General features: G+C 43.3%; 1 protein-coding gene across 5 annotated transcripts; it reads left to right on the forward strand.

Annotated features, from left to right (window-relative positions):
- The first annotated feature begins 6,724 nt into the window (after positions 1-6,724).
- Positions 6,725-106,055, forward strand: CRADD (CASP2 and RIPK1 domain containing adaptor with death domain). Of its 5 annotated transcripts, XM_044980966.1 has the most exons (5): positions 6,725-6,851; positions 7,538-7,648; positions 12,733-13,030; positions 76,837-76,999; positions 105,671-105,768. In XM_044980966.1, the coding sequence occupies exons 3-5, from the start codon at positions 12,733-12,735 to the stop codon at positions 105,672-105,674; spliced, it is 465 nt and encodes a 154-aa protein (XP_044836901.1). In that variant the 5' UTR covers positions 6,725-6,851; positions 7,538-7,648; the 3' UTR covers positions 105,675-105,768. The 5 variants fall into 5 exon arrangements, with proteins under 5 accessions (XP_044836901.1, XP_044836884.1, XP_044836869.1 ...); XM_044980949.1 differs by lacking the exon at positions 76,837-76,999 and having other exon boundaries at positions 12,719-13,030; positions 105,671-106,055; XM_044980934.1 differs by lacking the exon at positions 76,837-76,999 and having other exon boundaries at positions 105,671-106,054.
- Positions 106,056-144,179: the final 38,124 nt, after the last annotated feature.

Here is a 144,179-nt window from a genome sequence, read left to right on the forward strand (position 1 = left end):
AAAGACAGGGAAATTGCTTTCTCTAGGTCCAACCATTTAGGTATTCTATAACTGAAGAGCAACCCCATCAGTCTGTCTCATAGGCAGACTAATGGGCCCGAGCAAAGCTCCATTGACTTCACTCCTAGCAGTATCAAAAAAATAGAAAATATGGACCTGTATGGAATTTTTTACCTGACTGGTGTTGAAGGGCTTCTACCTTAGGGGAAGGTATCACTATGTATCTCTGTGCAGGGGTATAAAGATCCCACCCTCAGCTACTCCATAGACGGTGTGTATGAAGATTCTGCTACTGCCTGCTCTCTATCCCTTCCAAGGGGTGAGATGAAAATTCCATTGCTGGTGAAGAAGTATATAGTAGTGGCTGCCTCAGTGGGCTACGTCTCAAGACAAGACTGCTGCTGTGAAGAGGGAGCAGGTTCATGGCTTAGTGCTTCCAACCCATTGCCCAAGAGCACCATGAGAATCTTGTGCCCCCACCAATCACAAAACACTTGGGTGATTTGATATGCACACAAAGGCAAGAAATAAAAACATACTAGGGCTAATATATATGAAATTTGAAAATGGTCAGTAAGCTAAAAATAACTAAGTAGAAATAATAAGTTGGAAAGGGCTATGGAAACAAATGGGGGGGGGGGTTCAGAACTAGGAAAGGGTTCAAAATAATTTATAACAAAGCAAGCAATGAATAAAAAATTAAGAATGAATAGTGGCCAGCCAGAGAGGCAGTGTTCTTTTTATAGACATAAAAAAATAACATTATATAGAATATATAAACATATTAAAACCAAAAACCAACAATGACATAAACCCAATGGAACTAACCAAAGATGTCAGTCATCACTCTGACCTCTTTGCTTGTATGCTATATCTTTTTCTCATACCCTCATTTCCTTTAGGCCCCAGTACTGCCAGGAGTCCCTTGCAGGTCCACCTGCAAGCCTGCAGAGAGTTTGTTTGATTGTAATAGGACTCCATATGATCACTGGAGTCTCCCTGCAAAGATCTAGTTGCAAGTGTGACACTGCATCCCATATTCATCATAGTAACGTTGTTATGATTATCACATAATTATGATGAATTTTGTACAAGATAAGTCATGAGGTGTAATTGAAAATGTTATGATTTGATTAATATGATTATCCTATTTGTATGCATGTATAACTTTGTACCCGAATTTATGAATATTGACTACATATCTGTATTTCAAATGTAGCTGGTTGGGAAGGGCCTAATCAGGGAAATGGGCCATTAGGAGAAACAATAGACCTTAGGAGAAGCTTATCCCCTATCTGGTGAGCCTTCCTGAGAATGCTACAGACAGCCTGTAAGTAATGGCTGCTATGACTCTACAAGGACATGTGTCAAGACCATATGATGCTGGACTCCCATCTTGGGATGTCAGTATTTTTCCACAAACTAGTCTGGGAACCAAGCTTTGAAACAAAAGGGTTCTCACCATAGGCTAAAGCTATATAAAGCAGGGAGTGACATCATCTGGAATTCTTCACTCCCTACACAAGAAGACTCCTGGAAACACCTGAGGAACTGGGGGAAGTGCTGGACCCAGGCTAACGGGATTTCTAGCCTGGGGATTCCAAACTGCAAAGCAAGTGTAGCTTGTGCCTTAAGAATCTACAAGTCTGCCTGTACCATCAGTTAGGGTGAGAATCTGCTATTCATATCCAATCTATGTAGTATATTAAGTTTAGGCTGTGCTTTTGTTTATTTGCTAGGTAATCTGCTTTGATCTGTTTGCTATCATTTATAATCACTTTAAATCTATCTTTTGTAGTTAAACAACTTATTTTATGTTTTAATCCAAACCAGTGAGCTTTGACTGGAGTGCTTGGGGAAAATCTCTGCTTGGTCACCACAAGTGTTCATTGCTCTCTTCACATTGAGGGAGAGGCAAACTGAGTATTAAACCCATATACTGGCCAGATTTGACCAGGGCAGGATGGTACTGCTCTGGGGTCCCTAGGTTGGGAGGCTGGTGGTGAGAGAGCCTGCATGTAACTGCAGCTGCGTATGTCCCTATCTGTGTGAATGCTGGTGAAAGTGCAGGCTGTAGGGCTTTGCAGCTTGTCACAACAGCACAGTGTGAGAGGGAGCCCATGCTGGTAGGTCAGAGGGCTCAGTGGTACCCCAGTTCCAGGTGGCACCCTGGGGGGAACCCGTCACAGTGGCGTAGTTGGCAGGATTAAATGCACAGCTTGTTGTTCTGAGAGAGCACTCCATACACTGGTGGTGATTTTAAGTGAGTTCTAAGTGTGGTGGCTTGAGATCAGTCAAAGAGGTTACCAGTTTGTTATTTTCTGTTTGCTTATTTTGGGAAAGGGAAGTAGGGACAGAAAAGCAGCAAAATGAGTGAAAGTGAAACTAGTAAAGAAGCTGGAGCTGTGCAAATTGCAGGCAGAAGAGAGGGAGAAAGAACACATGAGACGTATGGCATTAAAACAGCTGGAAATTGAGACACAGAATGCCAGACAAGAAGCTGCACACCGAAGGCCAAGGAACTGCAAGCCAAAGAAATAGAGAAGGAAAGAGAGAGAAAGCACCAGCTGGACTTGATAGAGAGGCAGAACCAGAACCCCCACACACTAGAGTCCTACTGCTCCAAAAATCCACAAATGGGAATGGTTGTGTCCTACATACATCAGGATGGGATATTGCTGAATATTTTATCACCTTTGGGAGGCTGTATGTATTTCATGAGATTCTTTGGTTGCAAAGTTGTCTGGGAGAGCTCTGGATATATTCAGCAAGATGCCAATTAGAGATGCTTCAGATTATGGTAAATTAAAGGAAATGGTTTTAAAACCATTTCAGATTACACCTGTAACATATAGAGTATAATTTTGAAGCCTTAAGAGGGGTGCTGGGATGAGTAATGTGGCATATGTAAACCGGATGAAAGATTTGATGGAAAAGTGGGTAAAGGGAAAAGGAGTTACAAGGTTTGAAGGAATGTGTGATCTTGTTGCTCAGAAACATTTCCTGAATATATGTAGTGATGATGTGAAACGGTGTTTATGGGATAAAAAGGTGAAAACTGTTGATGAACTGGCTACTTTAGTTGATCAATTTGAGCAAACTCAAGCATCTATTGCAAACAAGTCACAGACAAAGGGATTTAAACCTGGTGGGAAGCAGGGTTCCTGTTTTACCCCTGGGAAGAAGATGGGGGGGAGGGGCACTCACCTCCACAAATCCATTTCTCTAGTCCTCGTCCCAAATCTCCTGTAAAAACAGAGGAACCCAGAAGCCACTGAACGTCTGAGAAATAAATGTCCTGTGCTGGGAGGGAACAGGCAGCAAGCAATTCATGTGAATGCCGCTACCCAGAGCACAGAGGCACCTCAGGCAATTGCCACTTATCATACAGGGTTTGTAAAAGTAGCCTCTCCACAGCCAGGCATGAAGCACATGAAGGCTGTCAGGATTAATGGCAAGGAATGCCTTGGGTGGGAAGATACAGGGGCAGAAATTTCTGTGGTTAGAAGGAATGGTGTACAGGAAAGTGACTTACTGCGAGGACAGATGGCAGAACTTTTAATAGTAGGAGGTTACAAAATTCTTGTGCCTTTGGCTAAAGTGCACATAGAAATTGAAGATTAGGAAATGGAAGCTGTATTGGCTGTGGCTGTGGTAAATGATAACCTGATTGCCTTGTTCCTGGGGAATGATTTCTTCCGTGTAGCTTGGGCTGTCAAGACGAAATGTTATGCTTACCCAGAGGGAAAGGGTAAAATCTCAGGAACTACTGGAGGAATGGGAGACTCTCTCTTTAATTCCTCTGCAGCAGTGGAAAACTTTATGCTTCCAGGGGTGGGTGTGGTTGAGACCAGCTCCTTCTGCCCTGTAGCTAAAGGCAGCATCTTCTCCGGGGGGGAGGGGGGAGGAGTGTGTTGCCTGTCAGTGAGAAAACTGTTCAGGTTGCTGTCTGCCAACAGGTTAGCAAGGGACAGACCTCACTCTAGGGTGCATAGAGAAATGTGTCTTAGCCCTGGTCTACACGGGCTGGGGAAGGGGGATGTCGACCTAAGAGATGCTGACTTCAGCTACGTGAATAGCATAGCTGAAGTCGGCGTATCCTAGGTCGACTTACCTGGCCGTGAGGACGGTGTTGAGTCGACCGCTGCTGCTCCCCCGTCAACTCCGCTTCCGCCTCTTGCGAGCTGGAGTTCCGGAGTCGACGGGAAGTGCATTCGGGGATCGATTTATCCGCGTGTAGATTAGATGCGATAAATTGATCCCTGATAAATCGATCCCTACTTGCCGATCCGGTGGGTAGTGAAGACCTGCCCCTAGGGAAGACCAATGAAGGGTGATGGAATCATAGAGACCACTGAGGTGGGTGAGGGATCCGTTGATTCTGTAAACCCAGCTCAGAGAGGGAGGAGGGTATACTGCTTGCGAGGAAAGAACTGTTCCGGCTGTTAGCTGTGAGCCCTTCACAGCTGAACAGGGGATAGATCCCACTCTAGAGAACACAGAAGTGTGTGTCTTAGATGGGGGCCCAGAGAAGAAAGCTGAGAGAGAATTGGTGGGAGTACAGGAATGTCTCCTCACTGATTACAGTGGCTCAGGTTTTGAAAGGGAGCCATGTAACTGATCTCCCAGAGGGGAGCAGTCACACAACTAACCACTTGGGGATAGAGAAAGGGGTGACTGAGGGTGTCTCAATGCTGGTCCCACTTTTGTAAAATGCTGTTCCTGACATACTCGTGGAAACTAACTCTGTCTCTGTCTCTGTAAGACAGGATTGGAATCCTGCTGAATCCTACTGAAGATTTAGCAGATTCTGGTTCTTAGATTGTTGTCTCCCTAAGTGCTTATACAACACCTACCACACTTTGGATGCGAATGTAATATACATAATAATATATGAATATCACACTAGCATATGGGCAATGGTGCTGTGAGGACAGACTACTGTGACTGACAGCAGCTGTGAATCATTGGAATCCAGAAGGGAAAGTCCTGGACACTGTAGGCCTTGAGACGTTTTGGAGGCATAGGAGCCAACAGAGACTGAATGGGTTGGGTTGAGGGAGACCGACAGGCAGAGAAAGCCAGCCTCTCTTTAGCCAATCAGAGTCCTAAAGGAATATAAAGAATGGCAGAGAACAGGCATTACCCCATCCTCTCATTCAGACTTGGAGATGCAATCAGGCCACATTTATGCATCACTTCCCTCTTCTTCCCTTTCAGATGTAACCCTGTCAGAAAGTTTTAGTACTAGAATGCAAACACCATTCCCATTCTCCTGTGTGCATAATCATTTCAGTGCCACAGCCACTCTTCCCATTACTTGGGAAACAATGATCATTCATTAAAACCTTTTTTTTTTTAAATAAGGAAATTCCCAGCATTTTTGGTGCTTGTTTTTTGTTTGTTTTTGTTTTATTTTAAGACAAGGTTGCTAAATTCATTTCCACTCACAAAAACAGTTGTGAAAGAACATTGCAGTTAGAAAAAAACCCAAAAACCCAAACACCCCAAAGTGAGTTTGTCCATAAATATGAATTCTCATTATAGTCAATTTGTAAATTTAGTAATACCAAACTAACTCTGGAATAGGGAGCCTTAGTTCTGTTTCTCAGTTTAAAAGGGGCACTTTGAGTTAAAAGTCATGTGTTGTGAGGAAACATTTTGTCTTGCCTATGGACTCCATCCTACAATGCAGAAAGGGGCTCTGCTGTACGTGTGCAATTGTAGGCTCACTGATGGCCCAGATCCTGCAAAGACAAGTGCTTAACTACATGCCCTGAATAGCCTCATTGTAGTCAATGGGACTACTCACAGTGAGGAAAGTTAAGCATGTGTGTGTCCTGCAGAATTAGAGCCTGTATTACTAATAATGACACCTTAGATTTTTAAAACTGACAAAGAATTAAAAAAACCCACCAATTTACTTTTCACTTATGTTGTTTACTTTCTTGAATTTCCCTCAATTTGGACAATCAAGCCCGTTTCACCTTTGTTTACAGTCTGTTTAATTTGTACATTTTCAGTATTGCATTATTTGAGTTGTAATCACTGCAGAAAGATGTTTGTTTAAAAAAACAATTTCCATTGTAAATAAACAATATAGCAACATTTGTAATAAAGGTATGTTTTCTTAATTTGTGCAAAATCTAAACATTGAGCCAAACTGTTCCCTTCCAATGGATTTTTGATATTATTATTATACTTCTATATATATTAGTTTGCTATAGATTAAAATTAAATGACTGTACTTTAATGATTATGCACAATGGGGCAGAGTCAAGATTACATGTTCAGCCTGAACTATCACAGTTCTGACTTTTGAGCATTTTAAATAGTAATTTGTTTCATGGATGGATATTGGCTGTTAAATTGGCTGTTAAGGACAAGTTGGCTGTTAAGGACAAAGCCCAATGTCACCCCCGACCTGCAGAAGTGCTCTGTGTAGCTAGAAAAGCTTGTCTCTCTTTCTAACAGGGGTGCGTCCAATCAAAGATTTTGCCTTTGTCTGACTTTAGGCTGCCAGGGCTACAACACCGCTCCAGACAAAGAACATTGTCTCAGGGGTATTGATTACACAGTTCTCATGTTACACTTACATGGCATTTCCCAGGTAAGTGCTCTCTGCTAGTCTAACACTGGGGAGTGCCTGTGTCCACAACACTGATGGCTGCTGCGCTTTCTATGCCAAAACATTTGACCTCAACAAACATGGCTGCTGCATTTCCCCCGGAGGACTCGTCCCCTTAGGAAGGATGGGGGCAGGGCATTTCCTGTTCAGCCCTTTTGCCTTCAACAAAGATGGTGCCTCCAGCCCCCGGCCGGGAGCGTGTGTAATCCCCGGGTTTCCGGCTGTAAGTACACTTCAGTGCCTTCCCCGCGCGCAGGCTGGGAGCCCTGCTGCCTCTCCTCTGCACGCGCCTTTCCTCCAGTCTCTTGTTTAGCCCTGTCCTTACATGATCCCTGCACCTTTCCTCCTGCCCCAAGCGGCACCGGCTTTGGAAGATCAATCCAGGCACGTACATGCACACGCACAGCAAGACAGGTCCAGCCATGGGAGTCTGTCCTCGCCCCCGCCTCCCAGCAGCAGCAGCTGCTTCCGCAGCACTGACAGATCCTGCTACCGGCTCCGTTTATAATGGTATGGTGGCTTTGAGGCGGAGACGCCCCGCAATGCTGCTGTGATTTATGGGAGGCTACAGCGCTCCTGCCTTGCACACCCCCGGGGATTAGATCCACTCCTACCCCGCTGCCGTAGCTAAAGGTTTTGCCCGGTCTGTTTTAGACACACTGGGGTGAAAAAACTGCCAGACTCAAAGTCTGATGTATAGTAAGTGTAATTTGTTGGCGGATTCCTGTGTTACTAGAGTTTAAATTACCAGCCACCCCAGAACCCCTGAGACAGTTCCACCTCCTGCAGGAAAGCTATAAAGTTCTCAATGAATTTCAGGTGGTATTCTGGTGTTATGTGTATCTACACACTGTGTGAGACAGTAGCAGCATATATCGATTCAATGAAATGACAAATGTCTCCCTACAGCTTTATGACATGGTCACTTTATGCAAGAGGAATAATGAGGAGAGGGAGGAACCCTAAATCTTAACCTGCTGGATTAGATGAGCTACAGAAAATACTAGACCTGCAGTGCCAGTAAGTATGAATGGCAATAGCCAATCTGTTTGTTCTGTATTGTCATGGATGCACCTGTTTTCTAAATTATGTATTGATAACTTCTGAAGTGTGAATCTATATAATTTATGGAGCACTTTCCAACTGAAAAAGTTGGGAAAAACCGTCCAGACCTGACAGGATAATAATCAGGCCGTTTGGAGTTAATGGCTCACATCATTCCTGCCTAACCAGGCACTAACTTCCCTATTGAAACGTGCCAGGAGTCATAGGGATCCAATCCAAATTATTATTGATTCACAGAGAAATCAATTAATATAATAGCTATTAAATCTGGAGAAAAGCTAGAGTGTTTCTTTCAAAGGTTAAATAAATAGGTATGAGGAAGCTATTCAGAGCCAGATTTTCAACTTTCACTTCTGGTGTGCTTCCACATCAATGTATGCATGCAAACAGTGATTTCCCCTGTGTCTATAGCAATACCTATGTCAGTGGTTCCCCAACCTTTTTCTGGCCAATAGCCCATTAATGTTTTCAGAAGAGTGTGGCGGGCGCCAACAATTTTTCAAGGCTTATTTTGTATTTGTACATTAAATAATACAAAAACATCATATTTAATATTACATAATATATGAATCCATAAGATAAAAAAGGTAATTTTACATGTAAAAGGTGTTAATTAAATTATTCTGCAATTATTCTTTCACCTTACCAGGTGAATTTGCTCTTTTTTATCTACCTGTAAGAAAAATTAAGGAGTTTTTACAAAATAAATATCATAAACAGTTTTCATCTTATTTATTTTTAAAAAGTAAAACATTATTGAACTGCTGGTCCAAATATATTTGTTGTTCTTACTTTAACATAGCCAGTTATGGTTAATTAAAAAATATTCTTTGTTTATTGAAATCCAGATACAAGTAACAATACAAACAAATATGAAAAAAAGTTAAACACAAGTTAATCATACGCGCTCATCAGCACTTAATGGAAAATAGATATAATTAATTCACGTGGTTTTTCTAATAAAGTCAGTGTGACTTTTGGCACTGCATTTCTTCAGCCAATTTTTCGTAGTTGGGAGAGTAGGATGATATTTCCGTTCGTAAGCAACTGTCAAGATGGGCATCTGTAAGCCGAGATCTGTATTTTGATTTTATGATGTTCATTGTTGAAAACAGAACTTTGCATAGATAAGTGGAACTGAAATAAGATTTTATTTTGTATGCTATGTTTTTTAAGGCAGGAAACTTTTTTTGGTCAACCAGATTCCAAAAGTTTTCATCTGTTGCGCAGGATTTTAGAATAATATCATTTTGAAGGTCCAAAATTTCCAGTTCCACGTCTTCTGTTCTTACTTGAATGAGACTCGCAATTAATGTAGCCATTTCTGTTACCTCTATTTGGCAAGTAAAAGGATTCACAAGAAAGGCAACTACAGGCTCAGTGATGGTGAACTGTTGAAATCTCTTTTCAGATTGTTCCAGAAGTGTTTGAATGTGGATAACAAATGATGATGGGTTAAAATCACTGTCACGTACCATTTTCTTCATACTTGGGAAATGTACGAGAGACTTCGTCTTCATATGTGACATCCACAAGATCAGTTTTGCTTTGAATGATTTTACAGAACCTATCATTTGAGCCACATGTTTGTCTTTTCCCTGGAGCTCAAGATTTAAAATGTTCAATTTGCCAGTGATGTCGGCAAGAAAAGCCAAGGCCATTAGCCAGCTGGAGTCTTCTAGTTGCTCGAAGTTCTGATTTGTGGACTTCAGAAATTCTTTGATCTCTTCTATTAGGCTTAAAAAAGGTGCAAGAACTTTACCTTTGCTCAGCCATCGTACTTTTGTGTGCAAGATAAGATCAGATTGTTTATCATCAACATCTTCCAACAGGGCCTTAAAAAGTCGGTGTTGCAAAGGTTTCGCTCGAATAGTTAATTATTTTAATAACATTCACAACGTATTGAAAAGAGAGAACTTTGACGCACACAGCTTCTTGGTGGATAATGCAATGATAAGACATAAAGTTCGGAAAGGATTCATTCTTCTTACAGAGTGCAATGAATCCATTGGTGCTGCCCATCATTGCTGGTGCCCCATCAGTGGTGATCGCAGACCGCTTGTGTAGTGGCAGACTAATTGATGTTGTGTATGATTTGCATAAATTATAGATGTCCTTACCCTTTGTTCACCCTTTCATAGGCAATACTTTTAGTAACTCTTCTTTTACGGTGAAGTCACTAAATACCATCCTCACCATAACTGCCAACTGCACTGTATCCGATATATCTGTCGACTCATCGAATTGCAGTGAAAACCAGTCACATATTTCCAAGTCATCCTTAAGCTGAGTTTGCATGTCGCTTGCAATTGCATGTATCCTCCTCGTAACTGTGTTGTCTGATAACTGCAAGTCTTGTATTGCCGACAAAATCTCACCCTTGTTAGGAAATCCTTGAAACAGGCAATCACACCCGTCAAAAATGCTTCCTTCGACAATTCACCATCTTGAAAGGGTTTTTTCTTCTTTGCGACCAGATGAGCAATTTTAAAGGAAGCAATAGTAGCACTTTTAGACTTTACCACTTGTCTAGTGAAAACAGATTGCTGGGCAGATAGGTTTGATTTGAGTTTCTTAATTTTCTTCTTTCTCAACTCAGATTTAAGTGGATGGCTAATGTCAAAAGATCCATGATTAGTTTGAAAATCGCGTTCGACATTATGTTTTTTCGGCACTGCAACAGTACCCCCGCACAATAAGCAAACACGTTTCCCTTTATTTTCAATAAAACAATAGGATTCTTCCCACTCTGTGTTGAAATAATACGTACGTTGTCTTTTATTTGAACCACTCATTTTGAGGCAAAATGTTAAAAAAATAATAAATTGCAAAGCACAAGAAAACAACAGTATCAGTGCAGTGGAAGAATACTTACATACAGGGCCGGCTCCAGGCACCAGTGGAGCAAACATATGCCTGGGGCAGCACATGCTACGGGGCAGCATTCCGTCCATTCTTGGGACAGGGGATGGCAGAGTCGGAGGTTTTTTTCGGTGGCAGTTCTGGGCAGCGCGGAGAGAAGCTGGAGAGAAGGCACGAGGACAGAGAACACCAGCACCTGCAGCCTTGGAGTCCTCTGTCCCCAGCAGGGGTGGGGCCCTGGCTTCTCTCCCCTGCTGGGCACTAGGCGGGCCCTGCACCTGCTGGGGACAGAGAACACCGGTGCCTGCAGTCCCGGAGTTCTCTGTCCCCAGCTGGCACCGCACTGGCACCACTACTGACCTATGTGCAAGTCAGGGACTGTGCAAGTACCTCTGAGTTACTGAATGTTTCTTAAAGTCTGGTCCTAAAATTGAAAAATCACAAATATTTAGAAATACTTGGGAAAATTTTGCCTTTACTGTAACTTTGGCCTTCTTGCTTAGTGGACAGCGGTTTTCTGTGATAGCGATGATGTGGTGTTTCGTCTCTCTCTTCCCCTCCACTATCACTATCTATCTATCTATCTATCTTTTAAAAAGCCTCCTCTAGCTCGATCTTGGATCCCTTCCAGACAGTGGTTATAGTAGATTGGAACAGGAGGGGGAGCTCTCACTACAACAGTCAGGAGGGGGAAATTAGTGAGAGAGGGGTTGGAGGGGAAGCTCTTCTCTGCTTTTAGCTGTGCACTATCTTTAAACTCTCCTCCCAGGCTGATCTCACGTCAGGAATGGATCATGGTAAGTCTCTAAGTCTTCTGCTTGGTTCCCTGTCCACTGCCCCCTCTCCAAATATCTAGACTTTGGGAGCTCTCTACCCAGCCTGAAAGCCCTGAAAGACACTGGTATTTAAGCATCATTTAAAAACACAAAGGAGTTGTTGGTCCTTTGTAAATATCTAAGGCTGTGGCTACACTTAGCACTTCAAAGCGCGCGGCAGCGCTTTGAAGCGCTAAGTGTAGTCAAAGCGCCAGCGCTGGGAGAGAGCTCTCCCAGCGCTGTCCGTACTCCACCTCCCTGTGGGGAATAACGGACAGCGCTGGGAGCCGCGCTCCCAGCGCTGGGGCTTTGACTACACTGGCGCTTTGTAGCGCCGCAATTTGCAGCGCTGGAGAGGGTGTGTTTTCACACCCTGCTGCAGCGCTGCAAATTTGTAAGTGTAGCCAAGCCCTAAGATAAGTACACACCTCACTCCACTTCCCCACTTCCCTCCCCACCCCCCAGCAGCTCTTGGCAAGGATCAGGACTGCTCATCAGTGCAATCTTGGCTCCTCTAATCTCTTCCAAACAGCCTGAGTGGCCTTGGCTTTCTGGAAGGGAGCCATGTGGGAGGGGAGTTGTGGAATGTTATATGCTGGGAAGATGGGTGTGTGGCAAGAAGAGTTCAACTGAGGTTGAGAGGAGAGGAATCGAGAGCAGCACTAGCTTTTTCTTCTCTCAGGAAATGGTAGACTCCGTGCAAAAACTGTTTTCATATAGGAACTACCGTTAATCATTGACATCTTTTGTGTTTATGGGGCACCAGGAATGTTTCTAATGGGTGTCTTGTATTGTGTGTAAATCAAAGTAATTAAAGACACTAATTCTATTGTTTTTAATACAAGCTGAGCTGTTTCAGAGACAGAAAAGATCTTGAGTTCTTTCCTTTTAAGTCCTTTCACAGTAAGTCTGTCCTGCCCTAATTCTCAGTTTTTCACTTCCCGCAAAAAAAAAAAAGCGATTGACTCAGAAACATGCTATTTTAATCTCAATGTCCCAAGCCTACCAGTTACTCCAGCTGCACCCTTGTTCCAAGGATTGTGGCCTTGGTGCTTCAGTTCTGCTCCTATCTAAGTCTATGGCAAACACATTGACTTCAGTGGGAGAAGGATCAGGTCCCAAATTCATGGCCCCAGGTGCAATTTGAGAGGTAAGAAATCAACTCCCAGCTGAGGCAATATAGGAAATCCCAGCAGAAAAAAGGGTGTCTGAGCAGTGATGTATGATTCCCACTTTGGCTGATCATAGTGTGGTTTTCTTTTTAAACACGTTGAACAGTAAAATAGCTTTCTTTGATGCTAAAAACTGAAGCAATTTAATATCTCACGTGTCCTGCTTCTTCTCTCATATGCCTCGTGACAGATGGATGCCAGAGACAAGCAGGTTCTGCGTTCCCTGCGGCTGGTGCTCTGCTCAGAAGTGCTGGTGGAGGGGCTCATCATTCAGTATCTCTACCAGGAAGGCATTCTAACAGAAAACCACCTTCAAGAAATAAAGTCCCAAGCCACCAATCACAGAAAAACCATGCTGCTTCTAGATATCCTTCCTACCAGAGGACCCAAGGCCTTTCAGACTTTCTTAGATTCCTTACAGGAGTTTCCATGGGTGAGAGACAACTTGGAGAGAAAACGTAAGGAAATGATGGCAGAGGATCCTGTAGGTAAGACCAGAACTATCACTGTGGTTTTGAAGTTGGCTTTGATGTTAGCAGCCAAGGAGCTGCACTTTCCTGACTGTTGAGATCACCAATAATTCCATCGTTTGGGATGAGAGAGGCTGTGTCAGGTAGAGGTGAGGCATGGTGTCCATGGTTGGCCACAGACCATATTTCTTGAGAGTCAGCTGAGTGGGGGGAAGTAATGCAGATCTTGTGAGATGAGCAAAGGCTAGGCTAGGTTCCTAGGTGCTGGTAGGCAGCCCAACAGAGGGGGGAAAAAGATGAGCGTTGATTCAGGAGGAGCAGAATCTGGAGGGCCCAGGCAGGGAAGAATCATAGGGTTAGAAGAGGCTAAGCCCCTGCCAAGATGCAAGATTTGTTGTGTCCGAACCATCCAAGAGAGATGCCTATCCAGCCTCCTATGAAAACCTCCAGTGAAGAAGTTTCCACAGCCTCCCAAGGAAGGAGACACTAGACCTCCTGGCCACAAAAGGACTGTGCTGTAAGCTTAGGAATGGTATTAACTAGCTGAAGAACAGGTCTATAAACCAGATATATGTTATGTGTATGTTTTTTGTTTATAGGGGTTTTATTCTGTTTTTTTGTTCTAATGGAAGGATATTTGTTAACTTTTGTTGCTTACTGCTTGATAAACTACCTGTGGCATCACAAGTAGACTCCACCAGCCTCTATGGAAGCATGAAAATATGATAGTGACACAAGAACAGTTAAGAATGCAGCAGGTCTCAGTGAGACCAAATGTAAGTTAGTGTTTAGTTTTAGGAATGATGCAAACTTGATTTTGGGTTTGAGTCTCATTTACACTATGGCTGCTTTTCCCCCACTTTGATAGTGTAAGGGGGTGTAAATGTAAGTTTTACGTCAACTTTAAGTACTCTTTATGCTCCCAGAGCAGTGTAAAGTAGGCCTTGGTGTAAATGGGACTCAGGCCCTCCATCTTAAATATCTAGGAAGAGTCTCCCAAATCGCCTATCCATTGCTCAATTACAGCAAACAGGAGAAGGAGCTGAGGGATGTTGTTAAAATTGTACAAATTTGTGTTGTAACCCTTAGTGTTCTGACACTTATCAGTATATTTCCAAAACTTTCTACTTCCAATCTGAAGTTGTCTAGGCCTCAGCTTTGATAAAAATGATTTTTTTTAATGTTTGTATGAAATTATTCAAATATTTTTAAGTACAAGGAGAGTGAATAAAATGCACTTCCCTCATCATAAAAAGACTCTGGCAAAAATTTTTTTTAACAGCTGTAGTGCCAAAATGGTTTGAAGTTAGCGGGGAATTAGTCCTCACTTCAGAGCCTTTGAGCGTTTGGCTGGAAACTGGCCTTGATTTGACCATGTTATGATTCACTGAAAGAAAAATATTCTGTGCAGGTAAGTTTTTGCGCAAGATTTTGTCTCTACACTTGTGAAGGTGGATAGCTAAGGAAGGCTATACAACAGGTGTGCACCCAGCTGATTTAGCCGCACAGTGGCGGATCTTTATTCAAGGCACTCAGTGAAGCTCCTCATTCGCTGCACATCTTACAAGTGGAGTAATCAACGAGGCAAAGCAAAAAATGTTTTCCTCGTTTGCTGTGCACCTTTAGCATAGGCCTGATCCAAAGGCAATAGAAGTTGGGTACGTTTTTCTACCTTGACACATTCCCTTTGCATTGTGTAAGGCAGTGTTTCACAAAAGTGTAGCACTCATTGCCCTGGGAGGAGGTGAAGGGCTAACCTGGTGGGTGGGGAGAGCAGGGCCATCCCTAGGGGTGTGTGGGGCCTGGGACATAGGTGCCAAGTTTCTGTCTGCTCGGGGGTGCCCCCCCCCGCTTTGCTCAGATCCTGCCTCCACTCCACCCCTTCCCCTCCCCAAGGCCTCACCCCCTCTCCACCTCTTCCCACCCAGTTCCACCCCCTCCCCTAAGTGCACTGTGCCCTCTGTCCTCTCCCCAGCACTGAGTTCAGATGCTGCAAAACAGCTGATTGACAGTAGGTGCTGGGAGGGAGGGTGAGGCGCTGATCGGTGGGGCCAGCTGGTGGGCAGGAAGTGCAGGGGAGAGGTTGGTAGGGGGCTATATGGTGGTGTTTGAGAACCATTATGTGATTAAAGATTTTTGAATGATTCTTTGACTTACACTGGTGAAAGTGCATTGGTTCAATGGTATTATCCCTGATTTACACCCGAGTAAGTGAGATCAGAATCAGGTTCTGTATCATAATGTATACATGCCAGGAAGTAGATTTTCGCATGAGTGTGCAACTTTAAATTTGGTATTTCTTGTTTTTATTTTTTGAGTGCTAAATTGTGAACATTTAACGTTCTCTTATCATATTCCATTAAAAAAAACGAAGTCACTTTTTTGTTGGATCTGGTCTAGACAGCATTTTATGCTTTCTCTTTGGCTGCAGAAATTTCTCAATAACTTTCACCATTTATTGAGAATAAAAAGCATATATTATGGGTGGGCATGAGTAGTATGAGCTATAATCGCAGTGTATATCGGCAGTATTAAACAGTGTTGAAAAATACCTCATTGCTCTGACCCATCATAGTAATATTTTTTCTTGTTGTAGATTAGTAGTACATTTGCTACTTATTAGTTTATCATCTGAATAATCTTTACAGTTACATGCATTGGACCCTCAGGTATGTTGAGCAGCATCATACAGTTTGATATTAGGATAGTTGCAGATTCTTATTCTTTCTCTAATTGTTTTTTCTCATAGTAAATAGTTTGTGACTAATGTACTTTATCTATGCACATTATGTTATTTAGTTTCAAGTGGTTGCCTCTGCTTGATAATCCTATTGCCAAACCTTGTGTGTAATCTAGAAAAGGGCTCCAGACTAGATTAGTGTGCCTTTTATTTTTATTAGAGCAACACAGAATATGAAAACAAGATAGCAAGCAAATAGCCATGCCTAATATCTGAGTTTGTACTGCAGAAGTCAGAGAACAGAGCACCCACCATGCCTTAAGTAGCAGAAAACCTTAAAATAGGATGCTAACTATGATGACATTGCCAGTGCTGCTTGTATGCAAACATGAATGGCCTTGTTCTGTGTTTTTAAACAAACATAAATTTCTGTTCCATTTAAAAGTCTAGAAAGAGGAAAACACCCTACATTTGCCAAATGGAAAAGAAAGAATTGTTAAGGAGGAAAGTATTTTCCTAGCTCATTCAAGGAGTATTAAGAACAATGAAGAATAGAATTATCCTGTTTAAATTATATGGCATTATATATGTTTAAATACCTGTAGTGTTTAGAAGAATAAACTTTAAGCTCATCTAGAATGGAATTGTAAGGAGTTTAAACACAGTTCCTGCTAAAATGATTTCTGACATGGTTTGGCAGGCCAATGTGGAACTCTAGAAGTATAGTTTTTTAATGTGGGTTTAAAATAGTATGGAATTATCCACAATGGTTGGACAAAGCATGTTAAAACTTGGAATGCTGGGACCCCACTTAAACTGACTGTGGACGTGGTTAAAAATCCAGCCTGAATGGTGTCAAAGACTCATTTACTGTTTGGGTGATCAGGATGGGTAGCACTGCCACTGACTTGTGTCCATGGGCCCCAGTCCAACAAAGCATGTAAGCACATGAATAGTTCTTGCTGACTTAACGTTAAGCATGTGCTTAAGTGCTTTGTTGGATCAGCACTATATTTCTCTGCCTTGGTTTCCCTGTCTGCAAAACTGGGTTAATAATATCTTACATTGTTGTGAGGTTTAGCTTGTTGGTATTTTTAAAGCACTTTGAGATGATCAGCTGAAAATTGCTTTAGATAGGCCCCGTATACTATAGCTAATAAATGTTTCCTTAAATCTGTTATGAGAATTTTAAAGAAATTATATATTTTTATTTACCAGCTTCCTAGTTCTACTCTTTCTGGCCTGAAACATGCAATCTCTTACTGTTAGGTAGTAAAGACAAAGGTATTAACAGAACTATTGACTATTTTCCTACATGATTCATAGTCATGGAGGAGATTCGTTTTGTGGCTAGGGCACTGGACTGGCACTTGGGAGATGGGGTTCCTACTCAAAGACTGTCAGACATTCTGCATAGTCCTGATAAATCACTTAATTCCTCTGTTAAACCTTCTGTAAAAAAGAGATAACAGCACTTCCCTCCTCTCAGGGAGGTGCACAGATCCTATGGAGAGTGTGGGGAGGCAAAGATAGATAGATTTGATGAGATGTAAAAAGTATTCGGGGGAGGAGGGAGAATGCCACCAGTCAGGGCCAGATTAACTTTGTGGGCCCGTCACCAAACATACTTGTGGGCCCCCATGGGGCAAGGTGCAGGGGGGCGGGATGGTCAGTCTCCAGAATGAAGGGCGGGCTGGGGGCAATGAGTCACAGCGCAGTGGGAGCAGCCCTGCTCTGCGCAGCCCAGCAGGAGGGCACTGTTTACAAACCTGCAGCTGCCAGACGCACACTGGCCTGCCCAGCCCTATGCTGCCAGCATGCCCCTTCCCCTTGAGGGTGGGCCCGCACTGCACCCCTCCCCCGCCCAGTGCCCCAACCTTATGCCCAGCACACCCTCACCCAGAGACCTCCACCACAGATCTCTATGCCCAGCCCCCACCCCTCCCAGAGACCTCCCCCGCTGGCCTCCCACCACAACTGCACAGCACCCTGCACACCACACCGCTCGTCCAGCACCCCGCACCCATAGACCTCCCCACTGCCCACCACCTTCCTTACAGTCCCACCATCACAGCTGCACAGCACCCCATATTCCTGAAGGGATTCTGCGCACAAAATTTTAAAATTCTGCAAATATTATTTGTCAATAAGTAAATGTGGAGGCTCCAACATGGCAGTGGGGAGCACAGGCCACTGGTTGCATGGAGATGGGAGATTATCCTGCAGCCTCCCCCCTACCCCACCCTACCCTGGGACAGGGACTTGGCAGTGAGGCTGCACCCAACCCTGACACAGTGCAAGGGCCAGGCCTGCCCCAGAAACACCCTGGGGCCCTGCCCCCCTGTGCCAGGCACACCAGGTGTGGGTGAGCAGGCTCCGCCCAGCAGCAGGATCCAAGAGCAGAGGAACTTAGTGTGGGGGGGGATCCAGGTGGGGTTAAGAGAGTTTTCTGTGGAGCAATCTGAGTGCAGGTGGCTCAGTGGCAGATTTGGATGCATAGGGGCTCATTCCAGGGTTCCAGGTGCAGGGGCAATGGGACTCTGCAGGGGATCCAGGTGAAGGTGTTTGGGGCTCAGCAGGGGGGGCCTAGGTGCAGGAGAGGTGGGGTTCATTTGGGTACAGCAATTCAAATTGTTGGGCATTGCTTCGTTATACTAAGATCTTGATTGTTCTGATGAAATGGCATGTGTAATGGCTTCATAATTATTAGAAGAGAAATTTCAAAAAGTGAAAATAATTCAGTATAGAAAACAAGGAAGTACTTTAAACTGACTGATTCAGTTCAGTTGGGGCCATGATTAAGGAGAACGTTTAGACGCGCGTTTAACTTTAAGCATGTAAATAGCTTCATTGCAGTCAATAGGACTTCTTGTGCTTCAAGTTAAAACACAGGTTTAAGTGCTCTTCTGTGTCAAGGCCATAGTAGGTACGATCCTGAGCCAACTCCTTTCAAAGTCAATAGAAAGGCCCTTATTGACTTTTGTGAGAGCATTATCCTCTGTGAATCATAGTTTGTTAATGACAATATGTTCGAGAGAAATTATCTAGAATGAAAAGAACCTGCAGGATATATGTTTAACATTATTTACACTCTGATAATTTGAAATTTATTTTATGAACCAAATCATTATTAATATGAGAAATGCTTACCCATGGAAGTAGTCCCACTGAAGTCAGGATTTACCTGGATTTTGTTGGATCAAGCCACATAGCCCCAAACTGTGCAGATCTAGTTATATAACCAGAGCCTGTTGGCATATAATAATTTGTTCCTTGACGGCAGGTTGAATTTCATAGCTGAGCAAGATTTGTTGTTGATCATATTTAAGACTGCTAAATTCAGTGTAGTGGTCTCCCCACATCCAAAGAAGCAAAAAAAGTGAACATTGTTAAATGTCTTGCTAAGCAGAACTCTGAATTATTCAACATTTTGTTTCACTAAATCAACCTCATTTTATCTCTGACTCAGTTAGGAAATGCATTCTGGTGGTTTCATGGTCATAAGAGTGCTGCTTCAATTGCTGAGAAGTTGTTTTATTATTTTTCCACTTTCCAAGTAAAAAGATAGAACAACTATTATAAGATTTGTAGTGAGGTTTTCCAAAAGCTCAATGAGTGTACTCTAGTGGACTGAGTAGCTGTCGAATAGAAGCCAGGAGTTTGAGTTTTAAACAAGACTCTGCCACTGACTCATTGTGTAGCATTGGGCAAATCACTCTGAGCCAAATTATGTAGCGATGTACAACTCCTATAACTCAGTGGAATAGCTGCACAGAGTGTAGCTGTAGGTCAGCACAGAATTTGGCCCTATAAGTCTGTTTGGTCATTTGTAAATATACAAAAATATTTGCAACACCTCTGAGTTTTAATAGCACAAGGGAGTCAGTTAACTGACGATTCTGCTTGGAAATATTTTACCTACTGTTGTTACTGAAACACTAATAGGCCCCAGTCCTACAACTACATAAGAAAGGGGGTATCCCTACTGCATAATTGAGTCTATGTGTATGCGTGTAGGTACGGGATTGGGGGTATACAATTGCTAGACCTGAAAGACATGATATGACAATATATTCTTCTCTCCCCATCCCACCCCATTTGTTTACTTTGGGCATTTGACAGCCCTTTGTGAATAGTCAGTTTCCTCTGTGGTATTTTTTGTTTGTTTGTTTTTGGTTTTTGCCTTTTTGTTTTTTTGTGGATATATCATGTGGCAACAAAGAAACTTTTTTTTCAAATGGAAAGGCATGATTGTAAAGCCAAAGAATCAGCAGAGAGATTCAGAGTCATGTAGTTCAGATGAGGTACCTGTAACTTGTTAAGTTGCTGGTGTCATTTCTTTTTTGTAAAGTAGCTAGGGTGAAACAATTCAGGCTCATACCTCATTTAAGCACTCAAGGGGTGAATTCAGGGGTGCTGGAACAATTTTTATAGTGGGGGTGCCAAGAGCTATTGAACCAAACTGTAAACCATATATATGATGGAGACCACTTCAAGCCAGGGGTGTGGCAGCACCCCTAGTTCCAGCACCTTTGGGTGAATATCACCTTTTGAACATAAAACCCACTATTGTGCTCAGTATTAAGGACAATCTAGTAGGGCTATTTTGTAAGAAAAGGTTCTTTTTCTACTGTGGACAATGTTATGACTTTGTCAAAAGTGTAAATCTTCTATATAATGTTTATGATTCCTCTGAAAGGCTACAGCTGTTGGCAACAAAATGTAATTCTTTCTAGGAACAGCAATCCATTACCTGACATGTGTTTCTACAGAATGGAAAATGCATGTTATGGAGGCGATTTGTTTGTTTGATAGAATGTTTTTGTATTCTGGTCTCTGTTCAGGAATGTCTTCTCTTTATTAATTTTTTCTCTATATTTTAGATGTTTGTGTAAAAGTATTTATTTCTAAAATCTCTTTTAACCCACCTCTCTTCAGTATGGTTTTTGTTTGTTTCTGCCTGGAAGAACCTGGCATATCAAAACAGATAAAAGTCTGAGTTGAAGTTGGAATTATGGAACAGCAACTGCTAACCTGCTTTATTATCTTATGTTAGTGAATTTTGGGGATGGAGTCAGATAAGATCGACCTGAGAGGGGATTGTGTTTCTTCCCACTAATAAACAAGAGCTATTTTCTAATGCATGGTCTGTTTGCTGAAGTGTATGATCCCAAATTGTGTTTGGATTTTGTAAATTTGGATTTATATATAATTTTTTTTTAATTGCAGTTTTGTCTTGTGTGGACTGTAAAACACATACAAGGACACAGAGTTTTGGATAAAGCATATACATTTCAGAAAACAAATTTGTTGCTGATAAAGCTCTAAAGTTCGTTCTCCACATCAGAGCTGTGCTTGGGTCACACAGTTTGGAAGAATTCCAGTTCAGGACTAGTCACATTTGGGCTTTGTCAGGTTTACCTTCTCTCCTTGCTGCTGCTGGTAAGTATTTCTCACCCTGTTCCTGCCTTGCCTTGCCCCACCCATAGTGTAATCAGGAAATAAAGTTGGTCTTCTATCAATGCCTATGTTGAGATCCTGAAGGGTAACAGCAGGTGGTTTCCTTCTCGCATTGACATGCATTAAAGTGGTGGGGACAGTAAGGTGTGTATTCTCTCTCTTCCCCCCCCCACCTCTCATCTTAATTGCATGCTCAGGTGGCAGCAGGGTTCATTCCTTCTGTCTTCTCCCTATAGGTGCTGGAACTAGGGGTGTGTGGGGTGCTGCCACACCCTCTGGCTTGAAGTGGATTCCATTATATACAGGGTTTACAGTTTGTTTCAATAGCTCTCGGCAATTCCACTATAAAAATTGTTCCAGTACCCCTGCTTCTCCCACATGTTTGGAGGAAGGAGGTGGGCTTTGGCCTCACTGGGTTGATCTTTGTCAGATCAAGGAGCATTCTGCTTAGTGCTTCAGAGTATGCCTGAGGGTTGTAGGAAATGCCCTCTCTCTCTATTGAGAGGATTAAGTGTACTCTTGTAGGAGCGCTTCCCAACCTCTTCTCCACATCCCCAACGCTCCTGAAAGCCAGATATGACATTCAGGGCTTTGGCTTTGGTTCCAACTGCAATGAGATCTGTGAAATCTGACATTACGATCTGTGCACGCACTCAAGAAACCTTTATTGTGACATGGACAAGTGACTTTCTTAGTGCTACAGGGTGTTCCATGTGAATCATGTATCAATTTAATGTGCAAGAGTACAAACTCGCAACCTTTTTGTAGCTAAAGGAATGTTTGTTTTGTAGCTTTTGTTTTATGTAGTTTTACTAAGCAGCTGTGTTTACATTTGCTTCTCACTTTGAAAAGCCTAGAGCACTGACAACACCGATAAGAGCTTAAAGAATGCACTGTGCTGTCTTAAACTATTTCCTTTAGCTAAGTGACCGGAAAGATGTAACCATACTTGGTCAACCCCTGAGAAACAGATAAAAATATTAGCTGGGGGGAGGGAAGGAATGATGGATTATTTGTAGTAAAGTAAATGTAGTGATGAAGAAGGGTCCAGTTTGACTCCCTTGGAGACTGAAGGCCTTTTATTTATCCACAGGATAGGTACAGCCTGGGCAACAACAATGCAAGCTTCCCCGCACTGTCCTGTCGTCATCCCTCGACTCTGTCTTGGAGGGTTTCCTCTCCAGATGAGAGGGAGGGTACTTACAGTCTGCCATTGTAGTCAATGGGAGTTGGGTGAGGACCTAATGCTTTAATCCAGAGTTTAACTGATGTTGAAAATAGGAAACGTTTTGGGTTAATGGATGTGGTAGCCTTGCCTGTAAGCATAAGCTGTCTTGGAACCAGTTTTCTGCCTCCCAAAACATGCTATGCATATCTATATGGTGACAGTGATTTTACTCTTCCCACCCACCCCGACCCCCCCCAAAAGCTTGCTTCTGCTAAAAATTTAAGAACCAAAATTCTCCACTTAAACTATTGTACAGTGCTTTTCCCCCCATCAGATATGTCCATTTCTAAATAGCTTGCAGATTGCATTACACGTAATTTTCCATCAGACTGCGTTTTCATAATACTGTCTTGGGTCCTTTTTCCTTCTTAGCTTTCACCAAAGTTGTTAGGCATAAGGTGATAAACTCATGCCAGAATCTTGTTTTATTTCAAACAAACATAGGCCTTTATGATCCTGGGGGTCCATTGTTAACTTGCTGCCAGTTTCTCGTTGTTGCTCTTGTCTTTAATAGGATATGGAAAATGCGCTATTGAAAATGATTTGGATAGATGGCAATAATTACATTTTTTTTAAATTAGAGATTAAACTTTCTTTAACTGCCTGCTCTTAGAGACTGATTAAGGTAGCAATTGAGCCTGAAAAGGCTGGAAAAAGTTACTTGGTTTTATGTACGCATGCTGCCACACCCCTGATATTAATATCTACCCACACACAGGTCAAAGTGACCCAGAGAAGTTCATGCCCATGATTTTCTGGAATTTCTTTCATTGAATTTTTCATCCCAAGTATTGAAAATTTACTTTGTCATGGCCAGCTTTTGTTTCCAGCTCCTTCTGAATTGCTGTGGGGTGCCATCTGATAATAATTTTCATCTTTGTTTGTATTCCCACTGCCAAGAGAAGACCAGTTGTCTCTTTAAATAATGAAGAAATTCAGTTTGAAAAATATGAAATGTTGTGAATGCTGTTCAGTTTGTTTTAAAAGCAAATGTATGTGTATGAAAATTCAGGGTTGCTCTAAGACTCCCAACTACTTCAACAAAAACAAGGAGTCTGGTGGCACCTTAAAGACTAACAGATTTATTTGGGCATAAGCTTTCATGGGTAAAAAACCTCACTGTTTCAGATGCATGGAGTGAAAGTTACAGATGCAGGCATTATATAATGACACATGAAGAGAAGGGAGTTACCTCACAAGTGGAGAACCAGGGTTGATAGGGCCAATTTGATCAGGGTGGATGTAGTCCACTCCCAATAATAGATGAGGAGGTGTCAATTCCAGGAGAGGCAAAACTGCTTTTGTAATGAACCAGCCACTCCCAGTCCCCATTCAGGCCCAAATTAATGGTGTTAAATTTGAAAATGAATTTGCTGTTTCTCTTTGAAGTCTGTTTCTGACTTTTTTTGTTCAAGAATAGTTACTTTTAAATCTGTTATAGACTGTTCAGGGAGATTGAAATGTTCACCTACTGGCTTTTGTATGTTACCATTCTTGATGTCCGATTTGTGTCCATTTATTCTTTTAAGAATAAAGCTTATGGCCAAATAAATCTGTTAGTCTTTAAGGTGCCACCAGACTCCTTGTTGTTTTTGTGGATACAGACTAACACGGCTACCCCCTGATACTTAACTACTTCAACAGGTATTGAATCCAAGCCCTTATGGCAACTGAAAATTGTACCACGTGTCCTGGGGTGAAATCCTGGCTCCATTGAAGTAAGTGGCCAAACTCCTATTGATTTGAGGGGGAGAGATAGCTCAGTGGTTTGAGCATTGGCTTACTAAACCCAGGGTTGTGAGTTCAATCCTTGAGGGGGCCATTTAGGGAACTGGGGCAAAAATCTGTCTGGGGATTGGTCCTGCTTTGAGCAGGGGGTTGGACTAGATGACCTCCTGAGGTCCCTTCCAACCCTGGCATTCTATGATTCTATGACTTCAGTAGGACCAGGATTTCACCCCTGGAGACTGCAGTGGTCTGTTCATCCACAGAACAGATACAGCACAGGCTTCCTTGCACCAACATGTCAGTGTGCCACCTTGACCTTGCATGTGGAAAGACCACCTCTAAGGGCAAAAGGGTGTTAATAATTTAGTTTATAGACCCATTCAACATTTGCCCTCTCTCCTGAGGTTGTCAACAACGATCTGACAGTCTCGCCTCTGAGAACTGGACTGAGGTCACAACTCATTTGACACAGGTCACCGAGCTCCCATGAGGCAGTAGTAACTTTTGGTCATTATAAACCTAGACCCTGATCCTGCAGTGCAGTCTGCTCTCAAGTTCAACCCCCCCAGTACTCTTTTTCTGTTTTTTTAATGTATTTTTAATTCAGTTGGTGGTATATCTGTGATTAAAAAAATTAGAACAGATACCCAAGTGTATTTCACCTCAGTCGCACCGGGATTTGATTGCAGTTTATCCTGTTAGTAGTCTGAACAGTTTATATGCAAGGCTTTTTAAAGCAATCATTACATAGTCACTGACAAATAGCTAAACAGAAAACCTATCTTGTTGCTTCTATGAGACATTTTTCTGGTGGATAGTTTTTTTCTTTTATTTTGAATTTTCTTCTTGATTCTTCTTTGTCTGTAAATAGATTTCTATCCACTCGTATGCTGACGCATTGCCAAGCAGTTATACATGTACTTTGCAAAGCACTCTTAACTGGTAATATCGAGAGCAGGAGATGAGCAGTTTTCAGTGTTCCTTCATATTTGCCTTCTAGGGGAGCAGCTGGTTTGATTTGTTTTTAATTTTTTAAGGGAATCAGTGTTAAAGCCATGGGCCTGAAGGGAATAAATTGCCATTAATGCACCTTTTATTCAGAATGCTCTTTAATCTCTGCATTTAACCATCTCAAGTGGGATTTTCAAACTGCTCAGAGTTGGCCTAAATCTGCTGCCATTAAGGTCAATGGTAAAACTCCCATTGACTTCAGCAGAGGTGTAGTTAGGCCGACATCGAGCAGTTTTGGAAATCTCACCCTTCATTTGAAATTTAGTGTGTGTAGAGATATTTAATGAAGAGCCCAGTTCCTCTCTCTTCTTCTGTACCCACAGCTATGTGCAATAAAACATTTGATATGAGGAGGTGAAGGGATTTAGGCAGGGGTGAAAGTAACTTACAGGACTTACTAGTACTGCCGGGGGTGTGTGTGTGTGGCCTCATCTGGAGGAGGCGTGACCTCAACCAGAAGAGGCGGGGCCTCTCAAGATTTAAAGGCCCTGGTGCACCGGCTGTGGCTGGGAGCCCAAGGTCCTTTAAATCAACTCGGGGCTCTCAGCTGCAGAGGTGGCTGGAAGCCCCCGGGGCTCAGGGGCAAATTAAAGGGCCCGGGGCTCCAGCTGCCATGGAGCTCCGGGCCCTTTAAATCTGGCCCCAGCCCGGCCGCTGGAGCCGTGGGCGGGATTCAAAGGCCTCTGGACTGCCCGCAACCACGGGAGCTCTGAGCCCTTTAAACCCTGGCCTCAGCCCGGTCGCCGGAGCTGCGGGTGGGATTTAAAGGGCTCTGGGCTGCCCGCAGCCGGGGGAGCCCAGCGCCCTTTAAATCCCCGCCGCGGAAGCCAGTGCAGTCCAGCACGGCGTACCGGCTCTTGCCGGTACGCCGTGCTGTACTGGCTTACTTTCACCTCTGGATTTAGGCTATGGCAGGTATGGAGTTAATTAATCAAGCAGCCAGCCAGCCCTGCACTTCTCTAACCAGCTCTAGTTGCCGGTAAGCCTCAGTAATAGCAAGCAGCTGATTCTCTAAGTAGCAGTATATGAATCCCCAGGGAAAGTAACTCCAAGAAAAAGAGGGCTGAAGCTGAGAGGAAACCAGTATTTTTCCTCCTTGCTGTCTGAAGAAAGCTTCTACATATACATTTATTTGCTATCGTTGATGAGAATCTGTTATTTTTACTTGGCTGTTTAAAGCGGCAGGACATGTTATTTACATTTACTCTACTGTTTTTTAAATGAAACAAATCACACAGCTATCTGTATTCCATTTCTGTCACCGCCTGCTTGGGATTATTTTCCCTTTTTTATCCTCTAGCAGTGATTGCTACAGTTAAGGCTGTAAACCTCTTTTGATTATAATCCCCTTATTTCACATGCTCATAATGATCTGAAAGGTTCACCTTTGGTGCATTTTTGTTTTAAAAGCAAGCTGAGTTGAAAGACAATATTTTGTTATTGTGGGAGCTGGTAGACACTTTTTTTTTTTAATAGGGGAAACTAAATAAGACCCTGATCTTGCATTTAGATCCACTAGCACTGACCCTGTCACTGTGCAGTTACATTTATAGCCAGCTATACAGTTAGGCTTGGAAGGATTAGATTTTTATCACTAAATGTCAGTAAATGTCTATTTCACTGTACACTTCTCAACCGATGAAAAAATAATTCTATATTAATCCAAAATTTACACATAGACAAAAGAAGAACAAATGCTGCTTGAGAAGTTTGATTTAAGGATATTTACTTTGTATGTTTGACATGTGATGTTGACAATTTGTGTTTTAGTGGTTCTAAACCTTTAACTTGAATCTCAGTCTGCTGTCATTAAATCATTGTTTGACCTCCCCTCCCCATATAACTTCCTACAGCTGTGAATATTTAAATTGATAAAAATGGAAAAATGCTTACATATTGATATTTTCCATCAAAATCATAAAAAAAATAATCAAATTCTGCCAAATCTACTTTTAACCTTTAGCCCAGTATTTGGGATACTCACCTGGGATGTGGGATGCCCCCAGTTCAATTCCTCCCTCCTGATGAGAGGGGATCTGCTACCTCTCAGGTGAGTGCTCTAACACCTAGTCTATAGAGTCATTGTAACTTTTTCTCTGGCCCAATTAATATGTAATTATTCAATTAAAATGGAACAACTTCAACAGAAGAGACAGACAGAGCCCTACATCAGACTGTTCCGTAGCTCAGGGGTTCAAGCACTCACCAGAGAGGTGGCAGATCCCTGTTTAAATTCCTTCTCCCCAGACAGAGAGGGGACGTGAACTGAGGGGTCTCCCACATCCCCTGTTAGTACACTCACCACTATAGACTACATTTTATAAGGGGAGAGGTGCTCCTCTTCTCCCCACACTGTTTTATGTGGAGTTAGGGGGCCTCTGAGCATACCTGCCAGACTGGGCCCCACACATAATGTAGTAGTCTAATCCTTTCCTGGGTTGGAACCACTCAGGGGCTTAGGCAGGAGATAGGTGCCTGGACTCCTAGAGAGAGACCACAGTGTGCACAGTCGGAGGCAGAAACCTAGGCACTGAGGGAACTTTATACTTCAAAAATTTAAGTAGGGTTGCCACCTTTTAAATTACTAGTAACCAGATCCCGGAGGCCCAACCTCCTGCTCTGCCACTTCCCCCAGGGCCTGCCCCCTGCTCAGCCTTTTTCCCCACCCCCCAAGGCCTGGCCTCTATTGCTCCTCTTTTTCACCTCCCCCTCCACTTCCCCCCCCGTCAATCGCTGGATCCTCTCAAGGAGCCTGTCTGCAGGTAGGAGGTGGTCCCAGCTGAACAGGCGCTGGCATGAGTTAATGACTTGATACCTCCCCCTGCTCCGCAGTAACCGGACTCCTGGTTTGGGTGCCATTTAGGGCTGCCGGGTCCCTGAAAACCGGCTACCTGGCAACCCTAAATGGCCCCTGGACACAGAAGCCAAAACCTGGACTGTCCGGGTAAAAACGAGATGGGTGGCAACCCTAGCGCTGAGTGACTTTAGGCAGCTATGGGCAGGTGGCAGCTGAGGAGGAGTTCCATGGATCACAGTGGAGCTAAAAATGGGGCTTGTTTAGGTGCTAAGTACCATTGGGTACATCTACACTGCAACTAGACACCCTTAACTGGCCCATGCAGCTGACTTGGGCTCACGAGGCCCAGGCTGCGGGGCTCTTGCATTGCTGTGGAGACTTCTGGGCTCTGGCTGGAGCCCAGGCTGGGAGGGTCCCAGAGCTTGGTTTCCAGCCTCAGCCCAGAAATCTCCACAGCAATGAAATAGCCCCGCAAGCCCTAGTCGGCTGGCACTGGCTAGTTGACTGTTTTTCTTTGCTGTGTAGACATTAGGTTTGTGTCTCAATTTCTTCCGTAGTATTATCCTTATTTTACAAACATACCTAACAGGGAGATTGTTGAGGATTTCATTTAATCGGTTAATGTTTGTATAGCATGTAGATGATAAAAGCATTTGGAATGTTTGCAAAATTGAGCTGGTTGCCGAACAGAAACAAATTATTGCAATTTTTTGCCAATTTTTTTTCTGTTTTGTTTTTTGAAGGAGACTTTCTGAACAGCTGTAAGATTAAGTAATATTTTAAATAGCACAAAATAAATCATATTAGAGTCAGTATCCTATAATACGGACATCGTAATGATATCTAGGCAGTACTAAGGACAGAATGACTGCATATACCTTGTCCGTGTTTTACAAATCAGTATTACTGCTACTAATAAGGCAATCTCTGGGTGTATATTTTTATATGTAGCTACAGAGAACAAGAGATTTGAACTTCTTAAACAAGAAATAATTCAGACTTGCTGTTTTCTCTTGAACCACAATTTAACATCTAAAAATATCTTAATTAGGAATTAGAAGGCATTTGGAAGCGACTGTTCAATCAGTTTTGTTGAATATGCTAAGAGAGACATCTGTGAGAGCAGAATTCTAAAGAGCTAATTTTTTTTTATTTTGAGGATTGGTGCTCACTAACTGTTTTTAATTGGATCTCTTGTGTTGGGAGGGATCTGGTTGGGTGTATAAAAACTATTCAAAAAAGTGTTTTCTGTTTAGTTAAAAAAAACAATGGGCAGTGACTTCCTGGAAAGAGTGGATTTCCATTTTTATAAAATTAGTATTCTTTATGGACTTCATCGTTGAAGGCTCTGAGCATGCTGGCCCCAATCCAGCGAAGCATTTCAGTACATGCTTAATTTTAAGCACGAGTAGTCCCCTTGCAGTAAAAATAATACAGGCCCCACACTTCAACCAAAGGAGACAGCAGTGTCTTGGGAAGGTTGTGGGAGTGAAAATGTGCTATGAAGGAGCTGAAATTACAAGAGAGAATTTAATCAACAGTGAAGTGAATTATAGCTCCAAAGATTCATTACAGTGCTTAACTACGCTATTGCTGCCAGATTACTAGGTATAACAAGTAAAATGCACCTCCTGTGCATGCCTCCCTCCCCGTCCCAGGTCCCCCATGTAGTGGAGTGGAATTTTTTTTAACCTTTTCTATTTTAAAAGTTCTGAAAAACATTGTTTTTAGGTCTACTCATGATTTCCCCCCTCTTTTTGGCTTCATTATTATTTGTACTACGGTAGCGCCTAGGAGCCCTTTGTGCTAGGTGCTAGGCATGGAACAAAAAGACAGCTAGTGAACCAAATAATCTGTTATTCAATACGGCTCTATTGCATCTCCTGAATTTCACTTTATCTACCTTAAGTATTATGTATTGGCACCCATCGTCTCAGTGTCTAAGCAATTAAATTTCAGGTTTGTTTTTAAACCCTATTATGGTTAAAGCAAAACAAAGTGAAACTGGCAAGCTTTGTATTGCATATGGGTTTGCAAGGGCTTTGTAATAGTTCCTTCAACCTACAAAAACCTATTTATTGGTCAGGTTTTATAATGAAGGCTTGAAATGTAGTCTAAAAAGTTCATTCCTGTTCAGAGATTTCAGAACTCCAAGAGAAACTTATTCCTAAAAGTTTCATAGAAGCTAGAAGCATGTCAGATCTTTGAAGCTAAAAGCATGTCAGAGCTACGAAAGGTTTGCACAGCTCTATTGAAAAGGTGCTGTTACTGTATGCTAGTCATAGTTCTCAAGTTCCCCTGCTCTTCCCCCCACTACATTCTCTGTCCTTGGTTTTTTAATTTTTTTTATTTTATTTTTTTTGTAGACCACCAGAAAAGTACCAATAAATCATTGTTGGAATCTATCCTTTAGCTCTTTTTTGCCAAAGACTTCTCAGTAATACTAGCATTCTTCTGGGAACTACCCTAAACTGTGTCTTCTGTGTCTGTTGTCCTTTTTAATGGGATCGTTTCTTAGTTTGATTCAAATAATGGATTGTAATTTGTTACAGAGAATAAAGAAATATGCACGTAGGACTCTTTCAATATTGACAAGAAGATCATTTGGCTTCCTTATATTTTTATTTAAATACCTTTACTGCAGAGTTGTATACAAACTATAATGTGGGAAAGGTCAATAAATCACCTTTAGACTTTACTTACTATCTGAACAACATAATTATTACTTGGTATAATTACTTGGTGTGGGTGCTAAATTCCAAACCAAGATTGTAAACTGCCCTAAAAGAGATGCAGGCAACAGGAATTTGAACTTCAGGCTGTTAGTGTCACAGGTACCCAAGAAAAGAAACGTCCCCTTATTGATACGCAGAAATTAACAGTAGCACCCAAGGGCTTGGCAAAGGGAACCTTACCTTTATCAAAACAATTGATTATAAAGCAACAAAAACTAGCCTCCATCTTAAAGGTGAGCAATGCAACTTGAGTCTCGATAACAAAAGCTCCCAAACCATTGCTATTAAACTAAACCAAAAATCCTTCAAAGGCTTGGTCCAATAGAGAAGTCCTGTCTTTTGCCCTCAGTCTTTTTATGATGGTTTGGGTTTTAAAAGGAAGTACAGCTAACCTCTTGGAGATGGTTGTTGCAAGATATCACTGAGACCAGGTGCTCAAGATGATTCCAAAAAGGATTAGCCTTAGGGCAGGGACTCATTCCAGAGGTGTGAGACCTTCCTTGGAAATACCCTCACTGGCCATGCAGAGTTAAATATCAGGAACTGAGAGCAACAGTGATGCAAGTGTTTGTTTGTAACTTCTGCTGTCGGAGATACATGATCTCCGGTAACTCTGTTCCAGATTCTTAGGGTTTCAGAGATTGTGACCAGCACCTTGGCTTGCACTTGTAAATAAATAGGTAGCAACTATAGAGCATAAATACTTATTTTACTGAGCTTTTGGTCTCAATACCTATGTAAGCACAGTTTGTTTTTTTTCTTTCCTTTCACAGAAGTGTAAGATTTCATCTTACCAGTTACACACTTCCTAATGTTTTAGCCTTTTATTACAATTTCCCTGCAACTGAGCTTAGGCTCTCTATTAGTAACACCTGAGGTGTAATTGTCCTGGTCTGCCTGGATGTGCCTATTTTTAAAAACAGGCACCACATAAATGACTTTTCAGGGAACAGTTGCTGTTTTAAAGGTTACTGTATGCTCTCTCTCTTTTAGTCAGCATCTCTGCTGTTTGAAACAATCTTTTCTTCAGAACTCTCCTAACAGTTACCACTTACACCTGGTGATTTGCAGCACTTAAGTTCTCTCTAATTTAATCCTTGGACAGTTTAACCTTTGTCCACTGATTTTTCAAAAAAAATTGTGTTTGGAAAAAGAATTTCCCCTTCAAATTCTACAATAAAGAATGATATAAAAAAGTTAATTTAATTTATTTGATGCTTCTACATCCTCTATATATGTCATCCTCTCTCTTGGATAGCCTAGACTGTCTTCAGTTAGGCACAGAACCTTCTTGTTTCTAATACTTTGAAAAAAGTTATCAAAGACAATTATATCTTCTAAATGATTATGTACATTCTAGTAATGCCTAGATGTTCCAGCCAAGACTGGGGCTCCATTTGGCTAGGCCCTGTACAAGCACATAGTGAGAGAGTGTCCCAGACCCACAGAAATTACAATCTAAATAAGACAGACAACAGGTGTGAGGGGAAACAGAGTCATAGAAAGGTGAAGCGACTTGCCCAAAGTCACACAGCTAGACAGTAGTAGTGCCAACCCCAGGCATACAAAAATAAAGAGATTTTTAAAAACAGTCAATTTGGGGTTCTTTTTGTTTGCTGCCTTGTGTTTGAGCCTTCAGGAATTAGATTTTCACATTTTTCCTCAATCACAAGGACTAGAAGCTTTTTAAAAAAAATGCAAGCTGAGAGTCTCATGTAATAACTCGACTCCAGGAGTTGGGACTTTAAAAAGAACACTGAAGAGTGTGCGACTCATAATAAAAATCAGAGTTGGCAACGCTATCGGGAATAGAACACAGATCGCCTGACTTCTGGTCCAATCCCCTGTCCTGCAGGCTACACTGCTGCCTGTGTCTTAATTCTTTATAACTGCCTCTCTGATTCACACCTGATGTGGCATTGTTAATGTTGTGTGGGTTGGGCAGGATTTCTGTTTTGTGAAGATTCTTTTGTAGCTCTAACAACTAATGTACATCTCTACTTATTAGGTACACGGACCATCTCCTAATGTGTTATTCTCAAATAGCTCCTAAACTGATTGTGTTTTTTGTACATTTCACTTTGCATTACTCTCAGCCATTTACCTTAAGTCTAAACATATGCCCTTTCCAAAGTTTGTCTGGGCATTGCCTCAGGGAAGTTGCTTCCTACTACACTATCAAACCTAGCTGTGGGTGAGGGCAGTCAGTGCACCCTTTACTAGTGCAGTCATTCTACTGTATTAACTCCTGCCTCTTAAGACACAGTTGGGAGATCATTCATTGTAGGCCCCAAAACAGGCTGATGTTTATGGATTATAGCAGGGGTCGGCAATCTCTGGCACACGGCTCGCCAGGGTAAGCCTCCTGACGGGCTGGGCCAGTTTGTTTACCTGCCGCGTCCACAGGTTCGGCCGATCGCGGCTCCCACTGGCCACGGTTTGCCGCTCCAGGCCAATGGGGGTGGTGGGAAGCCGCAGCCAGCAAATCCCTCAGCCCGCGCCGCTTCCTGCAGCCCCCATTGGCCTGGAGCAGCGAACCCCGCCCAGTGGGAGACACGATCAGCTGAAGCTGCAGATGCAGCAGGTAAACAAACTGGCCTGGCCCACCAGGGTGCTTACCCTGGTGAGCTGCATGTCAGAGGTTACCGACCCCTGGATTATAATATCAATAAATTACTTCTCCAAACCATGCCCTGATGTGCCATCCATCCAGGTAACACTGTGGTTGTTAAACTCTGTTGATATTATGATGCCAGCAGATTTTGCAACATTTTGAAGCTTGTGACATGCAGTCTTATTATCAGTATTCTAGTCTGGGAATCTGCAATATAATTTTACAATTACTGTTTCTGGTATCTGAGATTTTAGATCCAAATAGACTCTACATTGAAATGAACTGTCTGCAGAACATACAGGTCATCTTTATATAGGAACATAGGAAATGCTTTACTGGATCAGACTTATGGATGGCCAGTGCAGTATCTTGTCTGTAATATTGGCCAGTTCCAAATGCTTCAGCGGCAGCTGAAAGAAACCCCATAGTGGACAGTTAGGGGTGAAATTTCCCATAGGGGAGGTTTCTTAACTGACACCAGTTAATGGTTTGCTAATGTCAAGAAACATGAGTAAGCTTATCTTATTTTTTTTTAAAAAGTCCTATCAGATGTAACAGTAGGTGATCTCTTGGCATGAGTGATATCTTGTGGCAATGAGTTCCACAGGTTAATTCAGCATTGTGTGAAAAGCTATTTTCTTTCACCTGTTTTAAAATGTTATCTTTTCAGTTTTATTGACTATTCTTGAATTATCAGGACAGGCCAATGTACTGTGCCAGGCCCCTGAAGCAAACCTCTCTGCCTATTCCTCCCAATCTCCCCCAAGTAACCTTAACCTATATTTTCTGTATATCTTATAGCTGAGGTTCTCTGATGATTTATGATGGAACCACATGTCTGAGCCCCTACCTATGTCAAGTCCTGCTCCCCCCCTCTCTCTATCCCTTTTACCATGCCACATAATCCAGCTGTCCCATTTGGGGTTTTAAGACTATAGAATTATCATAAAGACATGTATAATTTTTATTCCAAATAGTATAGTATAGCTGTTACTATTAGCCACATGCAATTGGAACCCTGTTGTTGCTTGGACTGATACATTGATGCCCCTTGGAAATTACACACCTTTTCTCTTTTTATGTCCTTCACCACTCACGTTTAGGAATAGAATTTCTGTTTCAACTTGTGTGCATTCCACGGCACCTGCTAGCTTTGCCACAGCTCCTAGCTGAAATAATCTCTCCCTCTAAATCTATTAACGTTGTCTGTACTCTGGTTTATTTGAGTTGCAGTCTAGTGGATTGTGCGGGGAGCAGGAAGACAGGTTCACCTGAATTTTAATCCCGGCTCTCTCACTGATGTATTGCATGGCTTTGGCAAGTCAACCCTGTGTCTGCTTCCCCTTTTGTAAAATGCAGGCAATGATGCTTATTCATTATCCCTCCAGGAGCTACTCAGATATACTATGAATAAAAGGAGAGAAAGGGTCCGCAGGAACTGCAGTTACCTAATTGTACTGATTATTATGGAGCTTCAGGGGTTAGCACGCTTCTAAATCACTAATTTTTTTATTGTCCCCATCCCATGCCAGATGAGTTTGAAGTGAGTTTATAATTCTGAGAAACTGGAGTGCTTTTTCATATCAGTACATTTTTTGTGGGGATCAGGTATCTCACTAAGGGAGTCAAGCAGTGGGAACCTTAAGCATTTGAAAGCTACGCATAGCAGAAGGTACTAAAAGAGGGCCAGTTGCACGAATCCATTCTGGGAGGAAGAAAGAATGAGAGAATTGCAAAATGAGGATCTATCTAATCTGAGTATTTATATATCCCCCGTCACCTGTAGTAGATCATGGTATCTCAAACAACTCTTTAGTATTTTACTCTGAACTAGGTTTAACTCTTAGTGGAAATTATGGCATAAGAAAATCAATTAGAAGTCCCGGCAAAGCTGGCAGACTTTGTTCAGGGAAAGGACAAGGTTAAATTGGAGATTGAATTACCCTTCCTCAGGAGAGGGCTGTGCCTCTGAAACAAACAGAAGAGTACTGAGGTGATTGGTGGCACAATATTGGCATTGCAGTTTCCCCATGTTCTCTGGATAAATGGAGGATTTCTGTTTCCATCACTGCCATCTCCTAAACCTCATGAACAGCATCAGTGATCCCCAGAATTGTATAGGCAGGAAAAGATCATCAAGAGATTATTGTGAATTGCTGTGAAGTATGAATGCTGCTATTCATGCCTAAATACAGGTGCTTAAGTATCACTTACCATATGAACATGGGTTTGTCACTTACATAGTATGCCTATGATTTCTACATCGAACACTAGCTCCTCTCCCCCTTTTGCATTTTATTTAATGAAGAAGTGAAATGAAAGGGTCTGGGCACCTGATCCAGCTTCACTGAAGTCAGTGGGAGTCTTGCCATTTACTTCAGTGGGTGTTGGATCAGACCTTGGGTATCTATATTCATGGACAGAAAGTTTGACGTTGTGCTTCCATTTTGAAGTGGATAAAAGCAACAATTTAAATCAAAGAGCAATTAGATTGAAAGAACTTTCAGTGAATAGACCCCTAAAGCTGATCTGCATTTAGTGGTGTATTCTTCTGTTGGATCAAATCCTGGACCATTTCATGAGAAATAAAAAGGTGCAGCCAATGTATAGAAAAAGATGGAACGACAGAAAGGAAAGGGAAGGGAATTCTGAAGCACAGGCAAAACCATCCTAGGACTAGTCCCTGTGTGGAAAGTGAGCAGAGTTTGCAACAAAACACTGGCCTCTTTCCTGCAGTGTTAGTGCGAGGTTATAAAGAGCTTATTAGTCATGGAATGTGCTAAGCTAAAATAAGAGCCCCAGCAGTAGGGTAAATAACGTGATGTGGTACAGGCTTGGCACAGGCAATACCAGTATCCCTCAGGATACCCATTAAACTTAATGGTAATTAGGTACTTAGGGCATGTCTACTGCAGCTGAGAGTGAGCCACCGAGCCTGGCTAGACAGACTCACACTAGCAGGTCTCGAGCTAATGTGCTTCAAATAGCAGTGTGGATGTTTGTGGCTCAGGTGGCAGCTCTCAAGCCCACCCAACCCCTTGGTTGTGAGCTCGGGTGGCTAGCTCAAGTCTCTGCCCAAGCCAGGATGTCCACAATTTTAAGCAGGCTAGCTTGAGCCCCACTAGCATGAGTCTGTCTAGCTGGGCTGCAAGGCTCACTCCCAGCTGCAGTGTCAACATACCTTTTAAGGTAGGGCTACTTATGACAAGTGCTCTGTAAGTACTAAGCATACTGGGTAACATTTTCAGAAACCCTGAAGGGACTTAGGAGTCTTTAATTTTTACCCATAATGCATATATAGTGAGAGGAGCCTGTCCCAGCATTGTGTCCTTTGGTTGATGGAAACTTTGAGTTGGAGCATACAAAGGGTTAAAGTTTGCAAGCATTGCTCTGAGACACAGGCCCTCCCTTATTGACATTATGCACTTTGTAATATAAAACAGAGCTATCAAGATAAAATATCAACAACAGTCTATAAACCTTTCTAGGAAAAGATAATTAAAACCATTAAAGGCCATTTCCCATAACTCTCTCTGTACAGTGTATTATTGACTTCTGTCCTAGAGCTGGAGTGATATTATTACTGACTTCAAGTATGAGTTCTGTTTATTTTAAAATGGGGGGAAAAAAAAAGACGTGAAAGCAGTGGCAGTATTTATTTTAACAGAGGTCTTGTCACCAAAGCCGAGGATTATGTAGCACTGGTTAAAAATGCGTTGAGTCTTAGATTCCAAGCCCAGAGGGACCACTGTGATCCTGTTGTCTGACCGCCTGTAGAACACAGGTCATAGAATTTCCCCAAAATAACTCCTAGAGCAGATCTTTTAGATGAACATCTAATCTAGATTTAAAAATTGTCAGTGATGGAGACTCCACCATGATCCTTGATAAATTGTCCCAGCAGTTAATTACCCTCTCTGTTTTAAAAATGTACACCTTATAGCCGGTCTGAATTTGTCTAGCTGCATCTTCCAGCCATTGGCTCATGTTACACCTTTCTCTGCTAGACTGAAGAGCCCATTATTAAATATTTGTCCCCCCACATAGATATTTATAGACTAATCAAGTCACCCCAGAACCTTCTCTTTGAGAAGCTAAATAGATTGACCTCCTTGAGTCTATCACTGTCATGTCAAGATTTTTGTCGTGGTTATTTTTAGCAAAAGTCATGGACATTTTGTGGCCAGTTAACAAAAATTAATGGGAGCCCTGACCGGTGTTCCCTCTCATTTTCCCCCACCCATGTGCAGAATGAATTTTGTTATGTGCACCAATATGGAGGTGTTATGTCACACATCACCTCCATATTGGTGCGCATTACAAAATTCATGTGGTGGGGGTGGGGCCAAGGGGCTCAGAGGGTAGAAGGGGGCTCAGGGCTGGGGCAGAGGGCTGGGGTGCAGGGGTGTGAGGGCACTGGCTGGGGCTGCAGGCTCTGGGGTGGGGCTGGGGATGAGGGGTTTGGGGTGAAGGAGGTTGCTCAGGGGCTACGGCGGGGAGAGTGGACTCTTCAGCAGCACCTGGGCTGAGGGGCGGCGGGTGGGGAGAGGCGCCTCTCTGCGCTGCAGCAGCTCTGGGACTGGAGGATAGGTGCCCCAGCCCCAGCTGGTCCGAACTGGACGAGGGTTGCCCGGGCCACACCTGGGTCTGGGCAGCCTTAGTCATGGCTGGGTCTGGGCCACTCCAGCTTTGCCTGGGGCCAGCCTGTGCCACGCCACAGCAGAGTTGGGGCCAGGGGAGGGGCGCCCTGCGCCCTGGTCGTGGCAGGTTGGGGGCCGGGCTAGGTGGGGACTCGGGGAGGAGAGCTCCTCCCCCAGCCACAGCAGGTCCCTGGGCGGATTCCTTGAGCACCTGCACAGCCCTAAATGGGAAGGGCTGGGTGTGGGGTTGGGCGATGCATGTTCCAGATGCCAGGGAGTGGAAGAGGTGGGACCAGCCCCTTCTAGCCGCTGGGATGCTGCTCTGTAGCATGGCGGGCTGTTGGCTCCCTGAGAGAGCCTGGCTGGGCAGGTGGTTCCTGCTCCCAGCCCAGGCTTGGGTGCCAGGAACCAGTGGCGAGCGAGCCAGAGCCCCCCTGCCTCCAGCATGTTTCCAGCTTGCTTAGTTGCAGTCTCCAGCAGCCGAGTCTGGACAGGGAGCAGAAGCTGCCTCCCCAGCCAGGCTCTCTCAGGCAGCTGCCAGGCTGCAGAGCAGCAACTGTTGCCGGCATTAGAAGTGACTCCTTCCCAATCCCCGCTTGGGCTTCCTTCTGCCAGGAACGTGTTGTGGGGGGTGGGGTCAAGCGCAGAGGGAGGACAAAGCACCCCTCCTGCTGACAATGTCTACATCAGTGGTCCCCAGCCTTTCTGTTGCAATAGCATATTCATGTTCCCAGAAGTGTGTGGCAGGCATCATCCTGAAGTGTTGCCACTGAAATTCCGCCGAGAAGCAGCGGCATTTCCGCAGTGACGCTTCTTGGCGTTGCCGCTTCTTGACGGCATTTCGGCAGCTGGTTGTCCGGCGGAAGCGCTCCCTTGTCAGTAGGCGGGCGCACATAAATGTCCCGGCGGGCGCCATGGCGCCCACGGGCACCGCGTTGGGGATCACTGGTCTACATCATCTGTTTTTCCTCCAAATACAGAACAGACATATTTATTGAACATTTCTACCTTTTCTACATTATTACTGATAATTCTACCATTTACCTCTAGTAATGGACCAATACCATTATCTGGTTTCTTTTTGTTCCTAAAATACTTAAAAAACTCCATCTTATTGTCCTTAACTCTGCTGGCCATAGATTTCTCCCTGTGTGCCTTTGCTTCCTTTTCCAATTTTCTACAATTCCTAGTTTCTGATTTAGATTCATTACTATCAACTTTTTATTTTTTATTAATTTTTATAGTTGTCTTCACTTCACCTCTAAACCAGGTCTGTTTTTTAACCAACATGGCCTTCTTTCTTGTTTGTGGGATTGTAGCTTTTGGGCATCTAGTCAAGTGTTCTTAAACAATTCCTAATTATCATTCACATTTTTCTGATTTAAATTTTTCCTACCAGTTCATGTGGCTCAATAATTATGAAAATGGCCATTTTAAAGCATTAAGTATTTATATTACTGGTCTGGACTTTATTCTGTTTGGACATTATAAACGTGGTCAAGTTATGATCACTAGTAAACTACCATTAATTTTTAATTCTGTGATCAGTTCCTCTCTGTGTCAAGGCTAGGTCTAATATAGAATTCTCCTGCGTTGGTTACAGCACTTCTTGAGTTAGGAAATTGTCCTCTATAATAGTTAGTAATGTTGTTATTGAGTGACGAATGCTTTACATTGCAGATATTTGTTCAATGGTGTAATAATTGTATGACCTAGTGTTAATATATTTTTATATGGTGCTAAAACGATGTGAAAGAGAATACACAAATACTTGTGAATTTTTAGAGCTCTTGTGCAAACTGCATCAGTTCATGTCACTTGTATTTTTTCTGTATATGTCTGACATTAAAAATAAATAAAGGCTGCACAGTTTGACTCCATTCTGGTGTTTATTCACCTTAAATGAAAGATGATTCTTTTAGTTGTTTGCCAAGATGAATCCACAGAGGATTTTATAATACTATTGTCCCCATATTTTTAAACAAAAATACTTATAATTTTACAAAAATCTGAATAAAGGTTTTCACTCAGTTGCTGATGTGTATAATCAATTTCTTTCAATATTCCTTCAATCTGTGGTATGGTGATTTTTTTAAGAGATAATATAAATTTGCCCAGTATTATGCTATTGGGAAATGTATCTCTATTAAAACTTCTGTTTTGTTTTTGATATCTGGGTGGCATTGGGAAATTAAAACTTAACAGACAATTGTTACAAAAAGACAGTAAGAAAGGCAAACTTATCCTGCCCCTCACCACTCCTTTTCACAATAAAGCAGTCCCATTCTTCCACATAAACCCTTCAAAGCTGGAAAAGGGTACTTTTTAATCAATGTCTTATATGTGTTCATAAAGCTGCTGAAGTCAATTATTTGTCAAGGCCTGCGTTGTTGACTTTGTAGGCTCTGCTCTTATCTATAGTATATGGGAAGCCAAAGTACCCATTAATATTTCCAGTATCTCTAGGATTAATATAGAGCCCTATGATTTTGTGTTGTTATCCCACCTTGTGGCGCTGTTAGGGTTTTATACAATGCTCTTCTGAGTTCAGCGGCATAAACAGATTTAATGTACAGCAGTGGCTGACTGCGGAGACACCCCGAAAGTTCCCAGTAACAAGGGGTGCTAAATATTTTGCTAGCAAGAATCTTTTGTTTTTCGTCTTTAACAGTTCTTGATGCCATCTGAGAATGCTGGGAGCTTTCATTTCAGCTACTTAAAATATTTAAATTTAAATGTAAAAATTGCTGCAGATGTTGTGACCCAGGAGCCTTAATCCTGTGGCCATCACCTAGACTTAATTCCCATTGTATTAAAGGGAATTTTGCCTGCAACTGCAATATTAGGTTCAGAGTCCTAAATGTGTTCAGTCTTATGCAGTACAGTATGCTTCTTATTAGATAGTATTAGGCAACAGATATGTGACTGTACTTACTCTGAGCTTTTCTGTATATGCTTAGCTAGATAAATTCAGACTGGAAATAACGTGAATTTTTAACAGTAAAAGTAATTAACCACTGGAACAATTTATCAAGGGTCATGGTGGCTTTTTCATCACTGACAATTTTTAAATCAAAGATTGGATTTTTTTTTTAAAAGATCTGCTCTAGAAATTGGGGGAAGTGCTGTGGACTGTGTTATGCAGGCGGTTGGACTAGAAGATCACAATTGTCCCTTCTGGCCTTAGAATCTATGAGATTATCTTTGAAAGTGAAGTTTACAAGGTTAAATTTGATCACTTATTCACAATTCCTGATTCAAAGGCTGAAGTAGGTTAATTTCCTTGGGGTGTTCAGAACTCATCTGCTTTCCTTTTAAATCATTAAACTATCAGTAGTTTTCAATGTACTTTTAAAAAATATGCTCAAAGCAAAAAAATCAGACTGAAATGCATTTGAAAATAGAACATTCCTTAAATCAAAAATGTACTTACTATGCATTTTCCAAAAAGGATTGTTTTGCAAAGTGAGGAATGGTTAATGATTGTGGCATGGTAATTTTCATGCAAACGCAGACCTTCGATGTCTCACAAGAGCCTTAGTAACAGTGCAACAAAATGAAGGTGAAAAACAAATTGAATTAGAAAAAGTAAACATATTTTAGAACTGGAAAAAAAAAACTTCAGCAGCAACCCCTCCTGTAATGTAATCCAATCTGTTTTAATGCTGAGATTTTTCCAAGAAGGCAGGAAACAGTAAAGGGTAAGGCTTTCAAACCTCTGCTGTTTCGTTTACAGATTCCTTGTGCTAATTTAATGTTTCTAGGGAACCAGGACTCTTTTTTTTTTTTTCCTTCTCCTTTCTCAGAATCTCTTCTCTAGGAAATATTGAGTGGTACAGCATTGGGAAGCAGTCACTGTTTACAACAGATAAGCCAAAGGGCCTGGCTTCAAATACCACACTTTTTTTGAGAAAACAAAACACATCAATGTGTGTTCTTTTTAACCTTCTCTTATGCAGTTCCAATTTCTTTGCTACATGTTATGTAAAAGTTACCTTTGAAAGAGCTTATATAAACAGCCTTTTTTTTTTTTTTACCTTTTTCAGTGTGTGTTTGCATCTAATAAGTTTGTCTCCCCGTGACATATTACACAAAGTCCAAAAGGTAAACATTAGACAGTTATGTCTTTTGAAGCACTGTCTAGGGCTTGGTCTGTACTTACTGATTTTTCCAGCATAGTTTTAGGAATATGATTTTCTCCAAACTCTGAAGCCCTTATGTAGATGCAGTTAGGCCAGCAAAAGAGTGTGTCTGCTGGTATAGCCCATTTTATTTGAGGAAACTGGTACAAGCTATACCGACAGAAGAACACTTTTGCCCATATAAACTGCATTTCCATTAGGAGGCTATGTCTGTACTAGAAGGGGTATCGCAGTATAGCTATACTAGCAAACATATCTAATATAGGTTTCAGTCTTCTAGTATTTTTTTTTTTAATTTTTGTTGGCTCAAAAAGAAGGCTGTATGGAATGGGAAATTAATACAAATTATCGCTTTTGCAGGGTGGGGAGGTTGTTGGGAAAAGGAAAGACAAAATGAGGGTGGGTGCAATCATTTTCACTAGGGTTCGGCATTTGACGGGTCTAAAAATAATTAGACATTTGATCATATATTGTCCAAATAATGTTAAAAATGGTCAAATATTGTAAAGCACTAGTTTATTAGAACAGTACCAAAAAAAAAAAAGACTCTGTGGTCTCCAGTAGGCCTTACCCTTGGTAGATAATTATGCCTAATTCCAAAAAAGTTACTTCTGAGCTATTTTAACTCAGAAAAATGGAAACCAGTGAAATGAAGTTTAAAAAATGCACACATAATTACTACCATTTTTAGCAACTTTAGGTTAGCATTTAAATGTGAACATTATTCAAGATCAGAAAAGAAAAGAGAAATGAAATTAAACAAATAAAACACGCATAGCAACTATAAAAGGAAGTCATTTTAAAATGCATTTATGCTATGTAGGCAGCAGGCCAAATCTTCAAACCACTTAATAGCTGTGCATCTATTCTCTTTGTGTTGCCGGAGGAGGTTTAATGGCTCTGAACCTTCCTCTCCCTGCCACACTCCCTTCTGAGTTAATTTCTGCATGTTGGTCCACTCAGTTTAGATTGTGAGCTCTTCATGGCAGGGACCGTGTCTTTTAACATGTTTAATGTGCTTTGTAAACCACCATCTACATTGATGGCCTGGTGTACAAATAAAGATGTTCATATTTACAATATTCGAGGAAGATTCCAGCCAGTCAAGATGCTCAGCTTCCAGTTTATCTTTCTCAACAGGTAGCATTGTATAAGAGTGAGCGATCAAGAGATGTAAGTAGGCTTGCTAACAAATGGCACTATGTTGTAATCCAAAAGGTAAACTGCCACCTACCTCAGGGCATTCTTGCCAGAATATTTGACACTATTTTACCATGGTCAACTAACAGGGGTTCAACTGACCTGTTAGTTGACATTATTTGGCTGGTCAACTGACTGTTTTGCTAAACCTAATCTGCAGCATATCTTTGATTTAACTACCATCTGGCTGCTCTTGGGAAGATTTTAGAAAGACTCTTATCAATATGATGCAGATCATCCCTCTCTAGATCCACATGTAAAGGGTTACCGCTGAGCACAGATCTCCTCAGTACTGTGTGGAGTTGCGGGAGGGGTCAACCACCTTTATAGCAGTGGTTCCTCACACCACACCACACCCCCCCAACCCTTGTGAAGTCCGGTCTTTGTCTGTGGTTCATACAGAATGAAGGAGCAGAGATTGGGACAGAGGGAAGAGAGCCATTGGGAGAGGGCTAGGGCGTGCACTCTTTGACCCAACCCCATGGAGTTTAGGGGAGAGAGAGAATGCAACCAGGGGTTATAGTATATTTAACAAAGAGAACAGCCTTTGATGATCAACAGCCTTTTGGGGCTGCCACAGGAACTGCCAATTTATAAATGATCACTGCTCTGCCTGTCTCCACTCCTCGTGATTGCATTACCTATGGGCCATGGCAGCAGGCATTGGGTCTTTGTAGGCCCCAGTACCTGGTCCTGTTTCTGGAAAATCATTTCTTGTTCCCTAAAAGTCAGGCTTTGTTTGGGGATCATCAGATGGAAGGAGAGTGTATCTTGGGGAATAATGTATTACATGCAAACAGGACTGTTACCAGTTCAATCTGAGTAAGGAGATGCTAAAGGAGACAGAGTGCAGTGTTCACTGTACTTCAGCAAGATCATTAATAACATAGAAACACATCTCTACCTTATTATTTAGCATTTAGGGATGATTCATTCCATTTGCACTGAAAATATGGTGTGATTTACCAATTTAGGTCGTGCAAGGGACACTTGATAATGCTGTCTGTCTAGAAGCACCGTCCATACTAGTTATGGAAACAAACTCTGGAAAATAAATTTGCTTTGTGTCTCAAATTTGCAAAATAAGCATGTGCTTCCCCCTCCCTCCCCTGCCCTCAGATTTTTCTTTATCTTGTTTCTCATTGTGTGTAGGCTGTTCAGTGCTGGGCCTGTAATAACCAGAGACGCAGGCTGCTAGTCAGTGTTGCCAGAGCTCCCTAGTGTGTTAAACATCTGCAACAGCATATATTGTGTTTACATTTTTTAAAATGGAAGATAAGATTAAAAAATATAGGTTTTCTATAACAGCAGGAAGATGTGATTGGATTCTGTGGATTGAATCTATATTTTCATTACAATAGGGTTATTTATGCTTTTGTGCTACCATATGAAGAATTCCTTCTGCTCCCAAATCATGGAACTGATACTGCAGCAAAACCTTCTTGTTGTAGCTCAGGTGACTTGAAGGAGCAATGGTGGTTTATACCAGCTGAGCATCTGTCCCTGTATCTCCATTTTAATGACATCTATCATTGTTTTAAACACATGGGCCTCCATCCTGCAAGGAGATGCACATAGGCAACCCTGCCTCCCCTTCCCATGCTAGTGCAGTTACTGAGGCTCTGCTCAGGTGCAAGATGTGATGGGTTGTGTCACAGAGACCTCCTTGGGACTGCCACCTGATGTGCTGAGACTACTTCTGAGCCCATTTTCCTTGCCAGCTTGGGACTTCAGAACCCTGTCTTGATGAGCCAGACATGCTAGCCTGCTGCAAACACAGACCCAGGTCTGAACCAAAGCTGCAGACTTAACTGAAAACAGCTTAAGAAGTGCTCCTATATCCAGCACCCAGATACTCGGTTCCTAATGGGGTCCAAACCCCAAATAAATCCATTTTACTCTGTATAAAGCTTTTATGGGGTAAACTCATGAATTGTTCTCCCTCTATAACACTGATAGAGAGATAGGCACAGCTGTCTGTTCCCCAGGTATTAGTCACTAACTCTGGGTTCAATAATAAGCAAAAGTGATTTTATTAAATATAAAAAGTAGGATTTAAGTGGTTCCAAGTAACAGACAGAACAAAGTAAGTTACCAAGCAAAATAAAACAAAACATATAAGTCTAAGCCTAATACATTAAGAAACTGATTATAGATAAATCTCACTCTCAGATATGTTCCAATAAGCTTCTTTCACAGACTAGACTCCTTTCTAGTCTGGGCCCAATCCTTTCCCCTGCTACAGTCCTTGTTCCAGCGCAGGTGGTAGCTAGAGGATTTCTCATGACTGTTTTTTCTGTTCCACCCCCTTATATAGCTTTGGCACAAGGTGGGAATCTTTTGTCTCTCTGGGTCCCCACCCCTCCTCCTAAATGGAAAGCACCAGGTTTAAGATGGATTCCAGTACCGCGTGCCATGGTCACATGTCTGGTGAGACCCCAAGCCTTCATTCTACCTGGCCAGACTCACAGAAAGGCTTGCAAGTAAACATTGTCATTTACAACCAGTTGTCCTAGTTGATGGGAGCCATCAAGATTCCAAACCACCATTAATGGCCCACACTTTGCATAATTACAATAGGAGCTCAGAGTTATAGTTCATATTTCTAGTTTCAGATATAAGTATGATACATTTATACAAATAGGATGAACACACTGAGTAGATTATGAGCTTTGTAATGATACCTTACAAAATGATACCTTTTGCATGCAGCATATTCCAGTTACATTATATTCACACTCATTAGCATATTTTCATAGAATCATATGGAGTGCAGCGTCACACAGGGGATCCATCTCTTTGGAAGATCCACAATCAGTAAGATGGTTGACTGATAATTCCTTATAAAAATAATCACAGATTTTACCATCTGTAGTTCGGGTGCTAATTCAAGTGTTACGTTGATGTATATTTAACAAAGTCTCCTCCAAAGAGCTCAAGCTATTTTCTTGTATTAGGTCTAGTCTACACTGGCAATGCTAAAGTGCTGCCACAGCAGTGCTATAATGTGGCTTGTGCGGTCGTGGCAGGACGCTGGGAGAAAGCTCTCCCCACACTCTAAAAAAACCCACCTTCACGAGGGGTGTAGCTACCAGCGCTGGGAGCGCGGCTCCCAGCGTTGGGCCTATATTGGTGCTTTACAGCGCTGAAACTTGCTGCGCTCAGAGGTGTGTTTTATCACACCCCTGTGTGAGAAAGTTGCAGCGCTGTAAATTGCCAGTGTAGACAAGCCCTTAGGTATGGTACATTGTCATTAGCTTCCTGTCATGCAGTTTTATACTGCAAAATATTAGCAAGGTAATCAGGTAGTTTAGGCCTAGAAGATATGTCTTGGGTATATAATTCTTGTAGTTATTGCATAACTTATTATTTGTAGAAATATATATGTGTTGTACTTATGTATGGGCCTTATCCTGCAGATATTTGTTTGTATGAATAGTCCGGCTAGTCAACATGACTACTTGTGTGTGTATTCATGTAAGTAAGGGTTTGCAAAACATAGTTGTGTGTTTGTATATACAGGCCACGATAAATCATAAACAACACTTAGTAAAAATAGAAAGCAACCTTCATCTTGACTCAGCTAGAAATCCTAGTGCAATTTTTAAACACTATGGTGACCTCTGTCTATCCTATGTTTTTATTAAGTGCCTATCATTGTATGGTTCTCTTTCAATATCTGAAGAAAAAAATCAATTCCATTTTTGGGAAAGAAACCAGATGTTTTATTTGAATTTTAAAATTCTATCAGTCTGCTAGTTGGTGGGAGTGGGAGGAGAAGTAGATTTTTCAGGAGTTCAGGTTACTGTGTGTGGAAGTCTGGGCATGGGCAGCAGAATTGGGAGTGGAGAATCAAGGCTGTGATGATGAGGGATCAGAGCTGGGTAAGGGATAAGCTGAGTGGAGGAAACCAGGTTGAGGAAGAGCTGAAGCCCAGGTATCAGCACTGGAAAAGGAACAGCATGAGATGTCAAGGTGAGACAAACTGGGGCAGAAGGAAAGCCGGACCACCTGGGCGGCACACAAGAAAAAGGGGAATCTCAGAACAGCACACCAGGGAAGAGGTCTGATATTTGCCCCCTGGAAGATGTGCAAATGTAAAATTCTGTATTTTTTGTCAAGCTGTACGTATGTAAGTTCTTGCAAACTTTTCTCTCTGGCCTTTCTGTGGTCTGAGGTAGGCAGACCTGCCTGCACTCTAGCCATGCAGCTTGTTCCCTGCAGAGAGGCTTTTGTGTGAATAAGGGAATGAGGTCATGGAAGGGACATTCTCTCTTCTCTCACCTCGATCTGCTGCCTTCTCCGCCACTGTGCTTCTAGGGAGGTGGAGAGGATGTTTGGGTTTTGAAGACATGGCTTCACCCATTCTCAATTTTATGACATTAAATAACATTGCAAATTTAAAGTTGCTTGGTGCAGATAAAAGGTAGCATTTAGTATTAACTGATTGATAACATTCTTCTGCTGTCATCATTTTTTCTTTCAACTTTAAAACCTCCCGGAACCCAGTCTTACACCTCCTCCCCTTGCAGGATCTGTGCAAGGGTTACTGTAGTCATCCCCCATCAGTCCCATTTTGGTGTGGGGAAGAAGTGTGTCAGGATAGACTTGTGGCTTCCAGGGGTGACTGAAGTTGATGTGCATGTTTTCCATTCCTGCACCAAGCAGCTCTGTCCCTGCTGCGAATGGATTGGGGGTTTCCTGCAACTCCCTTGTGCAGCTAGACCAGCCACCCTTAAATCTGGTCAGGCTGCAGCACAGCATCTTTATGCAGTCCTTTGGGGTAGTTGTGCCCCTTAGTGGTGTGTAAACAAGGTTACCAATTTTGGTTGGATGTATTCCTGGAGATTTCATTACATGACTTAATCTTTAATTCCTGGAGACTCCCGGCCAATCCTGGAGGGTTGGCAACCCTCTCAATATTTGGCTAAACTCAGCCAACAGAAGGGCTTGTTTTGTTCACAAAAGGCCAAAGACTGACCCACCACATGAAGGAATCCAGAACAGTGTTAATGTGAGTGCCTGTATCCTGGCTGTCAGTGGCCTCATGCACAGCATGAGTGGTTAGGCCTACACAGAGTAGGATTAATCTGTACTGTGTGTGTATATCTGCATAACTGCCATTGTCAGGCCAGGGGGCACATGTGCACTGATGTGGGGATTGCAGTAGCCCAGCGGTTCTCAAACAGTGGGTCGGGACCGCATGGGGGTCACCAGGGCTAGCTTAATTTTGTTGGGACCTGGGGCTGAAGCCTGAGCCCCACCACCTGGGGCCAAAGTTGAAACCCGAGGGCTTCAGCCTTGGGCGACGGGGCTCAGGTTACAGGCTGCCCGCCAGGGGCTGAAGCCCTTGGGCCCATGCCACCTGGGACAGTGGGTCTCGGGCTTTGGCCCCCCCACCTGGGGCAGTTGGACTCAGGCGGGCTTGGGTTTTGGTCCCCCATCCTGGGGTCATGTAGTAAATTTTGTTGTCAGAAGGGGGTCGCAGTGCAATGAAGTTTCAGAACCCCAGCAATAGCCTGATGCCTAGGCCCCACCCTAGGCCTCTCCTTTGTGGCTCTTGTACACAGCAACTTTACTTCTTTGTGGGTTTGTTGGGAGCCAGAATTAGGATGTTAAATTTTGGCTGGCTGTGTTCCAGGCAGACAGAGTTTGGCCCAAAATATACTATGCAGGGCATCTTAATTCACAGTTCCTGTATTAAAATTAAGATGCTCATGGGTATTTAATTTATATATCAAATAAAACTATTTATGATGTTGCAATTTGGGCTCTGTCACTGTATGCCAATATAGTGATCCTTATTTCGACACAGGCATTTTAAGAACTGCATAAGGGTTCTTGTTTTTTTAGTTTTTTGTTTTTTGAATTCCACATTTCAAAGTTATTTCCCCCCAGGTTTTATATTCTGTTATTAGGTGGTACTGAAACCGAGAACTTATAGGCTTTTTTTTAAAGAATATTATTATTATTTTTATTATTTTTATTATTATTATTATTTTAAAGAGAGTGGGATTTAAATGTAGAATAGATTTTTGTAAAAACTGAAGATGATGGGAGTCTGGAGCTAAAATTGGGTGAGAGCGGCAGTTTTACTGTCACTTAAGCGCATAACAATATGGCTGAATTTGGCCTCTTGACTTTTTAGTACTAGGCACTGTTCACTATGGGGGGTTGTGACTGCAACTGAAACCATTTGAAACGTGGTTATGTTTGTAACATGACTTTTGCCTATACTAGATATACTTACAAACAATGGTACTAGTCCTGCAAACGGAGCCATATGGGTCAACTCAGATGCCCATGTAGATCAGCTTGCAGAATTAGGGCTTATGTTTCTGACACTGTTACACTGTGTTATAGTCCTGCAGGGGGTTGAGTTTATAGCCGAGCTGGGCAAACACTACAAATGTTTTCCATAACCATTTAAGCGTGAAAGTGGTTTTGTTTGAATCACACTTAAATGTTCTCCCTCCCCCTTTTGAGGTTTGCTCTGTGTGAACTTTCAAGAACATAAGAACGGCCATACTGGGTCAGACCAAAGGTCCATCTAGCCCAGTATCCTGTCTTCCAATGGTGACCAATGCCAGGTGCTTCAGAGGGAATGAACAGAACAGGTAATCATCAAGTGATCCATCCCCAGTCGCCCATTCCCAGCTTCTGGGAAACAGAGGCTAGGGACACCATCCCTGCCCATCTTGGATAATAGCCATTGATGGACCTATCCTCCATGAATTTATCTAATTATTTTTTGAACCCTGTTATAGTCTTCACAACATCCTCTGGCAAGGAGTTCCACAGGTTGACTGTACATTGTGTGAAGAAATACTTCCTTTTCTTTGTTTTAAACCTGCTGCCTATTAATTTCATTTGGTGACCCCCTAGTTCTTGTGTTATGAGAAGGAGTAAATAACACTTCCTTATTTACTTTCTCCACACCCGTCATGATTTTATAGACCTCTGTCATATCCCTCCCATAGTCGTCTCTTTTCCAAGCTGAAAAGTCCAAGTCTTATTAATCTCTCCTCATACGAAAGCTGTACCATACCCCTAATAATTTTTGTTGCCCTTTTCTGAACCTTTTCCAATTCCAATATATCTTTTTTGAGATGGGGCGACCACATCTGCACACAGTATTCAAGATGTGTGCATACCATGGATTTATACAGAGGCAATACAATATTTTCTGTCCTATCTATCCCTTTCTTAATGATTTCCAACATTCTGTTCACTTTTTTGGCTGCTGCTGCACATTGATTGGATGTTTTCAGAGAACTATCCACAATGACTCCGAGAGTAACAGCTAATTTAGACCCCATCATTTTGTATGTATAGTTGGGATTATGTTTTCCAATGTACGTTACTTTATCAACATTAAATTTCATCTGCCATTTAGTTGCCCAGTCACCCAGTTTTGTGAGATCCCTTTGTAGCTCTTCGCAGTCTGCTTGGGACTTAACTGTCTTGAGTAATTTTGTATCGTCCACAAATTTTGCCACCTCACTGTTTACCCCTTTTTCTAGATCATTTATGAATACGTAGAATAGCACTTGGTCCCAGTACAGACCCCTAGGGGACACCACTATTTACCTCTCTCCATTCTGAAAATTAACCATTTATTCCTACCCCTTGCTTCCTATCTTTTAACCAGTTATCAATCCATGAGAGCACCTTCCCTCTTATCCCATGACAGCTTACTTTGCTTAGGAGCCTTTGGTGAGGGAACTTGTCAGAGGTTTTCTGAAAATCAAAGTACACTATATCCACTGGATCACCCTTTTCCACATGCTTGTTGACCCTCTCAAATAATTCTAGTAGATTGGTGAGGCATGATTTCCCTTTACAAAAACCATATTGACTCTTCCCCAACAAATCACATTCATCTATGTGTCTGACAATTCTGTTCTTTCCTATCATTTCAACTAGTTTTCCCGGTACTGAAGTTAGACTTACCAGCCTGTAATTGCCGGGATCAGCTCTGGAGCCTTTTTTAAAAATTGGTGTCACATTAGCTATCTTCCAGTCATCTGGTACAGAAGCTGATTTAAATGATAGGTTACATACCAGAGTTAGCAGTTCTCCAATTTTACCTTTGAGTTCCTTCAGAACTCTTGAGTGAATACCATGTGGTCCTGACTTATTACTGTTTAATATATCAATTTGTTCCATATCCTCCTCTAATGACACCTCAGTCTGGGACAGTTCCTCAGATTTGTCATCTAAAAAGAATGGCTCAGGTTTGGGAATGTTCACGGTTGAGGATGTGAGGGACATGCAAAGAATTCATTTAGTTTCTCATTGAGTGCCGGTTTAGCATCTCGATTGTCCAGTGGCCCCACTGGTTGTTTAGCAGGCTTCCTGCTTCTGATGTATTTAAACATTTTTTTGCTATTACTTTTTCAGTCTTTGACTAGCTGTTCTCCTAACTCTTTTGTGGCGTTCCTATTATCTTCAAGACATCATGTTTCATTCTTACAGATGATGTAGATAGCCCATTTTAAGCTCACTCATGTGAGTGTTTGTATATGGCGTGAATTACTATTTGATACGCCAAGGAAAAAGGATTCCCAAACCCATTGGCAGAGCCTGGTCATTGACTAAATGAACCAGACAAGGATCTGATTACATCCCCACTGCAAATTGGCCTGCAAATGCAGTTATTAAAACAACAAGGAGTCCAGTGGCACCTTAAAGACTAACAGATTTATTTGTGCATAAGCTTTCCTGGGTGGAAGTGGATCTTTTACCCATGAAAGCTTATGCACAAATAAATCTGTTAGTCTTTAAGGTGCCACCGGACTCCTTGTTGTTTTTGTGGATACAGACTAACATGGCTACCCCCGGTACTTGACACCAGATGCAGTTATTATGTGTGAGTGTGAATCGAGTCTAATTTAAATGTGCTTTTGTCTTTATCTAGTCAAAACATACAGTAGACTATTTTCCCCCAGGAATGATGCCTTAGGCAAGACCTGTATAGCCCCAAAAGAGAGAGTTCAACGTCTGCCATCTTGGATTACCTCCAGAGCTGAAAGCATTAGTCTCTACACCTTGAGCTGAAGAGCCCAGCTCTGAAGCTAGGGGCTGTAGTACACTTGCCTCCTCTGAGGGTTAGGTACAGAGGGGAACAAAGCACACTGACCTGTAGGTCACACATGCCTACCTATTTCCTCCTTGAAAGCTTCAAAACTCCTGATCAGATTCTTCAAGTGTTCCAACCATTCATTCTGGGGATAGAAACATTGATTTCTATGACCAGTCTCAATTAAGAAGCTTGAATTTAGAATGATATTGTTCATGATTGAGTCACAGACTTAAAAAAAGGTGTCAAGTATCAGAGGGGTAGCCGTGTTAGTCTGGATCTGTAAAAGCAGCAAAGAATCCTGTGGCACCTTATAGACTAACAGATGTTTTGGAGCATGAGCTTTCCTGGGTGAAGTGGGTATTCACCCACGAAAGCTCATGCTCCAAAATGTCTGTTAGTCTATAAGGTGCCACAGGATTCTTTGCTGCTTTTAAAAAAAGGTGTGTAAAAAAAAAAATTGCAGATATTCCAGAGATCAGTATCTATTTAATTAAAGTTATTGTAATAGTTAGATTTCTAAGATTAAACTCCTCCAAAGTTGCTCTTTCAAGTCTTTTAAGGTTCCCTGAACAAAAGAGTGGGGAAATCCCTAGTTGCTTCTCATGGAGTGAACAAATAAATCACCAGCATGTGCATTTTCTAAGCAACCTGCTAAAATAAAATTTAAAATTGCTGGTACAATGGAACTTCCCTATTTTATTAGCTTAAGAACAGTGTTCTTGCCTTTCTCAGTACATTTAAGTTAACTGTTCCCTGCAAAAATTGTGAACAAGGTTTTACACACATGACCATTGTGTTTGTGTCAGAAAAGAACTTTCTCTCTTCTAGAGACAGATATCTGAATGTTAGACTCCAGTGGGTGTTAAGAATAGATATGAAATTTTGTGTCTGAATTTTCACTAAATCAGGAGTTGGAGACAGTGGATACCACTGAAATGCATAGCTTTGGAGTGGATGAGTTTTCACCTATCATAACGTTATTTGTTTTTCAATCACTTGTTTTGTCATTTTTAATATGTTGGTATTTTTATACTTGTCATTGTTTGATAGTGAATAAGTTTGGCTTGCTGCAATTAATTGTAACGGCAAATGTAAACATGACTATTATGGTCAAATGGCATATACATAACCTTACTGTTTGCATCCTGCAAATGTACCATGCTGCTTTTCACAAACAGATTTTACTTTAAACAATCTGTAGGAAGTGTAAAATGCATCTGTAAAAGACACGACAGAATGACTAGTCCTAAATTGGTATGCTAAGTTTCAGTAAACAAATTTGCATTTAACTATGCAGTGGTTTCTGTCTCAAAGAAAACACATACTGTAATCAAGCTTGTGGTTTAATAGAGAGACTTACATCAAGGAATTGAAACCAGTTGATGATGCTATCTGGATTTAATCAACTTAGCTATTTATTAGAAAAGCCACTTGCTGATTTAACAGATCACATGAAAAAAAAATGTAGCACCTTTCTTAAAAAAAAAATTAATTTCTTACCTACTTGATTTAATAATACAAATCTACTGTAAATTCTTAAGACTGTTTCTGGAAAGTCAGTTTTTTTCTTTCACAAAAACACATTTTAAAGCTAATTAGCTCTAGTACAAGTCTTCAGAAAAATCTAGTTACAAGAGGGAAAGAACATGTTTTTTATTTACCAGATTTTAGTAAAATAAAAGCATCACAATGTTTTTACATCTGAATTAAAATTAAAACCAAAACTTATTTTTTATCATGCATTGCAAATAATTTACAATAATCCTTTTGGGTATTTATATCAAATAATTACCTTTATTATATAAGCCTTTGTGTTGATGGATTTTCAGCATTAATCTTGGTAGTAGTAAATCCTATTATATCCCTGGACTGTGTTTTGATTGTGGGAGATGTAATCCTGAGCATCTGAAAAATCATTATATACCCAGCAAAAGACAATTCTAAAAACAAAAGTATAGAAACGTATTTATTGATGACTCCAGCCTGAAAACTGAATATACGCCCAAAAAGTATGTTGAAATTTCTAATACTCCCTGGAGCTATGAAATCAAGTAGGTTGTCATAATTGTGTTAGAGCTGCTATTTGTTGTGCTTTTGTGGTTCCTGGTTTCTTCTCAGTTATTCTTAGTGTTTTCCAGGAATCCTGGAACTGAGAAATGCACTACTTAGAATTTGAAAACTTGGAGCCATTAATTCAGAGGGTTTTTTTCTAAAGTTTGGAAGACCTGTGAAATAGAGATTTATAATGCGTTATATAACATGCTACCTTATAAGCGTGTTTGTTTAAACAGAACCACAAACAGTAATTGCCGATATAATCTTATCACTGAAAAAACAAACACTACCCATCCAAAGTAAAAAGTGATTCCAGTTGCAAACAAACAAACGGACAGGGGGAGGGGGAGGAAGGAGTGGGTGAATGAATAAATAATAAAACTAATTTGCAAAAAACATAAAAATAAATTAATATTTTCTTATGTTCTTTCCTCTATTCCTGAATTGCTTATCTCTTTTTTATTTCTTATAGATTTAATGGAAGGGATAATAAGTTACTTGTTTCCATCTGATTTTGTTTTTCACATAAAACGATGCCATAGCTTGTGACTTCCTGCCCTCCTCCTCCTTTTTCTTTTTCTTCTTTTCCTGCTATTTACTCAGCAGATCCTATTTTGTCTCCTCTGTCTTCTCCCCCACCCACTCTCCACGCACACAGTTTTCCTCATTTTGCTGAGTGCCCACAACTCAATTGAAAGTCAAGATGCAGATGGTTTTGTCTTTGTGCTAGAGAGCAAATCTCTGTTGCTGATCATCTGCAACACCGGATATCGTATGTATTATAGTTTTGATTAATTCCACCAAAGAAACCTGGATTTGTGAGTCTGTGAGGTTGGGAGACCTGCCTGGAGCTGGGTATGGTTTCAGTGGTACAACTCTCCTGCAAACCCACTCCCCTGGCAAGTGTGATTAGGTAACTAGTGCAGTTTTTTGTTTGTGACCCTGTCACCTGAGTGTTGCACTGGGCAGACCTCTGCACCCCAAACAAAAGGTTACACAATTTAAAAAATTTATTTGGCCATCATCAGCCAGGAGGGAAATCATTGGAAAATATCCCTTTTCTCCCCCCTGACCCAGCTGAAATTTTTTAAAATTCAGATTTAGTGTTAACGACTATTTAAAAAAACAAAACAATAAAGGGGGGCCGGGGAGCAGGAATAGATTTACCATGCAAGAGAGAACATAGTGTGTCATCCTGACACAGACAGAAATGAACTGCAAAAAGAAATTGCCCAGTTTCTGAGGTAATGACACCTCTGTCCCTTTTGTGGTCTCCTTGAGGGCACCTGCAGTTTGATCCAGGGCCGGCTCCAGGCACCAGCTTAGCAAGGTGCTTGGAGTGGCCACTCCGGAGAGGGGTGGCAGGTCCGGCTATTCGGTGGCAATTGGGTGGAGGGTCCCTCACTCCCTGTCGGAGCAAAGGACCTCCCGCTGAACTGCCGCAGATCGCAATCGTGGGTTTTTTGACTGCTTGGGGCGGCAAAACCCCTGGAGCCGGCCCTGGTTTGATCTCAGGCCTCTGTCACCTTTCTCAGGGCTGGCTCTCACGATCTCCTCTCTCCAGACTGAGGGCTTGGACTGCCGACTCCTGCAATTCACTGTGATTATCTTGGCATGTCTGAGCTGGCCATGCAGTCATCCATCTTCTATGTGGATCCCCTATGAGGGCTGAAGCACTTTTACCCTTTCTGTAGGGCCTGGCTCTGTTGCAGTACGTCTACACTACCCGCCAGATTGTCAGGCAGAGATTGATCTATCAGGGATCGATTTATCGTGGGTAGTGTAGAAGTGATAAATCGATCCCCAATCGCTCTCCCGTCGACTGCTGAACTCCAGCTCGGTGAGAGGCGGAAGCAAAGTCGACGGGGGAGCGGCGGCTGTCGATCCCGCGCCGCGAGGATGCAAAGTAAGTGATTCTAAGTCGATCTAAGATACATCAACTTCAGCTACGCTATTCTCTTAGCTGAAGTTGTGTATCTTAGATCAGTTCCCGCAACCCCCCCTAACCCCCTCCCCCCATGTAGACCAGGCCAGGGTCACAGTTTGTTGTCAGTTCTTGGATGGAGTGACAGTGACTCCTGTCCCTTCACCTGAGCTTTATACAGTTTTTGTCTTCCAAGCCTCTTGAACCAAGTCAAACCAGTATATGCTATTTCCACACACTTGTTACCTGCATTAGGGATTTGCATTAAGTACTCAGCAGTGATTTTAGTTCCTACAGGAAACATAGTCTAGCTCACCCATTGAGCCAGGAATACAATACAAGCTAGCCCATAAAGATACATATAATATTTATATAGTTGATACAATAGGCTTTGACTGTTCTATGTGTCCATAGCATTGGACACATCTCAATATAAATAGCCCTTGAACATTCCCTGTTTCCAAAGCGATGCATCTGTCACAGGAATCACAAACACAACAAAACTCAGGATGATTTTTCAGGAATGAACAACTCAGTAGTCCAACTACCTTAGACATACTTTCACCAAGCTTCAAATAATTTTTTTATTTTCTAACTGAGATCCATTGTAGTTCACCTCTTTTGGATTTCAGAGTAAGGAGAGCAGCTGCGGAAGATATGAGGTGGTACAACCAAAAAAGCAATCAAAGCAAAATATCAGACTATTAGCAGATTAGTCACCTAGTGGTCCTAGAAGAAGTCCGGCAGTACTATCAAATACATATCACATCCAAATCTGACGCAGGTCCAAGATGATGCAGTTCTGTAAAATTAGGATATTGGAGCATAATGTTGTAACTCTTCTTGGTATGAGTTTTTCTGGAATGAGATAATTTGTGTGAAATGCAAGAAATAATAGGTCAAATCCCCAATTGACGTAGTTCCATCCACGACAATGGAGTTACACCAATTTACACCATCTGAAGATCTGGCCCAATATCTGAAGGAAATAAATAATGGTCTTGGGCAGTGAATGGATACTTGTCTTTAGTCAATGTGCCAATTGACAGTTCAAGTGCTTTCCTAGTAGGTAATGGATAGTGTCAAGTGATTTATTCCTAAAGCCAATGGATAATATTTTGTAAGTAAAGGATAATAATGTGTGCAAAGAGGAGCCTTTTTGTCAAACAACCTCTATGGGAGAAAAGTGTTGTGGTAGAAGATTGGTAGTAAAATTGGTTGCCACCCAGTGCAAGAAATGATAGAAGTTTTTATTTGTAGGAGTGAATTTAGTTTTCAGCTGACTGACTTTTGAAAGCCAAAATCTGATCCTGCAGACTCATGCTAATGTAATCTTAACTCGAGCGAGTAGCCCTACTTTCAGTTAGAATTACTCAATTAATAAGATCTTGCAGGATTGGGCCTAGTATTTGTCTTTTAAATATATAATTCCAGACTGCTGCCAGCATTTGCTTTCCTCATTTGCATGGAATGCACTGCCCCTATATTGGGAGTGTTTATCAGAGCAAGTCTTGTATAAGGGGTATGCAGTAGATACATTTCTTTCAGGTTCTGCAACAGTCACTTTAAAAATAACTGTATGGGTAACCCAGTGTAAAGACATAGTGCTTCCAAGGTGGACCAGTTCTCTGGCTTACCAACTTTGATAGTTTCTTGCATACAGAGTATTTTCATGAATTGCTCCTTTTCTTCACTTTCTTATGCCTGGATAAGTAAGGGTTCCTGGAACCCTTTTCCTTCTTACTGGAGTTTCTCCAGTCAGTGCATGACCAATGCCAAAATCTTGTTCTTTTTTCCATTATCTGGTGTTTGCTTTATATAGAGTACAGCAGACCGATTTGCAAGCTTCTCAGTGGTGAGAAAATTCAACCGTTGATGTGCATGCACTTGCTGGGCCTGTTGCCACTTGTGGCTGTTTGTAGAAATTGGCTCAACTCAAATTTTTAGTAGTTACAGATTGAGGGAAGGGTGTTAGGTTCTTTTTCTCACATCACACTGCCGGTCAGTTTGACTGCAACGTTGCATTTGTAGTGCATGTTTTCCCTTTTTCTTCCCAGTAGTAACCTTCCACTTTTGGAGCAAGAAAGCTTGTCTTTCAGTGTAGCCCTGTTCACAATTTTTGTCTGACACATTATTGTCCTGTTCTATATTTTTGTTAGTGGAAGTTCTTCAGTTTTCTCATGAGGTTAACATTTAGAAACATGATAACTAAGGTTGGTGCGGAGCTGATTCAGTTGTACCTGTCTGCCTTCTGACTTTGATTTGTCATTTTAATTAATTATCAACTTGTTTAATATTGGCGCCGGTAGACACAAACGGAAAACGAGGGCATGAGGGTGAGAGTCCAAATGCAGAGATTCATACCCTACAGGGTGAGAAAGGACCATTGTGATTGTCTAGTCTGACTTCCTGTATAACAAAGGTTGTTAGATTTCCCTGAGTGCACCCCTTGATATCGTCCACTCCCTCTCATCTGCAAGAGAAATTGTGTCACAAGGAGCTCCATATGACTTGGCTATGTACCTAGTACCTTTGCCAATATACCCATTTGGTTTGCAGAAACTGATAACTCAGTCAGCACTAGTCCATGTATTCATTTGTTTTTATATTCTAATACCCTTGGGTAATTTGAAGTATGTTGTGCCAGTAGCGAATGTAGAATTGTCTCAAAAATCAGCGTTAGTGAAGAAGTCCGTAGAGCTAAGGAAAAATAATTGGGGCTAGAACAAGACAGTTTGGTTGCTAGTCTTTTGCAGGCATTTTTTCAATCGTTCCTTTCATTAGTAAGTTTTTGGAGCTCTTTTCTAAGTAAAATCTGCACATCAAGGATAAAACGCCAAACTCTTTATTTTCCCTCTCTGAAGTGAAGTTTGCTTTTCATAGACTACAGACAAGTAACAAGAGGGGACCAGATGCCCCTTGTGGCTTTAAAAAAACTGGCAGACTTTGCTGAAGTTTATTAAATCATCCTTTTCTTTGGCAAAAATATAGCTGCATTTGGTAAGAGACCGGGACAGGTACCTGTGGATTAAGAACGTCATGGCTCTACTGTGTACTTGTACATTAACTAGGAAAATAGGCCTCCTAAAGTTTGTTTTTCTACAAAGCAGAGAAAGAGAGAAACTGAATCCTTCCACAGTCCCTTTCAGTCACAGTAAAAACAGAAACATAAACATACACCTCTACCTCAGTATAACACAGGGGTTCTCAAACTGGGGGTCGGGACCCCTCAGGGGGTCAAGAGGTTATTACATGGGGGTCGTGAGCTGTCAGCCTCCACCCCAAACCCCGCTTTTCTACCAGCATTTATAATGGTGTTAAATATATAAACAAGTGTTTTTACTTTATAAGGGGGGTGGTCGCACTCAGAGGCTTGCTATGTGAAAGGGGTCACCAGTACAATAGTTTGAGAACCACTGATCTAACGCGACCCGATACAACACAAATTCGGATATAACGCGGTAAAGTAGTGCTCCAGCGGGGCAGGCTGTGCACTCCTGCTGGTCAAGTTCGATATAACACAATTTCACCTATAACACCGTAAGATTTTTTGGCTCCTGAGGACAGCGTTATATCAGGGTAGAGGTGTATCTGTCTATTTGATCACTAGCTCAGTGGTAGTCGCAGTGTGGCACTTCGCTTGCTCCATCAAAAGGGACAGCTCTGAGGTTCTGCCCTCATAGCTACAACACCACCTTTTACTAAAACAACCTGCTTATTCTGAACTGCTTTGTCCCAAAAATGTCACTTTATTTTTTCCCTTCAGAATGTTTAAATTAAATAAAAGGCTGTTTGCTTTCTCTGATAAGTGGTCTTAGCAACAGAGAGGCAGAGATGCCTGTTAAAGCCACTATTTCATTCCTCTTGCCCAAATAAAATTATGTAAATGAATTCAGTGAGCCAGAGTCCGTCTCCGTTCACACTCATGCAACCCTGCTGAAACTGAATACAGCAGAATTTTATCCCACCTTCCTACTACCTACAGCTGCCACCTTCCCATAGCCTGAAGAAAACAAACTGGCAGCAGGCACCCATAACTGTAATCCAAATACACACTCTCTTTTTCTATTACTCCCTTTTCAGTAAGTAAACCAGCTGTATTGATTTTTCATTCCCTAACAATCTGTTCCACTTGCATTCATGTGTATTATGAAGTAGATGCTACAGTATCCAGTCTGTCCCTATTCACCCAGTGTTGTGGGATGTTTGCATTAGTAGATATTTCAGAACAATTACATATAGGTTGTCCCCCTGTGTTTTCCTGGTACCAAAGTCTTATCTGCTATCATGCTTGTCCCTGCCAGCAGGTATATGGGATTTTGGGGAGCAATTACCACACGGGTGGGGTGCAAAATAAACTTTATTAAGAAAATGCAAAAACAGGGAAAATTTAATAGTGAGGGGTGTGGGGTTTGTTAAGGTAGACAATTGGGGAGGGGTTTCTTTTGGTGAACAGTATAGGGGGTTTCAATAGTGGGGTACAATACAGTTGGTAAACAATTAACACTGAGGTATAAATGTAACAGGTAGCTAACAATTTCTATGTAAAAAGGTGTGTCACAGTAGCATATAACCAACTAACAGTTATGGAAAAATATGTTAAATAACAAACAATTTTAGGTAAAAATGTGTCACAGTGGGGTAAATATAGAATGTGAGGTGTATCAGAGAGGAAAAAAGTAACCAATGGGGTTTTATGCCAGATTGGGATGGGGGGAGAGGAGCACGTGGTGGAGCAGAGGGAGATTTAAACTTAGAGAGACACAGAGACCAGACAGACTGTAAGGAGTCAGAGAGACACAAAGAAGCTGGGGAGGGGGGGTTGCAGTGGAAAGACAGACTTAACCACAATTATACAAAACACAGCAAAATCTTATATATGATCTAACTTAACCAAGACTACACAAATTAGCAAGTAACAAAACACAATGCAACAATTCTCTAAGCCTAATTTACAGAGTATAATGCTAAACCTAATTTAACCTAATGAGTGCACCTTATACTAGGGGTGGTTCTCCAAGGGTGTGGCTGCAGGTTTATTTCTAGCAGCAAAGGAGCTGCAGAACCAGAAACAGAATACAGATGCAGACCAAGGAGTTAACTTGGGTCTGTCTGTTGGGGAAAGAAAAAGCCAGCAGCTAGAACAGGGAGGGTCTGCAAAAGAGAGTTCTTACCAATCCCCAGGACAACAGCAGAGGCAGGCACAGCAGCAGCATCAGAGGACACAGAGGACACAGAGAGGACTCAATTTTCTCACAATAATCAGGAGATCTCCAGGCAAAATTCGTTGTTCGTGGGAGGGGAGTTTAAAAACGGGGGTACGCTCAAAAACAAACGAGAGCGGGGAGAGGGCCTCCCAAAGACCCCTAGCTGATCAGACCAGGTGGCAAAGCAAGGACCTTCTCCGAGGTCTGCTTAGAAAATGTCTGGTTATATAGGCAGACTTAGGCAGTTTCCCGCCAGTAACTTTGATTGGTTCCCCTTCTTAGAGGGGAGGAGAGAAAGCAGGGAAAGGTCTTCAGGTGGGCACAGACATGTCCGGGCTAGTCCTAAGTCACAGGCATGACTTACATGCTCAGCTATGTGGCCATATAAGGTCTTGCATTCTTGGGCAGTGCCCCCTACACCGAGCCCAGGTCTGAACAAAGGAGGCAGGGGCCCACCCCCACCTGAGCAGAGCAATGGCTCCGGTTAGTCTGCAAAGGCCATTCCACTGAGCAGGGCCAGGCTATGACTCTTGCTAGCCCCATGACCGGGAGGGGTGGCCACACAGAGAGGAAAACAAAAAAGGAATGCAGCAGGGAGGCAGCTGTAACAGACAATGCTGTTCTAGGCCCTGTCTACACTGGTCAAGGAAACATTAGTGCCTTTCTAATGAGCTATGTTTATGAATGGGAGAGGGAAATAATCTCTGAGTTAATTGCATCTTTGCAAGGTATGAGAGAACAAATATTTAGTAATGGGCTCTTCAATATAGCAGTGAAAGGTGTAACATGGTCCAGTGGCTGGAAGCTGAAGCTAGACAAATTCAGACTGGAAATAAGGCGTACATTGTTAATAGTGAGGGTAATTAAACTCTAGAACAATTTACCAAAGGTAAATTGGCTTCTCTATCACTGACAAGTTTTAAATCCAAATTGAATGTTTTTTTCTCAAGGATCTGCTCTAGGAATTATTTTGGGGAAGTTCTATGTCCTGTGTTACACAGGAGGTCAGACTAATGATCAGAGCGGTCCCTTCTGGCCTTAGCATGTATGAATCAGACTGAGTCTGGCCTGGTCTGGAAGGCATAGAAGTCCCTGTGGGTAAATAGGTCTCATTTCACTGGAATTTGAGTTGCATAAATTCTGCGCCCCAGTATGCTACTTGTAAAATGGAGATAACACTTAGCTACTTCACAGGGTTTTGCAATGTGTGTAAAGTACTTTGAGCTCCTTTGATGGAAGGTGCTACAGAAATGCAAATTATTATTTCTCCATCACCATTAAGCATGCATGAGGCTTTACAGATTCCAACTGAATGTTGTGCTTATGAATTAACAAATGTGGACAATTACTACTACTACATTTCATGGGCTTCTCCGTTTATTACAGCAGCATAATGTAGAGTGTCTCAAATACTTGGACTATTCTAGTTACATCACCATGCTGTCATAGGGCTCGATCCTTCCGTTGAAGTCAGTATGAAATGCAAGTGCTTAGCACCTCAAAGGATCATGTCCGTATAGCCATGAACCAATAATACCTGATTGTGTTAAGCCTTAAAGTGGCTTAGGTTCCAACTCTGAATGAAATCTAATGGGAATTGGGGACCTAACTCCCCTGGGGTTTCTTTGACAATTCCAAGCTAAAAGAATTTCTAAGCGGATCACCAGCTGCTGTCTGACTCACTTGCTGGAATTTCAGACTGTGAACAAAAGTAGTTCATGCAAACAGCCAGCTGGCTTATGAACAAGATTAAAATCTCAGTACAAAAAGCAATAAGTTATTGTTCATCAGCAACCGTGTAATTTCAGATTGTAAATTAGCAGGTGATCATAGCTAAATACAACTTCACCAATTATAAGAGACTTATGATTTTTATTGAACAGTTACCACAAGAACACAGGGAGCAATTCCAGTCTATCATCTCTGAGGGCCAGTTGTTGGCTAGAACTGCTCTTCAAGCATCCTTAGATGCTGCAGATACTGCTGCCAGATCCATCTCCATGGTGGTGGTTATGTGCAGAGCGCCATGATTCCAGCTTTCAGGGTTTCTGAGAGACAGTATAGAACACTGTTGTGGACCTCCCCTTTGATGGTCATAAACTCTTCTCGGAAACCACAAATGAGTTCCTGCACACACTGACGGACTTGAGGGCTACTTTACAATCCCTGCATATATGTACATCTGCAAATAAGGTTTAGTAGGTCAGAGACTGCCCAGAGGTCATGTCCTACTCAGTTTTCTGGACTCCATGGATCTTCTGAACCACCAGAAAGAGAGAGAGATTTCAGGAAGAGAAAGAGCCACTCAACCACCCTCCTTGGCCACCCAGGCCTCATCCAAGCAGCAATGTGGATAGTTTGCTTGAGGATTTGAATCCTCCTGTATCTCTGGAGTTATAGTTGTGCCCATTGGCCTACCTCCCCCACTTTGGGGACCATCTTTCTTGTTTCCAGAAGCTTGGAAATAGATCAACATGGACAAATGGGTCATGGAGGTCATAACATTGGGCTATACCATCCATTTTACATTATCCCCCACCCCCTGCACTCTCTTCCCTGTCCCTCTTCAGGGACCCCCTCTCATGAGCTTTTGTTGAGACAACAGCTGGACTCTCTCCTTTGGTTAGGAGCAATAGAACTGGTCCCTGGTCCCTTCTTCCCACAGGGGCAAGGGGCTCTATTCGAAGTATTTCCTGGTGGGGACAGAGGGAGGAGTCTGATCTTAGATCTGAGACTCTTCAACAAGTACATGAAGCCTCAAAAGTTCAGGGTGGTGACTTTGGCAACTATAATTCCCTTACTGGAGGAAGGGGATTGGTTTTTGGCCCTTGACCTACAAGATGCCTATTTTCATATATCAATACAACCATCGCACCGGTTACACCTATGGGCCAGGCTCATTTTCAATACCAGGTACTTCTCTTCGACCTATCATCAGCCCCCAGGGTATTCTCAAAGCTTTTGGCAGTAGCGGAGGCTTACCTTCAGCAGGAAGCAATCTTAGTCTTTCCATACCTTGACGACTGGCTACTCCAGGGTTGCTCCTACAAAGTAGTGTTATCATCCACCCACAGGCCCCTTGCTCTGTTCCAGGAGTTGGGCCTGCAGCTGAATGTACAGAAATCCACATTGATACCCATACAAGGACCGATCAAGCAATGCTGTGCCAAGATGGATTCAGATCAACCTATTCCCCACTCAAGGACATCCTGGACAGGCAGCTGGACCTTGGACAGGCAGGTAAAAACAACTCCCTAAATTGGTGGAAGGAACAAATCAATGTCTGCATGGGCATCCCTTTCTGTCTCTTGATCCCATCAGTGACTTTAACGACCCCTGTCAGCCACATCAGTTGTCTGTTGGTCAGTTTCGAATTTTAGTTGGACCCATTCAAAGAATGTGTATTTGCGTTCATAATGGCGGTCGGCGGATAAATGTTATTAATTTAGTTGTTTAATTTTTTATCGTTTCCAATGCAGAAGCGTGCTTTGTGATGTCTAAGAGAACGTATAAGAGCGGAGCTAGTAAACGAAAGGCAGCAAAAGATGCCGAGAAGGAACTTGAGAAAATTCCAAAGTTGTCAACGTATTTTGCGCTGCAATCCAACGTACAGGTACAGGCACATGAAACGGACAGCGCTAGCAGTGACGAATCGTATCCAGAAGTGCTTCAAGTGAGGTCGAAGGTGAAGCCAGTTGTTCTACCAAACAGAATATACGTTATCTTTTCTTCGTCACCTTCACGTTGGGATATACTTCAAGAACATATGCCAATATCTGTTAAAGGGTTATTGGACACTTGTTGGGAGTCGAGAATTGATGCTGTGAAGCCATTGCGTTATCATCTTGAAGAATTGTGCAATGCTTTGTCATCTTTGCGAGAATATGCGCTCGAAAAGAAAGATGGCAATACAGCAACAGAAGCCGGTGCGCTTTTAGACCATGTTACTACGTGGCCTTTTGTTCTGACTGTGTACACGTGGTACGATATACTATTTCACGTCAATAAAACCAGCAAATTAATTCAGTCACCAGATGTGTCAATTGATGTACTGCAGGCAGAAGTCGGTGCTACAATGAAGTTTTTGGAAAACTATCGAAATACAGGATATAACTTTGTGGTCACAAATGCACGTGAAATAGCAGAGCATATGGGTATTGAGCAGGTGTTTCCAGAAACCAGGGTGCGACGTAAGAAGAGAATGTTTGATTACGAATGTGCTGATGATTCGAGTCGTCTTTCTGCCGAAGAAAAATTCAAATCGCAGTTCTTTCTTGTTCTCACTGATCAGGCCATATCTTCTGTTTCGTCGCGATTTGACCAACTTGTGGAGTGGTATAAGTTGTTTGGATTTCTGTACAACGCTAACAGCCTGAAGCAGTGTCACAGAGAAAATGAACTGGAGAATCACAGCAAACATTTTGAAAGAAAAATGGGAGACATTGATGCCAACGAACTCATAATGGAATTGAATCGTTTTGTTTGTGTCATCGAGAAAGAGAGAGGACTTGTCACGGCAAACAATTTTTTAACGTACATATACAAGAACAGCCTTCAGGAGATATATCCGAATCTTTGCATTTGCATCAGAATTCTTATGACCACACCAGTTACTGTCGCCGGTGCTGAAAGGAGCTTCCGCAGAATGAAACTGATCAAGAATATCCTGCGCTCAACCATGACAGATGACAGGCTTTCTGCGCTTGCAGTTATCTCAATCGAAAACAAGATTGCCAGATCTCTGGACTATGACGCATTGATTAACCAATTTGGGGAGAGCAAGGCTTGAAAGAAGCGCTTTGCGTAAATACAGAATACATGTACACTGTAGGCCTATGTATACATAATATGAACCCTGTATATTTTATAAAATAAATACCGCATTCCAGTTTCTGCATTGTAAGGGGCCCCGGACATATGTTCGGAGGGGGCCACGTTCTTTGTTGCTAAGGCCCTGCCTGTCAGGATGGGGATCCCACCTTGATGCCCTCCTGATTGAAGGCAGAAGAACACCCAAAAAAACAGTCTACACATCAATCTGTTGGAACTCATGGTTGTCAGGAATGCTTCCCGTAATTTTCTACCCAAAGGCAAAGCAATCAGGGTTATGATGGACAACATGCCCTGCATGTTCTACATCAGCAAACGGGGGGAACAAGGTCCCACTCCTTGTGTGCCAAAGCCATGAAGCTCTGGAACTGGTGTATAGCCCATTAGACCCATATTTCAACTGTCTACCTCCCAGGCGTTCAGAACACCGCAGTCGATGCCCTCAGCAGACGCTTCTCACAGGACTGCGAATGAGAGTGGGACACTCAGATTCTCCACAGCGTATTCCAAAGATGGGAACTGGCACAGGTCAATCTATTCGCCATCCCAGAAAACAGGAAGTGACGTCTTTTCTGCGCAAGAGAGGGCTTGGGTCACCACTCTTCGGGAAACACCTTCCTTCTCCCTTGGAGGAAGGGTTTGTTTTATGCGTTTACCCCATACCATTAATTCTATGGGTTAAGCACAAGCTCAGACAGGATGGAGCCAGACTTATCCTGACAGTGCCAACCTGGCCAAGACTCATATCTGCTTCATCCATCTCTTCACCCACTGTTCAAGCATCCAGCCATTCCTCATCTCCTATCTCAGGATGTAGGTCATGTGCTTCATCCCAACCTAGCTGTTCAACGCCTCAGGGCATGGTTCCTTCATGGCTTTCTGAGTTAGAGGCTTCCTACTCTGCGGATGTACCGCAAGTGCTACTAAACAGCAGAAAGACTTACAGAAATGGGCGAGATTCTCTCATTGGTGCAGACATTGATCCCTCTGGCCTGATTCAGCTTCACTTCCACTCAACCTTGATTACCTGCTGGATCTGAATAAACTGGGATTATCCTTTAGCTCAAGTAAGGTACGTTTGACTTCCATATCAACCTTTTATCCCCCGGTGGGAGGGATTCTTTGGATTTGCTCACCCAGCATTGTCAAGAGTCATTAAGAGCTTGGGCATATTAGCAGCCCACCCCTACTGGGATCTGTACCTGGTTCTCCATCAGTTTATGAGACTGACATTCAAACCAATGGCAAATTTCTCCCTGCTCCATTTATCTATGGAAACTGCTTTCTTAGTTGCTATCATGTCAGATCATCAGATTGTGGAAACTGGAGCCTTAATGACAGATTCTCTCTCTCTCTCTCCCCCCCCCCCCATCCTTCCTTAGTGTTCTTCAAGGATTAAGGTCTCCTTATGCCCACATCCTAAATTTTTACCAAAAGTTCTGTCAGATTTCCACCTTAATCAATCCATCCATCTACCAGTATTTTTTTCCCAAAAATTCAGTTCTCAGCGGGAATCCTATTTCCATACCCTGGATGTTCCATACCCTGTTTAGATAGGACCAGACAATTTCAAAAGTCACCTAGGCTCTTCATCTCCATCACAAATAAATCCAGGGGATTTTCTATCTCTACTCAAAATGAATATCTGGTTGTACTGTGAATTGTTATGAGAATGGAGATACTCAAAACCCCACCCCATCCTGGCTTAGGGTGATAGCACATTCGACCAGCTCTCAGATAACATCTGTTGCATTACTGAAGAATGTACCAATTTTTTAAATATGTAAGATCACTACATGTGCTTCAGTATATACCTTTACGAAATAGTACACCCTTATCCATGCTGTCAGGTCTGATGCAGCACTGGGCTCTGCAGTTTCCAGAAACCAGGGTGCGACGTAAGAAGAGAATGTATCTTCAGTTCTGGACTCGGTTCCAAAGCTCCCTCCTCCTTCTGGGGATACTGCTCGGAAGTCACCTGAAGTGGAGCACCCATAGGGACACTATTAGAAGAAGAGGTTACTCACCTTGTGCGGTAACTGCAGTTCTTTGAGATGTGTGTCCATATGGGTGCTCCACTACCTCCCCTTCTTCCCCTCTGCTTTGGACTGGGCCAGGGGATGCGGGGGTAGAGAAGGAACCAAGGGAGGTTCTCCTGCTCCTCCCTGCCCCCCCATAGCCTTGGTGTCTGGCATGAGGAGGTTTAGGGCACATGCATGGGCCAAAAGGACCCTGATAGCTGAAAATCTCTGCTCAAGGGCTTGAGAGGCACACGTGCACCTGAAGTGGAGCACCCATAGGGGGACATATCTCAAAGAACCACAGTTACGGCACAAGATGAGTAATCTCTTTTTCATGTCAACATACCACAAGCATCTTAGATTTAGGCATTTGCCTACACTGGAGCAGTCTGTATATATCACATATGAAAATGTAACTCATCGCCAGTTGGTCTTTTTCTCTTTTTAGAGGGCTATGAAATGCTTGAGCAAACAATTAGAAACTATCCAGACTGAAGTTAGTCCCATAAGAGTTCATCACCAAGAGGAATTCTCTACTATTCGAGAACTCTTGCACCAATGGAAGACATCCCTTAGTAAGCTTTGCCAAGCCCTCATGAAAACATTTTAACTGGAAATGGCTGACTAATTGTCTGGGCTTTTACTACCATAGCCAAAATTTTTGTTGTTAGTGGTAATGGTGTTTTAACCAGGCTGATTTTGAAACATAAGAAATTCCTGGCCATGGCTTCCCGTTCAACTGACTATGCTTATCTGATACTTCTGGCTACTGTTATAATCGCTGCAACAGGAAGTCTGATTATGTTCTGTTCTGATTCATACCACTCTTTCCCACTGCTCAGTTAGGCCTTCCCAATCCCAGGTAATCCCTTTTGAAGTCAGTGGTCCTGAGGGAGAATTTGTCTCCTTAGACACAGAAACTGATGTTGTCTTCTTGCCATCTGCTTTATGGCTAAGTTATAAGAACTGTGCAGCTCAGTGAGGGTTTGTTCTGCCAACAGGCTTTGCATCCTCACTCCCATTGAAGTCAGGGGGAGTTGTAGGCACTTGGAACCTCTTCGGTTCATAGCCTCATCCTTTCCAGAGCACCTCTAGTCACTTCTGAGTGAAGCCTTACTTGCATCTTTTTCTTGTGGTTTACACTTGACACTGTCAATTTTAAGAGGTCAGGACATAGGTAATGTGTCCCCTCAGAAACCAAAGAGGTCAGGCTTCTATATTTAAACACTTAATCCTGTTTAGCTGAATGCTAACATACAGTATTCACTTTCCCTCAGGGTTGATCCCATCCAAAAATGCCAGTTTACATCCCTGCAGTTTCTCCCACCAGATAACATGGCAGATATACATAGCTTCTGTGGGAGTTGCATGTGCTTAGCTAAGAGCAACATTTTCCCTAAGTTCCATTAGCCTCAAGAGAGATCAGCTTTTTAAAGCTGGTTCAATACTCAGAATATTTCCAAGTTTTCTTCCAAACTAAATCTTTCCTGCCCCACTGCTGACTGTTTCATCTTCAGGTAGGGTGACATTCCTGTAACGCTACACCTGCCAAGAAAGGTTGGAATTGCCTTTTAACTGGTTAAGGAATCTTCCCCTGGACTACCCTCAGTTAGGTGCTATATCTTTGAGGCTGTTTAATTCTTAACCCTTCAGTTACACATTCAGTAGTTCAAGTATCCATCTCAAAAAGCAGCCACAGGGAAGAGAGAGAAAAGTGGCCTTACTGACTTAATTGCAATATTGTCCATTTCAGATGTCTTCTAAGGGGATTGCAGTTAGCCTCAGCTATAGAATCCATTACGGGCAGCACATTTGCTTTAAATTTTCATAGTTCCCATCACCATCCTTTTTGCCGCTCTCATGCAACCATCTCTTTTGTATGCTTCATACCTCAAAGGCTATGGATATTGCTATTGGGTCTCAATCAAAATCCTGACCCCAGGTCTAAACGCTCCCAAACTTTAGGAAAGTTTGTTTACCTATCTCTAATGAATGTACAGTAACAATGTAGCTGAATATTGCTAGATGCGAAACATGCTGTTAGCTAGGATAGACTAGACTCACTGCTACAAATTATTATTGCAAACATAGATGCCAGATTCTATTTCTGAAACCTTAGTGGCAGACTCTGAGTCTACTGAGAGCTTTGCAGAGTATGTGTGATAGAATGATTCATCTTGGAACTGATAGGACTTTGTTTATGCAGGACAAAGTGCTAAGCATAAATCGTTATATTTTAAATGTATAATATATTTAAATGTACTATAGTCATAATATTATAGGCCTAAACTCATATGTTAAAACATGTAAATATCAGAGCTTTTGGTATAATTATGATATCTTTGTATGTTCTATAGAGACACTGTCAAGTTAAAAATCATATATTTTAACACAAATGTCTCTAGGTTTTTTAATAACACCTTACATTACTGAAACAGAAAGAATTATACAGATATAAACCCAGGGTGTATCTGATTCCATGGGAGTGCTTTTCGTCGCTAATGCTGTTTTATGTTTCATGTACCATGAACAAAGGAAATTGATTGGTCAGTTTGACTTTTCTTTTTAAAGTCTATTTTTAATAAGTTTCATTTTCCGGCTCCCCTCCACTAGACCTGTGGTGCAATGTTTGGGTTACAAATGCTGCATGGGAAATGTTTGAAATCCAAACAATTCCCCTCCACCCTGTTTTCATTAAGGCTATGTTTAAACTTGCACGCATACCTGAGTAGTGGATCATGTAATGCTCCTGCATGCTTCCCGTACTTGCGCCCAAGTGTCCCTATATGCTGTGCTGGACATGGGTACAATGCTTTGTACACGCATATACTTGAATCCACACTGCCACTGTTGGTACGTGACATTAGCACTACCATTTTTGGGATGGTATCCCAGGGTTCTGTGCATCACAAAGAGACAATCTAGGAACTATTTGGCTGTATTTTGTTGGTACTGTCATCCCCCCTTCATCCTTTTGCCAATGGCAATTCCTGATTGCATAAATCCTCACTGTTACTCCCTGCAGAACTGGATGGAAGACGTGGACTAATGGGATGATGTCATAAATAAACATTTCAGGGATAAGGTCTCTTTTCCCTGGAAAGGGTTAACAAGCTCAGTAACCTGAGAAACACCTGACCAGAGGACCAATCAAGGGACAGGATAATTTCAAATCTCGGTGGAGGGAAGCCTTTGTCTGTGTTCCTTGTTGGCTCTGTGTTCTCTTTTTGGATCTAAGAGAGGCCAGTCATGTCTCCAAGTTCTCCTGGAGTAGTTCCTACTATCCAATAGTGAGTATTAATTAGAAAGGCGGATTAGTCTTATAATTTGATTTCTACATTTGCAATTGTGTGTTTGCTGAAGGAAATTCTTTATTCCTGTTTGCTGTTACTTTGCTTTTACTGAGAAAGAAAGGGGGAGGGGGAATGCTCTCCAGGTTTATAGGTTAGACTCTGTGTATTGTTCCATCTTGGATTACAGAGACAAGTTACTTTCTTTTTATTCTTTAATAAATCTTTTCTGTTAAGAACTTGGTTGATCTTTCCTTGGGTGGATTCTCAGGGAAAGGGGAGGAGGGAGGCATCCCTCTGTAGTTGGATCCCGGTATCTCTCCTAGGAAAAGGGAGGGGGGAGGAAGCAGGGGGGAATGGTTTATTTCTCCTAGGTGTAAGAACTCCATGGATTTGGGGCTCTTGGGATCCCCAAGGATTTTGGGGAAGGACTGTGTCCCAATACACGTACATTATTGGGTGGTGGCAGCTTTTACCAGATCTAAACTAGGATTTAAGTTTAGAAGGATCCATGCAGGTCCCCACCTTGTGAACCCAACAGCTCCAAGTGGGGGTGAGACCTATGACAGATGATGATCTGGTTCTGCTCCTGCTGGGACAAATGGTTATAGAGTGGAGTGGGCACTTGGTGAGATGCTGGTTGGAATTTGAGCAGCATTTTCTGACATGTCAAAGATGTTTGACTTTGAGGGTCAGTGACAATTCACTCAGCTCACACTGTACAGATATGGTGAATGCCAGTGCACTGTGGTGGGATCGCATTATTTGGAAACATGGGGTGATCAGCAATGGCTTCAGAACTTCTGAATGAGAAAACAGACCTTCATGGAGCTGTGTGAGGAGTTTGTACCATCCCTCCAACACTTGATTCAGAGAAGCTATACCAGTTCGCAAGTGGGATCGCTATTGCCCTGTGAAAGCTGGCTACACCAGACAGATGTTGGTCCATTGCAAACCACTTTGGGGTTAAAAGTCCACTGTCAGGGTAGTGGTTGTGCAAATTTGTAGGGCAATTAACATGTGAACTACCCGGAAGTGGTTGCCACAAGAAAAGTTCCAGAAATAATAGCTGGAATTTAGAGGATGGGGTTTCAGAACTGTGCAGGGGCCATTGATGGCACCCACAGCCTAATACAAGGGGCAAATGAGTATGTGAACTGAAAAGGTTGATACTCAGTTGTTTTGCAAGGCTTAGTGGACCCCAGAAGCAAATTCACAAATTAAATGTGGGAAATACTCGAAAGGTTCATGACACCAAGGTGCTGAGGAGATCGGGATTGTACTTGAAGGAGGGAAGAAGGGACTTCCACAGAAATGATATGGTTCTATACAGCATCTGTGCCAACTGTTATTTTGAGGGACCCCGCATACCCACTCCTGCCTTGGCTCTCAAAACCGTACCCTGCCATCAATGAACCTGTAGAAAGGAAATTCAGTTACAAGCTAAGTAGCAGCAGAAAGCTCATTGATGCTTAGGGGGAGTGACCAGACAGCAAATGTGAAAAATTGGGATGGGGTAATAGGAGCCTATATAAGAAAAAAAAACCAAAATCGGGACTGTCCCTATAAAATTGGGACATCTGATCACCCTATTGATGCTGCCTGTGCACCTGTCTGGTGCCAAAGTGGCAAATACTCTTCCTATAATCATTGCCTGCTGCGCACTACCTAACACTTTTGAGGTTAAATGGGAGTGCTTCCATCCCAAATGGGCTCAGGGCAAGTCCAGTTGACAAACTCTGTACAAGCAGCCAACTCCCACCCATGTGCACATGTGGCCTGGGTCCCAGGGGACAAGGGAAATCAGGGGTACCACATGTGCACAGCACAGATTGTGGCACAGCGGTAATAATTGGAGATACACCAATCTAGAGCTGGAAGGGACCTCGAAAGGTCATCGAGTCCAGCCCCCTGCTTTCACTAGCTGGACCAACTTTTGCCCCAGATCCCTAAGTGGCCACCTCAAGGATTGAACTCACAACCCTGGGTTTAGCAGGCCAATGCTCAAACCACTGAGCTATCCCTCCCCTCTGTCTGTGCCACAGGACACCCTGACATCCTGTAAAGTGGCTGGAAATACACATGAGGAATTGTTGGTACATAGTTATTGGGCTGCAGAGCTTTGGGAGGGTTTTGTTCCCTCGTAGCCAAAGGTCATTAGCCATTGGTTCATGTGATATTGCACACATCAAAGACAATAATAAGAGGACACCTCCAGTGGGTTATCACCTTGGGTGATGGATGGCAGCTGAGTTAGGTTGTCATTGTGCAGTGTTTTTTGTCTTTGCCAGTCACACTTCTGTGCCTCTCTTTTTGGGAGCATTTACACTTTTGTAACGAGCTTTTGATAATTTGCTTTGGATGGGGAGTACGGTACCCATTGCAGAACTTTTTATTGTTTAACTGCAGTTAATGGGTGTTAGAGAGCACTAATCCCTGGTATGGTTGAAACTGCTTCAGGTTATATATATATACACTGGTTATATATATTATACTGGCAGATGCTGTTATTGCCAGTATATTCCCTCTTGCTTAGTTATTGTTCTTGGCTTTTGATTTTCAACATGTGTAACAAAAGCCCTTAAGACACTGACCCCTTTTGTGTGTGTTAGACATATGTACAAAAATGGTAGTGCTTCTTAAAGCACATCACACCATATACTGCACATTCCCCATCCCTTCTGAGTATCCGTACAACTTCAGATATTACTGAACTTTGGGTGTGGAGGGACAGACTCAAATATATTTTCACTATGATGACCCAAATTTCTACAGACCATTACATTACACGAAGTCGGAAGCTTGTGGCCCATTCACTACCTTCAGCTCATCATTAGGAAGGAGGGACCAACACATCATTAAACAAAGCATAACATTTATTAAAAGTACGAGGTAGAAGTTTTAATGGAAAGATTTTGAAATCAGACCTACAATACTGTTTACCAAAGTAGCTTTTCGCAACCAAGAACACTGCCCTCCGGTTAATGTCTTTGCACCCTCATTCCAAGGTGTGAAAAATGGGGGACAATGGCTCTAGGTGAGAACCAGGGATATCTTCTGTAAGAGGTTGTAGGGGCTAGTACATAGTGGTTTTCTGGTACTCCTGCAGGCTCAGCGTTCTCCTCCTGGTCGGTCGGAAAGGTCACTGTGATAGGATCCTCCAACTTGGCAGCACTCTGGGCAGCAGCCGGGGGAGGAGGTGGCAGCCAGTGCGCTGGTTCTGGGGCCTCAGGTGGACACCGCACTCTCAGTTCAATGAACCTCTCAGTTAGGGAATGTTTCTGGTCTGCCTCTTCTCCATCTGCTCTCGCTGGGTACTGTTCCTGCCCTCTTGGTGGCATGGTTTCACTCTTGAAAGCCGAAGGCCCTGCTAGCTCAAAGAGGAGGAGAACATTATATTATTGGTCTCTGGAACAAGCTGAAAAATTCCCCCACATAACATAACTTTTCTGTAGAAGGCCACAATTTTTATACTTTTCAGCATTCCAGCAATGTAACACTCACTATCCTTGGTTCTCGCTTAACTTTTGCAGCCCATGAGGAAGTAGCAGAGGTGAGTAATAGTAAGAAAACTGTACTAGTATTTTTAACAATTTAAATGGTTCATACTATCTCAGCGGGGGTGGGGTGATTCTATGTTTGCAGTTTACAATTTCTTCCTTTAAGGCTGGCCAGCAGTTGGAGAACATAGTGGTTTTCAAAGTACCAGAATGGAAAAGAGAGGTGGCTTTCCAAGCCTGTGGAGGGGATTTGGCAGTCTATTCCAGAGATACATTTCTGCTAATGATCTCCCCTCTACGTATCGCTTGGTTTGGAAAATCCTGGCTCTGTGCCTGACTAACAATGGTGAAATAGACAGGTGAAAAATGAGAAGCCACAGCTTCATTAGGCTTCTTGAGGATTCAGCTCAGCACCACAACTCCTTGCCTCAGAGAGCTGGAAGGGGCCATTGCAGGGTTTTTGTCTGACCGCCAGACAGGATCCTTTTCCCACCTCCACTGTCCGTGATTGTGCAGCATAGTTCTGTGTGAGGAGAGGGCAGACACCAGCGACTATAAAGTCTTCCAAGGTGGAAAAAGCTTCTGTAACTGAGACCATGTCTACACTACAAAGTTGACTTACGTTATGTCGACGTTCATCCACTGCTGTAATTAAGCCACTGTTGCACATCCGCACAACACTCTTTGTGACAGCAGTTGGTGCTTTTCCATTGAGAGAGAGAGCAGTGCAATGTGGTAGCTATCCCACTGTGCAACTCACCACCAGCTGCCGCTTGGTGTTTTGGGAAGGGTTTGCAGTTCCTCATGGGGGTGGGCTCAGTGTCCCATGATGCAGTTTTCTCCATTCCATCATTCCATGGCTTCCTAGTACAGTTTGGGCTGTTTTTCAACAGACCCTGTAAACTGTGCGTCTACCATTTCTGTCAGAAAGCATGGGTCCTGCACTGCTCTCCAGTATAGTGAGGAGTAAGGCTAAGACTTTATCATGGATATTTTTAGTAAAATCACAGACAGGTCATGGGCAATAAAGAAAAATGCATGGAAGCCCATGACCTCTCCTTGACTTTTACTAAAAATATCCATGATAAAATGGGGAGCTCAGCTGCGGGGTCCCCACACCACCTGCAGAGCTCTGGGGTCCCGCCCGGGGCAGCCGGGAGCTTCAGGGGCCCCCTGCCACCCATGACAGCCGGGTGGGGGGCATACCACAGCTCCTCACTGCCTGTGGCAGCAGGGGCGATCCTGTAGCTCTCAGCTACTGGGGCTGAATTCATGGAGATCGCAGAAGTCACAGAATGGTGGGGGGACCCCGCAGCTCCCTGTGGCTGCAGGTGCCAGAGGTCTCCCAGAGCTCCCAGCCGACGTGGGTGGCAGGAGCTCTTCCCCCCCACCCCGAACTCCCAGCCAATGCAGGGGAACCAGGAGCCCTGAGCCGAGCCGGGGGACCCTGGAGCTCCAAGTCCTCACAGGCGGTAGGGGCCCCCAGAGTTTGGAGCGTTCCCTGCAGCTGCCCCACCTCTGCAGGCGATGTGGGGACCCTGCAGCTAGGTTCCCCATTTTGTTAGGGATATTTTTAGTAAAAGTCAGGGACAGGGCTTCTGTGAATTTTTTTTTTTATTGCCCGTGATCTGTCCATGACTTCTACTAAAAATATTCATGACAAAATCTTCTCCTTAGTTATGAATACAATGCGCCTGAGCCGCAAATCTGATGATGATGCTTTGGTGTTTGCCCTGCTGTGTGCTATGGACAGAAACTATTCAAGGAGCAGCTGCACATGGACCATTGGTTTTGGATGCAAGAAACAACCACTGCGTGGTGGGATCACATCGTTTTGCAGGTATGGGATGATGAGCAGTGGCTGCAGAACTTCTGGATGCAGATGCTAAAGAAACAGTAGACAGAGGCACTACTCTGAGGGCACTCTAACCCTTGATCCAAACAAGTTAGAAACACACTTTCTCAGTTCCCCTTGGCAGGCACACAGCATGGCGGGAGCCCCAGCCATGGTGAGTTCGGCCCAGGGGAAAAGAGGCAAGATGGAACAAAAAGTGAGGGGGTTTCCATGGGGTTATCATTACAAGTGCCTTGGGCTACTATTCTGAATACTGGCACAGTTTTCCATAGGCCAGGGTGATAGCAGCTGATACCTGGCTCCTGAGGGTAACTGAGGATGCAAGGGTGCAGCTCCTGCTTGCATGCAGATGCAGACAGGGTCTGTATGCTGCTTGCCTATGTGCTGCTTTGTTGCCTGTAGAAGTAGTTGCCTATTGGCACAGCAAAGTTTCCTGTGAGGGTGGGGGGAAGAAACAACCTTTGGCAGAGGATTGCAGATTACCTCCAAGAGAGTTTCCTAGAGATCTCTATGGAGGATTCCTGGACATCCCAATGTGCATAAACAAACTTTCGCACAGGGCCCCCTCTGCATAGCTGTACAGGGGAATGAGTATCAGATACAAACTGTACCTGTGCTGGTTATTTCAATCCCTCTTCTACCTTGATTAAAAAAGCAGAGCTCTACCTCATGTCTCCCTGCAGTATCAAAGCACAATGAGTACTTACCAGAGCTTCCCTCTCCAGCATCATGTGCGCCAGAGCCAGCGTGCTGGGACTGGCCAGACTGCTGGCTGAGAGATGCACAGACACAGGGGCATGCTGATTTTTCCTTTAGAAACTGTTTGAAAAAACAGCATTAGGTGCCAAATGCATAATTTTGGTTAATCAGAAATCAATAAAATCATTGAGTTAGAACTCGGTCTCACGTGAGGACCATGTTGGGGTGGAGCAGAGCAGGGGCTGGATGGAGGGGGAAAAGTTGGAGGAGTTTGGTAAGGGAATAGAGATGTGACAATGCTGTGGGCCATCACTGCCGTTTAAACACACAGACCGACCAATGCATAGCATGTTATCCAGGGAGAAGAAGTCAATGCACAGTAGTATTTCAGTACTGCCCTTGATCTTAAACTCGGGAAGTTAGCACCAGAGCAAGAGGCGATAGTGGTCAGGGAAGGTGCTGGCCCATTCTAACTTACCAGCCTCAGGTTCTGGTTTCTGCCCCGGCTCAGGGTCTTCCGCAGGTTCGTCACAGGGGGCTTCTTCAACCCGCTCCTCTAGGTAAAGGTGCTGAATCACATGCTTCTTGTCCTCCAGGCCTAGTCCCTGCTGCCTTCTCAGCCTTCCTTACATCAGTGTCCTCTTAGACAATGAGGCCAGTGAGGTTGAGGATGGGATTGTGAGCCACTGGAGGTCTGTGGTGGGGCCATCCTCCTAGAGATCCTCCTGGCAGCCTGGTGCAGCATCACAATTGTGTCTCTGCCTTAGTTTCTCCAAGTGGGCTTCAATAAGTCCAGTAAGGCTTATGTATATTGGACAGTGTCCCTTCAGGGGTCTAATTTACTTAACTATACAAACAGGTCTCCACCCCAGCATCTCTAGCTGGCAGGGGAGGAGGCTGAACTAACCTTACTCCATCAAACCCATTTGTGTCCAGGTCCCTTACCAGCAAGGCCCCCATGGCCCTTTTCTGGAGCCAGGGCCTAATGTCATCCACTGGGGGAGGGTTTCTCTCTTTGGGTCAAGGGCCCCAGAGAGGTCAAACCATCATGACCCTTCCTCAGACCAGCTTATAATTCCTCTGATCTGGGGCTTCTGCTGATACCCGGTGAAGTCCTTCCATGGGGGCCAGGTTCCTCTGAGACTTGGCATGTGTGGTGACCCATGGACGCAGACAATTTTTCCAGATCGGATGTAGATACAAATTTTGTATCCACGCAGGGCTCTAATGATACACCCTCCTTCCTTTTCAGACTGAGGACATATTAGTCTTTCTGAAACTGCAACTGGCCTTCCAATGGAGAGACAAACAAGCTCTGAGAAGGTTTTTTTTTTTAAGGGATATTTTTCATTTTTGTAGAAAGTTTGGCAAAAGCAGAACAAGATATTTAAGTATTCAGTGACAGATACTTAATAGCAGAGTCCTTATTTGCTGAGCCCAAAGTAGAAATGTCCCAGCAAGAAAAAATAAAAAGCCCCCCTCCCATGTGATTAAAACTGCTTGCTCTTTTCCTTCAAGAGACAAAAGTTGAAGGCCAAGATTTTAAAAAAGCTGGGTGGCTAAAGTTAGGCTGTTACCTAAGCACCAAAATAAGTGGGTGAGTTTTCAAAAGTGTGCACAGAAGCTCCCATTAACTTCAGAATTTTTGAAAATTTGCTCATGTATTTAGATGCTTAAGTATGGGCATAAGAGTCCAGCTTTAGGCACCCTTTTTTCTTTTTTTTTAAATCAAACAATGGCCCAAAGTTTTCAGTAGGCTTTGGTTTCGTTTTCTGCATTATGTTTTCCATTCGGTGAAAATATGGTTAGATCTAAATATTCAGCATGGACACACTAGGCAAGGAAGCAAAAACATAATTCTAAACCATCCCTTCCTCCCCACCACCCTACAGGGCATGACCAGAAGTAAAGAAAAGATGATGATTTATTTGTATTACCCTAGCGGCTAGGAGCCCTAGACATGGAGGGATGTATATGACAGTATCCCTTGAACGTGTGCTGTCCAAATGCGTACAAAGACAACCCCTACCCGAAGAAGCTTAGGGAATATTGGCTTTACTGGTCACTTCCACGTGTGTGGGTGTGGAAAAAATAGACAAAATGATGTATTGAAGCTGGTGGCGTTGTGGACTAGGCAGGGCTGACGCAATAAAAGAACTGGAGAAGCAGGGAGGCGCCAAGTTACTCAGAGTCTTGAAGGCAAGGAAAAGAAGCTTGAATATAATGTTGTGAAGGGGACGGCCTGGGGAGGGACTCAAAAGCTGTGAGGGTGAAATGGTTGTAGCTACCGTCAAGAAGATGGTTTAAGGGGCTGCAGTTTGCACAGAAAGGAGCAGGGGAAAGTGGGAGTCAGGGAGACCAGTGTGGAATGAGGCTGTAAGGTTTGATGAAGCCACATTCCTAGATTGTAACCTCTTTGGAGCAGGGACCATCTTTTAGTTCTGTGCTTGTACAGCACCTAGCACAATGGGATTCTAGCCTGGGTGTAGTTGGGGGAGCATGGGGGCATTGCCCCCCAAACTGCAAATCTCTGGTAGGGTGCAGAATTTTTCCCCCACGCACACACGGCCGTTGGCCTGATTGGAGTTACCCCCTCCAAACATAGAAGTCAGACTACACATGTGGGGTTTAGTCCATGACTGGAGCTCCTAAGTGCTACAGTAATATAAATTCAGTTGTAATAATTGTGGAGCCCTGCTTCTCCAGCAGTTGGTGGTACTTCTGTACATTTTTCAAAACTCAATCTTGCACTTACTTTAAACACCACTATGCAAAACTACCTTTCCCCCTGCTCATACAGTGCTCACCCACTGCTCATGGATGGAGATGCCAAGAACTCACCTTTTGGGGACTTTGCAGAGCCACTTTGCTTATTTCAGAATTTCTAAATTAAATAATTGGCTTTGAATGACACAGCTGGATAAAATATCCATTGACACCCAGTTTGTGAGACAGTATATTCTGAGGGCTAGTCTACGCCGTGGGGTAATGCGCTCCATGAGAGTTTGATTTCTGAGGCGCACTGTGTTGCATGTAAATTGGCCTGTGTAGATTCTGCCAGTGTTTGAAATAGTAATATGTTAAAGTGCACTAGGGACCCTTTAATGCACACCAGCAGGGTCTACACAGAACAGTTTATCTGTAACATGTGACTGCACTTTAGAAATCACATCACTGTCTAGTGCATCATGTTACCATGTAGACAAACCCTGAGAGTTGTATTCCTGGTACGACAGTAATGAATTTTTCACAAGTATTTGGTTTGAGTTGATGAATCTGAGTGCTCTCAACTCTGTATTTTTATTATAAGCTCTTTGGGCACCGATAACTAATAAATTTGATTCATTAAACTATCCAAGAAAAATACTACTGTGATGGTCATGAATGTTTCAGATCAAGATGTCTTAGAAAAAGCTGGACATTCCTGCAAGTCTGTCCATTTGAAATATTAGTGTGTTCATGAAGAAGTGTGGCAAAATTTGAAGTATTTTATTTTTTAGGCTGTATACCTTCATTTTTACTACTTCCACCTCCCCGTCGTTCTGTATACATTCATCCCGACATGCTAACTTGCCGGGGATGTAGATTAGCTCAACACCAGGAGCCAAGTGGCCTGCCGACTCATTCTTATATTGTGCACAAGTCTTGCAAATTGCATATTTTACGAGCTCAACTTCCGAAGCACTTCAATCACTGGCATTTTAAAGCGTGTTAGAGGAAGAGCGAGACAGTTATAGCTGACCTGAAGCTATCCGTCCTCCCGACCCCATCCTATTTATTATTTTAAAGCACTCAGTAGTATGCCAGCTGCTTTGCAGCAACAAATAAAGACACCGTCCCTGCAATGAAGAGCTTATAGTCTAAGCAATCCTAGAATCAGAGAAAAGGAGAATGGGACTGGCCACTTCTCTGTTCAGTGAACCTAGAAGTACTGTGATGTCCTCCACACTTTTATTGCAAGCACACCCTCCACCTCAGGCTTTCTGCTTCTGGACTGTTCCCAGTCCTGCTGATTCCCTCTTATCAGCACTTCCTGCAGGAAGCACTATAATGGGTGCCAGGGCTGCAGGTGCTGCTTCTCATCTGCTGGCAACATTGTGTGCGAGTGTTTGTTTAGTGCTGCTTTTATCTCTCCCCCAGTTTCCCTCCTCTTTGTTGCAGTGACAGGCAGGAACAGGACTGGAAATGAGGAGGAATTGAGGGAACAAGTCAGCTTTTGGGGGCAGGGACCACGTTTTTGTTCTCTTTGTACAGCATCTAGCACAGAGGGGTCCTGGGCTGTGATTTGGGCTCCTCGACTTCTACAGCAATACACATGACAATAAACCTTGCCCAGATCCACATCTTTTGGGCACTGTACATTGCTCCATTTTCTTACTGGCAAGTGGGCAAATATATTAGCAACTTACATGTTTTTAACGTGATTCACCTGTGTTCTTTGGGGATTGACAGACAGCAGGGAGGGAGGCAAGCACTGGAGGAGTGATGGTTTAGGACCAGGAGTACGAGGTAAGGCCAGCAGTGGGACGGTTTGGGCAGAGAACTATTGCTATCTGCTGCTGCCTGAGAGATCATAAGGCAATGAGATACCAACAGAGCAAGCATATAGGCTGCTAGTGTTGTTAGTGTTCCAGGGGGGTTAATCCTTTGGGGCCCTCTCAATGTAGTGGAACCCAGGACTAAGGAGATTAAGCGACAAAGGATGTAATCTCACTCACACACACACACTCACACACACACACACACACACACTCTCTCTCTCTCTCTCTCTCTCTCTCTCTCTGTGTTTCTGTTATGCCTGAAAAACACAGGTTTGTAGTTTTCCATCACCAGCTGTTATACCAAGATTAGAATTTACTTTGGAAGATATTGCAAGGCTATAATTTTATGGGTGGGTTTTCTGTGCTGTCGTAACTCATCAAAGTACACTTCAGTTAGTTCAGTTACGGGAATTCTGTGGTGAAGAAAAACAGTGTTAAAAAAACAAAACCCCAATGTTGGCATTAACAGTTTTTCTCAATATATTGCATAATAGGCTGACTTCATTAGTCAATAGCATTTTGGCTCTTCACCCATTGGAGTAAGTTTTTGTGGGCAGAAATCCAAACTACTTTCAGGGTTGCGACCTTATTGAATCCAGACTGCCCCCGGAATGGGAAGAAAAGAATAAGAATAGAATGAAAAGAATGGTGAAGTTACTGAAAATCCTAAGGGCTTCTGGATCAGGAGACAGAAAACTCAGGTGTTTACATGGAAGAGAGGAAGTTTTGTGGCCTGGGACTTAGGAAACCTGGGTTCAGTTTCCAGCTCTGCTACAGCCATACAGTCACGACCTCTCTCTCTCTCAAGGTCCCCCAGCTGTAAAGTTGGGGCTTTTAGGTGCTACTATAATACAAATACAAAATAAAATCATATATATACTTAGGAAGCTTGATTCGTGCTAATAGTTCCATCAAGGTTGAAGCTAAAAGGAGATGTGCTTTAGCTACAAGTGCTGCACAGATGTTGATGAAATTATGGACTGATAAAAAGATTGCATTTGGTACCAATGTGAAAAATGACCAAGCCAGTGTTTTGACAGTATTGCTCTATGATCTAGCAGCAGCTGCATTAAATGAAACAGACCTCAGAAGGCTGGAGGCAGTAGAGATGAGAGTTCTTCGGAAGATGGCAGGTGTAAAGTGGAGTGATTTTAAGACCCATGAGAAAGTTAGGAGAGTAGAATGTAATCAAGGAATGGGACTGATTGCAGTTGAAAATATTACAACGGCAGGGGAAGGGGACACTGTAGAAACAGATAACAAGATACCAAAGAAAATTAATGCAAATGCAACCAAGGTCAGTCAGACCACTAACTAGATGGCAGGACATTTCATGCAGGGACATGACCAGGTTGAGCTTAACGGATTGAACAAGCCATAGACAGGAATGATTGGTGACACGTTACTGCTGCCCATGTCTGTAAAGATGCATTGGGTTGAGAATTTATACAAATAATTATTAATAATATACATACAAAACCCTACATTATGCTTTAGATTTCACAAGCACACATGTCAAGAAACACAAGGGTATGGTTCTTGTTTCAACTGTCCGTCTTCTCTTTGTAGCATGTAAGCTCTTCAGGGCAGGGAACATCCCGTACTATGCATTTGTACAGTGCATCATTTGCACAGTGGAGCCTCAAACTGCTACCACACTACAAATAATGATGTGTAGACCATTCATGTGAACTTATTTCGATATGTAACATGTTCACATGCCACAGTAATAGGCTCACTGGAAAAATTTTCATTTTTTTTCATTATGGCAAAAAACTTACAATAAAATGAAGCATTTCTGTGTTGTCTGGAAGTTTTTGAGGAAAACATAGAGCCTTTCTCTTTTTTTACCATCTCTAGCCCTAACTCTAAAACCCAAGCCTAAAAACCTCTCAGCCCTAAGCCTTCCTGTGCCACCTCGGCTCACTCATCCCAAACCAAGTCACCTGGGGAAATGGGTGGGCTTTGCAACATGCCCTAATGGTCATCAAACTTGGGCCTCTGTCCAACCAAAAGTGGTAGGTGTGGGGAGAGGACTGTATTCCGGAATCTGGGTCCCTTAACAGGAAATACCCACTTACCAGCTGAATGCATCCAGGAATGGTGAGCTCAGGTGAGCCCATTGGTCTCAACGACAAGGAGGAAATGCAAGGAAGAGAAGCAGTCTGAGTCCCAAAGCATAAAAGGACAAATTCTGCTCTCCTTACTCACGTAGCTGAGTGCCTCATTGGGCAGTCAGGTCCATAGATTTCAGTGGGACTATCTGTGGTGCAAAACTACTACTCCACATGAGTAAGGCTGTCAGAATCTGGCCCAAAGGAATTTACAGATTAAAACCAACACCCTGAAGTGCATCTGGAGACAAAATTGGAAGTTGGTGTAATCTGTGTGACACAAGGGACCTCGCAGGAAGCTCTGCTAAAGTGGAGCTGGCAGCTGCATTCTGTGTCAGCTGGAGTTGGAGTGGCCTTCAAGTAGACCTTCAGAGAGTGCATTGCAGTACAGGTCTGTCTCCTCTTACGCTGGGGTTACATTCCGCAGTCAGCACGTAAAGCGAAAATCGCGTATAGTCAAAATAATATTGAGTGTAATGGCGGGTGGAATCGCCCGCACTACAGAAACGGTATTTAAATTATTTTTTTTCTTTTTTGTTGTTTTTTTTCTTGTTTTGCTGACCGCGTAAAGCTGAAATCGCGCATGTTAAATGCGCCTAAGATGCGACAGACCTGTAATCTAGTATAAATAAATAAATAAATAAATAATGAATCATTGTGGCAAAGTACACATCCAGGAGGAAAAGGTGCCCAGATGCCCATTGGGGCAAAAAGCATGACTGTTCTCTCAGCATCCATAGCCTATTTCAGATCCAGCAAAACCCTCTAAATGAAAAACCTGAGTAACAGGAGGTAGACAAACTTCTTCAGCTGTGGCAGCAGATATTACACATGCCATCTCCTCTGATTGTTCTCCCCAGGTCCAGCAGCTTTACCACACTTCTTTCTCATTAGAGTTGATCTTAACCCAGCTAAGTATTTTTCTGAACACTAGGCCTAGTCTACAACTAAAACGTAGGTCTACCTAACTACATCTCTCAGGGCGGTGAAAAATTTCATGTCCTGTGTGACAGGTCGACCTAACTTCCACTGTAGATGTAGCTAGGTCAATGGAAGAGTTCTTCCGTCAGCCTAGCTAATCACCTTTTGAGGGGATGGATTTACTATAGCAATGGAAAAATCCCTTTGCTCGCTGTACTATGTGTGTACACCATAGCGCTGCTGTAGCGCTTGTGGTATAGATGTACCCTGAGTCTCAGGAAGTCACTGGGGAATGTCTAACAACTGCACCATCCATCTCCATCTAATAGAAAACCAAACAAACAAGTTGAGTGTCATGCATTCTGAAGACATCCCAGTCCATGCTACTTCGCTGTCTCTGCTAACAGCATTACACTCACAGCAAACAGAAGGGGCAATAGCATGGATTTTTTTTTAATGGATTGATTATATATGATGGAGGTTGAATAGTAGATAGTAAATCAGTAATGATGCAGTTCTGATTGGAATGTTTGGATACTTACATTTGTGAAACTTTAGGAGTTCTCAAATGTTCTCACAAATAAGCAGGTGCTCACTGGAACAGTTGCAAACAATGAATCATATGATCCAAGGGACAATATCAGAGCAAACTCTTAGGGTTGATCCTGCAATTTACAGGGCAATGTGTGGGAGGCCCTCTGGGACTGTGCAGAGCCTCATTGACATCAGTTGCGGGTGGGGGGAGACATAGAGGTCCATCCATGCATAGTCAGTTGCAAGATTAGGTCTCTTTATTCAGAAAAATATGTACATATTATTCTATCAGCTGTAGCTCAAATAGCTAGCTGCCAGGTTAGTAAAATAGCCATTTCAGTCTGGCACCTCAGATCAATATGTTAGTGGATTTGCCAAATATCACTCCCAAATTTCACACTAAAGATAACTAGGAACAATTTATTATTTAAACGCTTGGAGTCTAATAAGCGAACTAGTCTCTTATGAGCCAGCTTGCAGATGAAATTAATCAAATCAAGTAAAACAGAGAAATAAAAGTAGATCACGGTTCTATGAGAGCCCTACATTAAGCATGTGTGGAAACCCTGACAATAACTAGAAGAGGCAGCAGTGTCCAGTAGTTTTTTGGACTGGGAGTCGAGCCCTAAGGTTCTAATCCTGGTTCTGCCACTGACCTGTTGTGTGACCATAGGGTATGTCTACACTACAAGAGTAGTTCAATTCAACTTAATTCGAATTTGTGGAATCGACCTTACGAAGTCGAATTTGTGTATCCACACTAAGGACACTAATTCGACTTTGTGAGTCCACACTAACGGGGCCAGCATCAACTTTGGAAGCGGTGCACTGTGGGAAGCTATCCCACAGTTCCCGCAGTCCCCGCTGCCCATTGGAATGCTGGGTAGAGCCCCCAATGCCTGCTGGGGGAAAAAATGTGTCGAGGGTGGTTTTGGGTAACTGTCATCATTGAACCGTCAATCACGCCCTCCCTCCCCGAAAGCGCCTGCGGGCAATCTGTTCGTGCACTTTTCTGGTCAGTGACAGCGCGGATGCCACAGCACTGCGAGCATGGAGCCCGCTGCAGTTATGGCCGTTTTCACCTCCTCGCACCTTATCGTCCACCTCTTCCACAGTCAGCTGCTGAGAAATCGGGCTACTTTTCAATGGTGCTGCAAGCACTGGTGGACCATAGGGGACGTTTTACCAACATCAACGTTGGGTGGCCAGGCAAGATTCATGACGCGCGTGTTTTCAGGAACTGTGGTCTGTTTAGACACCTGCAGGAAGGTAGTTTCTTCCCGGACCACAAAATAACGGTTGGGGATATGCAGATGCCTATAGTGATCCTCGAGGACCCAGCCTACCCGCTAATGCCCTGGCTCATGAAGCCCTATACAGGCGCCTTGGACAGCGACAAGGAACTCTTCAAGTACCAGCGAGCAGCGAGCAGCGTGACCTGTGAATGTTCAGTTTCTTTACAGAGAAGCTGAACCTGCCCCTGTTTCTTTACCCAGTTACTGTTGACTATCCTCTGCAGTTACATACCCCGTTCACCCCGTTTCCCCCACTTCCAACACACGTGTAAAAATAAAATACATGTTCCATTGTTACTTAACAAACGTTTCTTTATTAATGACTTTGCGTTAAAGGGTTGAAACTGGGATGCAGACTGTGCTGCGTAGGGAGTGCAGTGATGTAAAGACCGCCTCTAAACTCGAGGAATGACAGGCTCCTGCTCCTAGAGCGGTCCGCAGTGCCAGACTGGTTGTTTCAACGGAGCCTGCCATCCCTCCTTTTCGGGATTCTGTGTGCGGGGGCTATGTGACCTTGTGGCGGAGGAGGACGGATACAGATTCCTCTGCTACGTGACTCTGCGGTCCAGGACAAGGACCGCTGCATAAGATCTGTAACTGCCCTCCCCCGCTACAAAGTCACGTCCCCCCCACCCACACAGAACCTGGAAACCACCTCCCATACCGACCAGGGTGCCTACTGACTGCACTGTGTGTGTGACCTGCTGCTGATCCTGCCCCCGGGTCTGTACCCTGGTAAAGGTGACCGTCCTATGCAATTACCAACCCCCTTCCCTACCCCCTCCCTTCAAACACAGTCTTCTGTAAAAAAAACATGACGGAAACAGTAATTAACAGCAAAGTATTTTTAATAATTAACTAGACAGTAAGGGGATGAAACTGGGATTTGGGCTTGGGTGAGTCAGGAAGGGAAGGACTTCTCAAAATGTAGGGTATGAGAGCTTTTGGGTACTTGAGCACTCTGCTGGGGTGCAGTGACAGTTTTCACGGCCCCTAGCGCCCCTCCTTCTGGTTATTTTGGGTGAGGGGGGTATGGGACTTTGTGGCGGGGGAGGGCGGTTGCAGATACACTGAAGGGGGGCTCTGTCCTCCTGCCTGCGGTCCTGCAGAACATCCACAAGGCGCCGGAGCATGTCCGTTTGCTCCCTCATTAGTCCAAGCAGCGTTTGAGTCGCCTGCTGGTCCTCTTGACGCCACCTGTCCTCCCGTTCGCTGTGTGAGCGCTGGTACTGAGAGAGGTTCTCCCTCCTGGGGCATTTCCTGTGTGGCTGGTCAGAGCATCCAAGCTCGGACTGCTGTCCAGAGCGTCAACAGAGTGGTGCACTGTGGGATAGCTCCCAGAGCTACTAAGGTCGATTTCCGTCCACACCTAGCCTAATTCGACATGGCCATGTCGAATTTAGCGCTACTCCCCTCGTCGGGGAGGAGTACAGAAGTCGAATTAAAGAGCCCTCTATGTCGAATTAAATAGCTTCGTGGTGTGGACGGGTACACGGTTAATTCGAATTAACGCTGCTAAATTCGAATTAAAGTCCTAGTGTGGACCAGGCCATAGGCAAGAAGGAACAGTCTCACTTCACTAAAATCTGAACGTCAGTAAATCACAATGTATACAATATTAATTTTGGTTTGATACCTGTCAGCTAAAAGAACTTTGCCAGCCAAAAGCACTCTTCTAAACTGAGGTCCAGCTGTTGCCCAGATCTTTAATTTTGACTTCTTAAACCACGGCCAAAAAAGTAGCCAGTTCTGAGGAAAGATCTCTATAAGAAATGAATAATTTTATCAAGGCTAAATAGAATAGCCTATAGTAATATTTGGTTTAAATCCCCTAAGGAAAAAAATTGAGATTAACTGCATTATATAACAAAACAGCACTTAATAACTGGCAGTGTTATTTTTGTTGTTGCAAGAAAGAAACAGCTGCAGCTAAATCCAAAGCACATGATTTTTTCTGTTGAAAAGTTGCGTGTAGCCTTTGGAAATTTCCCTCTCTAGGAATGTCACTAATAGGAATTTCACTCTGCTTATTAAGAGTTTTTGTTTGTTTTTTCGAGTTAGGAGAGAAACACCCTGTCGATTTTTTATCATGATTTTTCCAGGCAAAAGAGCAATCAAATAGTGTTTGCTCAACAGCTTTGCCAGGAGAGGATAGGCCTTTTGAGATGAGGGTTCAAGGTGGATAGAAGAAGTGATTTCCAAACCCCTGACGGAAGTCATATGATGAACTTGTCACATAATGGTTAAAACAATTATTCATCACTTCAGCTTTCCCTAGTTGACTACATCCATGGGGGAAACATACTTTCAGTGCAGCCCCATCTACTTGGTGTGTGCTGACAGAAGCTAAATCTGGTTCCAGTGGAACTAAAAGAAATCTAGTGTAGATATGCATGTACTTGATAGTTATCGTGACAGGCAGCTGCTGACTGCTGTTACTATTTCTTATTTGTATTGTGGTAGCACCTGGAGGGGATTTGATGTGGGGGAAAGGGTAGATTGGATTGGGGCCTAATCTGGAAAAGGACTGAACACCTCAGCTCCCACTGAATTCATTAAGAGCTGCAGAGCTTCCAGAATCAGGCTGTAATTGATTACATAAGTGTATGTTCACTTAACTTTATTTCCTTTCATAGCTGTTGTGTTAATTCTGCATTATGTCTGAGATTTTAAAATGTCCAAATGTCAGAAAAGTCACTTGTGAGCCTCATACTAACTATAATTTAACTTCCTTGCACATATGTTTAACTTAGTACTAATGTATATCAATAATAATTCCTAGCTCTTGTATAGCATTTGTAATCAGTAGATCTCAAAGTGCTTCACAAAGCAAAGACACCTTATTATTCCCATTTTGCAGATGAGGAAATACAACCACAGAGAGGGGAAGTGACTGGTCCAAGGTCACCCAGCAGGCCAGTGATGGAACCAGGAATACAACCCAGATCTCCTGAGTCCTACTCCAGTGCTCTGTCCAGTTAGGGTGACCAGACAGCAAGTGTGAAAAATCAGGATGGGGGTGGAGGGTAATAGGAGCCTATATAAGACAAAGCCCCAAATATCGGGACTGTCCCTATAAAATCAGGACATCTGGTCACCCTATGTCCAGTAGACCATACTACAAGCTGGACCTCTATTCTCATGGAAAAGTTAGGTTTTTTTTCCCAGCACTCCAGGGCTAAATTCTGAGGCAAACAGGAAATGCTATGGTAGCTTTAAGCACACTAAAAATGGTAGGAATTTTTTTGAATTAAATATAAAATGAGTAATATCTGTTCAGTCTTTCTTGTGTTACTTATTTTGAGATTAAATTCCATTAATTTTACACTGCTTCTAATAATCGATTTTCAGTGTGCCACAGAACTTGGTTGGGACCAACATACCAAGCTCTGTGTTGAAACTGCTCATGCCTTCTTAGATCATAAATGCTTCAGGGCAAGGATGCCATGGTTAGTTCTGGCACCACCGAGTCTGCTTTCAGCTTTATATACTTCAACTAGTAAAAAACAACAAAGCATATTTCTTAAAGCAGTGCAAAGCGGCCTTAGTGTAACTGAGTCAGGTCCACAATGTTTGTAATGCATAGCTACCCCCTTTAAATAGGGAACAGGCAATAGAAGAGGCGAGGGAGTGTTTTCTTTGCATCTGTACCATTTTACTTCTATGCATTTGAGTCTAAACTCCGTAGACTCATGGATCTCACCGTGTGTGTGTGTGTGAGAGAGAGAGATATGATTAGAATTGATGGTAGGCAACAGTTGGGAAGCAAGCAGTTGATGCTGTGGATACCATTTTGGTGCTGGTGGTAAAAATTGTTGTAATCCTACTCTGTTTCTCAACTGTAGCTTACCATCAATTCAAATACTTTTTCTCTCTCTCTCTCTCTCATATCCAAAAAGGGAAAAGAGTCAGGATCACATAAAATCCACCAGGGACTTCACTGTTCCTAATCTATTTAATGTGGAAGGGGCTCAGAAACTTAATTGGTGGTGTCCTATTTTTCTTGTTGAACTGTCCCTTTTCATGGGCACAGGCTTTGTTTTACTTCCAATTTAGCAAACAGGGTGGGCTCCTCAACAAGCCCCCCACCCCTTCTGGTCCCTTTCCTCTTTGTAATCACGCCACGGGGTGCTCTTTTTTGTAGTTGGGGGTGCCATATGTACAACCTTCTTCCCCTTTACCCGCCATAATGGCTGCCACCTGGACAGAACGCACGGCCGGTTGGCGTTTTAACTGTTCGATTTTTTTTTTATGGCGAACACACTGCCGCTGCTGCGTATGCTGGGCACGAATGGTTAAATTTTTGACGAGTTTCTGAAGGACCGGTACTTGCTTAGCCAGTGCTTTCAAGCGGGTGCATTTCGCTTTTTCCGCCTGGAAGTTCTGTTTTAAGGCCTGCAACTTGTTTTGGGCATAGGCTTGGGTTGCCGCCTGGTTAGTGATTTACACTTTTAGCTGCTCAGTTTCCACCAGCTGTCAGGTACACACTTCTTCCCTTCTCCCTAACTCCTCTTTCTGCCCCGACAGCATTTGATACCACATGGCCACTGCAGCTTATATTAATTTCACAGCTGCCCCTAGGTTTTTACCCTTTTGCTGTTTATACTTGGCATACCGGTTTCATAAATTTTGCCAAGTATGCATGCCTTTTTGAAGCTCCACCACGGAACCTCAGGGATTGTATTTGACTTTGGTGAGAGCCCTCTCCAACCAGGCGAGGTCCTCACCCGCCTTTGAAAGAGGCAACAGGGTTTTGTTCCTTCTTGTTGCCTCCCACGTGGTGCGGGCATTGAGTTCACCAGCCTCCCGGGACCCCACTGGCCTGGGCAGCTGGACTTCCATGTCCACGCTCCCTAATGCCCGTGGGTCCAGCCATAAACCCATCCATGATGCCACCGCCCATGACTGCGGAACGCCTCAGGCAAATTGGTAACATAAATCTGTCACAGTTTTGGTGGAGAATTGCAGGGGGAGCCTGCAGAGCGCACCAACTGTTCTGCCCTTGGTATTTCAGGTTTGCTCTGTCCAGCACTGTTGGTATTTCATGTTAAAAATTTTATGATTAAAGGTGTGCCCACCCTCAGCTGTAGTATGCCCGAGAAATGGAAAAAGGGTTAGCATTCCTCTCTCCACCCTGGTTGGCGGGGGAACGGTACAGGTGGGTATACCCCCAGTTGTAAAAGTCCCAGGTAAAAGGAGAAAAACTTAGTAATTCTCACTCCAAGCAAACAATTCTCGTTGTATACAGCCTCAGCTGTAGCATGCGTGAGTTTAAAAAAAAACAACAAAAACTTAGGGTGTATTGGCCCGCAGTTAAGCTAAGTATGGTTAATATCTCTAATAATGTTGTGTTTAATTTTTCATGAATTACACCCAATGTTTTCCTGCCCCTGACGCACACCCGGGAACAACTGACTGTATTCCAGGCAAATGCCTCTTCCTTTACAGTGTTGCAGCACACGTTTAATCTGAAAAAAGCTGCCTTTGTTACAGCCATTCAAATGGGGCATCTATGTCAACAGGGGGACGTGTTATGCTATGTTACTAAGAAAGCGAAAAGCCACTACTAGCTAGTGTATGCAATTGTTGCTACCCTAACCAGTTTGTTTGTGCTATATTTCTGTTTATGTAGAAAACCAACAGTAACCCTAGCCACCCTGTCCGAGGGAAGGTGGAAACCTAAGTGGTGACCCCTCACAACAAAATGTTGACTCGGGATCAAGGGGGGAATGTCACAACCCAATGGCCCCCTCCCTCAGGGGGTCCCCTGGGGAGGCAGATCAGCACTGTATTTTGCTAATGCTGTTGCAAGCGTTGCAAGGCATTTTGGGAAGGGTTAAAGGTGTAAGTGTAAAGTAAAAAATTCCTTTGCAGGTTACGAGAGGCCGAAGGGGGAGGAAGGGAAAAGAAAATGGGTTAATGCGACAACTCAGCTCAGCCCAAAGATAAGACGCCAGCTCCAGTCCAAGGTCGCTGCGTTCAAACAAACTCTATACAGCCAAAAAGCCTGCAGCTGGTACCTGGATCTTACCCAACCCCCCAAAAATAGGGAGACGGTGAAGGCCAGCAAGGGAAAAAACAACCGTCTCTCATCCCTAACGTCGCTGTGTTTTGGGAACGCTGAAAAGGCCACAAAAAGCTGGTTTAAACTGGTACAAAAAGCATGGAAAACAAAGGTCCCTAAACAAAAGCCCCCCCCCCAAACCCCCAAACTTAAAACCCTCCTAAAAGCTAAAGCAAATCGGAGATCAACAGCCAACCCTGGACAACTGTGCACAAAACAAAACTCCCGTCCTTCTTCATACGTTACACCAAGGCTTGGCCAGCCCCGGGTACTGCATGTGTAAGTAAAACAGTGGGTTAGGGCTTGGGGCACTAACGCTTTCTTCCTTCCTCTAAGTAACATGAAAAACCCCCCAGCACTCCGCTGTTATTTTATTATTTTATTAATAAAGCTTTAAACTCAGTCACTTGGTGTGCTCTGTCATCTCCTCCCCTAACAGTCCTGCGGCCTCAGCCTAATCACCTGATGCCTCAGGCAAATTGGTAACATAAATCTGTCACAGTGGGTGGGAGTAGAAAATGCTAGATCAGACAGATTGTTCAGAAAAACTGCTTAGCTTTTAGAAATGGTTAGTGAGCTGCTGCTTTGTTTTTTAATTACTTTTAAAAAAATAAAAAAGAAACACATTACCAAGGATTTTGAATATACGGTATTTTTGTCATGGTTTTGATGCATATAATATGTTCCAGGTTTTAATATTCTGGCTGCCACCTTTGAAGCTGCTATGCAATGATTAGCAAGTTAATAAGCTATACCTGAACTTTTAAATAAGCAGATTTTATTAAGCTGAAGTGGAATCCTCCACATTCATGAATTACTCATAGATTCCAAAATTCTCTGCCACTTTTTGAACCATTTTTTTTATCATACCAGAAATGCATTTAGCTTCTCACAATCTATTGTTTTCATACAAATATGGAAAGGAAGGTGATTGATAAGTGTCACATTCTAATATCCAACATCATTAAGTGAAATCTATTTACCAATTAGTACAGTAATGCTTGCAATATAAAGATTTTGGCATGGAGTGGTTCAAACTGATAACATAGGGGTGGATCCTGCTCCCATTGAGGCCAGTTTTAAAATTCCAAACAACTTCAGTGTTGCAGAATCAGGGCTGTAATGTAGTTCACAAATTTAGTAGCATTGTGTTAGCTTCAGATGTATTTACACTAAAAAGACAAAGAACTTCCTATCCTTTCATTCAGAATGTTTTGAAAAATATACTGATACTGGTTATTTATGTATTTAGCATATGCAATCCACTCAAGCCAAGTCACATTGTTCTTATCAACAATATTCAAGGCACGAAGACCTCCAGAAAGTTGAGTCATTTTGCTGTCCTCAACAATATGTGTCGTGGTTTGTGGCTGCCCATGTTGATAGAGTGGACTGTCTCTAAAACACCACCAAAATTCCACTGCAGCACAAATTCCATGTCTGGTATGAAATCGGTTCAGAAGGCTCCATTGCCTTCATGGTAAATCAAACCCAGGTTGACATCAAGTGGGGTCAGAGACAAGATCATTATTTGTCACTTTCTCTATGGACCATGAAACTCTCCATGTGTCCTCTACCATAAGTCCCTCACCTGGTAAATTTATCCACAATGGGTGCTGTGAGGGCAGACAACCATGTGGTGGACTAAACAAGTCTTTAATTAACAGTAGATGTGGCATATCACGCAATTTTGTGACGAGCTTTGCTACGCTTTCCTCTCTGCAAACACTGGGTGGAGCAATATTTCAGAGAACTGGTAACCATAGCAGAGGATTAGATTTAAGTGTGCCTGAAATAATATGCATGGTGGAATTAAGTTGTACGTCAGTCATCTTTGTGTGAGACGAATGAGCCTGTACTGGAGCGCAGTACTGCGTCACTGAATAGCAGAGTGCCAAGACTGAAGTGTGTAATGTTTGGGCATTGGCATCCCATGTCATTCCAGCCAGTTTTCAGAGCAGGCTGTTGCACGTTTTGACCTTAGTCGCTATATTTGTAAGATGGTCACGATATGTGAGCGTTCTATCCAACATGATGCCTAGATAGACTGGGTGTGAATCATGCTTTATTCTCTGACCATTAAGAACTATATTCAGCTCTCTGTCCACTTGTGTATGATGTAAGTGGAAGACACTTCACACGGTCTTACTTCCATTTGGTATCAGGCGCCACTGACAACAATAATTGACCATAGCCTCATTCAGAACACTTTCAAGTATGTCAGAGGAGTGTGACTGAGAGCCGAGGCATGTGTCATCTGCATGAACAAACTTGTGAGACCCAGTATATGGCAGGTCATTTGAATATAAGTTGAAAAATGTCGGAGATAATATTGCTACTTGTGGGAGGCCATCCTTTTGGTGCCGCCAAGCACTTTTTCTATCACTGATACGCACATGGAAATGGCGATTTCTCAAAAACAGAGCCATTGCACATACTAACCAACTTGGCATAGTTCTAGACAATTTCATCAAAAGGCCCATGGGCCAAACCATACCTATGCCATGGTCAGGTCAAGGAAAACTGACACCAGTCTTCAGCTTATGTTGGAATCCATTTTTGATGGAAGTTGTAAGTGCCAGCACTTGATCACATGTACTACAACTGCGGCAGAAACCAGCTTGCTCTGGTGCCAGTATGCTTCCACAGGTGGAAAATCATTAAGTACAGTACACGCTGCTGGTTGTGTGTGATTGGCATACGACGTGACCTAGCACTGGTCTGGGCAGTAGTCTCAATTCCAACGCGCTGAATGGAAGATACCGTGCCGCTTAGGGTCATGGACCAATGCGAGATCATTATTTGTTGCCAACTCCAACAGTTGTTCGCTGTTTTGGGTCTGCAGTCATATAACCTCATTCGCTATGATGACTATTAAAGTTGCCAACGTTCACTACCGGATGCTTAAGGTTTGGGAGAACTTGTGGACCCCATGTAGAAGCATTTCAAAGGATATGGCAAACCATATTTTATTTTTGTCTTCCATTTTTATTAGCAGCTTCGATCAGTCAGTTACAATACATGGAAATACTAAATATCATATGGATACTTGTCAGTGGCTGTGATTTCTGGTACTATACATATTCTGCATTTTAATGACTTTTTTGTTTGCATTCATCAGATTAGAAGCTATCCAGTTATACAGGCTTCATACCATCCTGAATTAATTCAAACATGAAAACAAGGGCTGCAGAGCAAAACGATACCTACTGTATATACCTAACTCAGCAGTATCCCAAACTAGCGTAGTTTTCTCATTAAAGCCTGGGCTACAGTAGGTTTGAGGGAATGGGGAATAAACAGGTCAGTGCTAACTGAACCTGCAAAGTATTAAGCTAGTTTTGGAAGGCTTGTGTTGTTTTCCGCATTCTCCTCTTGGTACAGATTCCATATTGCAGTATAGTCTGTATATTTAATAGGCCAGACTCTGAGCTTGATCAGACTCTACAGCAGGCAGTGGAGTTACTCTGGATTTATACTGAGGTGTTACTGACAGCAGAATCTGGCCCATAGTTTCTGCAGATAGCTTTTCCGTCACCAGGGGTTTCCAAAATACTGATTCCATTCTGTAATTCAAGGAAAAGGGAGTTTCCACTGACAGGTTAGCTAATTCTTGGCAGCAATTATGAGACAGGACTACAAGCAGATGTCCTCGTACTGGGTTATGAGGAGTAGGCGAAGCTAAGTAGTGAGTAAAAACCTCTTCCAAGGGAGCAGTGGGGAGAGATTAGGGCAGGGCCTGCCAAAATCTTGCATCATGGACATGTTCTCCCAAGGTGAAGAAATGTTACTCATTGCTCATACGTGTAACAGCACAGACAGACAGATTGCTATACACGCGACACCTGCAGGGGGTTCTGTACCTTCTAAAGAATGTTTTAATCTATATTACTTTAATTGACTTTGATAAGGAAAACTTTCTAACATATCCAACCTGTTTGCCTAGGTTCAAATATTACAGCATCTAAATCCATTTTCGTTGATCCTTGAAATACTTTTCCAGAACCCATGGATGCCAGTAGAAAGACCACCATTGATTTGAATGGGCTTTGGTTCAGACTCTTCCATCCTGTTAGTAAACAGGGTGGAAAGTGGGTGGTACGTACATACATAATATCTTCCTATTCCAGAATATATGATTTATTTGGAGCTGTTGCAAAGTGCCATTTTTCTTCCTCTGAGCAAGTTCAATGTCTCATTTGCACAAGGTCGGAAATTGGGAGATAGTCTGGGTAATTTGTCTGACCACATCAGTGTTGAGCAATTTGAGCCGTTTGAAGTTTAGAATAACTGTAACATCACTGTAATATTTCATTCTCATTGTCAAGTATTTGCAAAGTGCAAACAAAGGGCTTGGTGCTGTACATAGTACACATTGACTGTGCAGGGCTGCCCAATATCATGCATCTCTCAGGACATGTATCTGACAGTCCAGTCACGCATTCCCGCAGGGCAGCCTTGAGCTCACGCGTTTGGATATGCTGCAGGGGGCTACAGGCATTTGCCTGTCGTTCTGCCTGATGGAACAGGGCCAAGAAGGAGCAGCCAGGAAGAGAAGCTGGGAAGGGCGACAGCACAAGAGGGAGGCCTGATACTGGCCTCAGGTTGCCCTCAGTACAAACCAAGCTAAGCTACCCCATCCCCAGCAAAATTCCCTTCCCCATCCCCCCACTGCTCCCAGGGAGCCCCGGAACCTTCTATTCCCCACCACCACCTCTGCCAGGTGCCCCCACCCAGGAGCCACAACACCTTCTATCCCCCAGCCTCCAGAGCTCCCAGATCACTCTATCCTACCCTGCAACAAGCAGCACAAGCACCTCTTACCTCCCCCGGGGGGTTCCCTGTCCCAGGGGCCCAGCACTCTGCTCTGCTGCAGAACCAATCCTCACAGCACCCCCCCTCCCCATGCTTCCCACTCAGATTTTGCTGCCCCCACCCAGCTTCCAGCCAGAGCTGCCAAATTCTGTTCCAGGCTATGCCCTGAGTTTATAGCTACATGCAAATTATTTGCTATTAGGAACATTCACTCTTAAAATAATTTGTATAATATATCACACCTGGAGCAGGACAGAACCTGGCAGTTCAGAGCTGTGATGTGTTTCAGTTAAGCAAGTGTATAGGCCTGTAGGGGGCTGCAGGGAGAGCAATTTGTTGTTAAATTCCTTTAAAAAATGAAATGTGTCTTCCGAATGTGACGGGCTGTTGGCTCACTCGATTTGTCAAGTGAGCATATTTGCTATGGAGGTGACTGAGAGATGAGAAATGTTGAGCCCCAGGCTGCCTTTTTTCTTTAGCACTTTTCAGGGAAGAACTGTGCTCTGAGTGAAGGCCAGAGGATTGTGTCATCACTGAGAATATTGATAACACTTGCTGTGAACTCTGTGGGAATCACGCACTTCCTAATGACTTCCAACAATCTTGGGAATGGAAGGCCGGATCCTTGGCCCTGATGAGTGGCACAAACCAGCACTAAAGCTGACTTGCGTGGCCAGCTGGGGAGTCCCCTGACATAAGAAAATCTCAAGGTGGCATAAAGCCTGCTTTGGTTAGCTTTATGCCATCTCTCCTCACTGCCGTTGGCACAGGGGATTACTGGAATGCTTCAATGACCCATGGCTGTAAGTCAGAAAAGCCCTGAGGAACAAGGGAATTCACAGGTGGCATCCTGCCATTTTGCCCCACTTAAGGCTGTGCTGTTTGGATTAGTAAGGGAGAGCCACGTTGTGTCTGGATACGCGTTTATGGGATGTTCTGTTTAGATCCTGATTCTGTTTGCTTTCTGCTTTCAACAGCATGGTACCATCCTCCTGTCTATGCACTGGTCTGGAAGCTCAGGAACACCCCCTAACCCCCCACCCTCCCGATCTTGCACCACTAAAGTTAATGAGAGCTTTGCCATTTCAGCATAGAGCGTCTTCACCAGATGCTCTACAGTGGCACAGCTGCATCTAGTGTAGACTAGCCCTTAGAAATGGGAGCAGACAGGGCTTTGGAAGGTGTGATCCAATTTGCATGCATCAGGACTGAAAGAAAAGGATTGAGTTTGATCCTTGTTCATTGAAATTTGCTATATGGCCCCAACAGTTAGGCTCACTAGAGCACACTGAAGTAGTATTTAGGGGGATACTTTGTAGTTACTACAAATTACTTGTAGTATCTGAACAATATGTTAAAGACTAAGGCCTCAATTGTATAGCAAATTTCACCCTCAACTGAAATGCCTTTGCTTTTGTAAAACAGTAATAATAATAAACCTCAACCCTCTTTTATGTAACTTAGAATTTGCATCTAAAATGGCCTATTTAAATATTTCTCAATAAAGATACAACAATTTTTATATATCTAGATAACATTATCTATCTATCCCAAATGTTCCAATAACTATGTGCTACTATATATGAAAAAGAAGCAGCACAGAGTATAGAATGGGACTCAAATAACAATGCTTTGTATTAAATATAACATCTGGCTAACATCCCAGAAACATGTGCACCCATATTAGATTAAAAGATTTCCTGGATGGGTTTTATTTATGATGATGATGATGCTTATTTATTATTAAAGGGCTGATAACATGCTGAAGGCAAGATACTTGTGTGATGCTTCCCAGGGGTACGAGTTGCCGGGCATCTCACTACCGCATCTGCCCTTAGCACGAGGAAGCCTTGTCTGTGCTTGGCGTGGATCAGCTTCCCAACACCGCCATCAACTCAAACACTCCCCTTTAGTCTTTGCAGGCCCCACTGCTACTCTGCAGAAGTAGCAATAGTCACTCGCCAAACCTTGAGCCCTCCAATCTCCCTGGAGTGTCCAGCCCAACGTCCACTGGACACTTGCAGTATACACAGATTCATTGTTTCCAAAGAAACAGTACGTGCCAGCTTACCAGATCTACCTTGGATCACCGCTCTGCTTAATGCACAGCAATTAGCTATGTTTATAATTAGGGACCTACCACATTCACGGCCATGAAAAACACATCACTGGCCGTGAAATCTGGGCTCCCCACCCCCCCGTGAAATCTGGTCTTTTGTGTGCTTTTACCCTATACTATACAGATTTCATGGGGGAGACCAGCGTTTCTCAAATTGAGGTTTTGCAGGGGGGGGTCACAAGGTTATTTTATGGGGGTCACGGTATTGCAACCCTTACATCTGGGCGGCCGGATAGCAGTGGCTGTTGGCCAGGTGCCCAGCTCTGAAGGCAGCACCCTGCCAGCATCAGCACAGAAGTCAGGGTGGCAATACCATACCATGCCATCCTGACTTCTGCGCTGCTGCTAGCAGCTGCTCTGCCAGTAGCAGCACAGAAGTAAAGGTAGCAGTACCGCAACTCCCCCTAGAGTAACCTTGTGGACACCCCCCCTCCAACTCCTTTATGGGTCAGGACCCCTACAATTATAACACCATGAAATTTCAGATTTAAATAGCTGCAATCATGAAATTTATGATTTTTAAAATCCTATGTCTGTGAAATTGACCAAAATGGACCGTGAATTTGGTAGGGCCCTATTTATAATGAAATTAAGTATAAGTTTATTTAACAAAGTACAGAGACTGAGGTAGTAGCAAGTAGAAGTAGTGGAAAGAAATGGTTACATATAAAACAAAATCATAACGCTCATCCTAAAGCTTAGACTTAATTACACTAAGCTATTCTCGTGTGTTAGAGCAATGCTCACCCAAAATCCTTGCAGCGCTTTACAAGCAGGCTTGGCTGTAATCCTCCTTTCATGAGACGGACAACCTGTCAGCTTGTCTCCTAGGTGAAGGATGACCGAGTGAGTTTCTTTGCCCCCAGGATGTACCAGTCCCATCTTTTGTCTACTTCCATAAACAGGACACTCCACCTGCTGTATTTGTTTCTTCCTGTAGATTTTCTCTTTTGTAGATTTTGCAGCTTTTTGACTGGCACCTGGCTCAGTTTGCAAATAGGCCTCCACTGTGAGGCAGACAATACACAAATGATCAGACAGGGATATAAGTGTCTGCTACCTCCTACCTGAAAGGAATATGTCCAAGGTATGTCACCTTTTGGTGACCTCCCTTATTCTAAGACCTTAAGAACATAATTTTCAGTGTAGATACATAACTCCTTAAATATTATCCCTACATACATTTTGCAATGGTTATGGTAACCAGTGAGCTACAGGCTCTCAGGAGAGACCTTTCATGCCACTTTTTGGTGAGTAATCATGCAGATATCTGACCCAGGAGATCCCTGTAAAACCCTATCCAAGCTCTGTGCTTTCTGCTAGTTGGCACCAGGGCTTCCCTGGGTCACAGCTAGATGTCAAAATCTGTTTAATATTAGAGAATGGAAGGGCAGGATAACGTGTTTTTTCAAGCCTCCCTGCATAATCACATTTCAATATCCTCAGCATAAAATCATCTTATTGCTAGTGCCCAGAAAATGTAAACAGTTTGGTATGAGAGCAAAGATCATAGGAGGTTGGCAGATAACAGTTCTTTAGGGGGAGGGGAGCAGTCGTTTTATATTTAGTAGCTAAGCATAATAATAACAACTGTATTACCACGAGATATTATCAGCCAGAGTACAATATAACCATAGTTATACTGTGCCATATCTTTTTAATTTTAGTTTTAGTTAAATATTTGTTCACGGAGGGTTCAGATTTACAGTTATGGAGACAGAAGGCCTCTGATTACCTGCAGAGCTGGGAAGCGGCAGTACAGGCAGCCCCACCAATGTTGTCTCAACTCTTTTCTGGAGAGACCCCCTCTACTGATGAGAGGGTAGTTCAGTCTTCTTACCCATTTCATCCTTGATCCCTTTGCTGAGATTGCCAACAAAAGGCATGACCCAAAGCTTACTGAAGTCAGTTGAAAGACATTAATTAACTTCAGTGGATCAGGCCCAAAGTAATCCACTTTTGCAAACTGATTTGAAATTACGTCCACTGTGATCTGGACTGAAACCACCAATTTATTTCCCATAAGCCACCAAATGGCCATTTGAGGGTCATACTGTTCAGCTAGTCCTGACTTGGGCTGGGTTTGTCCTGGTGACCTAAGGAAGGCAGAGGAGCCCATTATTAGTCCTCTGTTAACCGTCCAACACCCCAGGGCTCTTCTAGTGGTCTGGAGACATAAAGATGAAAGCAGCCTACAATATTTTTTAGACAGTAACTATTTCTTTTATTCAAAACAGCTCTTGATAGTGTACATCAGTCTCGAATGACCCAAATGATCTGCAGGCCCTGGATATTTTATGCGAAAAATATTTTACAAGAAACTTTTCATGCTGCAAAGGGCGTGCTGCATTTTCACTGTTGTTCCTGTGTTACATTGATGGAGACTGTGAGCATGATATTGGAGCTATGAATTCGATTGCACAAAACGGCTCTTCTGTAGGGAGCTGGCTGCTTATTCAACATTGAGATCAGTAGGCTATAATTAGCCCTCTCTTGGAGGGTATTTATCTTCCATTTTGATGCAGTCCCCCAGGCAACAAATTTAGAGGACAAAATTCATTGGCCTGTAGCATCAGGGTGTAATCTCAAGGGACGGTTAGTAGCTAAGGATGACTAGGTTTCATAGATATGTTTGCAATACCTTCTTTCCAGTTGCATCATTTTCAACGTAACTAGTATCAGCTGGGACTTTACAGGCAAAAGACTGTGTCTCTGAACAGCACATTGAGATCTAAAATATCCTTTTCAGTTCCTTTGAAATTACAATAAGGAATACTCAAGAAGGCCCCTCAGGTTTACAGGAGGTTTTAGGTTCCATTCCTTTAACATTTTAAACACTGTTAACTATGGTAGCGTATGCATTTCCTTGGGTAGCTGTATTGGTGGATGGACTATATTGGTACTGTAGTCTGTGATTCTGGTAGTAAAATCTTTCAGTGCATTGGAATTTTTTGAGGTGAGCAATACATTTCTGGATTTTGGGGGAAGCACTGGGGAGCTTGGACAAAATTCAGGAGCCAGTCAAAAGAATTGTTTTGGGATCATGTGACTGGAAAAAAATCCCATGAAAGAGATCTGAGGAAGGCCAGATGAATGGTACTGGGTCAGGGAAGAGGGATTATGGGAAATAATTTGTAACGGGAAGGAGAGTGTGAATAAGGAGAGGCCAAATAGCTGAGTGAGATAGGGCGTTGCAGGTTGGGATTGTGCTGGCAGGAGTGGAGAAGAGACATGGGCAATTTGGTGGAATTGATTAAAAACTGGCTAACTCAGTGGTTCTCAAACTTTTGTACTGGTGACCCCTTTCACGTAGCCAGCCTCTGAGTGTGACCCCTCCTTATAAATTTAAAACATTTTTATGTATATTTAACACCATTATAAATGCTGGAGGCAAAGTGGGGTTTGGGGTAGAGGTTGACAGCTCGTGATCCCTCCCATGCAGGGCCGGCTCCAGGCACCAGCTAAAGAAGCAGGTGCTTGGGGCTGCCAATATCAAGGGGAGGCATTCCGGCCGCTATTGGGGCAGCACGTCTGGGTCTTCGGCGGTAATTTGGCGGCGGGTCCCTCTGGGAGCGAAGGACCTGCCGCCAAATTGCCGCCGAAAAGTGGAACGGTGCGATCGCGCTGCCCCGTTGTTGTTTTTTTGCCGCTTGGGACGGCAGAAAACCTGGAGCCGGCCCTGCCCCCATGTAATACTTCATGACCCCTTAGGGGTCCTGACCCCCAGTTTGAGAACCCCTGGGCTAACTGCTAGATCTAAAAAACCAAAACACCCTCTAAATGGGGGATACCTGTCCACTGGGAACATTTCTAGTAGGATCCCACAGGGATCTTTTAATGGCCCACTGTTATTCCATATGTCTATTAGTGGTCTGGGAAGGAACTATAAAATCATTGCTGGCAAAGTTTACAGATGACAAAAACTGGTGGAATGGCAACTAATGATAAGGACAGGTCAGTTCTACAGAGCAAGTTTGATGGCATGGTAAGCTAGGCTTATTTGAAGTATATATATTTTAATACAACTATATGCATGAACGTTAGGTCACACTGAATGTAGATCAGACTCACAGAATGGGGGATTATATTTTGGTAAGCAGCAACACATAAAAGATTTAAGAGTACTTGTAGATCGCCAGCTGAACATGGGCTCACAGAGCAATGTGATCACTGGGCATAGAAGTAGGGGAATAAGAAGTGGTATGGAGATTTTACTACCATGGTATATAGCCTTAGTGAGACCATTACTGCAATACTGTGTCTAGTCATCATGGCCACGCTTCAAAAAGGACATTGACAAATTGGAAAGAGAGCAGAAATGAGCTACAAGAATGATTTGAGCATGCCTAATAGACAAAAGAAGCTCAATGTATTTAGCTTAAAAGAGGATGGTTAAGGGATGATCATAATCTATAAGTAACTCCCTGGGGAGAAGATTTCTGACACTAGATGGCTCTTTCATATAACAGACAAAGGCATAACAAGATCCAATGGTTGGAAGCTGAGGCTAGACAAATTTAGACTAAAAGTAAAGCACAACTTTTTAACAGTGAGGTTAATTAACCATTGAAACAAGTTATCTAGGAATGTGGTGGATTCTTCATCCCTTGATGTCTTTAAGGTTGGATATTTTTCTCAAAGATATACTGTAGTTAAACCAGGAATTATGGGCTTGACCCAATTATGGGCTGAAATTCTATGGCCTGTGTTTATGCAGAAGGTGAGACTATAATGGTCCCTTCTGTCCTTAGCAACTAGGACATAAAATCTGGCCAAACTTTTCAAAAGTGACTGGTGATTTTGAGTGCCCAGCTTGACACCTTAGAGGGGCCTGCTTTTCAGAAAGTGCTGAACACACACCCTCTGCTCAGGGATCTCAAGTTAGGCACCCAATATCACCAGTCAGTTTTGAAAATCTTGGCCTCTTAGGGTATGTCTACCCAGCCTGTGACAGCAAACCTCCCAGCCCGGGCGGACAGACTCGGGCTAGCAGGACTCGCACTAGCACTCTGAAACTAGTTGTGTAAGCACTGAAGTTGCCGCTCAGGCTCTGAAGCCTAGGAAGGGGACGGAGGGGGCTTCAGAGCCAGAGCTCCAACCCAAGCCACAATTTCAGAGCGCTGTCTACACAGCTCTTTTTGGAGTGCTAATGTGCTGGAACAATTTGTCTAGTGGAGGCACAGAGCCATTGAACCAGACTGTAAACGCTGTATATGATGGAAACCACTTCAAGCCGGGGGTGTGGCAGCACCCCTAGTTCCAGCACCTATGCTAGTGTGAGCCCTGCTAGCCCAAGACTGGGAGGCTTGGTTCCACAGGCTCTGCAGACATACCCTGAGTAGTATCACAATGTCTAGGGTTTTTATTTTCCTAAATCTCAGAATCCTATAACAAAGTTTGTTTATCACTTTTTTTGTGGTAATGAATCCTTCCGTTTTAGATATGTTTTGTTCCCTAAATCCTTTGGTTGAAGCTTCCGACTGCATTAACCTTGCCCATTTTTTTGCCCAAAATATTGCCTGGTGATGTATGTATGCTTTTTGCTTTTTTCCAGATGACGGGTTAACTGGAATTCCACCAGACGTTTTGAAGAACCCCCCAACAGATCAGCAGATTAACAAACTTGCCAGGAGCCTGGGGCCTGAGTGGGAGCATATTGTACTGTACCTGGGCTTGTCACAGAATGACATCTATAGATGTAAAGTCAATCACCCTCACACTGTGCAGTCACAGATTGTGGCTGCGTTTGTCCTTTGGAGACAGCGTTTTGGAATCAAAGCCACAATCCAAAGTCTGCACACCAGTCTGATGGCCGGAGAAGTGGATCCTTCTGTGATCCAGCATATGCTTGAGTGAAGTCTTGTTATCGATTGGTGGCTCTTGAGTTTTTTGCTAAATAAAATACACTGGATTCACTGAATCACGTATCAGTGTTCTGATGTCTCTTAATTTGAAATTGAGGAAATGGCAGACAAGCAGCTTGGTAATTTTATTACTCTGTGCTTCCTTGTAGCTTTCAGTTCTCTGTGGGAGGTTTTGACGTCTCTTATTATTACATGTATGCCAGATTATTTTTTAACAGGCTTTAAGAAATTATCGCTCTTTTTGTTCACTCTTATACTTCTTCCAATGTTATGTAGTTAAGAAGGCGTTGACGCTTAAAGTTTGCTAGAGTCTTTGCAAGCAGTGAGCCACATCCTGAGAGGTGCTGAGCTAATAGTAATGGGAGGTTGTTGGGCACAGTGTCTCCCTTAGGACTTTGTCCATTGTTATTGTACTATTTAAGAATACTCTAAGGCAGGGGTGGGCAAACTACGGCCTGATCCGGCCTGCCAGCCATTTTAATCCGGCCCTCGAGCTGCCGCTGGGGAGTGGGGTCTGAGACTTGTCCCACTCCAGCACTCCAGCTGTGGAGCAGGGTAGGGGGCCACTCCGCGCGGCTCCCAGAAGCAGCGGAATGGCCTCTCTCCGGCTCCTACACGTAGGGGCAGCCAGGGGGCTCTGCTCCGCACGCTGCCCCCGCACCAAGCATCACCCCCGCAGCTCCCATTGGCCAGGAACTGCAGCCAATGGGAGCTGCAGGGGACCAGACAGCGGACCAGTCAGCGCGCAGCAGAGCTGCCTGGTTGCACCTCTGCATAGGAGCCAGAGGGGGGACATGCTGCTGCTTCAGGGAGCCGCTTGAGGTAAACGCTGCCCGGAGCCTGCACCCCTGAGTCTCCCCCCGAGCCCCAACCCCCTGCCCCAGCCTTGACCCCCCTCCCACCCTCCGAACCCCTCAATCCCAGCCCAGAGCACTCTCCTGCACCCCAAACTCCTCATCCTGTGCCCCACCCCAGAGCGTGCACCCCCAGCTGGAGCCCTCACCCCCACCCCCGCATCCCAGCCCCCCTACTCCAGGCCAGAAACTTCTCCCGCCTCCTGAACTCTTCATTTCTGTCCCCACCATGGAGACCCCACCCCCAGCCAGAACCCTCACCTCCTCCCACGCCCCAACCCCAATTTCATTAGCAGTCATGGCCCACCATACAATTTCTCTACCCAGATGTGGCCCTCAGGCCAAAAAGTTTGCCCACCCCTGCTCTAAGGAGTTATGGCAAGGAGCAGGATGCTGTGATAGCATGTATCTCTTGAAGAGCAGGACAGCTGGGGATCCTTTTCAAGGTATAAAATAAGTAAGAGGATAGGCAGGATCTAGTGAAGGAAAGTTCTGTGGACATGGAAGTGAAGTGCCTGGTAGCGGATGTTGGTTTCTCTCTTCTGTGACTCATAAACAAGGATATGATCTTGTATCCCTAGAATCTTTGCAGTTCTTATGCTCTAGGATCCAGATGAGCCTGCCTCTCAAGTGCAATTTTACTCTTAGCTAGCTGCTCTCAAAGCCAGAGGGGAAACGGCCTACCAGAATGGCCTCTCTAATTTTACAATAAGCCCAGCCAGAGGGGTGGTTTAATGGTCTAAGCAGCAGGTTTGCAGTCTCTAGATTCTCTTGCATCACAGGTTTGAATGTCAGCAAGAATAACTTTTAACCTTTCTTTCCCACCACAGTAGATAAATGGAATTGCATGAAGTTCAGTGGATGGGATGCTTCTGGATGAGACTTTAAAACTGAGCTCCTGCATCTGTGTTGTCACATGGGTCTACCCTAGGAGGATGACAAAGCCCTGGCTGGGATGATTTAGTTGGGGTTGGTCCTGCTTTGAGCAGGGGGTTGGACTAGATGAACTCCTGAGGTCTCGGCCAACCCTAATCTTCTATGATTCTATGATGACAGTCTGTGTGATGCCACTAGCTGGCAAGCTACCTCAAATCTGAGATGGCAAGAAGCAGTCTGGGAACTACTGGTGCCAAGAGACAGAGGCTGCCATTGCTGACTGGGGTTAAGCATGGTCTTCAATAGAACCAGAGAATTCCTGCTGCCCTTGCCTGAACACCCCTCCTCATGGTCTGGCCAAACCCACTCCCAGAAGCCAGCCCTTCTCCATGAAGAAGAACTTTGCAGTGGTTCCCATCACCTTCTGGGAGAGGAGAAAAGAAGATTCCTGAAGACTTTGTTTCTTTCCCACTCAGTGTGGAAGAACTCCCACTGCTCTCCTTTGTACCAATACAGCTAACATGGAGTTTTCCTGCAGCTAACATGGAGTTCCTTTTATCTCAGCCACATGTACCTGTGTTACTGGAATTATGGGACCCATTCTCTGGTACCATTGGTCAGGTTTTACCCCAGAATGGTGGTTAGAGCATAAGCCTCCTCTTCCCTTGCCAGCTAGTGCCATTTCTTCCTTTTGGCAGGAAGCTCTAAGCATTTGCCACATTCCTGCCTATCAGTTGCCAGGGGGAGTATTCATGGACAATCAGAAAGATCAACTGCTGTATGAAACCAAGATCTTCTGATGATTCAAGGCAGAAGTACATTAGAACTCCTTCCAGGTGGATTAACTCCAAGGGAAGGACACACATCACAGAGGACTGATTTGGCAGGTAAACAGAGTTTGGGTCCAGAATTTTGAGATCAATTTATGCACAACCCCTCAAGCAGACTGTTTCATCTCTAGAGCCAATGCGGAACACCCTCCTCCCCCAGGTTCTGCCCAATATATTTCAGCACTCTCACCTAGGTCAGAGGTCTTCATAAAGTTTTTTGGGGTGAGAGTTTTTTCTCCTGTACCCCCAATTCTCAAAACTATAAGGTAAATTAGAGAGGCGAGGGTCATCTGAACAGTCTGCTGGCTGCCCAGTTTGCCATGGTTTTCTGGACTCCTGGTACCTGACAGTATGGTTTGGCAGAATCAGCTCATTCAGGCCCAGAAACAATCTGCTGGTATTTTATTTTTAGTCTTCTATAATATAGTCCTGACCTTCAGCCATTCGTGATCCTGTTACACCTCACTTACATCTTAATTAATTATATCATATTATGGTGTATTAAAGCGTAATTCTATCAAGAAGTCCCAAATAAACAATGTAAAACTTTGGATGTTTTATATATACATGGATGTTGGAATTAAGCAGTTTGAAACAGCAAAATATTATATATATAATCCATGTATAAGTTCTATTTAAAAACAATCTGAGTGCGGCTTATGTATATGTGATTGTGTGATCATGGGCTAATTCAGCCAAATGTAGCCTGGAGAGGGGAAGTGCAACTCCTGGAGGAATTTCTGGGCCATGCATCCGACAAAGTGGGTATTCACCCACGAAAGCTCATGCTCCAAAACGTCTGTTAGTCTATAAAGTGCCACAGGACTCTTTGCTGCTTTTACAGATCCAGACTAACATGGCTACCACCCCTCTGATACATAAACAGTGGTGTTAGTTACATGGTAGGTGTACCTGGCAAAAGATGGTAACATACACCTGTTGCATCCAGCAGGAGAAGTTACTAAGAGCATGAAAGATTTTTTTTTTTGGTAAAGTCCGTCTCATGCTGTTACACACCCACACTATACATTGGTCTCAAAGGGAGTTGAATCCACCACACCAGGCAGAATTTGATTCTTGAGGAATACAAAACCAGTGCAAGTTACATTATTTTGCCACTTACACTCAACATGTAACATACCCCACCACTTTATGACTGTTAATAGACTCTTGAGTCAGCTTCTTTGAATCAGGTAAACTTTGTGTTTAAATTCTGCCCTGAAAGGTCACAATGTAGGGTTAAACATCCAGAGTTAAGTTCCAAAGTAAAGATTAAAACAAAAAATGTTTGCAGGTGATAGAAACCCTCATGCTTCAGGGCTTTAGCCAACTTCTAACTGATAGGGGTTAGGAAGAAACTTTCCCTGTGGACAGGTTATCCCATAACTACCTACTGCATAGTTTCTTGCACCATCCTTTGAAATAGCTGGTGTCAACCACTACTGGAGAGTACAATGGACTATATGGTCTGATCCAGTATGGCATTTCCTATATAGTTTTTAAAACAAATCTCCTCACCTATTTTGCAGATAACATTTGAAGGTTACATCCGGCATTCCTAGAATTCCCAGTACTAGCACTGAAGTCAACAGGAGCTTGGCTGTTCAAAGAAGGGGCCCTTCAGAAAGGAAAACAGACACTTTTAAAAAATCTTGTTTACTTGCCACTATTTATGCTGTTTGGTTTTTTTCCTCAGGCTTGACAACTGAAGATGAATTAGTCAGGTTCTCTTTGGCTTATCATGACTTTCTAATCAGTTTTGTCTTCAGCTTTCCCATGCCCTAACTTAATGCCCCAATGATGGGGTGACATATACTGCAGGGAAATTTTGTTGTTGTTTTAAAAAATTGTCCCTTGTCATTCTTTTTAAATTCATAGAAATGTCTCTATTGGTTTAGGTCTTGTTAAAGCTTGTTTTTACAAAGCCGACATTCAGGACCACCTTTGACTTGACAGTAGTGTCCCTGTGAATGGAAAACTCCCTTTCATTAGGCTTTAAGAATCTTTCTTTCGTGGGCATTGTTTTATATTAAGATGATTGTACTCTTAAAATTCAGAGCAAGGTTATCTCATTGCTCTCTTTGACAGTCAAAAGGTCTTTAAAATGTAGTTTATTCTTTTCTATCAAATACAAAACCTTTTTAATCTACTACAAAACCTGTCTAAACAATATGCGACACAGCGCTAGCAACAGTTGCTAAAGTGTTTAATGCTTTGGATGTTAACTAGATATATGAGTAGGGTCACATTTCATAAAACATGAACACATAAGTGTTACACAAGGCCATTATACACCCTTCCTCAGCTATCTGAAGGATATTAAGTCTGGTATAATGCATCTTACTGCAGGGATTCATCACTTGAATATATCACTAAAGTTATAATGATAATAAACCAGGCTGATTTTGTTGGTGGTTTGTTTTTCAGGCCTTCACAGAAAACTTATCAACAATATTTTCTCTGATCATCTTACTGCTCTCTGTATAAGGAGTGTGCGCATCCACAATTTTAAAAAACAGTAGTTTAAAATTAGGGCTTTGAGTCTATATTTAAGTTCCTAAATTAGTGGCCTAATATTTAAAAGTACTGAGCACCCAGCAGCTCCCACTGAAGTCAATGGGAGTTGCTTGGTGCAGGAGCGGTGCCAGAGTTTCTGGCGCCCTAGGCAGAATTCGGGGGGCGGCATTTTGTGCGCTCCCCACGGGGCGCGCGGGAGCTTCCGGTTCCACTCCCATCGCGCCGCCGAAGAAGGACCCTCCGCCGAAATTCCGCAGGCAACAGCGGCAGTCATTGAGCTGCTCAACTGCCTGCCGCTGTTTTCCGCAGCATTTCGGCAGAAGGTCCTTCTTCGGCGGCGTGACGGGAGCAGAACCGGAAGCTCCCGTGCGCCCCGTGGGGAGCGCACAAAATGCCATCCCCCGAATCCTGGCGCCCTAGGCAACCGCCTAGGGTCACCTAATGGAAGCGCCAGCCCTGGCTTGGTGTACAATACATTTAGAAATTGTATCACTTGTTTAGAAGCCTAACTTTTAACCACTTGGTTTTTTGAAAATCTATATTACAAAGTCAAATCAGTCATTAGCTGTTGCAATCTCTGTAGCAGACTAGCGTATTTATAAAGTTTGTGTGCTTTTCCACAAGTGACCATCACAGGAAATGACTGAAAGCACATTACTAATCGGTCCTGTAAAATACAATATGGTAATTTGTTTTTCTTATTTAAAATATTGCCTGATGCTGGATGTACGCTACATTAATTTACTTGGTATTTAGCATTTGCCTTTCCAGACCGATGTTCTATACCTATTTGGTACAAAATCTCCCGCTATACTACATCTGGCTTCAAAAGAAAATGTGGAAACAAACTGCCTTTCTTATATGGAAAATGTGTGGTGTTATTATTGTTCTGAATTATTGTAACAGCTAACAGCACCAGTCCTGGATCCCACTGTGCTAGGCCCAGATCATGCCATCTGCAAAGGGTTGGGTTCTTGTAGGAGAATTATTTGTGGGTAAATGCTGGTGTTTATAAACAAGTCAGTGCCTGGCAGTGTTGTCTAGATTAATGAGGTAACAGAGATGCAATTTTCCCCCTCTCTCTACCAGCCGCACCTCAAGCCTTATTTGGCTGCAGGGTGACATTACTGCTGTTCTGACGCCTCTTCTTGAATGAAGGAATGGCCATTGTGCCAAGACATATGAACATTTTATTTTGGCAAATCTCCTATAAAGAGTGAGCTGAGACCACCAAATTGATGGCCATTTACGATTCTACATTAAGTCAAGTTAAACCCAATTTTCCTTTATTGCATTGATTTACGCCACTAGCTAGCCCCCTCAGCTGTTTTTTAACAGGTTTAAAACCTTGTTCTCAAATGGGTCTGTGGGTCTGTCTTCTCTGTAGAATGAGCCGGGGTGATTGGCACTCAGGTCTGAGCACCTGACTTAGCCTGACCTGGGTGCCAGCAGCCACACTACAAAGACCTACTCAGGTTATGATGTCCTCACTAGTGCTACACTCACCCATGTGTATCACTGAGTCTTCTGGAGACATTTCCCATGGTTCCTTGTGATGCACTAAATGGAGCCTCTCCATGATTCTTTCCCAGTGAGCTGTGGGAGAACTTGTCTATCCTTCTAAGCACAGGAGGGATTTGTGAGAAGGCATTGGAGGACTATCAGCAGTCAAGTGATTTTAGCCTGTGTCCTCACTGCAAAGGGAACAGGTTACCTGCTCCGTGAAAGTGGAACCTGAGCTCTAAACCATACCTCCAAACCAGACCACATGGCCTGGGTTGAAAGCACCACTTAACTCGGGTGAGAGATTTTTGCATAGGGATGAGAAGAGTGGTAGGGCAAAGTGGATAAGATCCCAGGCTAACTTGCAGTGAAGCTATACCCTCTGAGTTCTGAGCATGGGTTTGTACTGAGCCAGTACTTAGTAATATGCTATGCTAGCATCTCCCTGATGTAGCATCTACAGAATCTGAACTTTCAAGGTATTTTTAAAATTAAGTTTCTGCCCTGACAGTGGAAGAGAGAGCCCTGCAGATATTATCAGTATACTGGAATCTGAAAGAATGGGTCTCAGAGTACAGTAACAGTTTAAATAACCTGAATTATTTCACTGTTAACCCACTTGTTAGTAGAAACATCCTGCGGGGCAGATGGACAGAGTTTGGGCTCATGGGCATAACTTAAGCAAAGAGCAACAACTGTTTTCTCTTAGTCTGGCTCCCTTAATATGATTAGAGAAATCCCTTCCAGTGAAATCCCTATCAGCCGCCCTACCTTTTGTATGATTATTTATTAGTTATTTGAATTGCACTAGCACTTCCAGAGCCCCTGTCATGGGCCAGGACCCCATTTTGCCAGGCGCTGCACAAACTTATAACAAAAAGATGGTCCTTGGTGGCATTATGACAGAAATGAATCCATTTTTTTCCCCTTGAAAATGGTGGTGATTGTTTTTCTTCGTTGGTCTATGGAGGGATCTTTGAGGTCTAATTTATCTTCCTGAGGCCATAACCAGGTTTTAGAAAATTTCTTTTGTTCTCTGCTAAGTGGAGGCAGTCATATTTCCAGCAGATTATAAATGGGTACCAACAAAATTAATTCCCACGTTAATTAAAAAGATCTTGAATACCATGAAAAGGAATCTGCCCAGGTCAGAACCATCCCTATGAGACTTCAGACTATTTTGAACAACATTTGGAGATGTACATTAAAATAGAAATCCTCAGTTTTTGAGCTGCCTTCCCCTAGATAAACCAGGGGAATTTTCCATCCTGAGTCATTTGTTATTCATCCATGGGATGAAACATTTTGCAAAAGGCTAGAAAAATAAACAAACATCTTTCCCCAAAGAATATAAAAAGAAATAGTGATCAGATTCTGAATACAGATGAGTTGCCAATATTGCTATATAATGGAAACAAAAACAATATATGAGTGTTAATCTATTTATAAGTTTTCATATTTTCAATAAGAGGAGAATATTCTTAATACATTGCATAAAACAGCACTCAAAAGGCAGTTCCTCGAAGATCATGATTTATCATGAATGTTCAAATACTAGTCCAGATTTTACTACATGGAAAATTCTTACTCTTCCAAGATGTCTTTCTGCCAGTTGGTAAAAGTCATAGAAAATACATCTGGCTGTTGAGTCTTTTTAACCTGAATTAATCTCTAGCAGAGTTCCTGCGAAACAGGAATATTTGCAGAATGTTCCAATATGACTTCCTGGAGAAGGAGAGATTTACATGGTATAGCTAGAATTCCATGTAAACCTGGCAGTGGAGTTAGAGACAAAATTCTTCATAAATTCCTCTTCAAAGCTCTGCCTCTTGCGAAAATCTGAAAGATCACAATACTGCAGTTCAGCAGTTCCTGAATGGGTAATGAACAGGAAACGCAGGGTGTTACTGGTGTATCCGTGAATACATTGCACACCTATTAGTGGCAAAGAGCCCGTTTCTAATATTGGAGCATGATCCAAAGCCCACTGAAGTCAATAGAGAAAAACCCTCACATTGGCTTCAATGGACTTTGGGTTGTCACTGATCCGTTTTCATTGGGACCCACTGAAGCATGGTATTTTTACTAGTTCTCTTTGAAAAGCATTTTTTATGGATAATTGGTAATAAAAGGCAAGAGTTTTCTGCATGTATAGTTAATGTTTTAGATTAGGGGTCCTACTTTCGCTGCCCCAAGGACCACTTTTTACCAGTGAGTTCTAAGGAAGGCTTGATTAGAGCAAAAGAGTAGAGCCATTCAGCACAAAATAATAGTTAGACCCTAAAAGGTATTAGTCTCTTTTCAATACTGTTAATATCCTAAATTCTGACTCCGAATAGCTCCTAGGGGGGACTAGACCTCAAAGCTCAGGGGATTGGTTATGGGTTTATGGACTTTTCATGTGGAGGTCAATGGTTCACACTCAACCCAGGTCAATACAGACACTGCTGATTTATTGGTGGCCTATGTGAAATGAGTTTTAGACTTTCAGTCCTGGTCTCAGTGGGTGAAAGTCCTCAACATACACCTCTCCACCCCCGCAGCTGGCACACCCACCAGAGAAGACAAAGGATTGAATGGGCAGGAAGTCTGGCCCACCCGTTTACCATGAAGATGGTGCCCCCCCCCCATTTCAGATTTGGAGCCCACTGGCAAGGCAGTCTGGGTAATATATATATTGCCACTGCCCTGCTGTACTTATTTTATGGATAAACAGGGGACACCAGCCTCACAGCAATCAGCCAGGCCCCTTTCAGACCAGCAGGAAATTCATCCACACACAGAAAGTCTGGACTGGATTATTGTCTTGTTATTTACTCATTCCTATATATTACGAATGGGTTGTATTCAGCAGCTAAACAGCTGTAGTTGCAATCACTTTTGAACTGTACAATAGCTCTTTTTGAAGTACTTGGCATGCAGAGCGGGCTGTAATAAATGCTGTTTTGACATTACACTGCCATAATGGTGAATGTGCTCAGGGCTGGCTTGTGCTCTTTTTACTCATGTCGGTGAGCGTTTGCTTATAGGAGTAGATCTATTACACTCATTGGGACTCCTCACGTTTACCATCGATCATAAAAGTTTCCCAGCCAAGGCCTATAAGAGTATTATTTGCAGTATCAGGATTAAGGGACATTCTGCAAATATACTCTTAGAAAGGTGAATTTCTGGCTTTGTTTAGTAACACCTGATTTGGGGGCTTTTCTCATGTCCTGTGTTATTTCCTGGCTGAATTAATTTGTTTCCTGCATGTGATTATTCTTATGGGGCTGAGTGGTCATCATTATGGGATTGTAAATTAATATATCCCAGTTTATGCAGAAGGGCAGACTAGATGATTGTAAGGGTCCGTTCAGGCTTTTAAAAAAAAATTCTCTGAGCTGTTTGGGCACCTAAAGCTTCAGTATTAGGTTTTTAAAATATCATTTAAATGGTATTCTAAATAGATATATCTACCCCAATTCTCACCCCTTTGCATAATTATCTCTGAATTGTTCGTTTGAATTAAATTAAGCTAGTTATGCAAATTGGAGGTTTTTGTCTTTTCCTTTGCAGAGTGACCACCATTGCAAACTAAACAGACGCATTGTGGTATTGTCTTTACTGTGGTATTTCCTGTATTTCAGCTGTGTACCGCAATGCGGTATTTATACTGCACAGCAGTAAATATTTACTTTATGATGATGCCCTCTTCACTGGGAATTTTATACTTTCTGGTTCACATGGCATAATTCAGTGTGCCTGGTGTGTGTGACATTCTGTTAGTAAAACAAAAGTGATTGTCCTTCCTAATCTCTTTCTGTGAGTAACTAGACTTGCACACCACCCATCTTTTAAGAATCTCATCACAGTGCCGTGGGTTGGCAGGAGACCAAGTCTTCGCTGTAATGGAACCTAAGGTGGCACTTGCTGCTGGAATCTAACACTTCCTTCCTGCTGCTTAAAATCTATTGAAGGCCCTTCCCACCTCCCAAACAGCACTGGTGTCCTTTGTAACGATACCCCTTTGTTTGGGGTTTTTAGCACTTAATTTAATTTTTTTATCTGTTTTGCGCTGTTTGACTGGATGTCAGGTCTAACTCAGCTGTACAGAATCCGTAGCACCTCTTCAGGAGGTATCTATAGAATTCCAACGGTCAGTATTGTTGCTCCTGTACAGAAGTGAAACGCTTGCCCCCAGCATTTTAGAGATTGATTTGTTTTTAAGGGCTGGAGTGTGCCTTTAGGGACTGCCCTGAATAAGGGACAGTGCATAACTTGCACCGTCCCAGATGAGGCCCTGGGAAGTATTGTGTCTTAGGCACACCCTTCGCAGGCACAAATCCCCCAGGGCTCCCTTGTTGCTCTGGAGGGAGACTCATTTGCAACACCCCTTTTCCAGGGTGCAGCCAGCATTACTTCCTTACTCCCCACAGCACGGCTTACCAGCCCTGCTGGCTGCTGCATGACAGGCATAGCACCAACCTCTCACACCTGTTCCCATCCAGTCCCTTCCCGCTTGCTACTGTGAGGAGCATCCTACAGGCAGCCATTGTGCTCCCCCGCTCCTAGATCTAAGTCCGTGCTAATATGGCCATGTGTGGGGAATCCTTACTCCCATCTGGTCCCCTGCCTGGTCACATTAGGGCTAATCACAATTTTGCTGTCCCTAACTTTTACTAAAAATACCCTGTCAGAGCGCTGCCAGAGGCTGTCTTCTGGCAGCTGCTCCGGTGGCCCCAGGGCTGACAGCCTGTCCTGGAAGAAGTCACAGAGGTCCCAGAAAGTCACGGAATCCGTGACCTCCGTGGCAGAATCATATCTGTACTCATGATAAACTGTACTGTTATTTTCTGCCTTATTAGAAACCATCCAGTAATAAATGTTGATACTCTGTCTCCTTGTGTTAGTGCAAGTTGTTTTAGTCCAGTTTTACAAGTACATAGAGGGTTTTTTTCCCCTTCAGTATGGGATCCCAGCCCTGATTTTAGGAGCTAAAATATAAAGGATGCATTGTAATACCATTACTTTACTTGTATCAAAATGACCACACTGCTAGAATCAACTGTATTGTTTTAAAATCAATACATATTTATAATTTAAATGTAAATTATGTGTTGATTTTGGTAGTATGCTACTCAGAAGGCTTTGATTTGGATACAGACTAATCCGTAGGACCCAGGTCTCTAAGCTGAAGGAGATTACATTACTGAGGTCATGAACTCTCTTTAGGGGAGAGGGAAGAACATTGAATGTATTGCAGTGTAATACCCTCTGCTGGGTAACCTGTGCAGTACTGTTGCTTTTGCTTGAGAATATATTTGCCCAAATTCCCAAATAAGTTCATATTAATGAAACAGCATTTCTGGGGAAAAGTCAGTCAACATCTTTTCTTTCATAATTTGAAAGTGCTGAATCTGAAACGATGTTTACCAAGCTCAATTTTCAACTTTAAGGTAAATAAAAACAAAAAAAGAAAAGGGCCACCATTTACAACTTTAAAAAAAATAAACATAATTTCTAATTTGGAATACTGTGCTCTCAGAAAGTGCTGGGAGTGATCTCTGTTGAAGAGCATATTTCCTCTGCTCACGTGACGATATGCATTTGAAGTTTGTTGGTTCTGCAGTACATTTAAGATTAAGTAAACTAACTACTTTTCAGACTTTTTTTTATATGTGAAGAATTTAAATGAACTGCAGTGCATTACACAAAATATCATACTACAACATGGTATGATATAGTTTATTTCTATAAGTTCTTCTCTTTCAAAAATACAAATTATTATTGGCTTAATATTAGCTCTTGCCACTACCCCAACCTCAAGCTGTCGTTTGCTTACAAGGTACATGAGTTGAATTTGATATTTGGATATCTATGTCATGGCATACGCTACATATGGGTAAATATTTAGTAATTATGTATTGGATATGTATGTGGTAGTTATTAATTATATTTATTATTTTCATCAGGTATTTCATAGATGAAACATGGAGGCAGTCTTGAATCTGAAACGTCCCTCAACGGTATCTTATAAACAATGCATTATTTTCCACCAAGTGAACAATGACACAATTTTTGTTTTAGATAACAGGGATTGGCTACAGTACAAGAGAGAACGTATGCAAGACAGAAACTCAGCGATTTCCAAAATCTGGATGCAGTTGATAGAATTCTAACAGCTTTTCAATCTGAGTACAGGCAATCGTCACTTTGGCATAAATGCTGTTATGCAATGTACACAAATAAAGGTGAAATTAGCAGACTTTGTCAACCAATAAGGGTGAAATGCAAACCCAATCTTGTGTAACACTCTCCAAAACCTTGACAGTGCTTCAGAGGAAGGTCCCCCCCATTGAACTGGAGTCTTTGCATTTTCTGCTGGGATGGAAGATCCAAACTTCTGTAACAACATTCAAAATGAACAAACAAAAACTTGAGGCAGCAGAGTATGAACATGAGCTTAGTGTATGTGTAGCTGGTGTAAGTGACCTTATAGCCTCAGAAGGGAATGTGAAAGTAAAATAAATTATATTGTAAAAATAGAAAGGATTAAAGAAAAGCTGTATGTACCTTTAAGCAAAAGAGCTGAAATGTTAAAATACAGGTGTCAGGAAAAGGAACATTAAGACATAAACAATGAGTCCACTTAAGCTAATGGTGAAACATTAGCCGGAGATTGGTAAAAGTTAGCAAGGAAATTAACTATGTATGTCTAAAGAACAGGGGTACTTGTGGTACCTTAGAGACAGCCCACGAAAGCTTATGCTGAAATAAAGTTGTTAGTCTCTAAGGTGCCACAAGTATCCCTGTTCTTTTTGCAGATACAGACTAACACGGCTGCTACTCTGAAACCTATGTATAATGTCTAGTCTCCAGTGAACTTGTCAGTTCTGCTCCCTTTGTTATCTTGTCAAGTTTGCTCCCTTTTTATCTGTATAAATTGAGGTAGGGTGGGTCTTGCCTGGTGCTCACATTATCTGGGTGTCATTAGCAGAGCGCTGTGCTAATAAACAGAGTGGTCTGACAAACTGTGAGTCCTGAGTCTGACTTTGACAGGAAATACCACCCTAATCGCTATAAACATTTCTTGAGAAAAGGAACAAAAACTAAGCATGAAACCACTCACAGTGGTACTGACTTGACCGTGGTCTGGCTTAGTAATGAGTTAAAAAATTGTGCAGAAAAAGGCCATGTTTTGAAACGTTCACAGGTATGGGCTGGTTACTGTTTTCCTTCAGATGAAGCTGCTAGAGAGCATGGGTGGAGAGACTAGAACTGGATATATCGTGGCGCATTCTGTGTGAGGGAGAGGGTACGGGGGGTCTCTGCAGGGAGCTGTGACTCTCCGCCGCCATGAGGCAGGCCGAGTGGCTCAGTATCCTTTGCTGCCTTGTTCCCTCCCCACCCCCCAGGGCTGCGAGCCTAGGCTGCCACAGTGTCTACTGCATACAAAGCTCGGTGTGTGTCAGCAATTGGGGGAGGGGCTCTTCTGGGGGCTTGGGGACGGGGTGGTGACTGTCCCCTAAGTTGGGCATAGGGGCACCAGTTTAATAATACTGCCTAGGGCCTCATAAATCCTAAAGACAGCCCTGGGGGATAGGCAGTGACCCGAGGCATCCAGGTCAGTTTCCTCACTGGGCTGCGGAAGGGCAGGGCAGGAGAGCAGCTCCTGACCCTCACAGCAGGGCTCCACCTTGGGACCGTTTCAATTTTACTAGCCTATAAAATAAGAGACTTGCCCCAGAAACACAGACATCGAGACACAGGGGCCACATTCTAATCAGAGCCGGTAACATTGTAGCAAGTGAACATAAGCTCTGAGCTGCTTCCCAAGTGCCTGTGTAGTTACAGCATTGACTGTGTCAAGCCCAGTGAGTGACAGTGACCAGGGAAGGTTACATGTGAGTGGAATGTGCTTAGGCAGATGGGCAAAGGGGCAGGCTTTAGCGATGGATTTGTTTGATACGTGCATTGCATGTTTAAAACTAGGGAGACATGATTCAGAGCTACATGAATGGGCTCGGTTCGGTTTATACAAGAATTTGTTTTTATGCTAATGCTGATTTTTTTAAGTGGTAGCTAGTAAACGTGGCAAATAATTAAGTTAAAACAAAAAATTAAGGGTGATTAAATAATGAACGTAAACTGTATTTGTGATTTCAAGTGCATCATAATTTAAGTACCACTAACAATCAATAAATCCAGAAATGAGACTTATACCTATTATTAATAGTATTAAACCCCTTGCCCCCCCAAGTACAGAAGCCATACTATGCTTATGGTCCCATGTCCCTTTGTAAGTCATATGGCAACCTTCAAAGAAAAATGTATTCTACATCTTGATGATGCTTATGCATTAATTGTCTGACGTGATCAACCTGCTTTGGAGAGACCAACATAATTAGTGCCTGACAACTTCTGTCAGATTCCTTTCTCTAAATTGTTAGGCAGTGCAGGAGAAGACAATTTATCAACAATTTCAGTTTACAGGACTGTGTTGAAAGATGAAATTCTCTAAATGGTACGTGTGTTGCTGAAATTGTGCTCAGATATACGTTCTCATCCTGGATGCCAGGGGTTAAAAATCAGTGAGGAAGAGGCACTAGCCTGTGTGCCAAAGTGTGTGTGTATGTTTTTGTGATTCCTCTTGGGTGCCCAGTCTATACTTGAAATAGAGGAAGTTGAAGAAGGTGATGATAGTGAGGAGGAGAACACAGAAGATAATGTTGCAGAGTTATGTGAAAGTGAGAAAGAAGAATCATATAAGCAGTCCAGGGTGTTAAGTATTGCACAAGATTTTATTTACAGTGTAAGTGAAGGTAAGAAGTGGATACCCAAACATATTGGGCTTGGAACCACCTTTCACTAGGCCACAAGACAGGGTGACCAGCTAGCAACTGTGAAAAAACAGGACAGGGTGCGGGGGTAATAGGCGCCTATATAAGAAAAAGTCCCAAAAAATGGGACTGTCCCTTTAAAAATGGGACATCTGGTCACCCTACCACAAGATCAAAAGACGTGTCCAGAGGTTTCAGAATGTTGGGCACTGTATCACCTACAAGGATGTATTTCAAGTAGACGCAGTACTGGCAAAGAGCAAACTGATGACAATGACTGGAGATGGAACAGTGATCCCATCAAACTCGGTTAAAGGAATATGTACCCATTTCACTGCAGATAACATTAATACAAATGAGCGTATACTTTGGGGTAGGCAGAGCAAAGCAAGCGCATCCATCACACTGAGAAACTTTAAACTTAAATCCCTAGAAATATTCATTTTTAGGAGGGGGTTCACGAGATTTCACAATTTAGTGAAAGGGGTTTGCGGGCTGATAAAGTTTGGGAACCACTGGTTTAGATTAATATTATTAATAAAAGAAGATAGGCTTTTAAGTGAATTCAAATAAACAAGTAAAATCATACAGGGAGAATTCATAATGTTACATATAATGCTACTACATACATTTCACCATGATATTGGTGACCAGAGAGTTATTAGTTTTCCATTGAGCACAAGGCATATTTTGTACAAAAATTATTACAATAGTGTGTAGGGTGTGAATACAAGGTGCTTTGAGTCAAAGCTTTATCAACAGTCAAGACTATTTGTTTCTGTTGAAGATAATGTGTGACTTGTGATACAGTATTCAGTGTATCAACTTCATGACCTGGGGAATGAATATAGGCGGGTAGCCATCCGTAGTTAATGAAGAGTTATTGTTACTGTGTTTTTCATTAAAACTTGCCCAGACAGAGTTTGGATTTTCAAGTTGACATTTGAGGAAAAATGCCATATCCTGTGCTTGTGCTCTCAAAGCTAACAATCATCTGCATGTCAATTACACCGTTCTGTCAGGACATCTTCATTGAATTTTGGTTCCGCTGTACCTTCTGTGATATTAGCAGGAAAGATGGTGTTCACTGCATCTGGAACATTCCAAGTGGCATGATTGGTTGATTCAGTGTCCTGCAGTATCAGATCAGATGCAGGTCCTCTCTGCCAGGCTGCATACTGTGTGGCATGAAATGTGTTTTGCCCATCAAGTATACCAGGGGTCAGCAACCTTTCAGAAGTGCTGTGCCGAGTCTTCATTTATTCACTCTAATTTAAGGTTTCGCGTGCCAGTTATACATTTTAACATTTTTAGAAGGTCTCTTTCTATAAGTCTATAATATATAACTAAACTATTGTTGTGTGAAAAGTAAATAAGGCTTTAAAAATGTTTAAGAAGCTTCATTTAAAATTAAATTAAAATGCAGAGCCCTCCGGACTGGTGGCCAGGACCTGGGCAGTGTGAGTGCCATTGAAAATCAGCTCGTGTGCCACCTTTGGCACTCAAGCCATAGGTTGCCTACCCCTGGTCCAGTCTGTCTTCAAGTTTCCATGACCAGAGAATGTAATTTGTACTGAGCAACACAGAGAATCCTCCCAGTTTGCAGTACTAGTGGCTGTACATGGCTATGCTGTGTATCCTACTACTCTTCACCAGCGTCACAGGATAGAATTTGAGAGCTTCATCTGTATGCCTTCAAAAGAATGCCTCCGTTCTTCCACTGATATGACCACACAAATTATGTTTGATGGGGATCTGTGTGCTTAGCAGAAACAAACCAGGTGCCTCTGAAGGTACTGGAAGAATTCCAAAGAGGTACCGGGTAGTGAAAGGTTCCAGCCACAGATTCTATCAGATTGATCCAGACTATTCCCAAGCAGGCCTCTATGCCACTGGTAAAAGAGGAGGAGGAATTGTATCACAACAGTGACCTCGGCGCATGGGCGCTCTCCTTTAATCTACATGCCCAAATAGCAGGCCGAACCAGAAAATTGTTCAGTCTTCGACTTGATGAGCAAATGACTTGCAGCAAATCTACACCAGCATGACCGCACCGACCGCAGCGTGATCATGTTGATGAAAACAGTGTTAATGACATTTCAGAGATTCAAATGATTCACTCGTGAGCCAGCCTCCAATGCGCTGCAAAACATTGCAACAAAGGATGTGGCTACAGAAGCAATTCAGGAAGCACTGCAGAATGCAGAAATATTTGGCCAGGAGCAACTGAATATCACAACACTGTAGCTGAAGAAATGCCAGTAAATGCAAGGGGTGTGTGGACACATTAGGAACCTTTAAATTATGCTTGACAAAACAATGTGTAGGATATAGAGTAACTGTTTGTAGTGGGGGGAAAAACCCAAATTTACTAATATTTCAAATTTTACTTATATTTTGAGCTCCATTTTAGAAGGTGAAATATTAAAAATTCAGTTTGGAAAGCATTTTTTTCAGATTTATCACACTCAAACTATGAAAGATTGTTTACCTGCTTTCCCCCAAAAATGCCTCCTACCTCTTATTTTATAGACAATGTGCCTCATCTAATGTACTTCTGGAGATGTGTAAATTTGTTAAGGAAGTGACAAAGCATGTTCTTGGGTGTCCCCTGCAGGGTTGTTTGGGAAAAAGACGTTAACTGCATTTATCTGGGTGGCCTAAAACTGAATGATCCTGGGAGCACATGAGGCCATTGCTCCTCCAGGAAGCCCAGCAGAGACCAAATGGTGCTATAAAAAGGCAATGCATATTTTGTTATAAATCTTAAAAGGGAGCTAGACAATGTATGTAACTTTTATTTACATGAGCAGACAGACCTCCGAAATAGTCTTTTATGGGATTATTAGTTTTTGTAGATACAGTTCTACTAGCCTGTTTAAATAATTAAAGAAACTGAATATGTGGAGAGTCCAAATGAAGATCTTACTATGCAGTTGCTTTAATAGCTTGAAGACAAAGGGTCAGTTATTCCGTTCTAAAATACTTAGGCGAACTCCTTTTGTTCAGTTTCCCATGAAGCATCCCTTCTTAGTAAGTTCCAAGAAGCAGTGTACGTTCTGTGCATCCACCTCTTCTTGATATAATAAAGATTTCTGAGAAATCATCAACCAAACAAGCAAGCCACATAAGGAGCTTGCAGTGTAAATCAAGTTGACTGCTGTCATTTTGTAGAATTCCATAGGGCTATCTTCTGCTGTCAGTTCTAGCACAGAACTCCCAGTAGCTTTGGGGAGTGCTCTGCACTGCACGTGAAATGATCTGAAATAATTAAGTGCTCTTCCTGTCTGCTAGATCAGTACCAGCAACAAAGTTTGCAAAACCACATCAGGTTGCAGTTTATGAAGTGACTAGACTATTGTTTATATGCAAACTTCCTATACAAAGGATTTGACTAGCATGGCAAATCCCAGAGCAATAACTTAATGAATGTTTGAGATTTGCTGTTGGGATAAGCAGATGTGCTGCTTGTAGGATGGAATTGTAGCTTAATCTTCTGCTGTTACATAACTCATGCCAATATATGCTTTGTATTTTGTGTAGCAGTATAATAGAGGCTTTTCTTGTGATACACACTATTTTTCTTGCTTAGTACAAGTTATTTGGGTCATGCAAGCTTCCTAAAAAAGATAATTGGTGCCATCTATATAAAACAAAAAAACGACACCACCAAAAATAGAGGAAAGCAATAGTAAAGATAAATAAAACCAAAGTAGCAATGAAATTCTGTCTGGGATATCAATTCATTTTAAATTTAGACACCGTTGTGTCTGGTTTTATCTTTATTTTGAAAACAGACTAGAGTGATATTAATTTAGGACTTTGTATCAATTGGTGCCAAAATTGTTTGCCTTTGTTTTAACTATACCTTTTCTTGGTTTTATGGTTTGTCAAACACTGAGTTTGACTGTCACACTGAGTCAGGAGTTAATGTAGAATATCCTCTGAAATAATTGTCAATCATCATAGCTAGTTCCCTGAGCAACTAAATGAAAAGTCAACAAAAGCCAGTATTTTTAAAACCTCTTGAGTGTCTTTTTATATAAACAAGGCTGGTTTAATTCTGTGTTAACAACCAGGCGCCTCGGGGACTGAGGAGAAGGGGAATGGGAGCCTAGCTGAACCTAAAAAGAACGAGGAGTACTTGTGGCACCTTAGAGACTAACAAATGTATTTGGACATGAGCTTTCGTGGGCTAAACCCTACTTCATCTGATGCATGGAGTGGAAAATACAGTAGGAAGATATATACAGAGAACATGAAAAGATGGGGGTTGCCACACACTCTGATAGCTGAACCTAGTAACTCTTTATGCATTAGGGGATGACATGGCACAGCTACAGGTGTCGGAGTTAAACTCATCCCCAGTGTAGCCCTATTAAAGTTCCAGCAGTGATGATTTTGGCCTTTCGGGTTTAGTCATGGGTGCGATGGTAAATTCAGCTTTGTCAAATGACAGTGGTTGCCATTAAAAAGTCAGCATTTGTTAAACAGTGGTACAACAGGAAAGGCCATAATTTCCCCGTATGCCTGTTGGCAAATGCTGATGTTTTAAGAGGCTTCCTCTGCAACAGAGTATCCTGGAGTGAGTCTGCTTGCATAAAAATAAGACACAGATGCAGCTGATCAGAAGGAGCATTTCAGGGAAGGAGGGGAGCCCTGTCTCTTTAACTAGAATGAGCCAGGCTGGAGACATAATGGTAGTAGAAGGAGGAGGAAAACAAACCAAAGGCATCACCCGTGAGTTGCAATAACACCAAGACTGTGGGAACCCCATGCTGTGTTTAAAGGAAAACCCAGCAACTCTAAAGAGAGAAAAATTGTCACCTGACATAAGAGTTGCTCATCTTAAGAATGTAGGAGGTGGTGATGAGATAAAAATGTGCCTGAAAAAATAGGAATTACCCTTTTGTAGGAAACTTACCAAAGTGAAACTGAAAATTCTTAAATGTACAACTGCCAGGATAGGTTAGACCCTTCTTAGACTCCTATAATAGGAAGAGGAAAGGAATTGGGGTTTTGTCACACAAAAATATATCCCTAACAGTTGATAAACCAGTAGTGGAGCCCCAAGGAAAATAGTAACCAATCACAAGCAAAATTAATGATGGGAGAATACATATGCATATAAGAAACACATATGGGCTCCAAAGGAACATATAGAGAATGACAACAGCTGCCTCAGAATGATTCCAGCGCCAACTGGGCTTTGTAGGGAGTAGATTTTGGCACCATGGCTGATGAACAACTGGACTGGAAAGTGCTCTGTAACCCTAAAGCCCAAAGCTGCCTTACAGGGGAGAGTTATTTGGTATCTGGGGAATTTGTCATCTCATAAAAAGAAACTTGAGTGGTTAACGAAAGACTGGTTCCAGAACAGATGTTCTAGGAAGGAAGGAAGCACTAGTGAAATGTCTTGATGTCACAAATTGTGGCCTTACGCCTCCCTGGATTGCTGAGTTGGGGCGTAGAGATGTGCCCCTGGAAGAATTTGTCTCTAAGGCTATGTCTGCAATGCAATTAGTCACCAGCAGCTGACCCGTGCCAGCTGACCAGGACTAGTGGGGCTTGGGCTAAGGGGCTGTTTAATGGTGGTATAGAAGTTCAGCCTGAGCTCTGGAACCATGGGCAGCAGGTGGATCCCCCCTTTGGGGAGGCTAGCCCCGGCTCTGCACCTTCCGCACCCCCCCTCAGCTGAATGAGCCCCAAGCCGGCTGCAGCCCCTCTCCCCTCCCGTGGCCAGAACCCCCACCCAGAGGAACCCCGAGACCTCCCCCTCAGCTGGAGGAACCCTGAGCCCACCCCCGCACTGCCACCTGCCTGGAGGAACTCCCCTGCTGGCCGAAGCCCTGAGCTCCCCTGCCCAGAGTCCCAGGCCAGCTGCAGTCGTGCCTCCCCTCCCCAGCCCCCAAGCCACCGGGAGAAAAGCATGCATCTCTTTTCTCTGGAAGAAGCTTTTGCAATGCCCCATGCAGGTTCCAGGGTGGCTGAGAAGGCTGCTTTCTCAGTTGCCCCAGAACCTGAATGGGGCATAATAAATCAAAAACTTCCCCTCAAAACCCCACAACTGGGGGTCCAGTGGCCACGGCAGCACCAGGGGAGGCTGAGTCTCCCCTGGCCTATTATACCCCCTGCCCATGTCTGGGACCCTCGCAGGGTGCTAGAGTACCTGGTCACCAGCCTGATCTCAAACATCTACACCATAATTAAACAACCCCTTAACCTGAGCCCTGCGAGCCTGAGTCAGCTGGCACGGGCCAGCCATGGGTTTTTAACTGCAGCGTAGGCATACCCGAAGAGATTAGAGGGTCTGATTTTCAGAGGCATTGAGCAACTGCAGCTTCACTAGGAGCTGAGAGTGCTCAACACCTCTGTAAATCCATCATTAAAGATTCATAAAATATGTAAGCAGACGCCCACGCAGCTATCCCGGCAATGCAGAGTGGCATTAGGGAGAAACTGCCTACAGTCCTATGGGAGGCCTTGACAGTGTGCTGTCACAGAATGATGACAGAATACACCTCCAGTAAGGAGAATATTCACCTTGGTAGACCAGCTTCCCTGGAAAAGGAACTACTCATTTCCATAAACAATTTGCACACAGCAAATCCTTAGAGAGTTTGGAACAAAATTCACCACTAAAATCCAGTTACAGCCATAACTGCGGTTCGACATAAAATGGTTCTCTACTATCAAAAGGGAGGGTTTTTTAGAATAGGACAATAAACCACAAGCCTCCTGCAAAGCTACTCTTACCAACAGGTAGTAAAGCTTGTTTCCTACCCATACAGAATGGACCTACAGCTGGAGTTGTGCATAGCATGCGAATAGCTGTTCTTTATTTTATTATTTAGCTCATGAAATGCCCCGTTTTGCTTTGCGTGATGCCCTCTTTCACTTTGTCACAAAATTTAAAAAAACTTGAATTGGGTGTTGCCTTGCATTGCCTCATGAATATTTCTCACGCCTCCCTGCTATTAAAATTCATTACACATAATAGAGAAGCAGCCATGCAGGAAACATCAGGCAACTGTTTATTATGAATTATGTCTATTCCTAAAGAGTCATGGCATGTTTTGAAAACTTCACTGCACATCTGGGCATCACTGCTTGTTTTGTAAAACTCTGGGAGGCACTCAAGACAGTTAGCCCTAAGCTATCTGGATCATAGGGAGATACCAACGTAAGCAAAACAGGTATTTCTGAATAGACTTAAACCCCCCGACTATTAAGGTAGAAGATAAAACAGCACAAGCAGTTAGTTGAACATTAGAAGCCGCTGAGTTGCATGGGCTATAAATTCAGGAAAGGAAGTCAGTTCCCACTACTAAATTCTATGTGCTCAGCCAGCAAACAGCCGTCACATATTCAAATAAAGGCTTGTTTGAGTGGGTTCTCAAAGGCTAGGTTAACATTCCATTCTTTATTCATCAAGTTTTGTTTGCGCACTGCAAAGTTCCCAAAGAGGTGAGCCATTTTACAGGGTCCATGTGCTGCAATAACAAAAGGGGAGAATTGGAGGTTGAGCAGAGATCTTTAATCCCTCATTCTTTCACTGGTGTGGGCTCCTCAGCTCTCAGAGAAAGTTGCATTAACAGAGTTTGTCAAGGGCTAATGCAATTTGAGGTGAGCGTATTGTAAATATTTGAAAAAAATACATGCAACACAAAAGGAGCATCTCTGAATGAACAGATGCTGAACTAAAGGTTCTGGCACAACATTTGTGTGTGTCAACACATTAAGTACCTCAAAAGAGTCATTTTGAATAAAGGTGGGGTTTTTTTCTTGCTTGCTTTGTTTTTTAAGAAAAGCATAAAGACTATTTTGTTGAAGAGAACTTTTGGGCCATTGAGTACAGCAGAGTGTTTCAACCCCACTCCCAGCGTTCTCTTTTACAATGATCCACCATGGCCGTGAAGTGTGTCACTCCCAGCTATATCAACAGCATTGCATAGTGATAGTATCTATTGGGTTTCCGGGAAACGGGGCGGGCAGAAGCCCGCCCCATGCTAATGGATCCCCCCCCCCCAGCCTAAGGGGAGGATCTACAGGACCTCAGAAACCCACTAATTGCGAGGGACAACTAATAAAAGAACAGGGACAGGAGTGCGGTCACAGGGTCATAAGAAGGGAGCCTGACGGGGACACCGAGCAGAGAACCCTGGACAGTGCCCACTGCTCCTCGAAGGCATCAAGGGAGCCAGCGGACGCCGCCCAGAGGAACTCCGCCCGGAGACGTGAACGGACTAAGGACCGGAAACAAGCCCCACAGTCGCAGGAGTCTCCATTGGCCAGCCGCCTCTCCCTGGTCGCGTAGATGGCCAGTTTGGCCAGGGCGAGGAGGAGGTTGACCAGGAGGTCCCGTGACTTCGTGGGGCCACGGATAGGGAGTGCATGGAGAAGGAGGTGGGGGGAAAAGTGCAGCCAGAAACGCAATAGGATATTGGTGAGGAGCCGGCATAGGGGCTGCAACCTGGCGCACTCTAAGTAAACGTGCACCAGGGTCTCCCTCACGCCGCAGAAGGGGCAGGTGTCTGGGACAGGGGTAAACCGCGCCAAGTACACGCCCGTGCTCACGGCCCCGTGGAGGAGCCGCCAACTGATATCCCCGGCGGGCCTCGGGACCAGGGTGGAGTAGAGGCTGGCCCACCGGGGCTCCTCACCCTCCAGAGGTGGCAGGAGGTCCCGCCACTTGGTGTCGGGGCGGGACACGAGGGTGAGGAAGTGAAGGGTGTGGAGCACGAGTGTATAGAGATGCTTCCTTGGCGCAGTTTGGAAACGGACCGGCTGCAGATCGTGCAGCCGGCTTGCGGAGAAGGGGCGGGGGGGCCGGTCGGGTCCACGGGGCAGGGGCCCGATGAAAAGGTCCGGAGGGCTTGGGGTGGGGGGTGGGCGGGGCGTGCCCTCACGCAGGACCCGGTCGAGGTAGGCCCGAGCAGCAGGCGGCAAAGCGGCCTTCACCTCCTGTAGTACGCGCCGGGGAGTACAAGGTCTGGAGAGCCCCATATGCCCAGCGAGCATCAGGGGATCCAGCCAGTCTCCCTGGTCGTAGTCCAGGAGGTCTCTGACCCTGGTAGCTTCCACAGTGTATCAGTGCAGCCTGACAAATGCTAGAAGCTGGCAGGTTGGGAAAACATAGTGAATAGAAGTAAGTTTGTGTTTTTTTAAATAGATTGGAAACTTTTTTGTTTTAAAAAAGATCTCCCCAAGCTAGTAGTCCACATCAAAATCCCGCTATGGCATACATCTGCAAACTCTGGGAAAATTCATATCCTGATTCAAACTTCAGGGCTGGCTTCTAATGGGCTGATGATCCTTGAACTTTGTGGTTCTGTGTACAGGGCTCCCTACTAAGAGGCAGGAGGCTCTGCCACTGCCTCACCATGACTTTTTGGTCAAATCACTTACCCTCTCCAGACCTTAGTCTCCCCATCTGTAAAATGGGAGTAAGAATACCTACCTTTGTAATGGGCTCTGAATTCTGCCAATGAAAAGTGCTTTAGAAGACCAAAGAACAGGGGGAAGTGAATATCAAACTTTGTAGCTCTTTATTAAAAACAATTTTATTTTCCACAGTTATATCCAATTCCTGAAAATAGATTTAAATGAGCACTTTGTGACTTGATGCTTTTACAGAGATTGAGGCAATTAGATTCCTTGCAGGCAGAAAGCATATTATTTGTGTGTTGAATTAAAGTGGGGGGGACACAGCCCTTGGAGAATCATTTTGAAAGTTAGGCTCAGTGAACAGTTGCATTCATGAGCTTCAGAATGGCAAGACATTTTGAAAGGGAAACTCATGTAGCACAGGATGAATATGTTACCTACTTTAAAAGCGGCTTGAGTGTAAATGGCAAGAGATGGGGAGTGCTCTGAATTCTAATCTACCTAAGAAGAACAGGCATACTTGTGGCACCTTAGAGACTAACACATTTATTTGAGCATAAGCTTTTGTGGGCTACAGCCCACTTCTTCAAATGCATAGAATGGAACATATAGTGAGGAGATATATATACATACAGAACATGAAAAGGTGGAAGTAGCCATATCAACTCTAAGAGGCTAATTAATTAAGATGAGCAATTATCAGCGGGAGAAAAAAAACTTTTGTAGTAATAATCAAGATGGCCCATTTCAGACAATTGACAAGAGGTGTGAGGATACTTAACATGGGGCAATAGATTCAATCTGTGTAATGACTCAGCCATTCCCAGTCTCTATTCAAGCCTAAGCTAATGGTATCTAGTTTGCATATTAATTCAAGTTCAGCAGTTTCTCATGGCTATGCTGTGTATCCTACTACTCTTCACCAGTGTCACAGACTTCTCGTTGGAGTCTGTTTTTGAAGCTTTTCTGTTGCAAAATTGCCACCTTTAAGTCTGTTACTGAGTGACCAGAGAGGTTGTTCTTTTTGCAGATACAGACTAGCATGGCTGCTCCTCTGTAATCTACCTAAGGTGTTTTGATTGTTTCTTAACTGCTGTCATCACACTGTATTGTTGGGAAAGTATATGAAAAAGAAAATAGCAATAGGCACTGATTTTTGCGAGACCGGAAACAGAAAGCATTATTATATTGCGGCTGCTTCTGACTCTGCGGCATCAGTGGATGCCTCTTCAAGCTGTGCTGATATAGAAACAAAGATCCTTTAACATGACAAGGTGCTATGTAGGTCAAAGTTTAACCCAAACAGCCATTTAATGCTCTTTGGATATGGGGAGAAAATAAATTCAATATCTGCCATATGCTGATGGCCCTAGCCCTTCCTGGCTAGTGCAAATAGAGGGAGCAGGAACATTCTCCAGGATAGCCTGTGCTGCCAGAATGCTGCTGGCCAGCGCAGAATTCCACATAGCAGGCCTAGGACATCTCATAGTGGTTGCACTTTGTTACTCTTCTGAAAAAGAGCAGTATGTACCCCTGGCTGGTGCCGAGGTAACGGAATAATTGACACCTTCCAACAATTGGCATTCAGACAGATAGATAAATGCTGCTGGGATGTGTCCCCTAGCTAGCATACCACATCCCCTTGGTCCTTTGCTTGGGGGGTCTGCATGGCAGATATCCCCTTCCTAGCACTATATCTGAATGGTAGGTAGCGATTAGGGTGACCAGATGTCCTAGTTTTATAGGGACAGTCCTGATTTTTGGGTCTTTTTCTTATATAGGCTCCTATTACCCTCCACCCCCATCCCGATTTTTCACATTTGCTGTCTGGTCACCCTAGTAGAGATCCTGCCCTGCTGCCTGCATGTGTGTGAGCAAGGATGGAGGCTGAGGAAGCTGTCTAGGCCAGTGTTCTTATCTAGCATGAAATGCCAGGATCTAGCACAGAACTGGTAAAGAAGACAAATATTGTCAGGCTTATTGCAAACAACTCTGAGTGTAAACATTATAGCTATAGAAGAAATGGGGAACTTTTAAGTATCTCTAGTCAATATTCTTAATCAGGGGCAACTTTCTAACCCCCAGGACTCCACTATGAGCTTCATTTTTCAGTGAAGTTCTCTGGCCTGTGTTATACAGGATGTCAGACAAGATCACCACAATGGTCCCTTCTGGCCTTGGAATCTGTGAATGAATGATGGAGAAGAGGGAAATGGTGCAAAAGGTGAAAAACAGCCTCTGCTGCGTGCTTTAGCTCAGAATCAACACATGCAAGCAAGAAAGCTTTTTCCAGAATCAGTGTCTCAGAATTCCCCAATTGTGTTTTAGTGGGATTTCCACTGTACCAGTGTGAGCAAATGGGTGGTGCTGTAATTTATAGTCTTAGGCTGTCTGTCTTCATTTAGCAGCAAGCACCCTGGCAACAGCAGAACAGTTGTGGCTGTGCTGCCAGAAAGGAAATGAGATGCGAAGAATGCTTAATCAGGCCAATTTGCTGCAGTTAGTATTTTGTATAAGGTTGCTGCACCTGGGGAACAAGCCATGATAAGAATAGTGAGTGGTGTGTGGCGCTCAGAAAAAAGTCTGTTCAGTTCCATCAGTCAGCACTCCCTTCCAGAAGATGACCTATTGAACATTTCCAGGAATCGCTGTGCCAAGCCTGTCAACTGCTTTCTTGGAAATACACTCAAGAAAAATGGCTTCCTTCCAATAGGGATCTGCAGAAAGCCTGGACTGGATCATGGGCTATATTTAGATGCTGAGATAGCATCAACAGCTCAGTTGCTGTTTCAAGGCTTCAAGAACTCAGGCCATGAGTGTTGTAGAGGGGGTGAGTATTTTTGTTATTGACTCTCTTACATAAGGTTCTTAAGCACTAAATATAAACAGTAGAAAGGGAAAGGAATAATTTCTTGCTGCTTGCTTCCACTCACTGTTACTCATTTCCTGGCTGTTCAATATTTAAATTGTAAGTAAGTGAGTCTAGTGTGTTGCCAATAAATGCGACTACAGCCTGGCATACTGCTATACCTGGGATGTTCTTTAGCCTGTCATTAGCATCCACTTCCAAGTACAATGCAGGCCCAAATGGCAATAACCTATTTCTGGCTAGCAGTTTGCCTCTGTGATCATTTTCTTATTGGAATTTAGTCAATAACATGAAGTCATTTTCTTGTGTGCTGGGTTTCACTCAGTGCAACAGTGGCAGCTGCATAGTTAGAACATACATTGTTGCACTGGAAGTGGCATTCAAGTGTTTGCTAGATACTCACGTTCTAGTTAAGCTAGATCATCAGACAGCACTTTCCTAGCTACAAAATCTGACAGGTTGTAGGACAACAACAATGAGTAAAATGTGACAGTGGGTACATGCCAGGAGACGTTACTATTAGCCCATGGTGCTGAGTATTCATTCAGACTTCAGAACATGGCCGTCATGTCTGGCTTTCAGAAGAGAGACATCCACGTCTGCCTAAGGGCAGGGCTATACTAGAGAATGTAAAGCTGCACCAGTGCAGTTGTGCCGCTGTAAATTATTTAATGTAGCTGCTCTCAGCCGACGGGAGAGCTCCCCCCTTGGCTTAACTACTCCAGCCCCTGCGAGCAGGGGTAGCTTTGTTGGCGGGAGACGCTCTTCTCCCAACATAGCACTGTCCACATCGGCACTTAGGGGTTGGTGTAATTTATGTTGCTCGGGGGGGAGTAGGGGTGACTTTCCCTCAGTTACACCTGATCTTATAAGAACGGCCATACTGGGTCAGACCAAAGGTCCATCTAGCCCAGCATCCTGTCTTCTGACAGTGGCCAATGCCAGGTGCCCCACAGGGAATGACAGAACAGATAATCATTAAGTGATCCATTCCTTGTCGGTCATTCCCAGCTTCTGGCAAACAGAGGCTAGGGACACCGTCCCTGCTCGTCCTGGCTAATAGTTACTGATAGATCTATCCTCCATGAACATAGTTCTTTTAGGAACCCTGTTATAGTCTTGGCCTTCACACCATCCTCTGGCAAAGAGTTCCACAGGTTGACTGTGCGTTGTGTGAAGAAATACTTCCTTTTGTTATGTTCTTGTGTTATGAAAAGAAGTAAATAACACTTCCTTATTTACTTTCTCCACACCCGTCATGAATTTATAGATCTCTATCATATCCCCCCATAGACGTCTCTTTTCCAAGCTGAAAAGTCCCGGTCTTATTAATCTCTCCTCATACAGAAGCTGTTCCATACCCCTAATCATTTTTGTTGCCCTTTTCTGAACCTTTTCCAATTCCAAAATATCTTTTCTGAGATGGGGCAACCACATCTGCATGCAGTATTCAAGATGTGGGCGTACCATGGATTTATATAGAGGCAATATGATATTTTCTGTCTTATTTTCTATCCCTTTCTTAATGATTTCCAACATTCTGTTCACTTTTTTGACTGCTGCATATTGAGTGGATGTTTTCAGAGAACTTTCCACGATGACTCCAAGATCTCTTTCGTGAGCGGGAACAGCTAATTTAGACCCCATCATTTTATATGTATAGTTGGGATTATGTTTTCCAATGTGCATTACTTTGCATTGATCAACATTGAATTTCATCTGCCATTTTCTTGCCCAGTCACCTAGTTTTGTGAGATCCTTTTGTAGCTCTTCGCAGTCTGCCTGGGTCTTAACTGTCTTGAGTAGTTTTGTATCATCTGTAAATTTTGCAACCTCACTGTTTGCCCCTTTTTCTGGATCATTTTTTAATCTGTTGAATAGGATTTGTCCCAGTACAGACTCCTGGGGGACACCACTATTTACCTCTCTCCATTCTGAAAATTAACCATTTATTCCTACCCTTTGTTTCCTATCTTTTAACCAGCTACCAATCCATGAGAGGACCTTCCCTCTGATCCCATGACAGATTACTTTGTTTAAGAGGCCTGTCAAAGGCTTTCTGAAAATCTAAGTACACTATATCCATTGGATCCCCCTTGTCCACATGCTTGTTGACCCCCTCAAAGAATTCTAGTAGATTGTTGAGGCATGATTTCCCTTTACAAAAACCATGTTGACACTTCCCCAACAAATTATGTTCATCTATGTGTCTGACAATTTTGTTCTTTACTAGGATCACCTCTGGAGCCATTTTTAAAAATTGGCATCGCATTAGCTATCCTTCAGTCATTTGGTACAGAAGCTGACTTAAATGATGGGTTACAAACTACAGTTAGTAGTTCTGCAATTTCACATTTGAGTTCCTTCAGAACTCTTGGGTGAATACCATTTGGTCCTGGTGACTTATTACTTTTTAGTGTATCACTTTGTTCCAAAACCTCCTCTAATGACACCTCAATCTGGGACAGTTGCTCAGATTTGTCACCTAAAAAGAATGGCTCGGGTTTGGGAATCTCCCTCACATTCTCAGCCGTGAAGATCAATACAAAGAATTCATTTAGTTTCTCCACAATGGCCTTATCGTCCTTGAGTGCTCCTTTAGCATCTCAATCGTCCAGTGGCCCCACTGGTTGTTTAGCAGGCTTCCTGCTTCTGATGTACTTAAAAATTTTTTGCTATTACTTTTTGAGTCTTTGGTTAGCTATTCTTCAAATTCTTTTTTGGCCTTCCTAATGATATTTTTACACTTAATTTGCCAGAGTTTATGCTCCTTTCTATTTTCCTCACTAGGATTTAACTTCCACTTTTTTGAAGGATGCCTTTTAAATGATGTCTCTCCTATTTTGTGCCTATGTTGCAAAAATCCTTAGGAAGAAACCCTGCCCCATCTGTGACCTGACAAGCCCAGTGGAGCAGATTCTGCTGTCAGCTACATTGGTGTAACTCCAGAGTAACTGGAGTGATTTCAGTGGAGATACTCTGGATTTACACCAACATAACTGGGAGCAGGATTTGCCCTTTGTGACAGGTTACCACTAAACCAAAAACAAAGGTGCATAAACTCTGGCAAGTTTATGGTAGATTGGCAATAAGATATCAAGTCCTTCACTTCTGCCTCACTAATTCAACCCAGCCAAGGTCAGTAGCGGCCAAATTTTGTGGCCATCTGATAGCTGTTTGGTTGCCTGTATGAACTGGGTTAGGTAGTGTCAGGAATCGGAGCCTAAGGCAGAGCCAGTCTCTGGGCCACCTAACGAGCGCAGCTGGCCTGTATTAGGCTGACTATGTGACTATACAACCTGACTGGTGAGAAGAGTCAGCAGACCAGCTCTTAAGTGCAGCAGCTGTGCAGTGGCTGTGTTAGGGTTGCCAACCCTCCAGGCTTGTCCTGGAGTCTCCAAGAATTAAAGATTATGTCATATGATGAAACCTCCTGGAATACGTCCAACCATAACTGGCAACTGTAGGCTGTGCAAAGCATTTGCCCACAGCTGCAATAGCTCCTGCGCCTGCTTGTTCCCAGGCCAGCTCTTGTCCCAGACTGGGTCCTGCCCCACCCCGGCCTTGCCCCACTCCAGGTAACCTGGCTCTGATTCTCAGCTCCAATTCCTGACTGCCGACTCTTGCTCTGCCCCTGGTTACCAACTCCTGCTCCAGCCACTAGGCCTGACACCTGCTCCAACTACTGGGTGTGACAGCTCACATCCCCACTCTGACAGATCATCTCAGTCCCCCGAGACTCCAGCAGACAAATATCCACATCTCAAAACTGCCCCCACATCTGCCATTAAACAGCGTACTTGGTGGCAGGCTCAGCAAAGAAGCCAAGCACTGAATGCGCACAGAGACAGAACTACTTTCTCATTCTCTGAAGATGGGCCCTCTTTAGAAAGGCTGAGGTAATGTGGCAGGACATTGGGAGGCAGCTTGCATTGTCTCTATGTGTGCTGTAACTCTTCTGTGGATAAATGGAGGATTTAAGTCTCCAGGGCTATCTATCCGGCACTTTCTACAAGCACCAAAGGTGAAATTCACCCATGTGCAGGAAGCCCCTGGGAGGCCTACACAGCACTTAAACCCTAAGAGTGGGATGGGAGTGGGCATATAGGCCTCATGTGGGACCTTCACACAGAACTTCATTCTGTGGTTTTCAAAAATTAAAAGCCATTTAAATGATTTAGACTTTGTGAGGAAGAAGAGGCTATATTGCTTTTTTTCTCTTTCTCTGTAAAGTCCAGTTAGCTGGCAGGCATTTTGTTTTAAAGTACTAACTAAAATAGGCTTTTTTTTCTAAAGATTTCTGGGTGTGGTGAGATTTTCTGGCAGTGGTTCTATGAGCTAAATTGTGCATCTGACTAATGCAGCAAACAGGCCAGCACACCAGGCCTTTTGCAAGGATTATTCATTTCATACCATCAGATCCCATCATTCACGATTTGCCATGCTAAGTTCAGATTAAATGTATACACTGTTTTCTTGTTTGGGGGTAAAATTCTGTTAAAGGAACACACTACAATGAATGACAAATAGCTTTTCTGCTTGGCTGTCAGAGCTCAATAAAGCAATCTATTTGTAACAGCACCTTTGCACTACTGGATTGTCTGCTATAAGGTCACTTGACAGAAGCTTTACTTCTTTAGATCATAAATCACCAAGAAAGTGGTCATTGCATCCCATATAGGACACTGAATACCCCTTTACTACTGTCCTCTCATCTGTGCCCCCATCTCTCCTTTTCTCCCTTGCAGGTTACACTATGTTGCAGGCTGTCCACTACAGGTTGGTATCTGGGCCCTTGGAATTAGCTTTAAGGCAGGTAAACAAAAATTAAATAGTTGAAATGGAATTGAGACCCCAATCTGAGCACAAGGGGATTTGAAGTCTCCTGCCCCATGAGGTTTTCTGGCCATGCATCGCCATTCTCTGAGTGCTGATGGCCGTGTTGGTGAAACTGACTAGCATCTCCATCTTTGAAGTAGCCTCTGATCTGGTGGTGGGGTAGGCCAAGATATTGTCCATTTTTCTTGGAAAGTGAATTTTTTTGTGTGCTTATGAAAGTCTGGATGGAGATTAACAGACCTAGGAAAAGTCCCTTACTTATGCGCAGAATAGGGACAGCACGGGCAGCCTTCCTGATACTGCATCTCTCATGTACCTCAAGCCTTTTCTGGAGGGACCACTTTCAAGGGGTGAGAGGGAAATTGAGTTTCCAGACCTATTCAGGTTTCAACCTAGCTTCCACTAAAGTCAATGACAAAGCCATCATTGAGTTTCAATGGAAGCAGGCTCAGTCCTTGGTCCCACTTCTGAGGTTGCTGCCACAAATGCCAATTTTGCCAGTTTTGTGATGTGATCACTTGTCCCCTAAAACTAGGTTGAGACACCATCTCACTTCACACAGGGCATGGAGTGGCCATTCAGTGTTAAGGACTTTTGGTCACTACCAACCAGGGTCGGATTTCACTACTGACCAGCAGCCATGCCAGTTCTCATAGGGTATGTAGAATCATTCTAGGGCAGTATTTGATGGTGTATGGAGGTGACCTACCCAAATATTGCAGGAAGTGGGTAGTGGAAGGAGCTCTTGCATCTAAACTAGTTGAAGTTTGTACTCTGCTTTGAAAAACATGTAAAGTTAAATTCAAACTATGTAAGTCCTAGTTATTATTATTACTGAACTAGTGCATTGTCTTTGCATTAGGGGATGCAGAGCTGTTAAGGATGGCATCTTTTGGATGAGATGTACAATTGAGGTCCTGATCGTTTCTTTAAATTCAAAGATTCCATGGTACTTTGCCCCGATGTCCTGACCAAATTCCAGTTCAGGAAAGATGTAAACAGTAGTCACTTCCTGTCAACTATTGTGCATATTGCTGTGCACTGTTGTTAAACAGCTGCTGTGTTCCTCTCCAGAGGTGATTGCATTTCTGTGGGGGATGAAGTGTTTCTTATAGCTCATTACCTCCTAAACATGATTGTTGCAAGGTTCAATCAATTGATGCTTTACAGCAGGGGTGGGCAAACTACGGCCTGCGGGCCGGAGCCGTTTTAAGCCAGCCTGCAAGCTCCCACTGGGGAGCAGGGTCTGGGGCTTGCACTGCTCCGGCGCTCCAGCTGGGGTGCAGGGGCAGGGTGTGGGGGTGCACCACATGGCTCCTGGAAGCCGCAGCATGGCCTCGCTCTGGTTCCCATGCACTCCAATGGCCCCCTCTGGCACTCCAATGGGAGCTGCAGGGGCGGTGCCTGCAGACAGGGCAGTGTGCAGAGCCGCCTGGCTGCTCCTCTGTATAGGAGCCAGAGAAGGGACATGCCACTGCTTCTGGGAGCCGCTTGAGGTAAGTGCCGCTCAGAGCCTGCACCCCTGAGCCTCTCCCCAGGCCCCAACCCTTGCTCCAGCCCTGATCCCCTCCCACCCTCTGAACCCCTCGGTCCCAGCCCAGAGCACCTTCTTGCACCCCAAAACTCTCATCCCCATCCCAGAGCCGGCACCCCCAGCTGGATCCTGCACCCTTTCCCACACCCCAACCCCCTACCCCAGCCCTGATCCCCCTCCTGCCATCCGAACCCCTTGGTCCCAGCCCAGAGCACACTCCTACATCCCAAACTCCTCATCCCCAGCCCCACCCCAGAGCCCACACCCCCCAGCCGGAACCCTCACCTTGCACCCTGAACTCCTCATTTCTGTTCCCAACCTGGAGTTCGCACCCCCAACCAGAGCCCTCACACCCCCACCTCCCTGCACTCCAAACCCAATTTTGTGAGCGGTCATGGCCCGCCATACAATTTCTATTCCCAGATGTGGCACATGGGCCAAAAAGTTTGCCCACCCCTGCTTTAGAGCATTTTGAGGTCCTTGGATGAAGGCTGCTACAGATGTGCCATGTGTCATCATTATTTGAAGCAGTGGCCTAGAGATGAAGTATTCCCTGGTAGCGGTCTGCGGAGCCATCCAGTTCAACATTTTCCCGTTGCTTAAAGGAGGAAGCTAATTTTTTTTTATTCTAGTTACACCCTGGATTGGAATTCTAATCTTCATCATAATCTTCCCCACAGAAAACCACAGTTGCCAGATTGCAAATTCTTTATAAATGAAACCTAGCATATTATTTTCTTCGGTCTAGCAGTGGGCTCCTCTCCCTACCCCCTTCATACTGACCCTACCACTCCACACATCCAGCCAGCATCTGCTTACAACCTTTCTTGGCTGATTCAGATGGCTGCTTTTTTGCTTTTGTGTAGCACAGGTTCTGACATTCTTCAGGCTTCTGTGCCTAGCTGCTGCTGACAGTAAGCTATCTGATATTTCCATACTAAGTGGAGCCAAGTTGTTATTCTCTCCCTGCATGCAGACAAGTCATTGTTCCTCTCCTAAGGAAGTACTTCAGAAAATTACATTATTTATAATACCATAGATTAGTGAGGGTTTCTTTCTTTCTTTTTTATAACAGCCTCTAATTTTCAAGCGTCTTTGTCTTACCGATCATAACATGATTCACTACATGAAAAGCTTAAATTGTAGCACTAATGGTAGTCTCCTTGCAGTTTACTTACTCATTATTCATTTTGCCCTGCTGATTGATTGATTTTTTTTGGTGAGTTTTTATGAGAGTTTAAAAATGACACTGGCATCCACTCCAATGTTATAAGTGTGTTTTGTTTCAAATGGCCAAGGAAACTGTGTGGATTCAGACTTGCAGTAAAACAAAGGTGTCTTAAAAGCCATATATGAAATCAAAAGACAGCAGTAGAAATGCTCTGTGAGAAAAACACTTGAGACTTGGACACATCTTGTGTGTTTTTGCATATAACGTTTTGTGGCAAAAAAAGCTTGAACTCAGAGTGAAAATGTAATATCATAAACTACCTTGTAAAACACCCCCGGGCCTGATTTACCTATCTGTTACCCCAGTTGTACGTCAGTGTAACTCCACTGATTTCCATGGGGTTACATTGATATACAACTAGAGTAATGCAGTTCTTCAGCTTGTGTAAGTTGTTATAGCTCCATGGACAATTTACAGCTGAGGATCTGTGCATTCCCCTCCCCGAAACAGTCTTGTTGGGGAGCACAAGCACTGTTCCCTTCTGTCACTCACACTCACTGATGTGGGCTATCCAAATGGCAATGACCCTGCCCCATCTCTGCATGCTGGCCAATGGGGCTCACTCAGTCAACAGGCAACACCTTGCAAATGCAGCAGTGCTGCCACAAAAGTATATTCTCCCCAGGCAGACTCAGCCAACATTCCAATTTGTGGCTCTCTCTGCCGTACAGCCTCACTGTACCCTGTGGCTTCTAAGCCACAATCTGGCCCACAAGGTTTTCCTATTCTCTCTTCTATTTGTTCCCCTTCCAAGATTTGCAGTGGCCACAGTTAAGGCCCACAGCAGGTGCAAGATTAAGCATCCAGCAGTATTGTCTACCCATGCTGCAATCTTGTCCTCCTCAGACCGGTGGTCACGTTTGTTATTCCATACGATCCTTATATTCTCCTGCTTTGTTTCGAGCGTGAGAAAGATGAGAAAGAGGAAAAGCTCTTGCACTGAGATAAGAAAGATTGCAAAGTGTATGGTAACTCTCAGTTCTTCTGCAAATGTTGCCAAGGGCTTTCACGTTTTGGAGAAATATCTTAAGCAACAGAATGATTTACTCTGAAACATTATATTGTTAACAGTGTTGGACATATGTTTGCCTTGTACCGCATATGTATGTATATAGCATCATAGAAGCCTAATGTGCAGAACAGACGTCTGTTTTGTTGGGTCTCCATCTCAGGAGATTTTCACATTTTGCATGCCAATGAGATATTGGCAACCAGAACGTCCAACTCCCACTCTCTCTGGGTATGTCTACACTGCAAGTAAAAACCTGGGGCTGACCCTTGCTGGCTGACTCAGGCTCGCAGGGCTGGGTACAGAAGCTGATTTAAAGGACAGGTTACAAAAGATAGTTAATAGTTCCGCAATTTCACATTTGAGTTCTTTCAGAACTCTTGGGTGAATGCCATTTGGTCCCAGTGACTTGTTACTGTTAAGTTTATCAATTAATTCCAAAGCCTCCTCTAATGACACTTCAATCTGTGACAATTCCTCAGATTTGTCACCTACAAAGGACAGCTCAGGTTTGGGAATTTCCTTAATATCCTCGGCCGTGAAGACTGAACCAAAGAATTCATTTAGTTTCTCCGCAATGACTTTATCATCTTTAAGTGCTCCTTTTTTATCTCGATCGGCCAAGGGCCCCACTGGTTGTTTAGCAGGCTTCCTGCTTCTGATATACTTAAAAAATATTTTGTTATTACCTTTTAAGTTTTGGCTAGCTGTTCTTCAAACTCCTTTTTGGCTTTTCTTATTACATTTTTACACTTAATTTGGCAGTGTTTATGCTCCTTTCTATTTACCTCACTAGGATTTGACTTCCGCTTTTTAAAAGATGCCTTTTTATCTCTCACTGCTTTTTTTACATGGTTGTTAAGCCATGGTGGCTCTTTTTTAGTTCTTCTTCTCCTTCCCTGAGCCTTTTATCCTCCTTAACAGTGCAGGGGCTGTTTGACTGGAGGTGTGACAAATCTACAGTGTCCCAGAAAGCCTCATCAACATACCTCTCTGCCTCCCTTAGCGCTTCCAGTTCTGCCACCCTGGCCTCCAAAGCTCGTACGTGATCTTTGAGGGCCAGGAGCTCCTTGCACCAAATGCACACATACGCCACCCGCCCACAGGGCAGGTAATCATACATGCTACACTGAGGATAGCCCCCACTCTGCTGCTGGGCTTCTGCCTGCATTCTCTCCTACAGCTACCTAGGTTAATGATAGGGTTTTTGTTTAAATCAAGACGTTTTGATTATAGTTTAGTTTAAAAGTTTTTAAGAATGGCAAGTGTACCTCACCCCCTTCCCACTCCCCTTCCAAATTCCCTCTTGAAACTGCCTGCTAGCAGCCCCTGGTTGCTGACTCACTGCTTTATAAAGCCCTGGCCTTCCTGATAGCTCCACCCCCTGACTAAGGCTCAGCCACTGAACAGAAGCTTCTAAATTTCAAACCTTGTTTAGAATCTCACAGCTTCCAACTGCCTGCCACAGCACACAGTCCTTCAAACAAACAAGCAAACAAAGAAACAAACACAAGCTCAGGACACAGCAAGTAACCCCCAAACACAAACACACACTACAGACAGCCACTTACCTCAAGTGTCCCAAATTTGCTCCTCCTTTACCTGGAGAACTCCCTCTTGAAACTCCCTGTTAGCGGCCCCTGTTCGCAAAGGGGAAAAAGGAAAGGGTTAATTTTGCTCTCAGTCCTGTAGAAGAGGCCATTTACTTATTCTGTTCTTAACAAACAGACAGACTCAAGGTGGAGGAGAGACAGGATAGAAAAGATGGGTGACATATGGCTTTGGTTGATGTTTTTGGAATGCTGGACTGCTGGTTAGTTATGAATGGGTGCTTTTAGCTGGCAGGTCAACCACACTACCTACTACTTGGATTCTGGTTTACAATCTGGTCTGGGATATCATCCGATTGGCTCTTTTCTTCTTAGACA

Source organism: Mauremys mutica, chromosome 1 (genome assembly GCF_020497125.1).
Source record: "Mauremys mutica isolate MM-2020 ecotype Southern chromosome 1, ASM2049712v1, whole genome shotgun sequence".
In the NCBI taxonomy this organism is placed as follows: domain Eukaryota; kingdom Metazoa; phylum Chordata; order Testudines; family Geoemydidae; genus Mauremys; species Mauremys mutica.

Bases quoted from the DNA above. Each gene is read 5' to 3' on its own strand.
- CRADD (XM_044980949.1), top strand. From the start codon at position 12,733: ATGGATGCCAGAGACAAGCAGGTTCTGCGTTCCCTGCGGCTGGTGCTC. The intron at 13,031-105,670 runs GTAAGACCAGAA...GCTTTTTTCCAG, and splicing joins GATGGCAGAGGATCCTGTAG to ATGACGGGTTAACTGGAATT.